Source organism: Mus musculus, chromosome 9, assembly GCF_000001635.26.
Source record: "Mus musculus strain C57BL/6J chromosome 9, GRCm38.p6 C57BL/6J".
Lineage (NCBI taxonomy): Eukaryota > Metazoa > Chordata > Mammalia > Rodentia > Muridae > Mus > Mus musculus.
The window spans coordinates 62,054,489-62,165,770 of NC_000075.6; the positions used below are offsets into that span (position 1 = coordinate 62,054,489).

The 111,282-nt window shown below is 41.9% G+C and overlaps 1 protein-coding gene, 1 long non-coding RNA gene and 1 other non-coding gene across 5 annotated transcripts; 1 reads left to right on the forward strand and 2 right to left on the reverse strand.

The window, feature by feature from the left end:
* Positions 1–2,755: 2,755 nt before the first annotated feature.
* Glce (glucuronyl C5-epimerase) lies at positions 2,756–68,121 on the reverse strand. Of its 3 annotated transcripts, NM_033320.5 has the most exons (5): positions 67,997–68,121; positions 33,941–34,031; positions 15,527–16,125; positions 13,897–14,142; positions 2,756–6,547 (listed from the first exon to the last, which is right to left on the reverse strand). In NM_033320.5, the coding sequence occupies exons 3-5, from the start codon at positions 16,110–16,112 to the stop codon at positions 5,523–5,525; spliced, it is 1,857 nt and encodes a 618-aa protein (NP_201577.3). In that variant the 5' UTR covers positions 16,113–16,125; positions 33,941–34,031; positions 67,997–68,121; the 3' UTR covers positions 2,756–5,522. The 3 variants fall into 3 exon arrangements, 2 of the variants coding, with proteins under 2 accessions (NP_201577.3, NP_001355233.1); NM_001368304.1 differs by lacking the exon at positions 33,941–34,031; NR_160774.1 differs by lacking the exons at positions 2,756–6,547; positions 13,897–14,142; positions 15,527–16,125 and adding an exon at positions 22,021–27,537.
* Mir5133 (microRNA 5133) lies at positions 68,030–68,106 on the reverse strand. The gene has a single exon (NR_039595.1). It is a non-coding gene; the product is annotated as a microRNA 5133 (primary transcript).
* Positions 68,122–86,172: 18,051 nt separating the features above from the next.
* On the forward strand, positions 86,173–93,336 carry Gm39351. Its single transcript, XR_870822.1, has 3 exons — positions 86,173–86,612; positions 88,870–90,851; positions 92,585–93,336. It is a non-coding gene; the product is annotated as a predicted gene, 39351 (long non-coding RNA).
* Positions 93,337–111,282: the final 17,946 nt, after the last annotated feature.

A 111,282-nucleotide genomic window follows, 5' to 3' on the forward strand; every position in this document is an offset into this window, starting at 1 on the left:
CACTTATGAGTGAGTATACACCATGCTTGTCTTTCTGGGTCTGGCTTACCTCACTCAGAACGATCTTTTCTAGTTCCATCAATTTGCCTGCAAATCTCTTGATGTCATTGTTTTTTTAAAGCTGAATAACACTTCATTGTGTAGACATACCATATCTTCTTCATCCATTCTTTGGTTGAGGGACATCTGGGTTGTCTCCAGTTTCTGGCTATTACAAATAAAGCTGCTATGAACATGGCTGAGCAAGCATCCTTGTGGTATAGTGAAGCATCCTTTGTCAGGAGTGGTATAGCTGAGTCTTGAGGTAGGTCAATTCCCAGTTTTCTGAGAAACTGCCATTTTGATTTCCAAAGTGACTGGGGATGGAACAGGAGGGATCAGGTATGGGGAGGATAGAGGTAGAGAGCACTGAGAGAGACAACTGGAATCAGGGGTGGGGGGGCATCTCTGGGACAAACTCTATGGAAACTCTGAGGGTGACCCTAAGACTCCTAGCAATAGGTATAGGGAGCCTGAACTGGCCATATCCTGTAACCAGGCATGTATCCAACCCAGCCACAAAACCTTAGATTTACAATTTGCCCTGCCTAGAAGGTGGTGCAGAAATTGTGAGAGTAGCCAATCAATGGCTGGTCCAGCTTGAGACCCAGGCCAAGAGAAGGAGCCTACCCTGATACTGCCTGGAGGGCCAGGAACCTGAGGCTGGATAGCCTACAGATACAGGATAAAGTCAAACATGACTGGTTAAAGAAAAAAAAAAGTCCATGAAATGATGCCTAATGGTATTTTCACAGCCCAATTGTCATCAAAGAGGCTTCATCCAGTAACTGATAGAAAAGAAGCAGAGATCCAGGCAGAGCTTGGGGGATCCTGCATTAGAGGAGGAAAGATTTGTAGGAGCCAGAGGGATCAAAGAAACCAGAAAAAAACCAACAGAATCAACTAACCTGAACCGTTAGGGGCTTACATAGACTGAACTGCCAACCAGGGAGCCTGCATGAGGCTGTCCTAGGCCCTCTGCATTTATGTCACAGTGATATAACTTGGTCTTCTTAGCGATGGGAGCTGGAACTGACTCTTGACTCTTGCCTGCCTTTGGGACCCTTCCATTCTACTGCGCTGCCTCATCTAGCCTAATAGGAAAGGAGATGCCTCCTCTTGCTGCAACTTGATATACGACTGCTGGTTGATATCCATGGGAGACCTGCCCTTTTCTGAAGAGAAACGAAGGAGGAGTGGGTGGGGGCAGCGGGGGATTGGAGGGAAGGACTGGAAGGAGAGGAGGGGGTGGAAACTTTGGTCTAGATGTAAAAAAATAAAAAAAACCTCTGCCCCATTTGTGTTTTATAAGCACCTGAGTTGGGAATTCCAGTGGTTATCAAATGATCACTCTGTGCTCTGTGTGAAGAGCGGTTATTATGGATATTATGGATTGAATTGTGACATCTTGCCCCCAAATTGGCATGTTGAAGTCTTAAGTCTCAACATATCAAAATACGACTGTATGTGGAGATACATATAAAAACAGGGTCATAGGACTAGTCCTTAATCCAGTGGGACTAGTTTCCTTATGAGAGTAGGACAACACAGACAACCACGTGGGGACATGGGAAGAAGACAGAAAGAGGGAAAAGCAACCTCCAAAGCAATGGATTCTAGCTACGACTTGATTTTATAGAGTTCTCATTTCTGGCATTGAGAATGCGAATGCGAATTTCTGCTGCTTAAGTTACTCTGGCCTGCAGTATTTTGTTACAGCAGCCCTAGCAGATAAAAAAATGTACCTCTGCAGACCACTTCCTTAACAGTGGAGGCACTACGATTCTGTAGGCCTCAACTGTTGTTAAGTCACAGAAATCAAACCTAGCCAACACCAGTACACATGGGACCTGAGTGGAAGCCCACTGCTCTTCAAATGCACTGGATCCAGGCCTTGGAGCCCTGCCAAGATTGGTTTTTCCAACTTTGCTTTTCTTTCTATTTCAGTCTAAAAGTTCTTGCTGGAGAGACTGGAGTGGCCTAGCTCCTGGCAGGACTGTCCAGCACCCGGGCAGGAAAGATTCTTCAGGTATGGAGACTTCTGTGGTTTGGAGGACCTGCACCCCAATGGTGATGAAGAAATGAGTATGAGGTTCATGGCCAACTCTGAATTTTGTCATATACTGCAAAATCAAAGCAAGAGTAGTTTGTGATCCACTCTGGTCCAAGACTGTTTGTGACCACATAGCTCTTTCTCAACTAAGGTGGAAGACAAGGGACAGCTCTAAGAAAGAAGAACAGCCTTGTGCTGAGACCTGCAGAGCTACTGAAAGCTAAAAGCTGACTGGTGATCAACTCGAGTCCAGCATAGATTTGTGTGTGGAATTTAGTAAAATGAAGCCACAGAGACTACAATGTGGTGCTGATTACTCTACAGAGGAGAGTACAGAAGGATGACAGGCAGCCCAGAACTCCCAGCTGTAACCTGGGAGGGCATGCACACATCCAGCTGGGGTAACCGAGTGTTTGCTCAAGTTGTCCCTTCCCTACTTCCACCTGTCCTCACCCTAGAGCCCTGACGTGGGCTTCAGTTCCTGACCAAGTGCAGTGCAGCCCTTTCTGTTCTGAACCTGTCTGGTGTACTGTGGCCCCCACAGACTAAGGCTCCTGCGAGATTACTCTGGTTCCCTGTCTTCAGGTTCAAAGAAATATTGGCCAAATGCTTATTGGGTTCACATAATCACAAACTAAGCAGAAGAGAAGAGAAATATCCAAGTACATTTCTTTTCGAGATAAAAACTTTATTTTACAATTTTATAAAGCAGCTTTACATTAAGCACAAACAACCCATTTAACTTTGTATAGAAACAAAATACCTTTCCATTTGAAAAAATCAAGTTTTGCTGTATATAAAACTAACATGTGCACATTGTGCTTGAACTGCAAAGGCTGTACAGCTTTACAGAGGACCACCCTCCAGGAGGGCATCCAGTAAACACATTATTGCATATTTGACACATGGCATATACCCCACATGTACAATGGAGAAGCAAGGAAACAATTACAAGAACAAACCAGCAGCTTTTGGTAAGAGTCTGTACACCAACAAAGACAGAGGCCCTGCATCTGGAGAGTGCTTGTGACATTTCTACACACCTCACAGATGTCGTGAGGCTCTTGAACGAAGCCGTTATATACAGTAACTCCTAAAGGTCAAACCTGCTCTTTTCTAGAAACTTTTGGCTGTTTTACTACTGAAATGGTGACAGATTCAACATGGAAGCTAACTCAGAGAAGTGAACCAAACCAATATCCTTAAAAAAAAAAGAATCACAACAAAAAATTAAAATACCCTCCCCATTCTCTCTATACTCAGGATAAGTAAACATTTACATGATTTAAAAACCTAGGGAACTTTGTAGTTTTCTGGAGGCAAAAATGCATGGGTCCCTGGCAGTGTTCCTCCATACATGCCCAGTTCTCCCACCCGTCGAACATGCTGTGGATCCCACTTCACAGGCAGAATTCCTGCACACCCAGAGTCTCATTTTGTTACCCCCAGTGACACAGAGGCATCCTCCCTCACGTCTGACAAGCCAAGCACTGACAGTGCTGTCACAGGCTCAGTGTGACCTCTTAGGGGATTCTGGGATCACAAGATAAGTCAAGTAGCTGTTGCAACGTGGAAGGCAGTGGAAAAGCAACAGCAGTGAACTGCCATTTCTACATCAAAAACAGAAACAGAAACCAAAACAAACCCAAACAAACCAACTTTCCCTCTTCAGTGGAAAAGGACAACCACATTGGTAAGGCACTGGTGTTTGTCACAAAATCAGTTCCACGATGATTTCACTGACTCCTCTCATCTGAAGACCAGTATGCAAACAGAAAGCAGAAGTCGGGGCCACTCCAGTAACAAATCTGAGAAGTGGACAGTGTTCCCAGGTGGGCCAGCTTGTTTTCAACATAGGAACTGAAAATAAAAGGGAGTCTTCGCTTTTATTGCTGAGACAAATGTGCATGTTCAGATGTTGCTGAAACACCTCGTGTGTGAGAACCACAGAGGTAAAAGCTGGGGAGCCGTTTGACTGACCACACTAGCTACCTTGTAGGTGGAAGTAAGGTGTGGTCATATATACTGCGAGTCTAAGTTTATTTTTCAACAGTTTAATATTGTCTTCAGTACAGCTCTTCTTTCCTGACTCCTTTGATGCTGATATAGTTTACATATGTATTATTGTGTGTGTGTGTATTTTTCAGCAGAAGTACAGTGTGTGGGCAGATCACCCACCTCGCCTTTAACATGCATCTGACCAGCAGCATGGATAAGTGTCATTATTTGTTCCTAGAAAGGGTGAGGCTTATGTTACCCAACTGTCTCTATATTATCACACCCTAAACAAAAACCAGAGCAAACCAATCCCTGTTGCTTTTACCTAATGCCCGGAGCCTTACAGCAGACACTGTCCATGGCATGAGGACTCTGAAACTCACTTACAGATCTGATGGCACACAGACAGCAGACACAGTAGCATCTTTTCTGTTTCAATGCTGGAATCGTTCAAAATTAAGCTTCAGAGAAACAGCAAGGACAGAAACGACGTGAAAAGCAATGGTGACAACCCAGGCAGGAGAGACTTTACTGTGACTCCTGAACACGACACTTCTCTTTTAAGGAGGAGGTACCAATGGTCAATTTCAAAGCATCAAGTCTGTCACAAGTTTAGGCTTATAATTAATATTCTGTGTAATGTCCTCTCATTGGACAGGACTACTAAAGGATAGTATGAAATGAAATGCAGCCTTCTAGATAGTGATACAGACACACTGCACTAGAGCAGACGTGGGGAAGACGATTATCAAACTTTGACTGATTGTAGACCGTTTCATAAAACACAGCATGTCTGTGACTTCTTGTGCAGTCAACAAGTTTCATTTCAGTTGTGCTTATGTATGTGACCGTGAAACCTGAACACGGGCTGTGTTTAGATATACAGAGTTCAAGAAAACCATAATTCAAAATATTTTCCATATATAATTGAACAAATGCAACAAATGCTCACTCCCTCTCAAGAAATGAACCTATGGGAAAGAAACACTTAAAAAAGTCCACGATCCAGGCTATACGCACACATTTACTGTAATACAGCACACTGATTTCTAAAAGCCTGCTTTCAGTATAAATATAAATAATCACATTTTAAAAGCACTCCATACTAAGTTTTAGGTAAGTGCTGGGCAGCAGGCTAGCAGCAGTGACTTACCAGTATCTTCCTCAGACTGAGAGTGACTCTGCATGGAGGCCTACATGATGAGAGGGCAGAGGTCTTGGTTCAGTGCACTGACAGAGCGCTCTCCTCGATACCTTTCTAAGCACCTGCCCCGTGGAATGCAACTGTTTCAGAAGACTAACTTTAAGGGTCTCTTCTTACAGTGCTGTGACCCACAAACCCAGAACACAGCATTTAAAGTGTGCGACGTGCTGCTGAGCTCTGCTGCTGAGCGACACAGAAGAGGCTGGAATGCACTTTTGGTTTCGAGCTCTAGTTGTGCTTTGCCCTACTGCCTTTAAGGTAGCTTTTCCACCTCTTGACAAATTCTTTGAAGATTGGGGACTCATCGATGGTGCTGAGCAGCTGCAGCTGGTTAATGTGGGTGGTGTGATAGTCCCAGCGGGCCAGGTTGGGAGCAATGCCAAGCATGAAGTGGCGGAGGTCATAGATGGTCCCGGAGCCAGTATCATACAAGGGCAGCATGGCTTTAAGAGATTCCATGCCGCGCTCGTACAAGGACCTTGCTTCTTTCCCAAGTGTCTCCCCTGCTGTTTCTTTTAGGTCATACAGCCCAATTAAAGAATACATAAAGCCATTTAAAACAAAAGAGCTAGGTGTGGTTGGATATTCTTCATACCAGTCATGTTTATTCATGAACACGGCTTTAACTCCATGCTGCTCTGACGGAAACTTGTATGGGGCTGTTGCCCTTAAAGCTGAACTGAGGAATACATAGTCTTTCGTTAGAAGATAGGCCCTGACTAAGGTAGAGATGGCTTGCCCTTGTGCCATGGCAGAGTACCATCCTGGTTCTAAAGATTTAAACCCTTCCCCTAACTTCCGGGTCACCATAATTGGCCAGCCACCTTTCTCATCCTGGTTCCTCACTAGCCAGTCACTTGCAGCAAAGAATGCAGCCATGTGGGCTGTGGTTGAGATGGTAATGTTGTCCAGGAATCCCTTCCCTTTTGCAATCAACCTAACCACCTTTTTGGGCATGATTTTGGTTGGCTTGACAGCTTTTGTGTTAGAAAGGCCCACTCCTTTCCTGAGGTCAGTGACCAGGTCTCTGGTAACTGTACTCCATGAAGTTCTGGGCCCAATGCCGTAGTATATGTCCCTGTCTCTGAAAGCAATCAGCTGGGTGTTTGAGACATAATGCACAGTGAAGAGCTGATTCTTTTCTGTGGTCTCCAGAACCACAGACACACTCCCATTTGTTAAAAGCTTGAGGTCAAATGAAATAATGAAGTCTTTTGTGTTTCCCAGCTGCAAAGACACACCTTCACTGGTTTCTGTGGGGAACAGACCAAGGACTGGTTAGAAAAAAAAAAGTATTTTTATACTTAAAATTTAATTGTAGTTTATCCTTGAACACTACTGACCACACAAAATTAACTCCACAAAATTAAGGATGACTTCCGCTTACCTTTGACTCTTTGGGTTTACAGGAAGGATTCTGATCAAATAACTAAGAATTACTGATAAAACTGTCTTTTCTAGACCTGACACCACCTGATCACGGATCACTGATAAGTCTAGTACACTTATTCCATAAAAGGGAGAAAAAACAGCCAACAGCTGATTCAATGCATATTATTACAAGAGAGTTAAAGTTTTAGACAGAATGGCTACATCTGAAATTTCATTTCCAAAGCAGTTTCTATGTGCTCCTCATATTCTGTGTCCTACATTTCTGACCTTACTTGGCGCCCACTTGGTTATGAGTACGCACTGTTTTACTCCCACTTTACAGATGTGTAACTGAGATACATAGTCAAGTAACCTGCCAAATACAAAGGGCAGAACCCAGGATGTCTAGACTGGCTCTTAATTTAATGTTGAAAATGATGTTTATTCGTTATATTCTCTGGAACTCTGAACAAAATTACTGGAAATTAAACAATGGACTTGTGTAGAAGATAAAAAAGAAGGAAGGGGATTAAAAAACCCTTCACAATTCCTGCTCTGCCAGAGGTCTGAAAAGGCAAAACAGAACTTTCCAAGTCCCAGTTTCAAGTGTTAGCAGAGACAATATTAACTTTGCAGTACATTTTGACATTTTTAAAAAGTCAGTGGCTTAGAATAGTGACAAATGATGGTAATTTTTGCTACCTACTAATTATCACATACTAATAAAATGATAAAAGCTATTTTATTTAGCAAATTATGAATTTCTCTCATATAGCTAGAGGACAGTGATGGTTGGCTCTTAGAAGGATAACTGTTTGAATGATACTCACCTAACAGTTACCAAAGACACTGTGCATATTAAAACCAAATAGCAGCAAGGATAATGCCCAGAAGTACACACATATCGAGTAAATAAACAATACTTGCAGCACAAACTTTAAAAGATCAAAGGGAAATATGAACATCTTAATCCTTCCATGGCTTAAATTCCCCAAACACATCCACATACAGACTGTCATTTGGTCCTGAGGCTGGTAAATATGGATTATTTCTGTTTTAAAGGTGAAGACCTGCAGGTTTTATGAGGTTAAACAACTACAAGTATAGCACAGCCTATAATCCAGGTTTCTGGGCCCAAGTACCAAGAAGGAAGACAAATGACACTGAAAACATATGCTCAAAAGAATACTCAACAGAGGTTCCTTCTCTTAGACCTAGCCATAAAAGCAAGTCTCTGCTGCTATCAGTCCTGGAGAGTATATTCAGGAGCAAAGATCAGATCAGCCTGGATGGCGTCAGCCTGTGGAGTCAAATGTCTCAATGCTGGATTCCACCAGTATATACCAGAATACACATCGCCCAAAGCTCTTAATGACTACATTTGATAAAGCAGACAATTATGGAAATTGTATTAAGAATGAGAACACCACAGCCGACTTACAAATCAAATAATGCCTGGGAGATATTTTTTGTTGTTGTTTTTTCTTTTTTTTTGTTTTTTGTTGTTTTGTTTTTTGAGACAGGGTTTCTCTATGTAGCCTTGGCTGTCCTGGAACTCACTCTTTAGACCAGGTTGGCCTCGAACTCAGAAATCCACCTGCCTCTGCCTCCCGAGTGCTGGGATTAAAGAAGTGCGCCACCACGCCTGGCTGAGATGTTTTAAAAACTGACCACAATAGTAAGAACTTAGTTCAACAAAATCCATTTTATCTGTCAAGACACTACCCTGCTTGCTCTAACTAGTACTCTCCTCCTTTCCATTAAGGTGAAATCTGGAGCTTGAGTTCAACTTCCTGATACACTGTAGAATTCTGAACTGACATATGACTCGCACAGGATTAAGTTACACTCGGCACAGTAGACTCTGCTGAGTCTTACTTTTCTTACCTTGGGGTAATACCTCATTCATCTGACATCAATATTAAGTATTACATCTATCTGGGCAGACTGAAGACAATGCCCCATCTTTAAAGTCCAAATAAAGGGAAGCTGAAATCCATTTCCTCCCAGAATTCTGTTCTAATTTTTCATTTTATTTATAAAAATTGAATTAAGGGACATAGTCTAATTAATCCTCTTATTATATCTTAATATACCAGAGAGTCCAAAGGATTCAGTAATGAATGAACCTTTCTAAAGGTCTGATTATTAATTTCTCTAAATCCTTAACACTAACAAAAGGGCTCTGAGACACAGAGGACCAATAAGAAGTCACAGTCTTCAGCAGTCAACAACTGGAATCTTCCCAACAGTGACAGGAAACAGTCTTTCAGTGTCCTCCTTTTGGTCATATTTGTGAAGTTATATAATCTGCAACAGTGAGTTCTGCGTGGTAGAATAAAGGATGGTGTGATGTTCTCCTTAGAACACCCTGCTGTCTGGGGTCTCCTCCTTCTAATCTACTAACAGAATCCTACAAGCTCATGGGCCCTATTTTCTGAGCAGTTATTTTTCAGGAGCTACTAAAACTTTGTTTGGTCTAGATGGCACATGTGTACTTTAACAAAAGAGGACAAACATGCTGCCAATTATTTTCTAGATTTGACACTTAAAACACAAGTACCAAAATTACTATCACTACCACCAAAACCAAACAGAAGAGTGAGACTGTATCAAACTATAAAGTATAGCAATCAACTAAATGAAAAGGGGGAAAAAAGGAGGAAATATCTGCACATTATAGATCTGAGAAGGGGTTAATATCTATGATATATAAGGAACTCAATAGAAAACAAAAGCAATAAATGAAAGAATTCTTAAGTTAATTTGTGGCAATCTCCAAAGTCACAAATAGCCACAGGGTATATTCAAAGGTGTCCATCCCTTATCCCAAAGGAAGAGGGATAAACAAAACCATAGCAAAACAACACCCACCACAGATTAGGATTGCCAAGAAAAGCACAAACACTAACCAAGGCCTGCTGCAAATGTGGTGGAAAAGGATCTTTGTGCACTTTGAGGCATGATGTAAATTGGTACAGCCATTACAACAGCAATTTGTATAAAGTTTCCCCAAACTAAAACCAGAACTCAGGTGAACCAGGAATCCCACTTCTGGGTCTACACTTACCAAAGGAGACAAAATTACTATCTCAAAGAGGTATGCTGGTGACAGATACCCCATGTTCACTGAAAGATTAGTAGAAATAGCCAAGACGTGCAAATAACATGTGTGTGGCAATAGGTGAATGGATAATGTGCATTTGTAATTTTCAGTTGTAAAAGAGAAAGAAATCCTGCCATCTGAGAGCTAATACTTATGAAACTGGTCACAGAAAGGTAGATGCTGTATGTGGCATGCATATTGCTACTATACTCTGATTATATCAAATATTACAGGAAAATTAGTAAGAAAGCTGAACTCATAGAAACAGAATGGTGTATTCAGAAACTAGAAAATGGAGGAAATAGGGAGATGGAAGCCCAAGAATATAAGCTTTCAGATGCCTGATATATAACATGGCAAACAACAGATAATAATGCATCACACGCCTAAAATATGCTGACATTTTCTACACTCTTACCAACATACACACTAACTCTATGAGGCAATGGGTATGTAAATCATCTTTTGTTTATTATTTGTAATTATGTATTTGTATCTGGGTTGTGTATGTGAGTGCAAATGCCAAGGGAAGCTAGAGGCCAGCAGTTTCAGATCCCTAGAAGTAGAGTTCTAAGTGTCTGTGAGCCACCTGACATGGGCATTAAATTCCAGCCCTGTATAAACTACCTATCATGATTCTGGTAAACAATTTTCACCCTGCTTCAAAACATCATATTGTACACCCTAAATATATACAAATTCATTTGTCAATTACACTCAGTAAAGCTAGGAAAACAGAACAGTCTTTAAGTCAGTCTCCTTACATAAAGCTACTATCATTTATTCAGTCATTGTCAACGTGTTTACAACATCAGATGAGAAACCGCCCTATTCAAACCTGGATGAGGTAGGAAAAATGGTGGGAGAAGAAGTACTCAGCAGACGCCTGGGAGAAAACAGCTAAACAGGAGAGAAAGGAGGAGAGGTCATGAATATGGGAGGAAAAGAATGCTTTGGGAAAGCTAATTACAAGCATGAGGTTCTAGATCATTCAATTTTAAAATGTAGTTGATTTTCTAGACAGATACCACATACCAAAGTTAAATCAAGACCAGGTAAACTATCTAAACAGTCCCATAACCTCTAAGGAAATAGAAACAGTCATCAAAAACCTCCCAAGCAAAAAAGCCCAGAGCCAGATGGTTTTAGTGTAGAACTCTACCAGACCTTCAAAAAAGAGCTAATACCAACACTCCTTAAACTATTCCATAAAAATAAAAACAGAAGGAACACTACCTAATTCATTCTATGAAGCCACAGTTGCTCTGGTACCTACACAGAAACACAAAGTTCCAACAAAAAAAGAGAACTTCAGACCAATCTTGCTTATGAATATTGATGCAAAACTATTCAATAAAATTCTTGCAAACTGAATCCAAGGACACATCAAAAGCATCATTCACCACAATCAAGTAGACTTCATCCCAGGGATGCAGGGATGGTTCAATATATAGAAATCCCTCAATGTAATACACTATAAAAACAAACTCAAGGAAAAAAGCCATATGGTCATCTCACTAGATGCTGAAAAGCCTTTGACCAAATACAATACCCTTTCATGTTAAAAGTCTTGGAGAGATCAGGAATTCATGGCACATACCTAAATATAATAAAAGCAATATATAGCAAACCAACAGCCAACATCAAATTAAACAGAGAAAACCTAGAAGCAATCCCACTAAAATCTGGGACAAGACTAGGTTGCCCAATCTTTCCCTATCTATTCAATATAGTACTTGGACGTTCTAGCTAGAGCAACTAGACAACAAAAGGAGATCAAGGGGATACAAACTGGAAAGGAAGAAGTCAAAGTATCACTATTTGCAGATGATATGATAGTATACATAAGTGACCCCCTGGTAAACAACTTCAGCAAAGTGGCAGAATATAAAATTAATTCAAACAAATCAGTAGCTGTCTTTTGGGAGAGAAGCAAAAGAGATTAGGAGTTTAAGGTCATTCCATCCTCAACTATATAGTGAGTTTGAGGTCAGCTAGAGCCACGACTCTGTCTGTCTGTCTGTCTGTCTATCTGTCTACCTACCTATCTGTGTAAATAGACAGATCCATATATATAAACTTTAAGGAAATTATTATTTAGTCAATAAAGAATAAAAAGTTGCAGACATAAAATGGTCAGCACCAGTGTGTGATTCTTTTCAGGCAGGGTCTCACTATGTAGTCTAGGCTGCTCTGGAACTCATGTTGTTCTGGCTCTGCTTCCTACGTGTTAGGATCGCACTAGTACATCTTGCTTACAAAATAGTTTTTTGCTCAAGATGATTTTGTTCCCTTGGAGAAAGCAAACTCCTTTGGAGGTTAAAAAACAAGGAAGAAGAATCCCTGGTGCCCCAGAGCTTTAGCTTGCTTACACCTATGCTTTTAAGACAAGTCTCACCTTCTCACCAATGATGCCTTGGATTGTTTCCTACCAAGCTGGAGTTTCTAATTATCTTCAAGCCTCACAGCCATGTTTCAGTGATGCCACCTAACTTGATTCTAGTTCTCACGGAGCTGCAATCATTCTCTCTCACCCTTATAGTGGAACTCCCACAATAACATGTGCATGCCATTCCCAGCTACCAGACTTACCAACAGGGAACAACTGAGTAGGTATATCCTTCTAACAACATGGCTGCCAACAGTTCTTTGTGTGCTTGAAACTACCCCAAAAGTGGTTTATCTCTAGTAACTGACCACTGAATGAATGACAGGCTAAGGTGAAGATCCCTCATTGAATAATATGTGAGTCTACCTTTGCATCCAGCAAGGCATTAATGAAATCTGTCATTGTCAACAGGACAGAATTAGACCATCCAAACACTCTAGGAGACTGGATGAAGGGTACAATTTTCTACCAACACCTAGACAACACTATCAATATAAAACAAAACTCCTTGAGTTCACCCAAAACCAAACATTCCTTTGCCTCATGTAATAATTTCCTGCTGTAAAACCTCCCTAGTTATAAAACAAGTATTCTTGAGCATTTCCTTATAACCTCTCATCCAGCCATGGCAAGTATTTTATGATACGCTAAGACATCCTATGCACTGGAGTACCACAAAATGGCATGGGAGAAAAGAAGTTCTAGTCACAATGAAAACTAAAAATCATCCCTCTTTTGTACTGCATTAACATTACTAAATGTATTACTCAGGACAATGTAGACCCAGCAGATCTATATGTGGCTTTCCAGTCTGTTGTCAATAAAGAACAAAAACAAAATATAAAATACAAAGGAGCTCTTCTCCTTTACCTACTTTTATTTACTTCTCTTTTATTTACCTGCTCCGGTTTCGAGGGGGAGGAATGAGTTCTGAATCTGACAACATTTCATCATCTAGATTAAGCCTGAGGTGCTAAGATTATTTCATTGTCTTTTTAAGTAATGGACTCATTAGTTCTCATGGATATTGATTAGTACAGGAAAATACATCACATACTAATTAATGAGACTGTCTCAGTAAAAGGGAAATGTTGCATAAGGTTAATTTGATCTTATAAGTGATTTTATTAATGAAAATGGTTTTATATGAAGTTTCAGATAATGTAGTGCATGAACAAAATTCAGGTTGAGAACAGGCCTATTTGGTAATGCTATAATTTCTTTACAAAAAGAAAATTCTATTGGTTAAAAAATAGGCAAAGGATATGATGTCTCTTGCAGTTAAAACAAAATTTAACTTAGGACACACACACACACACACACACACACACACCCCAAGGATGCTCAGTGGAAGAATGCTTACTTAGTATGTACAAAGCCCTGGGCTAGATCCCAGTACCAAAGACTAAACCAAACCAAAGAACTTCATTTTAGAGTATACAAACCCCAGGATGCACACAATAGCTGTATCTACATTTTAGTATCACCCTACAGTTTGGTTCATCAGGTAGTAAATTCTCCTTTTCATAATACTTTTCCCCCCAGTTCTGTTTTGGAGGATTTTATTTAGATAACATCATTTACTTATGTAACATAAAGGGCTTGTTACTACATAAATAAACATTAAAAAAATTAAAGGTACCCCAGTTTGTTAGGTCATAACATAAAAAAAATTTAAAGGTACCCCAGTTTGTTAGGTCAACTTAAATGAAAGAGATATACAGCATGAAACTCACCTGGAGCAATAAACTGTTTAACATTGGTGGATCTAGACTTGTCTGCCACACTGGCCATGAAGCACCCCTTGGGCACAGTCCATTCATTAGGTCTGATGTTTCTGTCCCTGTCTTCTGCTGTTTCATATACTTCTATGTGAGGGGGTTTCTCGGTTAGATTCTTGCTGTAATGACTTAGCCCATACTGTGCAATCTGGATTGGGTAGAAATAGCCTTGAGGCCCCCACTGGGTAGATAATGGCACACCTATAAAAAACAAACAACATCACTAAACCTAGACACAGAGGAGTCATTCTGAGGACCACTCTTCACTGTTCCACTTCTGAGGAATGTTTTAGGGTTATCTGCAACTCTGAAGCTTTTTTTCTGCTTTAATGCGATGTGTTTTGTTCTCTGACTGTACATTATTGTATGTCTTTGTAATCAATTTTTTTTCTTTTTTGCCACCACATGCACTTTATTGAATCCACAGTGAACAGATAGGTGAAGTAACATTTGCATATACATAGGGTTAAGGGTCAAGGCTTCAGCCTAGGGGGAGGGCCAGATGTGGACTGTGGAACACAGGGCAGCTAGAATCCAGAATGTGGCATTCTTTGTAAAAAAACGATTGAAAGACTACCACAGAGGTGGTAGAGAAAATAATGATGCAGATAATGACCATAAGGATGCTAATGCTGAAGATCAGGGAGCTGATATTCAGGCACTTGGCAGTGGAAGCGTAGGCCTGTGCTCCAATCACATCGCCCACCATCTTCCTGTTCCTGGACTTCACAGAGTAGGCATAGGCAATGATGCCCAGGCAGCAGGCGTTAAAGAAGAGTGTATTGAACAGGGACCAGACCACATGGTCAGGCACAGACACCTCTCTGGGCATGTTGATCACAGTGGTCCTCACAACAGCTGAGTTGTTGGGATCCCCCAGCTCAGTCACCCCGTACTCCTCTTTGATTGTCTCATAGCTTGGAGGAAGTCTGGCATTGGTGGGCAAGAATTGTGACTCATGGTATTGACTCTGGGACAATCACCCCGTTTGGAGGATGGCTGCTGCTACCCTGATTCTCTCACTTATTTTTAAAAATATTATATATAAACTGATTTTTTACTAATTGATAAAACATTTAATGTTGGGGAATTACACTTGGAGAAAGAATTCAGGTGATAGCTTACCAGAGCCTGGGACTCCTTGCCCACCTAATCCCTGTATCAGCACAGTTTTTTTTTTTATTGCTACATACATGTGTTTCTGTAATGGCAGAGACTGAACTCTAGGCCTCAAATATGTTAGGCAAACACTGTATCATGGAGTCACATCCCTGGCCTAGTACCTATATTGTTTTGAAGCACAATTTCTAGAGCTTGATACCTTGACCTCACTAATGAGACTCTGAGGCAGATTAATGGAATAAGCCTGTTTATTCAATCTGGTCTTAACTGCTGCCCTTACCTCACACCAACTGGAAAGCTTCAATAGGTTTACATTTTACCTGTTCCTTCTTGCTGAGACAGAGCAACAGTGGAAGTCCTCTTCCCATTGTGCTATACAGTGGTTGTACAACTAACACCTTCAGTTTCTAGTCCTTAACATAATCAAGCTAGAAAAATCCAAGTACAGCAAACAGATACCTACCTTCAACTCCACTTATACATTTGACTCTGTCTCGGACTTCCACATTGTAGCCTTCAAAGGACATAAACACACCGTCAGGGTGATAAGGTGATCTCTGTGCATAGACTTTGGAATAGCTATGAGAGAATTCAAATCGATCATAGCCGTCATACTGGACCACTTTTCCATAAACATCAAAGTATTTCTCTACCCAAGTGAATGGAAGGAAAACTTCATTCCCCTCTCGTCTCCCTTTAATGGTGTGCTCATCGTTTATGAGACAGTCAATCTCTTCATATTTGAGCCCTAACACCTTGCTTCCCCCGTTGCTATTGAAGCCCCCAACAACAGGGGGTGCCTTCTGTTGTTCCTGAGGAAATGCCTCTTCTGACTGCTGTTTGGCTATGTGGTTGGCATAGTGGTTACTTTCAGATGCTGCTGATCTTTTTTCTAATCCATCCACTCTGAATCCACTACTCAAGTGCCGAGGAAACTGGATTGCTTTGTCGCTGGAACACTTATTCCACAAAAGTACTGTGACCAAAGTGAATAGCGCACAGATGATAATCAAAGTCTTATAGTTGACCCGAGCTGCCAAACAACGCATATTCAGACCATACCTATGGAGGTAAGAAGAAAACCATGCAGAGTTGTTACTGACATTTTAAAGGTAAGTTCATTTAAAATATATTTATTCAATGTGCGGCCAGAATATTTTATCATATGCATGTTCAAAATTATGAACTCAAACTTTTCAGCATAGGTGAAGATAAGAGGCAAACTGCTCAGCACAAACCTAAAGCAGAGATGTCCAAATTTTCATTCAGTGTTCCTCTAGTATCTCAACAATGTTTACTATGCCCCTAACTTAAAGAAACACCTTATAGTTGGGAGGTGGTGGCACAAACCTTTAATCCCAGCACTCAGGAGGTAGATCTCTGTGAGTTCATGGCCAGCCTGGTCTACAGAGTGAGTTCCAGGACAACCAGAGCTACACAGAGAAACCCTGTCTTAAAAGAAACATCTTACAGTTCTATTTTTAAAGTAGTTAAGACCAAAGAACTGGTCTTAGGCCCCCACTGGCTACTCCCTTCAGTCTGTTCTGAGCCCCCTCCCTCCCTTACATGCTGGCCAGGCCTTCTAGTCCTAGACTGCAAGGTTCCTTATCTCTGCTCATTTCTGAATGACCTCACCCAGGCCTCATGTCTTAATAGGAACTTGCATGCTGAGTATCCCAAATTCTCTATCTAAGCTAGATTTCCTTTGTAACTACAGAGACATGTATACCCAAGAGCCAACCCAAGTAACTGGTATCTTTAGTTGTAAGCCAAATAAGCTCACTGCTTCATCCAGATCATCTTCAACCTACTCACTCTTCTACCACTCAGACTAAAAACTTTAATTCCTTGTTGCTCACTTGAGACCCAAATGACCAACTTCACTACTGTCACAATGATAAGCTGTGGTCATTTTTTACATTCAGCACTTCAGCACTAGCCAAATTGGCCCTCTTCTACCCATGCCTAGTGTCATATCCCCAAGTCTATTTTCAATATAGCAGTCAGAATACTTTTAAGTTTAAGCCAGATAATATCATTCCAGTACTATGAAGGGAGAAGACACTGACGTTGGCCCTGTTGGCCATTGGCTTATCAGTCAGCTATGATGATATGTAGGGGTCCCAGAGGAACATGGGAAATTATGTGTGAAGTATGGAACACTTGATATTGTTCAGAGTAAATAATGTAATGCATAGACTATGTATGCCACAGTCACTCTGTAATTTAATATGCGATGTGATTCTACAATTACTTGTTTGTAATCTCTTCTCGCTTTCTCTGCAACATACCTTTTAAGCAGGATAAAAGGAACAAATGCCCAAATAAAAATATTTTATGAAAAATTAAATGATGAATTTCAGTTAAGAAAGTTAATATAATCCACTAATTTCTTCCAATTTGAAGAGAAGGTAAGCTTTAGACCCTGAATGAAACTCCAATATTTTTTAAGGTTCATTTTTAATTATTTATTAGTGTCTATGCTCTGTATGGGTATGTGCACATGAGTGTAGGTACCTACAGAGGCCAGAGTGCCTGGTTCCCTGCAGCTGGAGTTACAGGTGGTTGTAAGCCATCTAATATGGGTTCTGGGAATTATTCTATGGAAGGGCTCAAATCCACTGAGCCATCTCTCCAGCCCTTTTGCTCCCACCCTTAACAGTTTGGCAGGATGTAGATTAGCTTCAAAGTCTTAGGGCAGAACCGCACAATCTTAAAATAGTAAGGATTACTGGTAAAGTTTGAGTGCAGTCTAATAGCTGTCACTATGAATGACTTCATTAAGGAACTTTTGTTCATCTTATGAATTCCAGTTTTCATGCTGGCTGATTATTTCTGTACCAGATGTGCACTTTCTATCTGACAGTTTGTCCTCCTGTGGCTTAATGGAAGTACTGTCTTTGTAGCTCTCTACATGTTACAGAGTTCCTTTTTAAAAATAAAGTTCTCTGTGAATACTTCTGTTTATTGCATTGGTGTTTTTCTTGGTTATCTTGTCTATTTTTCTGACATTTTCCTCACATGCCTGACGACCTCTTATTAGCTTCTCTTCATTATTGTGAAGATGGTCTGCTTTTTGGCTAGACTGTAGGGATGGGGGGTGGAGAGAGCTCGGTGAGGGCCAGAAGGTGCTAACTTCTAGTGGAGGACAGGAAAGCAGCAGGCCCTCTGTCAGAACAAACATGGCTTTGGAAGCCTGGCCATTTCCAATTTCTCTACAGAAAGTCTGCCTGTTGTTTCACCTGGAATTAAGCCAGTTATAGGCAGTCAAGAGCAGGAACATGTGAAGTCTGTAGGGGTAAACAGACGGTACACCTGGGCCTGTTCAACTGTAGTCCACTTAGTCACTTAAGTCTATTCATTTCTGATCTCTAGACATGTTATTTCAGTGGAACATCAAAAAGGAAAGGAGGCAAAGATGTGTGCATGTCCTGAAAATATACACAGAACTAGAAAGCTGGGAATGTAATACAAGCTGAGTATCTGAAATGTTTGAGACCAGAAAAGTTTAGCTCTCTCCTGGTCTTTGAATTTCTGCATGTATGCTATATTGGAAGTGGGACTCAAATCTAGCCATAAAATTCATTTGAATATGTGTGTGTGTGTGTGTGTATACACACACACACATATATACACACATATATAAACATATTATGAGAGAAAGCCTGAAAATGAACTTTATATACTTTAAAAATGTATTTATCCTATATGTATGTTCTTATACACCATGTGTCATGTGCAGGTACTCTCAGAGACCAGAAGAGAGTACTGGACCCCTTGGAACTAGAGCTGGTAGGTGTGAGCTGCTTGATCCAGGTGCTGGAAATCCAAACCAGGTCCTCTGAAAGAGCAGTAAGTGATTATAACTACTGAGCCATCATACAGCTCCAAATCTTATAGAGTATGTTTGATGACTTTGTGCATGAGGAAGTTTTATTACCATTTTCCACTTGTAGCATCAAGTCAGTATTCAAAAAATCTGAATCTGGGAGATATATTTAATATTTCTTCTTGTACTAGAAATACTCATTCTAATAATGTTCTATCATTTATATCACTACTAAGAGAAAATGTATTAAGTGACTTAAAAACAACAAAGTAGCACAAAGTGTGGTACGAGCAATCTGTCAAAGGTCATGCTTATAAATAAAAGTTGTGATAAAGACAAACTGAACCATGTGTTATCATTTATATAATACATCCACCATGCCAGACATTTTGACCATTAAACAGAAATATTGGGTGCTCTTGATACATAAATTTAATAAAACCAAGTTTGACCCCAGAACCCATGATGGAAGAGAGGATCCTACAAAGTTCTTCTGACCCCCACTCTTACTGCACTCCAACCCAAATATCATGAACATACACAATAATAAAAAAATGTAAACACAGAAATACAAGGCTCTTTGTTACATCTTTGAGGAGTATCTTTCCTCCTCTATCCAAATGTGAGTAACTGCTCATTGAACAACACTACTCTATGACACAGCACATGATAGGAAAACCAAAATAACATAGTTCAACACATTTTCAATAACCCCAATGCCAAGATTTATATCTGATAGCATTTCTTACTAAAAAATAAAACAAAAGAAAATGGGACTTCTTAGAAAAATTAGATGATTCTAGGTTCGTGACAGGTAACAGACTTTCAAAAATCAATGGAATCACAGCCCATGGGTCAAAATAGCTGTAGAAGCTGGGTGATTTAGCACGCAGGAGGCTAAAACAAGATTCTGAGCTTGAGGCTGGCTTGGGGCATACAGCAAGACCCTGATCAGAAAAAGTTAAGAGGGTATTAGACCAACACTGGAAAAAGATATTGATAACTGTTAAGTCTGACCAACAGGCATATTATATACTAAGTTACATATTTATATGTTTAAACATTCCCACAATTAAAAAAAATACAGTGCTGTGTAGCTAAAAGACTAGTGGACAGCCTTAAAGTTCCTCTGTCAAATTTATTTGTTAAAAATTGAGAGAATTACGTCTGAAGTTACCTAAAATAACCCAAAGTCTCAACATTACTCAAAAAGGATAAAGTCAGCCCCCCCCCAACAAATAAACAACAACAACAACAACAACCAACAGTGAAACTAGTAACTAACTCTGAGAACTGTACTTTAGAATGGTTCAACAGCCCTAGTCAATATAGTATTCTATTTTCTAGAAGTCCAGTTAGTAATATAGAAGAGAAACAACAGGAGATGAGCATTATGCAATCCCTCCTGAAATGACAACTGCAGGCAGTTTTTGACAATATGACTGTTATGACCTGTGTTTGTTTATTATGTTCTTTTATTAATATATCAAGCAATTTATTTTTCTTATTATTCTTAGATAATAATAATAAGAAAAAGATCACCACATGCCCAAATGGACTGGTTAAGCAATTGTTCTCCAGTTACTATGCAGCAGGTAAGGAAGACACTAACCATGTGCCTAGAGAAAAAAAATTAATGCGCATCATCAGATGGGTATCATAGTAACACTATGATATGAGGACTGTAAAAGTTAGGGAGAATGTACCCCAAAATAAGAGAAAGAAGCCTCTAATTCTCTTTTAATTTTTTTAATGGGGACCAGAAACCCTTCAAAGAATAATCAGGGGAAAACTGACTCATGTCAGGGATGCTTCTAGCCAGGAGATTTACACTTGCCTGACATTCTCTTTCCCTGGTATCCACTTGGCCTCCTTCCTTACTTCACTTGAGCCAGCGCTTAGATGCCTTAGAACTAAAAAGGCCTCAGTGATCAGTCCATGTGCCCACCATTCTCTAGCTCCTTACTCAGTCTGACACACTTCTTTCCTTAGATTATTGTCCATCTCCAACCCATTACTGCACTCCCAGTGCCTAAGGCCGAATCTGGTCCAAAGGAGGCCTTGGTTAAAGATTTGTTAAATGAATAAGCATTGTTTAAAATACAAATTAAAAACACAGGCATTTAAATCAGCCAACTGTGTTTTCTTTCCTGTATTTGGGTATCTGAAAATCATAAATCAAATAGAAATGAGTATAAGTGACATAACAAAATACACTGAGATGTATCATGGCCAACTCTTTAAAAACAGATTTGCAATTTAATTACTGCTGTTTACTGCTTGGCAAGACTGAAGACTTAAATTATACAGTCAATTGGTTAAATATCCAGAATGGATTTAACTTAAAAAAAAAAAAGGCCTAATATTTTGGGTGTTTAAGACCCTTCTAGAAGTATAAACAATTATACTCTAGAAATGATTCACAATAAGACAAAAGTAAGCTCTGCTAGCTCATTTAATTTTTTTTGTATCAAAGTTAACACGATCTCTGACACCGTGGCTCATAATGCTTCAAATAAGATAACATTCCTAAAGCAGAGTGGTGGTACAGGTTGTAATCCTATCACTTGGAAGGCTGAAGATGACCCAGAGTGCCAGGCTAGTATGGGCTGCACAGCAAGACTCACATGTATCTGCGTGATTTTACACATGGCAAGCCTTATGCTTTGTGATGTTAAGAAGACACTGAAGACGTAAATTTGATGGATCACATAACTAAGATTAAGAAGGGATCTGAACACTGGCTGTCAGACTGTGAGGCCTGCGTTCTTATTATTATAGAATATCTATGAGCAGATACACAATATTTCCTTTCAGAAACTGGATGATTCCCTGATAGTCAACTAAATGTGGATGTTAACAAGCTTTTCTTTTCTTTTCCTTTCTCTCTCCCACCTCCTCCCTCCCTTCCTTCCTGTGGAGACTGTATAACCCTGGATGGCTTGGAACTCATTATATAGACCAAGCTGGCCTCAAATTCAGAGATGTGCCTTCCCCTGCCCAGGAGTGCTGAACTAAGGACAAGGCTGAATTCTGTCCCCAAATCATGTCATATAAATACAGTTTAACTGTAAAAACAACCTAAGGCAAGACTCTGTATTGGTATCTTTGCTTGTTTCTTTTCTTGCTTAGATGCATGATTTTAATTTTAAGTTTTTAATATTTTTTAAAGATGATTTTAAAACAGGAATACCAGAATAGGCTTGTTTGCCTCATTTAATAAACGTAGCAAGTGTTAGAGAATACTCCTGTTTGAATTATCATCAAGTAATCCTCCATCTTTTTCCTACAGTGTTTAATAACAAATCGATCCCTATTCAACTTGCTCTGGTCTCTCTAGAATATAAATTCTACATATTACATCTTTTTACTCTTTACTTTCTTCAAATATTTTACATCTCTTTTCATTTGCATTTTGGGAAAGCTTCTCAAATTTGTATTCTATATCATGAATTCAATTTTTGAATGTGTTCTTTATTCTGGTGCAGTTTAATTTGGCCTCTGCATAATTCAATGTCTACTCTATTGCTTAATGCTTTTAAAAACAGTTTCCATCCTATTGTCCTTATTTTATCTACACTCTTTTAATTTATATCTTTCTATTAGCTAGTATTCTTTTTTCATCTTAGCCTTACTGCCTTGTGAATTCATTTTCAATATCTATGATCTCTGCAATTTTTCTCTCTTTTTATAATTGGTTATTTTATTTATTTACATTTCAAATGTTATCCCCCTTCCTGATTTCCCCTCTGCAAACCCCTTATCCCATCCCTCCCCAACCCTGTTTCTATGAGGGTGCTCTTCCACCCACCCATCCACTCCCACCTCCCCGCCCTTGCATTCCCCTATGCTGGGCCTCTCCTTCCATTGATGCCAGATAATGCCATCCTCTGGTTTCCTATGCAGCTGGAGTCATGGGTCATTCTCCCTCCACCCCCGCCCCCAACCTTCATGTGTATTCTTTGGTTGGTTTAGTCCTTGGGAGCTCTGGTTGGTTGATACTGTTGTTGTTCCTATGGGGTTGCAAACCCCTTCAGCTCCTTTGGTCCTTCCCTTAACTCCTTCATTGGCATCCCCATGCTCAGTTTGGCGGTTAGCTGCAAGCATCCGCACCTCTATCTGGTCAGGCTCTGGCAGACCCTTCTCAAGGGACAGCTATACCCGGCTCCTGTCAGCAAGTGCTTCTTGGCATCAGCAAGAGTGTCTGGGTTTGGTGTCTGCAGATGGGATGGATCCACAAGTGGGACAGTCTTTGGATGGCCTTTCCTACAGTCTTTGCTCCATTCTTTGTCCCTGTATTTCCTTTAGACAGGAGCAATTCTGGGTTAATATTTTTGAGATGGGTGGGTGGCCCCATCCCTCAACAGGGGACCGATATGGTCTCTGCAGGTTCTATCTCCCCTTTGTTCAGTATTTCGGCTAATGTCATCCCCGTTGGGTCCTAGGAATCTCTTGCTTCCCTGGCATCTGGGAATCTAGTGGCTACCCCCGGTTCCCTATCCCCTACTGCTACACACCTCTGGTCAATTTCCTGACCCTCTGTACTTCTCCCCTGTCTCCTCCCACATCTGATCCTGTTCCCCTTTCTCTCCCCCATCTTCTCTCCCTCACTCTACCTCCCATGATTATTTTGTTCCCCATTTTAAGTAGGACCAAAGTACCTACACTTTGTTCTTCCTTCTTCTTGAGCTTCATATGGTCTGTGAGTTGTATCATGGGTATTCGGAGCTTTTGGCCTAATATCCACTTATCAGTGAGTACATACGTAAGCCTAAGAAATGATTTCCAGCAGGTGGTGATGGTGCATGCCTTTAAACTCAACACTGGGGTGGGGACAGAGGCAGATGGATCTCTGAGTTTGAGGCTAGTCTGGTCTACAGAGCAAGTTCCAGGACAGAGAAATCCTATCTCAAAAAAACAAAAATAGGTAGATAGGTAGACAGACACAGGAGGGGGAGGGGGAGGAGAAATGCTTTCTAAAATTTCTGTGAAGTAAACTCTTATATGGAGTATATGCGTTTGTTATGGAGAAATCAAGGTAGAACCGAGCTGGAAGAAGGAACTACACAGTCTCCCAGGGGAGAAAAGGCATCAGTGAACTTACCTAGCTGTGAATCCTGTGAACTACAAGAGCAACTTGCCAGGTAAGCTGTACCTTTCTATCTATATCACTACTGTTAGGAAGGTACCAACTGCTCCCTGATTAAAGACCTATCCCATAGGATGGAATCCATGTCTGGTACGGTAAACCTGGTGAAAAATCCATGGTAGGAGAGATCAGAGGCTCTGGGGGGAAGCTGAATACTGCTGTCCAGCTAAACTGACATTGTGTCAAGTCTAAACATTGACGTTTATACCCAGAGACCACTGCTACTCTTGGCCTTAATCAGAGAAGGCTATTTTCAGGGAATGTGATGTAGAATCATGGCTGTATATGGTGCTGCCAAGTGATGGGTAAGTGCTCATTCCTTCTACACTCTTTTAATTTATATCTTTCTATTACCTCTAAGACTCAGGGAGCATTGTGGAAGAGTGGTGCAAAGAATGGAAGAGCCAGAAGATAGGAAGAAGAACTATGGATGTTATCTCGTAGACAAGACACATTAGCCATTGCCACTGTGAACTCACAGCAACTACAGATGCCTGTACTGGGTCTGCACAAGAATGGGCCTAGCATCAATGGGGCATAGATGATGGAGAAGCTCAGGGGTCTCTACCCATTGACTGCTAGCCTCATGGAGAGAGGTAATTACTCTCTTCAGTTATTAATGCATGGGTGACTCCTCCAGGCTCCAAGGGATAGTTCCAATCTAATGATCACAACTTGCCTTGGTTTAGCTAATTGGGTTACAAATCAAAACATTATGAATCTGGGAAAAGGACTGACTGGAAGGAGGAGGACATTTAACAAGGCAGGGGAGAGAGTTATCAGAATGCATTATATACATGCATAAAGCTGTCAACAAAATAAATCCATTAAAAGTCAATGTTTTTGCCTTGTATTCAATGGTGTGTTGTCTTTTGTTTTTGGAACTGTTGCAGAATCCTGTCTCCAGTACTTCTGTTAAATCAGCAGCTAGATCTAGAGGTTTGATAAGAGTAGGGTTTAATTTTTGTTCAACGGGAGTAATTCATGATAGAGGTATGAAATTTATTCAGGGTATATATGATGTAGAACTATCTCTGTGATAGTAAAATTAACCTGTATGTGCAGGTAGGTGCTTCCAGCCCCACACAGCCACTAGAAAGCTCTCCATTAGCAGTTCGCCTATCACTTTATCAGTCCTTCTCAATGCATTAGCTGGAACACCTCAGAAAAGAAAACCTTGCCTTACTATTTGCTTAGCTTGACAATATATAGTTGTACAGGAAAGTAATTACTGATTTTTTTTATTTAGCAATTATAAAAATAATGAATTGGTTGTTTAATAACCTCTAAAATAAGCAAAAAGCCTTTAAAAAGGCAACACAGAAGCTCAGAGCTTTGATGAATTTCAATTTACTATAGTTACTGGTGTTTAATGCTCAAGTTATTCTAACTTTAGCCAATGTCACTCTTTTCAAATTGGCTCTAAGTCCTTTCAAACAACCTCAATGGCTTTTGATAGCTTCTCTGCTATTTTTCATGACAAGACATCCTAGGTTCATCATGTAACTTTCTGTGCAAGACCTGAAATAGCCATTTATTTCAGGGTCTGGTTCCTTTCAGTGTGAATATCAAGTGTTCAGTTGAAATTTCTTGACATTTCAGTATTTCAAGCATATGGTGCTGTGCTGTGCTGTGCTGTGCTGTGCTGTGCTGTGCTGTGCTGTGCTGTGCTGGTTTCATTTCAACAGCACCTAGAGGAGGGGTTAGAGGGAATCAGATACCTGTGCCCAGCAACACTGTGGTCTGTGAGGGCTGGGTTATACTGTTAGAAACAGACACCATATGTCCTAGCCATTGTTACTTTTTATTCACATAAAAGAAACCCAAAAGTATACAGTCTGAAACATTGAAGTAGCTACATGCTCATCAAGGACATAGCAACTTTTAATCTTTTTATATCAACCTATGACCCAAGAAAGCTACTGAAGCCTCTGCTTTATGTCTGCATTGCAGCCCAGGAAGCAGCAGAAAGGCCCAAGGGCAAAAGAGCACATCTTTGTGTGGAATCAGTTCCCTTTAATGAGACATCCCTTCAGTTTCACATAACACTCCTGACACCTCATTAGCCAAACCTCAGAAACATGGCTACCTCAAGTTGAAAGGAAGACTGAGAAATACCTTTTGTTCCAGACAGCAATGTGCTAAGTTAAAAACAAAAGACCTAAAACAAAACAAAACCAAAAAAACCACAGCAGGGTTCAATGATTCAGAAGCAGAACATGGACATGGGGAGCAAGCCAGGGTAAAGTCTTTCCGATGCACAAATTAACCACCTCCTCTCCAAATACCTCTTTTTTATATCTCAATTACAATAAGCTCATAACAACCACACAGTGAAATATGAATTTAATTAATAATTTTAATTTTGCATAGCATATGCTTAGATTGACACATTGCTTACAAGCAAGAAGAGAGCCTTATTCCATAAGGACTGTACAGTAGACTTCGAAGAACATTTTAGTAAGACTATAAATTGCTAAGTCTTTCTGAGATTATTATAAATTTGTTGGCATTCTCTAAATTGAAGGTGCAGGGCAATTTTACTTATATATTTTGTTGCTATCAATTCCTGCTACAATAGTCACTGTTAGCCATAAATAGTAAGCTGAAACATGTCTCATCCAGAAACCAAGAAGGCTTGCTCTTGACAGTGTGGGTAGTTACATACCCTTCAGTCTACTTTACCAGGCTGTTACTGAAGCAACTTCGTCTTCCCATCACCCCAAATTGCTGCTAAGAATCAGCTGCAACACTCAACACACAATAGTAATCTTGTTACCCCTGTTTATCAAGGCATGTCTGGGTTAAAAATCCTCAACAAATCAAAAAGATTGTTTTGTATTCTCTATTTTTAAAGGAAGGGGAAGTTACAGGAAAAAAATGCATTCCTCATATATACTGTGTTATATACATGGTAGGGTTTATACTAACATTTATTTATCTGACCTCGAAGGGTTAAGCTCTTTCCACCAGGCCACAATATCATATTATCTGGTTCCAAATCACTATGTATCTCTGCCAACTAGGTAAGAACGGAATACTTGCTCATGGCTTGTGAAGAGACAAAGAGCAGCACTGTGTACCAGGTCTGCCCTTTAAGAGTCTCTAAGGTCTTCAGCTTAACTTTCTCCAATAGCAGCATAAGGAGGAGCGAAGGGCTGCTTTGCATCCAGAAAAGCAACACTGCAGTGGCACTAAATTCTTCTTTGAAGTAGTGTACAGCACTGAAGGGAAAGGCTCTCTGCTTGCTTCTAAGCAATGTGTTAAACTAAGCATAAGCTATGTAAATAAATCAGTTCAGAAAGGAGCTGCAGGCCTCTGCAGGTCTGAGATTTCTCCACTCATTAGGAAAGCTAAGAAAAAGAGCCTAATGATGTGTTTGCTCTGCATGGTTCCCGCACAGGGGGACTTCACAGTATGAGCTTTCCTAGGAAGTCTACATGTGCTGATGGCAGTAAGTTCTCACAGAACATCTTCTCTCAAGTTTGGTGCCATCCTGTGAAGACAGGAATGAAACAAGGAAGGCTCATCAGAAGTTGGCTGACAGTGATCTTTATTTTTCTTTTTCTTTTTAATTTAAATATTTATTTATTTATTATATGTAAGTACACTGTAGCTGTTTTCAGACATCTCAGAAAAGGGTGTCAGATCTCATTACGGGAGGTTGTGAGCCACCACGTGGTTGCTGGAATTTTAACTCAGGACCTTTGGAAGAGCAGTCAGTGCTCTTAACTGCTGAGGCATCTCTCCAGCCTGATAGTGATCTTTAAAATCTTGCCACTACACCATCACAAGCTTTCTCTGTGGAGTTCTGGTTGTCCTGTAACTCTTTTTGTGTATGAAGGTGACCTCGAAAGTACTGGGATTAAAGGTGTGCACCACTTTGTTGGGTTAGCAACTTTTAAAATACTAAAGACATGACATCTCTGTCATGTAGAAAAATCACTATGTGGATAGTAGATGATTTAAAAAAAAATCACAGGATTTTTTTTTTTTTAATGTAATTACTGTGGGAAGCAATTCTGAGGCATTTCAGAAAGCATCTTACAAAAAAAGTGGACAGAATGGGACTCATCATATAAAAATAACCTATTCCTATATTCACTTTTCTAATATTTATGATAACATATCAAGCAACAGTGTCAGCTTTGAGTTACTACAACTAAACACCTGAGACAACCTCCTTGCAAAGTAAAAGTTTATTCAGTTAATTGTCTTTGAGTTTTCTGTCCAACGTTAAGTAGCATCCTATGTTAGGGCTTAGATGAGCATGGCGCATCACCACAGGACCATGCATCTGAGAGTGCTCACTGCACAACACAGAGACAGACTGAGGTTCCATAGGCCCTTTGGAGGGCATGCCCCAAGGACCTAAGGACCTCCTATTTCTCAAGGGTCTCCCACCTCCCAACAGTGCTACTCTGGGAACACAGTACTAGCCTTCTGATCTGGCCTAATCCTTTGCAACTTAAAAAAAAATTGTTTAAAATATATTATAAATTTCTCTCAATAATAAATATTCATCAGAATAGTGAGTAGGAGACAAGAGAGCTTCTTACAAAAGGGAAGAGGAAGAGACCAGCAGCTTTGAGTCCTTATCAGCTATCACATTTTCTGCTCTGAACTAGAGAGACAGGCTCTATTTTCCAGATAAGAACACAGATGTCGAGTCAAGTGATGACTCACCCAGGCTCTGCTGCTGCTGCCAATCACTGCTTGTACTAGCTCTCTCACTGGCACCCCAAAAGTGGCTAGGACTAAACGAGATGAAAGTGTGGAAATGTTTCTAAACAAGAAGGTGACTGAATTGGATAAACTGCAAAGTTCTATTTTCCTTTCATATAGGTTAATAATTTGTTCAAAATTATAATTTGACTCAGGACTAATAAATGGTACAGGTAGAAATCTAACAAGTAACATGGATAAAGCCAGATTATAGGCCTAACTACAATTTTAAGTTCTTTGTTTGTTTTTTGAGATAGGTTTCTCTCTGTAGCCTTGGCTGTCTTGGAGCTCACTGTAGATCAGGCCAGTCTACAACTCAAGAGTCCACCTGCCTCTACCTCCCTAATACTGGGATCAAAGGCATGCACCACCACAACCAGCCAATTTTAAACTTTAATCCAATGTTTGCCACACTACATTTCTGCTCCACTTCATTTCTTATCATTTATCTTTGTTTTACTACAACATGCAAAACTTTTAAAAACTGTCCAGATGTCATTTATTTGCTCTCCAAATTTCAAAACAGCCAACGAAATTTTTTGTCTTCAATTTCTAACAGAGCCTTCAATGAAGTATCTTCTATTTTAGGTGATATAAGCTGAAGAAATCTATAAAGTACTCACTAAAGAGAATATCATTCAAAATTCCAAGTTAAACAGGTTATATGTGAGTACCAACAGCAGTTTAGGCCAGGAGTAATCTAAATGTCCAACTAATGACAGGATAAACTGGCTTATGTGTACGATGGAATATAACTTAATAACATATTGATTCCAATACCTATCTGTGCCTGTGATGGTTTGTATATGCTTGGCCCAGAAAGTGACACTAGTAGGAGGTATGGCCTTGTTGGAGTAGGTGTGTCACTGTGGGTGTGGCCTTTAAAACCCTGATCCTAGCTGCCTGGAAGCCAGTCTTCTCCTAGTGGCCTTCAGATGAAGATGTAGAACTCTCAGCTCTGTCTGAACCTGCCTGGATGCTGCCATCTCCTGCCTTGATGATAATGGACTGAACCTCTGAACCTGTGAGCCAGCTCCAATGAGATGTCCTTAAAAGAGTTGCCTTGGTCATGGTGTCTGTTCACAGCAGTAAAACCCTAAGACACTCCCCCAACATGGATGAATCTCTAAAACATAATCCAAGGCTACTCACTACATATAATCCCATTTCTGTTAGTGGCTAGAAGAGAGATCTATCAAGGAGGATAGCACAAAAAAAATAAAATAAAAAAGGAACTTTCTGGAATAATAAAAATATTCTAGAGCTAGAGATAATAAAATATAATAAAAATATTCTAGAGCTCAGAGGATAAGAGTACTGGCTGCTCTTCCAGAGGTCCTGAGTTCATTTCCCAACAACCACATGGTTTTCTTGTAAATAAATCAACAACCATCAGAAAATACATGTCTGTATTACTATTAGCTGAAATTCAGAAATTCAACACATGCTCAGTAACTTTGTGATAGTCCAGTGAAAAGCTTACAGAAATGATAAGTCAATGACTCAGAGGCCTAGGGCACCCAGATGCCATCCAGGCAGAGGAGAATACACAGAGGTCTGCCTGCTGGTGGCTCAACCGAAGTGGGAGCCACTAAGATGTACAATTAATTATGTGGTGGACAGATGGGAGAAAAAGAGAAGTAGAACAGTCTGAACATTATGAAGAGAGGTAGAACTGGAGACCTGAGGGTGGAAAGGAATAGCCTATCGTGAACTGCCACCTGAGGCCATGGTAAAATTCCAGTCCATGCTGCTGCTGAGGGCCATGTCTGGGTCTGTGGCAATATAGCAGCAGGAGTCTGTGTCTATGACCGTGACTCATATTACCACTAAAGACCATGTGAAGGTCCCTGGTTTGGGTTGCTGCCTGGGACCATGTTGATGTCCAAGAGCTGTGTAGAGCTGGCCCTGCCCCTCTCAAAGGCTGCAGTACTTGCGAGAGTGGGCCCTGCACCTTACCTGGAAGTACAGTAGAGCTGGCCCTGATGGTGAAATCGCAGGTGAGTCAGCTCTGAGGGTGTAAGAAGGAGAGGTGGCTCAGCCCCTTGCTAGCTACAGCACATGGGAGAGCACCCACACCTTGACTGGGCAGCACAGTAGAGCTGGCTTTGGCAGCTTGGGTGTGGGTGGGCTGGCCATAAGAGCAGGACAGATGTCCCTACCCCTTGCCAGCTGTAGCATTGGGGCAGTGCTGAAGAGCTCACCCCTGTGGTGTGGATGCAGGAGAGCTGGCGGGATGACCAGCTCTACCATATAGGCCTGAGATCCAGGGCTTTGAGTTAGTCTACCTCAACATCTACCTCAACTATGAACCACTGGAAGACATGAAGAGGCTAGTTCTAAAGATCAAAGATGCAGGATCTCCATGACACAGGGCAACAACAGGATATTCGAGGAGTCCTGGTGAGGATCCAGTATTGATGGTGTAGCAGAAGCCAGGGGCCTTGAAACAGACCAATGACTCACTGCAATGAACACTTGCAAGTAAAGATATGTGGACAAAAGGGTATATCTGTGGGACACACTGTAACACGCTACAGCTTCCATGATAAGATGTTTTCTATGCTTTTTTTCTTCTGGGGTAGAGGCAAGGGTGGAGGGGGCTATGAAAGGGTGTGGAGATGAGTGGAATTGGGATACATGATGTGAAACTCACAAAGAATCAATACAAAGTTTCTTAAAATACAATTACAAATGTTTTAAATTTCCAGTTTTCTTTCTTTAAAAGTTTTAAATTTATTTTCTGAGAAAAAAACAAACATAAACATCATATCCAAACCTATTTTAAACCAAATACTCTCTCAGGCTAGATGTCACATATTGTTTCAAATCCAATGGTGTTTTTTTTAAAATACATTGAAAATTACAGAAAGTTTATTTTTAAAAAATAAGTTATCCAGAATAAGTTCCCTCCCAATCCTTATTTTTCCCCTTCAGATTTTAGTGTCTAAGCCAGGTAATTCGTTAATAGAAGCTGGAAATGCATTATAATTTCTACATAGACCACTCTATGCTTTTATTTTTTTCTTTAGCATTATAGAGATTGTTGAGAAGCACAGCATATATATTACTCAACTCCAATTTTAATTTCTTCTTCTAATGTTTCTAAACATTCATAATTTTAGTAATAACATTAAATTAGATCTAGTACCCAAGAACATAAAAATCTGTGTGCTGAGTCCCTTTTGTAAACGAGCACACTATCTTCATGAAATGTCCATAAATCCTCTCCCTGCAAATCACCCCCAGATTACTCACGCACCAACTGGTAGAGCACAAATGCTTTGTTATACTATATTGTTTAGGAAACTACCACAAGGAAATAAAGTTTATATAGTTTTCCCTGCAAACATCTTTGCGTTGATGTTGGTCAAATCCACCAATATGGAACTTGCTGAGATGGAGGGACAACCACATTAAGTGGTTGAATTCATACTTTAGAGGGAAATGTAATGCCTATTTTAGCTGCTAGATGATTTTGTCATGTAGCCCAGGCTAGCCTTGAACTTTCAATCTTTCTGCCTTAGCCTCTCCAAGTAACCTACAACGCACTACCACAGTTGGCTCAAACTTTTGTATTAGGATAGTTTCACTTAAAACTTCATGTGCTGTAAATTACTTAATCAGGGAAGCTAGTAATAGCAATCATCATTCTCTCAAAGTCTTACTAGTTCTGTTTAATCTTACTAGGTAAAGCAAAGTAAAGTTGGTATGAATCTCTTTTTTAGAATAGGAACAAAACACTATTATGTAAGCTTTTAGTTTTGAAAACAGAGCACTACTCAGAAATAAATAAGCACTTGGCACGCAACCATTGACAGCATTATGTCTGTGTTTAATATACCAATTATCTCAGAAAACTAGTGTTGTCATTTATTTATTTATTTATTTATTTATTTATTTAATGGTTTTAGAGCTTTATTGTAGAAACGCAGAGAGAAAAAGAGAAGGTAAGAGAGAGAGGCCAGCCATGGCCATGTGGAGAGAGGGGAAGGGAGAGAGAGCAAGAAGGGGAGCTAGAGATGAGAGTAAGAAAGGTGAGAGCTTAAGAGCTTGCTTTTTATTTTTAATTTATTTATTTTGTGTGTGTGTTTTTGAGACAGGATATCTCTGTGTAGACCTGACTGGCCTGGAACTCACTCTGTAGACCCGGCTGGACTCAAGAGATTTGCCTACCTCTGCCTCCACTGCTTCTAGCTAGAAAACTAAGGCTTCCTAAGGCTTTCACTTCAGGATTTTTGGCTTGGTACAGGTACTTAGACAATTATATGCATATTTAAATTTAAAGTAATGAACTCAGCATAGAAGTGCTAAGGTAGCCACAGACAAAGACAACTGAGTGGATATGGCTATGTTCCAATAAAACATTATTTACTAAATAAAACAAGTGGCCAGGCTGTAGGCCAATTTGATGACTTTTGTCCCCAGGCAAACATTTCTTTTTATTACACCCCATCACACCATCCTGCTTCCTTTACATCTGGTAGTTGTTATTTAAAGACACACTAGTCATTTAAATGGTAAAAGACTCCCACTACCCACTTTCTGTTGACAGAATCTCATGTATTTCAGTGAGGCTTCCAACCTGCTAAGGAGCAGAGGATGACCTTCAATTTCTAACCCTCCTGCCTCTGTCTCCAAAATGAGATTATAGGTGTCCCCCACATCTGGTTTAAGTGGTATGAGGGATGGAACCCTAGGCTTTGTGTATGCCAAGCAAATATAAAATGCTTTAAGAACCCACAAAAATGTTTTTAGGTACAAATCTCTAGAGACTCAGAAATAAAAATGAGCTAGAGAAATTACCCAAGGAGCTATAGGGAACTGCAACCCTATAGGTGGAACAACAATATGAACTAACCAGTACCCGGGAGCTCTTGTCTTTAGCTGCATATGTATCAAAAGATGGCCTAGTCGGCCATCACTGCAAAGAGAGGCCCATTGGACTTGCAAACTTTATATGCCCCAGTACAGGGGAACGCCAGGGCCAAAAAGGGGGAGTGGGTGGGTAGGGGATTGGGAGGGTGGGTATGGGGGACCTTTGGGATAGCATTGAAAATGTAAATGAGGAAAATACCTAATAAAAAAAGAAATAAAAACGTTTTAATAAAATAAACATTAAAGTATGTTGAAAACATGTCAGGGTACAATTACATTTTATTAAATAATCTTACCTTAATCAAATGAAAGAATCAAAATCTTAGTACATTTCTGGCTTCAATTCAAAAAATATTTGAATCAAAACTTCAGTTTCTTGTTAAATTCCTAGAAAAAAATTGAAAAACCTTTAAGCAAGGTTCTAGTTGCAGATAAAATATAGCAAATACAACACTTCAACTGTCCCACCAACTGAATGTAGCTCTAAGACCTAAATGCCTAAAATAGAATACATGGGAACCCTAGAAAGTAATGGCAATAGGCAGATCCTATAAGAGGACTAGAATGCAAAGCACTATTTTGGAATGGCCATCATTTTGTTCTCATCTAGTATCATCCAGCCTGAAGTGTATATAGCCCAATGACAAGTTTCATGTTGCAGCTGTGACTAAGGTAAATCTTTACACAAGAAAGTATAGGAAACACACACACACACACACACACACAAATACCTCTCCTCCATCTTCAGCCCAGCTATCTGTGGGAGCAATAGCAATAAAGATCATGAGTCTAAAACTCAGGGGCAAGGGAACACTGCTCTCTGGTCAGAGATGCTACAGTTCCAAGAGGATAGATATATGGAATCCTTAGTGTGTTTGTGGTTCTGCCCCCATCCCCTCCTATATCCTCCTACTGCTGAGTCCTGAAGATGAGCACAGCTTCAGGGAGCGTACCTTAACAAATAAAGCTTCACCTTTCTGATCAGAGACTGGAAAAGGGGAGCCCAGAGACCACTAAACAAGGAGACCAACACTATAGCAAAGTATCATACTGTAGGTGCACCATGAAATATGATGGGATTACAAACTGACAATTTGCCCAATGCTGAAAATATCCTACAAAATGTACTTAGTACACTTAGCCTACCAAATACCACAGCCTAGTGTATATGCACCTAGACCACAAGTACGTAAAATCATCTAATAAAAGCCTGTTTCAAAATGAAGTGTTATCTTGTGTAATTTACTGAACATTATACTGAAAGTGAAAACCCAGAAAACGTGCATGTTTTGCTTAATATTTTAATACTGTGACAAAGTTGAGAAGATCTCAGGAAGAAGAAAGCTTTTGATTTTTGGCCTGCTTGCCCTCATTCAAGCTGGCAAATTCATTCCTTAACTATTATTAGAGTCTTCTTTAGGATTCTAATGTATACTGAAGGTCAGCTGAGATCTTCAGCCTCCTGGACAAAACTAGTATTAGATTCTTGGACTTTCCATCAGGAAGCAACTATTGTTGGACTATCAGGATCACAGCTTGTAAGTCACTCTAATAAATCGAGTGTGTGTATGTGTGTGTTTTCATTCTATCGGCTCTGTTTCTATATAGAACTCTAACAATTTCAAATTATTAAAGCAACAATGTTACCAGTTTTATGCAATTAATAAAACTTAGCTGGCATAATGGTATACACCTGTAAATCCAGTTACTTGTGAGGCCGAAGCAGGAAAATCACAACTTACAGGCCAGACAGGAGTATACTGTGAAATCCCAGCTCAAAGACAACACAACCACAATAGAATAGGCCAAAAAAGCTTTTTTTTTTTTTTTTTTTTTTTTAAGAATACTGACTTGTGGGACAGGGATAGGGCTCAATTTGTAAAGTGCTTCTATGCAGATATGAGGATCAGAATTTAGATTCCCTAGCAGCCAAATAAAAAAAGCTGATATGGGGCTGAAGAGATGGCTCAGTGGTTAAGAGCACCGACTGCTCTTCTGAATGCCCTGAGTTCAAATCTCAGCAACCACATGGTGGCTCACAACCATCTGTAGTGAGATCTGTCATCCTCTTCTGGTGCATCTGAAGACAGCTACAGTGTACTTAATATAATAATAAATAAATCTTTAAAAGAAAAAAAAAGCTGATGTGATCCAAATGCTTGTGGGAGGGGCATGGAGAGATAGGAATACCCTTAGGGCATTCTGGCCAGCTAGTCTATCCAAAATGGTGAGCTCTGGGGGCAGTGAGAGATTTGTCTCAAAAAGAAAGAGCAATGGAGAAAGATACTCAATACAGACCACTGGCTTTCACGTGCAGGTGCTCTGGCAAATGCATATGCACCCCCCCCCCCGCCATCCCCCACATATACTCCTAACTTTTCTACCTAACTTCTACAATAGGAAGAAAAAGGGGTGGTATTACATAGAAAACATTCTGAAAAATGAAAAACAATACTTCATTTGCTTTTTTATTCTGGGGAAAATCATCAGGGGAAAGCAAGGTATATGAATAAAAAGGGTGAGGAAAAGCAAGCTGATTAAGTGGAAAAGGGATTTCACAAGTAATTACTCTGCTGTTTATCTTACCTCCACTAAGGAAGCAGAACTAGAAGCTTCCAATAGATGATTATTAAATTACTCATATATGGTCACAGACCATCAGTGTCTACACAGTATAATAATGAAATAAAATTAAATACACTGCCCCATGTCTCAAACACTTTCTTCATATCATTTATTCCTTTGATTAGTCTTTACCCTACTTATTTTAAAAAATAATATTCAGCCAACTACTTCTATTTAAGGCAAACTTAGTTCCCTCCTGTGCTGCTAACATCAGCAACAATCTCACAGAGCCATTCTTTTCTCATCTGCATTTGCACTAACTTCAAATGGAAAACAAGGGTCTGTAAGGAATAGCTCTCACCCAAGGCCTTCTGTTCTAAGATTACATTCAATTAGAAATGAAATGGTATGCTTCAATAACTTAGGCTTGCTCCATAAATACATGGTGAGGAAAATTATTTACATTGGTTACTGAACTCTTTTTAACCAAAGTTCTCTGTATGTGGTATTTGTAATTATTCAACAAGGTCAGTTTAGCGCCATCATTCATTCATACAGTTCCTATTAGAAAGCCACGTGCATAGTATTGTTTCACATAATCTCACTAGATATTCAATTTACTTGTTAAAAGGCTGTTTTATAACCAAATCAGATTCCCCAAAATGCAAGACACCTGCCAACAGCTCTCCCAGGGTTGGTACATCCTAGCTGTCTATGCCTCTGTGGCACTGGATGCGTTTAAGCAGCTCCTATATTTTAATGTTCAGAATCACAGAGATTTTCACTCCATTTTCCAAAGAATCAAGAAAACTTCAATCAGTATTTCTTTCTTCCCTGTTCTTTGTTGTGTAGGACCTATGACACCAAACTTCTCTGTGTTTAGTGCATACAGTAATGCCATTATATAACAGCCATTTGAATATTTTAATTTAGTCAATTAAACATTTAATAAGAGAAATAAAACAGACAAAATCCTATGATCATGGAAATTAGCGAGTAAATAGAGTTGGCCTTTAGAAGATGTAAGAGGCGATGGGAAAGAAGGTCAACACACAGCTGCTTAGAGTGGGCTATGACCTCATCTGTGGTTGCATAACTCAAGCGGAGGTCACAAAAACTTTGGCAACAATAAAAGGTTCTGCATGTGCAACAACCAAGGCTTGATTCAAAACCCAACAAGCAATGAGCCCAGAGTATTTCCAGCAGTGTTCTTGGACTCCACTGCAGCCATGGTTCCGAAAACAATTCACATTGTACACATGCCTTCATGTCATGCAATGCCAATACACACCGTCTCAAACACCTAAGCTCAGATTCTAAACCATTACACTATGAATTGCAACACTTTAAATATACATTAAAAAAAACTGCTTGTACAGAAACACAACATTTTAATCATGGAACTCAAAGAATTTTAATATTTTCCTATCATTTATCGGCATGGAAGCATCAAATTAGTATATCTTTGTGTTACACTGGGCTACCGTATTTTATTTAAACAATTTAAACAATTGTTGTTTGAACTTATTGTCTAGAGTTTCTTTTAAAGAATGTTAAATGTATTTTGGAATGGGAGTATACAAAATTTCCAATAACTTCTGAACTGATTCTAAACCTACTTCTGTCATTTTGTACCAGGTATTTATGTGAAGTGATGCTCTCCCACCATTGATAACTATACCATCAAAAAAACTTATCAACTCTGAACGAAGGTAAAATGCTCTGTGCCCTGGAGTGTCAGATATTTATACAAGATTATACAACGGTTCTTACAGAAAAAAGATACACATCTCATTAGTATGCAACTTTGCTTTCCTCGTTAATGAATGGCAAAAGTATATGTAAACCAAGGAATTGTTTTAAAATAAATATATGGTTATCATTAAATGTCTGAATTGTACACATTTTAAATGTGGCTCATGAAATGTTTTGCCAAAAAGGGGTTATAAGTGGAAAAGAAGTTTAAGCAGCTCTAATAGACAATAAGGTTACCAGATAACTGCTTTGTACCATAAGAATCTTTAAAATAATCTAAATTAGGGAGACTAAATGGTAGCACCCAAAAACAATAGACCTCTGTCATTATCATTGTTATCACAAGATTCTACTTTTCTTTTAAGTTCCATGTAATTAGAACTTTTACACATGAATTAAATCCAATAGGATACTATAGTTTCTTAGCCCCCCCAGGTTCTAAAAAGAAGTTCCTATTTCACAAGCACATTTTAAAGAATATATAGCACATTAAACCACCTGTCTCTATCAAAATGAAGACAGCAATTGCCTTCCTTCACCCAAGTTAATACCTTAACATTAACACGGCAGAGGTTGATCTGCATTAAAGTAAATCTAATGAATTTTCCATTCACTATTACTGAAGTCCTTCTTTCAGAAATGAAGCTCTGTATCTACTTATGAGAAAGACAAGTAGTGAGACTGTTGAGAATTTATCCACAGGGATAGAGTGACACCTCAGGCAGTAAAGCACTTGCTTCAACTTGAGTTCAGTTCCCAGTACCCATGTAAAAGAAAACGGATCCTCCCCGCATATGTTTGTAATTTCTGTCTTAGGGAGACAGACAGGTGGATCTCTTAAGCTCAGTGGCTAGCTAGCCTTGTGCACTTGGTGAGTTTCAGGCTAGTTGGTGGGAGACTGTCTCAAAAAACAAAGTGGATGGTTCCTAGATATTGATACAAGAGGTTGACTTCTGGGCTCCACATGCATATGCACATGTAACTCTGTGTGTGTGTGTGTGTGTGTGTGTGTGTGTGTACAGCAAAAAAATGTAACTTTTAATAATGTTAAATTGCAGAAGAATCAAGAAGGAGTTTGTCTTAGTCAGGGTTTCTATTCCTGCACAAACATCATGACCAAGAAGCAAGTTGGGGAGGAAAGGGTTTATTCGGCTTACACTTCCATGCTGCTGTTCATCACCAAAGGAAGTCAGGACTGGAACTCAAGCAGGTCAGGGAGCAGGAGCTGATGCAGAGGCCATAGAGGGATGTTCTTTACTGGCTTGCTTCCCTGGCTTACTCAGCCTGCTCTCTTATAGAACCCAAGACTGCCAGCCCAGGGATGGTCCCACCCACAAGGGGCCCTTCCCCCTTGATCACTAATTGAGAAAATGCCCCACAGCTGGATCTCATGGAGGCACATCCCCAACTGAAGCTCCTTTCTCTGTGATAACTCCAGCTTGTGTCAAGTTGACACACAAAACCAGCCAGTACAGAGTTTAAGATAAAGAGCTTAGTATGTACCAAAATTAAGAAGGAACCTTATGCCTTAAAGGGTCCATGTTATAGTTATACATTTATGTATTATAGAGCAAACTTGCTTTTTTATTTATATTTTTTTATATTTTATTTATATTTTTTAATTTATTTCCTCACTTAAGAGGTAAATAAATGGCAGCTCACTGAGATTAGTGGTGCACTAACATGTGATGAAGACAAAAGCAAACAGACAGTATATCCCATTATTTTAAAAGCCAGACCATTTACAGAAAAGCTATCCTGAGAAACTACCAATGCTGCCACTGCTTCTTCCCTCTCCTCTTCCTCCCCTTTCCTCCTCTTTTTTTTTTTTTTTAAAGACATGATTTTACTTTGTAGTCTTTGGCTGGCTTGGTATTTGATATGTAGACCAGGTTGGCTGCAGACTCACAGTGCAGTGCTGGGATTAAAGGCCTATACTATATCATCCATTCTAAGAAGATAATCTGTTTCTGGGTTGGCGATTCGTCACTGTTGGATACTGCTTTCCAAGTCACTGCTGATTTTTTTTTTTAAAACTGTGTAACCCCTTGCTAGTTGTTGAATGGGAGAGAGGGGACTTTGCTAATTTATACAGTAACAATTATTTGTAGAATTGCTGTGGGGGTGGGGTGGGGGGTATGTTCACATGTGAGTTAACTCTATATGTAGATCAGGCTAACTTTAATCAGAGACCTGCCTATCTCGACCTACCAAGTTCTGATATTGAAGGTGTATGGCACCACCACATAGACTGCTCTGCTATTCTTAACTCTTTTATATCACACTCCCACATCTATCCTTTAGGAAGGAAAACATGCTAAACCAAAACTAACTTCATGTGTAAAAGAACAAAATGCTGGGGCTATCTGGAAACCCAAACTCTGGAGGATGAGGCAACCTAGGCCACAGTGAGACCCACTGCCAAAGGAAAGAGAGGAAGGAAGGAAGGAAGGAAGGAAGGAAGGAAGGAAGGAAGGAAGGAAGGAAGGAGTGGGAAGAGCTGTGTGGAGAGCTGATGAGAAAGGAAGGTATGCCACAAACCAATCAGAAGTTAGCAGTTTATCTTGTCTATAGCACGAAGAACACAGAAGAGCACCACAGACAGGTTACGCCAAACTGTAAACATTTTGTTCCTTGCCACAAACCCAAGAAATGTATTTATTAAAGAATCTAGTTACAGATTAGAACTGATGTACGTTCAAAGCTAGGGCTTTTATTTCTAAGTCTGGAACCACTTCTTTGCCGCTTTGTATTTACACACTTTCTTTAAAATATTAACAACAACCTCACAAACAGTCTGTTTAACAGTAGCTAGAATTTATCTAGTTAACACAACAGCAAAGCCTGCCACAACACAGATGGCAGAACACTTTCTCCTTTCCTCATCAGTGTCAAACAACTTCTATTTCATGATTAACAAGTCTGCACATGGTATTTACAAACTAGTGACAGAATTACTTTATTGGGAAAGTCTACCCAGCAAAATTCTTGGTTATTTCTTAATGCAAAGATTTACTTCTTACTACCCTGGTCAAACCTAGCCAAAATCAGAATGGATAGTCTGCACTGTTGATATGACTCGGGTCTTTAAAGTACACCAATTCCCTGAAAAGCACAAGTCCCCAAATTCTGCTGCAAGTGGAACTGTCTCAGCAGCATTCAAAAATCTCAGTGTGCAAATGTCACTCTAAACTCAGGTCTGGGTATGAGACTGGGATGGTGCTTAAAATTCTAAGAGTTACAGAAGGCTCATTCCTAGCAATTTATAATATCAGGAGGCTTGGCATCTGGCACTGGCTCTGTCATGAGCAAGCCTGGGTACATCTCTATGTGACCATTTCCTCATCTGGAAAGTTATTTGTAATATTTAATATGCTGTGAGACTAGGATGATGTTTTTTAGTTCTCCTACAAAGATTGAACTGACTTCAATATATAAACTATGTCAAGGGGGGTGGGCAACAGTAACAAGAAACAGTTGGAATCTATGGTCTGTTAAAAGCTTAGTTTTACAAGGAAAGATTATTTTACAGTATATATCAAGTTCAGCTATACTTCAACTGCATAGATTTTTATATATCCACTTCCTTCCAAGTCATAAAATAGTATCTATGTTGGAAATGTATGAAAACTTGAATTATCTTAAAATATAGCAATCTTTCAAATTTCTATAAAAGTATCTGCATATTTTCTGATTTTAATAGCTTTCCTACTTTTGTTGAGCTCTTCCAGATAAAATTTTAGTTTCTTTTCTTGGTAGCAGTGGTCTGATGGCTTTTACTTGCTATGTATCTCAGGCTGACCTCCAACTTGGCCCCTCCTGACTCAGCTTCCACAATGTTAGGCACATGTCACTGGATATAGCATGACTTTAACACTGCTAACTCATTTCATAAAAGGAATCACTAGAAAAAAACAAGACCATGGCTACAAAGCATGTTAGCTAATAGTCCTAAACCAAATTCTTACTTTCACCCAGCTCTCTCACAAATGAATGTTACTAGTTATGAGTATGCTAGAAAAAAAGGCTAACTCATGCAACCAGATGAGCATCTTACAGTACCAGTATCTGAAGACTGAGTGGCAAACTTCAAAGATGTACTTTATGATCTACCCGGTATTTACACATTTATGTAATTTCTTCTTCCTCTAGGAGTAGGATGGACCTAATAATCTACTGACAACAACAAAAAAAATCAAATATGGCAGAAATGATAGGATGCCACTATGTGACAAGGTTATTAAAGACTGATGTTCCTGCTACCAAGTTCTATGCTGGGATTCTTTCTTGCTTGCTCTGACAGTCAGCTCCCAAGTTGTGAAATGTTTTATAGGTACACACGGTAAAGAACAAAGGTCTTTGGCCACAGGCAGAAATGAATCCTGCCAACCACCATCTGAACAAGCTAGGAAGTAGATCCTTCTACAGCAAAATTGTCCATTCCCACCCCCTTTTTTTTTAACATTCCTGGAAATCAACCCAGGGTCCTGCTCATACTAGGTAGGTACTGTATTAGCTAGCTACTTCCTCAGCCTTTCCCACTTTCTCTTGAAACCACACTAATCAGACTTCTATGAGGCTCACATGGATTATTGTAATAGTATCCTAAACTTTCTGCCTCGAACTCTCAAGTTTCTCTCACCATTAAAAATAATAAGGTCATACAGTTCCTCTGTTCAAAACCCTCCAACTTCACTTCTCTGACCTCCACAGTGCTGCTCTAGCCTGATTCTAATTCAGTATACTGTCCTTTTCCCTCCTCAGAGCATCCAGGCACACTTTCTACAGATGTTAGTGCTACATCTGGCAATCCCCGTGTTCCTTCCTCAGTTACTCAGTGATTATTCCTTTGAGGCTTCACTAGATGGCCACTTTCTCAAGCCTGCCTACTTCCCACCTCCATGTCTCTCAGCCCTTTCCACATTCCCTTTTTCACCCTTTTCTCTGTAGTATTTATTGCTGATACACTGTATTTTATCTTTTATTTTGTAACTCCATCTTTTAGAATGTAAGCACCATAGGTGACATGCATTTAAGAATAACTATAGCAACCAATGGGATTCTCTCACTGATCTATGCCAGTACAGCAGAATATTATGAATAACTCTGAAAGTACCAAAATGTTACATTCATACTTCAATCATTGCTTTACATTTTGACAAGTTTAACTCCCTAATTATACTCATACTAGCATTATATTAAGTTAGTTTGCATTCTTCTGAATACATACATACTAATTAGAAGAAGAATCAGTTTAGAATCAGACAATAAGCAACTGGATTGTTTTAATTTTTCAGGGCCAGAGAGATAGTTTGGTAGTAAGAAGGCATGAGAACCTGGATTTGAATCCTTAGCATTCATACAAAAATCCAAATACAGCTGTGTATGCCCCTAACATCAGCACTGGAGAACAGAAAGACAGGTCCCAAAAGCTCTCTGGTCAGCCCCTACCCTAAACTGTGAGCTTCTGGTTTGGAAACAGACTGAGAGCCATTCAGGATTCATGAAGACACCCCATCTGCTGCTCTGGCCTTAGCATGTATGTAATAGGAATATGTGCCCACACATACATATTACATACATATAGAAAACAACAATAATTTTCTATTGATAATCCAACGTGGAAACTTCACATGCAGTGCCACAGAATTCAACAGTTAAAAGATATTAAAGACTAGGAATTAAAAAGATAAACACTTTCAAATAATTCTTTAAAAAAGAATGTTAAAAATTATTTAATTCTTTTATATTAGGTTACATCTTCTGCTAAAACAATATTTACATCCATTTTCCAACCTAGATATTATTTTTGTTTTTTTAAACTATCATCGATAAAAGGAATACAGTATTTAGATGAGAAGTTAAATCCACAGTTAAAAAGAAGACTTTGTTAAGCTGAGCTAATTTTATAAACGGTTTTTACACTTGTGTTGTATAATTACACATTTCCAAAAATACTTTCATACCTCCGTTGTGATCTTCATATTAACATGTAGGGCAGACAGTATCTATCTCCCCATACCTTCCAAATACACATGATATTTTTCAGATGGAAAAATATATCTTAGGTTTAGCTAGTTTTCTCAAGGTTACAAAGTTATACACAGTCAAGCTGAACTATAATTAACTAGAATTGTTTGTTTGTTTGTTTGTTTTAAGCCCACTGTTTTCTATGACAACATATTCCACTACTCAGTGACTAAGGGTACCATACCATTGCACAGGTTCATAAAGACTTACTTGATCATCTTAGCAGCTTCCTGAGTAGAGTGGAAATTTTCATATTCCTATTTATTATAAAAATACTTTGTAGATGGTGTAAGTATATTAATGTCCTTATTTTAAAAAATTAAAAAGCTCAGGAAGTCAGTATTAAAAACTGAGTATCCAAAGCAGTATGAATACAAGACTACTTTTGGACTATCAAACAGAGACCAACTGCCAGAACAAGTGCTTGAGGAAGGTATTTGACAGAAGCCATTCAGGCTCAAATCATTTTATTACTGTTAAGAGTCTTTATCTCCACTTGATTATATTAGCAAACCTGGTTAAAAATAAGAATAATAAATTATTTTGCCCTTCTCCCCAAAGACTTCAGCTCAAGTTCAGAAAAACAAATGGCTCCAGGACTCACTTCATCTGGACTTTCTGTTCCCTTTAATATTCTGAGGGAAAGGTTCTTTGAGCCCTCCAATTTCATGAACATCCCATGGCAAACTAAAGGCAGGAAAAGAGCCAAACGAGTCAAAAACAAAACAAACAAACAAACAAAAACAACCAAACCAAACCAAAACAACGTCATGTAAGACTGAAAGCATGATTCCTCGAATCATTCGACCCTGGTGCACCTTCCCTCATGCTAAAACCCCTCTTAGTAGAAACCGAGATTTCTAAATCCTCATCAGTCTCCAACTAATCTTAGCCCAGAATCCATTAACTCGGGATACTCAAACTACAATATGGCTGCAAATCTACTGGACAATGCACCCACATGAAACTCCTTGAATACAGCACATGTCAAAAGCTATTCAGTTCTAGAACCAGGCAAGACTGAACTAAAAATAGATAAGGGTTCTTAATACATGGCTTTGACTTTGTTGCAAAGCACATGCTTCTACATACACTCTTTTCTTTCTTCCATTTCTCTGCCAATACTAAGAGACTGAGATACAATACCAGATTTTATTATAGCTCCTTCAAGAAACCATGGTTCAGCAAAGGCACAGTGGAATATGCCTGTAATCTCAGTACTTGGGAAGCTGACAGGAAAGGACTGCATGTTCAAGATAAACTTGGGATATATAATGAACGCCAGAAAATCCTATGCTACACAGTGAGACTCTGTAGAAAGGAAGGAGAGAAAGTGGGAGAGAGAAAATAACAGTAAACCTTAAAACATGGAATAAAACTTTTCCAAGGGGTGAGGGACCAAAAAGGAAATCTGAAAGAAACAGAGTGTGACAGTTCTCCACAAATGAACAGACTCAATGACCCATTGGGGCAGTATTAACAATTTAACATATGTACAATGGACACTTAAAAACAAAAATGGGGCAATGTTAGAAAAAAATGGTAGAGAAAAACCTCTACTTTTGAGACTACACACTGTTTTAAGTTCAAGGAAGGCCTCAGAAAGTAAACTAGGACACACATTCACACAAAAGGCCTATCACAAACTGCCAAAAAGGATGGCCAAATTATTAGTGCATTCCAGGGCTAAAAGGTGCATTATGAATAGTAAAACCAAGAGAATTATCACAGACTTCTTCTTGGAGAAAGGGAAAAAAGATTACTCCATGAAAGAATTTTATATTTATTTAATTTCTAAATTTCAATATTTTCTTTCACAAAATGGGAATACTAAAACCTCTTACCAGGTTGAATGGAAAATTAAATGATATAAATGTTAAATCCTTTGTATGCTTGTAAATGGTTGCAAAGCCACCACATACTAGCTCCTCTCTTTCACCAATATCTACATGGTTAATATAGAACCTCCTATGTAAAAGAAAAGCATGCACTGAAGCATGTCTTTTTGGAATTTTGAAATCTATTTTGCCAGATAACACTGACTAGTACAAACCAAAGGTCAACACTGTCAATTCAAGAAGCTTATGTGCCTTGGTCCGTAATAGCAGTTAAGATACTAGAGCATATGTATTAATATTCTACAATTAAGATATTCAGAATCAACATAAACATTAACCTAAGACATGAATAAATTATTTTTTATTAGATATTTTCTTTATATACATTTCAAATGCTATCCTGAAAGTCCCCTATACTCTCCCCCCACCCTGCTCCCCTAACCCACTCACTCCCGTTTCTTGGCCCTGGCATTCCTTTGTACTGGGGCATATAATAAAGTTTGCAATACCAAGGGGCCTCTTTTCCCAGTGATGGCTGACTAGGCCATCTTCTTCTACATATGCAGCTAGAGACACAAGCTCTGGGGGTACTGGTTAGTTCATCTTGTTGTTCCACCTATAGGGTTGCAGACCCCTTCAGCTCCTTCCTTGGGTGATTTCTCTAGCTTCTCCATTGGGGGCCCTGTGTTCCATCTTATAGATGACTGTGAGCATCCAATTCTGTATTTGTCAGGCACTGGCATAGCCTCATATGAGACAGCTATACCAGGGTCCCTTCAGCAAAATCTTGCTGGCATATGCAATAGTGTCTGGGTTTGGAGGCTGATTATGGGATGGATCCCCAGGTGGGGTAGTCTCTGGATAGTTCACCCTTTCGTCATAGCTCCAAACTTTGTCTCTGTAACTCCTTTCATGGGTATTTTGTTCCCTATTCTAAGGAAGAATGAAGTATCCACCCGTTGGTCTTCCCTCTTCTTGAATATTCTTGTGTTTTGCAAATTGTATCTTGGGTGTTCTATGTTTCTGGGCTAATATCCACTTATCAGTGAGTGCATATCTAATGATTTCTTTTGTGATTGGGTTACCTCAGAATAAATTAATTTTTAAAGTCAATTTTCTTCATGTTATCTTGTCTCCACCCATCTTCAAACACAAAGTTTTACATTTCAGAGTTTCAGAAGCAAAATGTTGTCTTTCTAGTACTAACAACAAACTTGCTGTTATTCAGTATGAGACCTCAAAATAAAACAAAGCTCTGAGAAAGAAAAAGAACACAGCACATAATAAACAGCAGTCAATTGCTGAGATAAATAAAGGTAGCCATCCAGGACATAAAGCAATGCAGCTCACAATCTATTCCACTGTTGACTTTTTAAAAGAGTTTTAAATTTTATTATTTTTTTCCTTAATTAATTTATTCATTCATTTTACATTCCAATTGCAGCCCCCTCCCAGTTCCACCCTCATACCAGCCTCCCCAACTTCCCTCTTTCCCTTTTCCTCTGAGAAGGGAAGACACCCCCCGCCCCCAATGGGTACCAACCCACCCTGACACACCAAGATGCATCAGGACTAGGCATATCCTCTTCCACTGAGACCAGACAAGGCAGCCCAGCTAGGGGAAAGGGATCCAAAGGAAAGGCAACAGAGTCAGAGTCAGCCACTGCTTCACTTGTTAGAGGACCCATATGGAGACCATGCTGCACCTTTGCTACATATGTGTAGGGGTTCTAGGTCCAGCCCCTGCATGCTCTTTGGTTGGTGGTTAGTCTCTGCAAGCCCCCATGGGCACAGGTTATTTGACTCTGTATATCTTTTTATGGTGTGTGAGGAGCGGGTGTGGCAGCAGTCCCAAGAAGGCGCCAGGGACTGCAGCTAATAATAAGTCTTATGACTTGCACCTGACTTCCTCATACACCTGAAAATAAGCCACTGCCATGTGAGAGCTGCACAGGTGCACCATGATGCTGCCGGTTTAAACAAGTCCATATTTGGTGGAGACATGCCCCTGCCGCCTGATTGGCTGAAGCTGCGTGCCTGGTGAGGTGACATGGCCTGCTATGAGTGGATGGGGACTGAGAGTATATAAGGGTGAGAGGCCCGGGGTTCGGGGGAGATAGATGAGGAAAAAGATGAAGAGAGAGGGATGAAGACTGAAGTTTACTGAATAAACTGCTGTTAGAAGGACTGGTGGTCGTGTCGTTCTTGCTGGTCGAGAGCGGACATGACAATGGTGTCCTTGACTCCTCCAGCTCCCTCAACCCTTCCTCCAACTCTTCCACAAGACTCCCAGAGCTCTTCTGCCTAATGTTTGTCTGTGGGTTTCTGCATCTGTTCCCATCAGCTGCTGGATGAAGCCTCTCAGAGGACATTATTCTAGTTTTCTATCTACAAGCATAACAGAGTATCATTAATAGTTTCAAGGGCTGGCTCTCTACCATGGGGTGGGTCTCATTGGTTGCCTAGCCCCTCAATTCTGCTCCATCTTTATCCCTGCACATCTTGTAGGCAGGACAATTTTGGGGTAGAAAGTTTTGTGGGTGGGTTGATGTCCCCTTCCCTCAAATGAAAGAGAATTTTTTAAAAAATTTAAAACGTCAAAGGAATGAAAACACACACACACACACACACACACACACACACACACACACACACACACACAGTTTGCTTTTTGTCTTTTGAGACAGGGTCCTGGCTGTCCTGAAACTCATTCTGTAGTTGAATTCAGATATTCGCTGGCCTCTGACTCTCAAGTGCTGGGATTAAAGGCATGCACCACCATGTTTGGCTGGGGCAATATTTTAAGGTAAAAATTATAAGCAATATCTAGTATATACACTAATTAAAATCAAGTATTCAAGCAGCTGATGTTCTGCTGATACAACTATCTTTATTAATTTCAAAGAAGCAGTTCACATCCCATTTTTATTTTCTCTTTAGTATTATATTTAGTGTATCTTAGACATTCAGCAACTAAGAATAATTATTTCTTAGAAACAATATCTCTCAGGTCATTAAGGTTTCTTTCTTGTAACTTTCATTCTTTTGTTAATGTAAAAAAATTTTAACTACACACTACTCAAAATTTAAAATTTTTTCACATCAGCTTATTTAATTCAATAAAAACACTTGGCAAGATTTAGCATTCTCCAGCTCATGAAGCATGCATAGGGAGAGGAACAGGTATGGGAGATGAAGTGGTTTGCCTATGATCACATGTTACTAGAAGGCAAGAGCTAGAATTAGAACCTCAATAATAACACAGCTTACTTTTTATTTTGGCTCAGTGCTGGCAACTTTTAACAGAGATAGAAATCAAATCACTATAGCTTCCATTGAAATGGTAGCTAAGTCAACGCTCTCTGGTTGTGAAAGGTTAAGGATGTTGGTTACAAGAAGCTCTTGTTCAAATTTGCTATCTATCTCATACCTTCTCACTGTGTCAGCGTTCTCTGTTCAGAAAGGTATGCTTGATATGTGCTGTATTGTTTTACATGATAGAAACCCATGACCATGGCAACTAAGGCAACAAAGCAGAAGCAAACGTATTTTGGCTCATTATAGAAACATTAAAAAGCTTCAAGAAGCTAGGTACACAACCAAGGCAGAAACTGTAATAGATATTATGATTGTTACCATGAATATTTACTCTACAACTGAGTGACAGCAACTTGGAGAACTGACTTTGCTCAATAATAGGCCTATCTCATTGCCATAAATTGATTTTGAGATGAAAAGAGGATCAGATCAGTAGGATACAAGATTTTCTGATGGCTTCTGATTATGTCTGTCCTTTCTGGTAGGAAGAAATCAGTCTGTTTCATCTTTTAGAACAGTGGTTCTCAGCTTGTAGGTTGTTACCCCTCTAGGGTTGCATATGAGATATTTACATTAAAATTCATAACAGTAGCAAAATTACAGTTATGAAGTAGCAATGAAATATTCTATGGTTGGGGGTCACCTCTACATGAGGAACTATATTAAAGGGCTGCAGCATTCAGAAGGTTGAGAACCATTGCTTTAGAACATAAGGTTTGGGCATCATCTTGAGTGAGGTAACCCAATCACAAAGGAACTCACACAATATGTACTCACTGATAAGTGGATATTAGCCCAGAAACTTAGGATACCCAAGATATAAGATACAATTTGCTAAACGCATGAAACTCAAGAAGAACAAAGACCAAAGTGGACCACAGAGCCCCCCAATGGAGGAGCTAGAGAAAGTACCCAAGGAGCTAAAGGGACCTGCAATCCTATAGGTGGAACAACAATATGAACTAACAAAAAACACCCACGGAAGGAGTTACAGAGACAAAGTTTGGAGCTGTGATGAAAGGATGGACCATCTAGAGACTGCCATATCCGGGGATCCATCCCATAATCAGCTTCCAAACGCTGACACCATTGCATACACTAGCAAGATTTTGCTGAAAGGACCCAGATAGAGCTGTCTCTTGTGAGACTATGCCGGGGCCTAGCAAACACAGAAGTGGATGCTCACAGTCAGCTATTGGATGGACCACAGGGCCCCCAATGGAGGAGCTAGAGAAAGTACCCAAGGAGCTAAAGGGACCTGCAATCCTATAGGTGGAACAACAATATGAACTAACCAGTACCCCCCTGGAGCTCGTGTCTCTAGCTGCATATGTATCAGAAGATTGCCTAGTCAGCCATCAGTGGAAAGAGAGGCCCATTGGTTGTGCAAACTTTATATGCCTCAGTACAGGGGAACGACAGGGCCAAGAAGTGGGAGTGGGTAGGTGGGGGAGTGGGTGGGGGAGCATGTGGGGGACTTTTGGGATAGCATTGGAAATGTAAATGAAATAAATACCCAATAAAAATTTGATTAAAAAAAAAGAAGAACATAAGGTTCTTTCCTATGCAAAGTGGACTGGACCAACAGAAAGAATCGGAATTTTCTGAGTCTGCATTAATGCATTCACTGACTAACCTGGAAGCCTACTGTGATGGTTTGTATATTCTTGAACCAGGGAGTGGTACCATTTGGAAGTGTGACCTGGTTGGAGTAGGTGTGTTACTGTGGGTGTGGGCTTAACACTCTCACCCTAGGTGCCTAGAAGTCAGTCTTCCACTAGCAGCCTTTGGATGAAGACTAGAATTCTCAGCTCTGCCTGCACCATGCCTGCCTGGATACTGCCATGCTCCCACCTTGATGATAATGGACTGAACCTCTGAACCTGTAAGCCAATCCCAATTAAATGTTGTTTTTATAAGACTTGCCTTGGTCATGGTGTCTGTTCACAGCAGTAAAACCCTAACTAAGACACCTACTTTGTCTCTACTTCTAGCTGTGCAAAACTGGTTGGTCTCCTTATTGTGTAAGGCTACCTGAATTGAGTTCTTTTTACATTTAATGTTCAAACAGTCATAACTGGAACAAATATTAACTGACATATATAAAGGGCATCTGTGAAGCAAAATGTTCTCTCAAATGTAAAAAAAAATTAAAGATACTATTAATAAAGGCAGGGATTAAAATTATAGAACAAACTTTGGAAAAGAAATGGAACAGTTCTCTGCTTATTTTTTACAGCTGTTATTATTCTCTGATTTAGATATTCTGACAGACTTGGAAGGAGACAAGCTTGGGAGGGAGACCTGTCATTATTCTATGCTGAATGCCCAAAGTTACAAACTGAATGGAGGAAATAACTGGGCAGTTACAACAGCAATCCTTATTAACGTTCACAATTAGTCCTGGGAAAATTAAATTATATTCTGCTAACCTTGGGAATGGCATTGTTTTGTTTTGACATAGAAGTCTCACTATGTAGTTCTGGCTGTCCAGGAATTCACTGTGTAAACCAGGCTGGCCTCAAACTCACAAAGATCTGCTTCCTGAGTGCTGGAACTAAAGGAATGTGCTACTACTACACCAGCTGGCACTCATTTTTTTAAAGATAAAATTCTAGATGGTCAAATGCTTCTAAGTTGTATATGATTCTAAAAGAGAGAAGACCTGCAAAGACATCAAACAGAAAGGAAAAAGCCCTAATTCCAAATTGCATTAGTTTTGCTATCAGCATCAACTCTTCCTACTGTCTATGCCTCCATCCATATATGTCATTTGTCTGTTACATGGTTCTCTTTTATTATTGCTTCTTTGTGTGCTATGTTTACTCTCCTGGCTCCTCTTACCACAGAGGTAGGACAAGTATCCTGTGTCCATTCCACACATTTTTGTCCCCCATCCTCCCTGAAAACATTCAGCTTGGAGTCTACTGCCACCAGACTATTGTTGTTCCAATTACCTCTCAAATGCTCCACTTACTTCTTCAAGGCTACAGCTGCTTGCTCATTCTACCATTATCCTTGATTCCTCCCCAAATCCTGGCTTTGTATTACTTGACAGTCTCTCTTCCCATGATCCTATTCTAATTTTATTGTATCCATTAGTATCCACACTCAAAGCTTAATTTGAGTTAATTTTAATTCCATTGTTATTTTAGCCACTTATGCCATGGTCAAAGCTTAAAATGTGTTAATTTTAATGAATGTAGCTATATATTCAATAAATATATATACATATTTAATGAACATAACTATATATACATTCTAACACCACGCTTTATCAGTTCACTCCCTAAATTTACTTACTCATCTTGGCTTACTGACACACTATATAGTCCAGAATGAACTCAAATTTGTAGTTCTCCTGCCACATCCTCCTAACTGCTGAGACTGTAGGTTTGTGCCACCACACCTGCTTAGTCTACCACCACTACTTCTCTCCTTCTCTTTTGTTGTCTTCTCAATCCCACTCTTACCTGAGGTTAAGTTCTTATTCAACCATTTATTATTTCTCTGACTGGCACAAAACCTCAGCAAGTTTTCTCCTCCTTTATACTTTCTCTTTAAATTCAGGACCAGAAATCTCAAGTGACTCTGTAATGATGCCTAACAAGTATACCTTTTTATTTCCTATCCCTCTCCTACACGGCTACTTTATACCCTTTGTTCTTTAATCTCCCATTCCTTCCTCTTTCATATGCTGACTCTATTTCCCATTTTACTGAGAAATAAAGAAGCAATACAAACTTCCATAAGCTCCCAAACATATCTAAGTACATCTGTGCCCAAATATTCTCAGCTCTCTCATTACTGCATCAGCTGTTGAGTCAGAGACAGCCCAGTCTCCTAGTCACACATTCCATTCTCATTCACCACCTATTCCCACCCCCATAAAATTTCCCTTTCTCAGCCCCTACAAAAATGTCAGTTTTGCATCTAAGAAACAAACAAATATTTTCCCAACCTCTCATTCTCTTTACTACCATTTCTTCAACTAATGCCTCAGGTGCTTCCTGCTTATTTCTAACTTCTCCCCCTTTCTTTTGATCCTTTCCATTCAGATCTCCTACTACCACTGCCACATCATCAGAGCTGTTCTTACTAGAATTCTAACTCCATATTGCCAAAAATGATGATAATTACTAGTCCTCCTCTTTAACTGCCAACAGTATTAGACAAGGTTTCGTCCTCCCTCTTTGGAATACTTTCTTCTCTATCTGGTTTCCAGGACAATGTCCTGCTAGTTTTTTCTCTTCAATCAGCTCCTAAGTTTACGTTTCTGGCTCCTTACTACCCAACTTTTAAACTCTGTAGTGACTCAAATCTCAGTCTTGGGACCTCAGCTTTCTACCCTTTTTCTGTGAAGCTATCTCATCTAATCTCTTTCAATTTCCAAACTTAAATCTCTAGTCCATCTCTTTTGTTTTAAGATACAGGCATCTGCAATTTGTTTTTTGTTTTTTGTTTTTTTCAGTTAGATACCTAATAGATATTCTGAAATTACTTTGTCCAAAACTTCTCTCCTCCAAAATCTTTTCCTTCAGTTTTACCCACCACAGCAAACTCTATCCTTCAGGCAGTCAAATCAAGACTTCCATATTATACTTAACTTCTTGCTGTCCCTCATTCTTTGGAGCCTTCTTTCTGACTCTGTTAACAAATTCTGGTGACTGTATCAACTTATCACTGTTCTTCCAGAGGACCTAGGTATGATTCCCAGCATTTATATGGCAGCTTACAACCATCTGCAACTCCAATTTTAAGAGATCCAGTGCCCTTTTCTGGCCTCTATAGGCATCAGACATGCACATGGTGAACAGACATACCTTTAGGCAAAACATCTATATACTTAAAATAATAATAATACAATTAAAAAGAAAACTATATGCTTTTTAAGGCTTGAGGTTAGGATGACAAATATGACTATTACAGGATGACTCAGAGATTTTTTTTTTGTGGTGAGAAGACAGTTGTGTATGTTGACTATGTTAGCGATTGTAAAACTGATGTGATAAAATTTGATTTTGGAGGTGTATAACATATAAACACACAGTGAATATATGTAAACACCGATGTAATTTGAGAAAAGTATGCACACTGCATCATGTGTCATAGTTTTTGTACTGTACTAGAATGATATAAAATGTTACCACCAGAGGGATAAGTAGGACTTGTCTGTATCAAGGTATCAACTTTCTAAGGATCTGTAAATGCTTCAAAAAACGGCAAGATTTGCTCTTAAGCTTTTACTTTCCTCACGCTCTCTCCTCTCTCCTTGCTTTCTTACTCTCTAAGCTTTTACCTCTCTCTCTCTCTCTCTAGGACTTCACCTTTCTTACTCTCTAACTCTCTTTCTCTCTTTCCCTTCCTCCTCCTCTCCTCTTGGCCATGGCCAGTCTCTCTCTCTCTCTCTCTCTCTCTCTCTCTCTCTCTCTCTCTCTTTATTTTCTTTCTTCCCCCTGCCTTTCTTTAATAAAGGTTTAAAACCATTAAAAGGGGGGGGGGGCAAGATTTAAAGAGAAACACAGAGCCACTGTAGCAATTTAAATATAAACACAAGCCAGTGTAGCATCCCAGACTTTCAATCTTCCAGTCCTTTTTCTTTGGTCCCTCTAGAATTAGTCTCCTTTTTACTCATATTTTTAAAGAAGTCAATGCATACTAAATAATAAATGTGTTTTACTGTGTACATGTTTATGTACACTCACACATATACAATTAATTTTCTTATAATTATACTGGCATGTCATAAACATTTACACAGCATTTTTTCCCTCCCCACTCAGTAACATGTCTAAAGAGTAGAGCCAGGCATAGTGGTACATCAGGAGGTCAAAGCCATCATAGTTCTTTGAATTCAAGGTCAGTTTGGTCTACACAGTGAGGTCCAAGATGGTCGGGGTACATACTGTCTTAAAAAAAAAAAAATGTTTGAGGATGAGCCCAGGCATTAATGCTCCTTGTCTTTCTTTTTATGGCTATATGACACCTCATTGTGTAGCTGTGCCATTATTTTTTAGCTAGATCATATTAAGAGTCATTTATAGCTTTTGATAATATAATTAATGCTATAATGAACAAAAGAAATCTTTTTAAATGACCGAATTAAAAAGCATGACCATTTATCATTTCAGTAAGTCAACTCATCTTCCAAAGAAATTGCACATGCTTCCATTCCTGCCCACAGTACAGAAGAGGGATTGTACATATCCTTGCCATTACTGCTTAATCTGGTAAGTGAAAATGCCCCTGTTTAAATCTGTACTTTGATAACAGTAATTAGCTATTTTGTTTTCTTAGTTTGGTTTGTGCTCTTTGAGACCAGATCTCATTCTGTAGCCAAGAACAACATCCAAATCACGATTCTGTGTCAGTTGCCTGATGCTGGGATGACAGACATGTGCCACCACTCCTGGTTCAAAATAATTTTTTTCAAAGAAGACATATGTGTGTCAAGGATTACTGTGAGGGCTTCATGTATATTAACTCATCTAATTATCATTACATTCCTTCAAGGAAATATTATTGTTTCATTTTATTGGCAAGGAAACTGAATCACAAAATAGTTTTTTAAAACTTGACATTACAGATTACATTTCAAGTGAAAAAAAAATGTACAAACCGAAGCATTCTTATCTTGCGGTCTGAACATGGAACACTACTTTAAGGTTTTTTAAGTTTTCAGCTGGTAATATGACACAGTGGATAAAGGTGTTTGCCACCAAACCTCATGACCTGATTTCAACCCCTGGAATCCATAAGGTAAGAGGAGATAGCCAGTGTCTACAAGCTGGTCTCTAACCTGTATATACATAGACAGACAGACAGACGCACACACGCACACACTCTCCAGCAGAGAGACAGGCAGGCACACACATGTGCACACGAATTTAAGCAAGGGGGGAGGGAGAGAGATATAGACAGACAGAGACAGAGAGACAAATGTTTTCCTAAAATATCTTTAGCCTCCAAGGAAATTTTTTCTATGCTTAACATCATTTGTATTTCTTTTGACATGAAGTGCATGTTTATGGTTTCTACCATTTTTCTGTTGGCTTTTTCTTTACACTCTTATTAATTTACAAGCTATCTCTGCAGTATTAAGAAAATTGGCCTTTTATAATAATGCTACTCCTCCACAAAATTAAAACATGAATGTACTACCTTGGACCCCAGTCATTACTACTCCTAAGTATTTATCTTAAAAAAAAAAAAAGAAGAAAACTTTATATTAGATTGATACACTACTGTTCACAGTGGCTATATTTATAAATAAAATTTTAAAGAATTCCAAAGTCAACAAATAAATGATACACAAATATTGGTGTATATGTACCATGAAGCTCTAGTACTAAAGAATTTAAAAATAATAAATTGACAAGCATGATGATGCACTTGTGTTGGTTAGTTTTATGTCAAGTTGACAAAAGCTAGAATAATTTTAGAAGAGGGAACCTCAATTGAAAAAAATGCTTCTACCAAACTAGCCTTTGGTCAAATCTGTGGTGCATTTTCTAAATTGATAATTGATATGGGAAGGCCCAGCTGACTGTGGGCAATGGCACTCCCAGGCTGGTAGTCCTGAGTGCTATAAAAAAGCAGGCTGAGCAAGCCAGCAATCAGCATCTCTCCATAGCCTCTCTCTGCATTAGCTCCTACCATGCCTGAATTCCTGCTCTGTCTTTCCTTCATGATGGATTTACAAACTGTAAGATGAAATAAACCACTTTTTCCTCAAGTTGCTCTGGTGTTTCATCACACACAGCAAAAGAAACCCTAAGACATACCCTTATAATTTCAGCACTTGAGCTGCTATAAGGAGATTGTGGGCCCAGCCTGGATTGCAATGTGCCAGACAGTGCACCAGTGAGACTAACATCAATAACAGTAGAAATAAATCACTGAGATGGACAGCAGAAAAGAATCTAAAAGATTATGTCAAGTGAAATAAGCCAGACCTCTCCTTCCCACATCACATAGTATCTGACTGACTACATACATATAAAACTTCAGAAAATGCAAAACAACGTAGTGACAGATGGCAGGCCAATGGTTTGAGGTAGTGGAATATGGGTATGTGAAGAGGCATGACAAAAAGATTACATTTAGACATTTCTGGAGATGGTAAGTTTATTTACAATCCTGAATACAAAGGTTTCAAAAATTTATTAGAGTGTATGTTTTAAGTGGGTGCAGTTTATTATAAGTCAACTATACCTCAGTGAAGCTATTTAAAAAAAAGCAGGTGGACTCCAAATATAAACAGTGGTACTTCATTTCATTGACCGCATTTATATTCATCATATGCAACATAAACAAATGTAAATTACTGCTTCTAATTCTGCTTTGAAATATTTTCCACTTCCCTATCATTGTTATAGTTCAATTTGACAAGGAATGCCTTGATTCTCAGAAAATAGTATTCTTTTGCTTATGTATTTTATGTATATGGGTATTTTGTCTGCATGTGCATCTGCACGCCAAAAAGAGGCATTAGATTCTATGAGAATTACAGGAGGCTACAGTTATAGATGGTTGTAAGCCACAATGTGGGTACTGAGAATTGAATTCAGGACCTCAGAAAAGAACAGCCAGTGCTTTTAACTGCTGAGCCATCTCTCCGGCCTCAGAAACTAAACTATTTTTTTGTTTTTTGGAGACAGGGTTTCTTTGTGTAGCCTTGACCACCTAAAACTCGCTTTATAGACCAGGCTGAACTCAAAGATTCACCTGCTTCTGCCTTCCAAGTGCTGAAATTCAAGGCATGTACCACCACTGCCTGGTGAAACTAACACTCTTATCAATCGTTTTAGGTAAGTCTCAGAAGCCAAGTGTAATAACTGGATGGTTTTGTATATCCACCTGACACAAGTTAAGAGTCATCAAAGAGTCGTGAGGAATTTCCTCTATAAGATCCAGCTGTAAGGCATTTTCAATTAGTTATCAACTGGGAAGTGCCTAACCCACTGTGGGTGGCGTCATCCCTGGGCTAGCAGTACTAAGTTCTAGAAGAAAGCAAGCTGAGTAGGCGATATGAAGCAAGTCAGTAAGCAGCACTCCTCCATGGCCTCTGCATCAGTTCCTGCTTTCAGGCTCCTGTCTTGCTTGAGTTCCAGTTCTAACTTCCTTTGGTGATAAACAGCAATGTGGAAGTGTAAACTAAATCAACAATTTCATCCCCAACTTGCTTTTTGGTTGAGGTGTTTCATGGTAGCAATAGAAACCCTAAGACAACAAACAAAACAAGTTTCTAGTTTTGGCAAACATTGTATAATTGAGACAAAACAGAGAAGAAATAAACTTAATGCAGAGATGGAGAAACTGTAATCATCATTCAATTCTTCTATCTTAGATCCTGGGTGTATCCATATGGCTTCAGTCAGTCACTGATGTACTCACTAATACAACATGTAGCATCTGCTATCTATTAGACACTATTAAAGTGCTGGGAATAAAATAATAAGCAACAGGGTTCTGAGATAATAAAGATAACTTAAGGGTCTACCCTCAAAGTCACTGGCTGACCTTAGAAGTTAAAATTATGTGTACTTAACAATAAAGTTGACCAGGAGGTGGTGGTACACACTTTTAATCCCAGCACTTGGGAGGCAAAGGCAGGTATATCTCTGAGTTTGAGGCCAGCCTGGTCTAGAGTAAGTTCTGGGACAGTCAAGGCTACACAGAGAAAGACTACCAGCCTTGGGATATCAATCAATCAAAAAATAAACAAACCAAATGAACAAAACAATAAAGTTATGTGAACATAGCTTTTATTTGTGGTCTATATTGCAGTCCCAAAAAGAACTTGGAAAAACACTACGAGGTCACAACACTAAGCTTACCAGTTTGTTAGTAATATTACATGTAAAGAACTTGTTTTCCAACACTGTACATACTTCAGAAGCTAACATGCTTCATATGTAACAGGTGTTCCCACCAAAAGTTGTTCAAAACTCAGCCTGCATTTATTGGTTTTGATAAATGCACAATTATATAAGGTGCTAGCATTAGGGGATACCAAGATGGGTATATGGTAAAAGTAATTCTCTACACTATTCAATTTTACAAAAAAATAAAATAAAATTTCAAAATAGAACACACCTTTAATCTGCATTTGGGAGGCAGAGGCAGGTGGTTCTCTGAGTTCCAGACTAGCATGGTCTACAGAGCTCCAGGACAGCCAGGGCTACACAGAGAACCCCTGTCTCAAAAAACAAAAACAATGACCAAAAAAATACTGAACATTAAAAAACAGTGAGCATTTTCTACCTCTAATAAATATTATATATCTCTATTAGGAATAAATTCTTTAAGTGGCCCTTTTACTTTATAATCCATCTTGAACAGGACATCTGATATTATCCCTACTGATCCTGAGTGACATAACTAGACAGTTTTCAGTAAATAAAGTCATCCCCAAATTTTATTTTTAGAAATAGAAGACTTTCTAAAAGCTTACTGACAAAGCAAGTATCTTCTCCCTAAACTATTAAAACGCTGCAGAATCTAAATTTTTGTACAAAATATACAATTTCTGTACAACTTTTTTAAAGGTATATTTTATTATTTCTGTTATTATATATTTCTGGGTACGTGTGTGCGCCTGCTGGAGTATATGCATGTGTGTCGAAGTCGAAGTGTTCATGAAAGGGTGTCATATTTTCTGAAGCTGGAGTTAGTTGTAAGCCATCTGACATGGGTCCTGGGAACTGAATCTGGGCCCTTTGCAAGCCTTCGTAATTGCTAAGCCATCTCTCCATTCCCCATCTGACTCTTATTGCTCAAGCCACTTATTCAGCAATCACATTTAAGTCAAGCTTAAAAAGATCTTTGATGTATGATATAAATTACTTCTATATTATTAGCATAGAATCTTATGAAATACATACTTTAAAATGTTAATCCCAAGGCTGGTTAGCTTTTTAATTAGCCAAGTAAGTTTAGAAAAATGATGACTTTTATTTGCAACTTTTCTACCTCAATCTCTCACTGTTAACCAAAAATATCATGAAAATTCTGCTAAAACTCTTTAACTGCAAGCAAAGAAAGATAAAGTTTCCCCCTAGATGTTCTTCTGAATACCACCAAATAGCTTTTGTACTTTAAATAATTTCTTTTAGGTATCGACTGTGTAATTTTAAAAAAATGCCCCACACCCCAGCCACAGGGCACAACATGGACCCACAGCTTTCCTTTAAATAACAGAAGTACTGAATCAGTACTATAAACAGAAGCGCTACTGTCAAAGAATTGATCTAATAATAAAAAGAGCTATGGCCACTTGTCTCATAGAAAATTACTGCCCAATGCTTCCAGACTCTGCTTTTCTTCCTTCTGGGCCACTAGCCAGATACTAATCATTTTTAGACCCTTTCTAATTTTTGGTATGCAATATGATATACTATACCACATCTAAAGCAGACAGTATTTTAAATGAATGTTCTCTAAAATTCATCTCATATTCTGACATATATATGCATGTTCAGACTTTACCCATATGCAGACACATACATTATATAATACATATTTATATGTACATACACATTTGTACACACATACATTACATACATAGTTAGTCTTCCATATTTACTGGTTTCACACTGAGGATTCAACTAACCCAGGGTTGGAAATATTAGAGGGAAAAATCCTACACTGAACATATATGGATTTTTTTCTAAACATTATTCCCTAAAAATAGAATCTGACACCTATTTGTATAGCTTTTACATTGTATAAGGAGCTAATATAAGTAACCTAAAGAATATTGAAAATGGGCACTAGACCACTTCATATACAAGACTATTTATAGACTACTCCCTGAGCATGCTGAGAAATGGATGAATACACATGAACATCTACTATCGGTAGAAGGACACACAAAAACTTGAGATAACAATGACTGCATCTGAGACTTAGGTCTTTGAAATGTTATGGTTTTTGTGATAACCATTCAAAACTTTTCTCCATTTAAGGGGAAAATGGGTCAGGAGTGGTGGTACACAACATAGACAGATCTATGAGTTGGAGGCCAGCCAACTCATATGAGTTGGGGTCCACATAACAAGCTTCCTAGTTTAAAATATCCTCTAAAATAGTACTTGAGGAAGTCTTTTTAGAATCTTTCTTATAAATATTTTAACATTTAATTGTTCTTTTTAAAAAATCTGTTTATCATGCTCAATTTCATTATAATAAAAAATACAAAGTAAAATCTTTTGTTTATCAGATTACAATTAAAAAACAAACAAACAAACCCAATACTCAATTCTCGCAGCATAGGGACTGGCATCTTTCTAGAAGCTCCAATGGAAATATGAGCATCTTTTCTCTACCCTGTAAATCAGCCGGGAGGGACTGAGAAGGAAGCAAAAGACAAAGGCCTGAAGAGACATGCCTTCTTCTAGGTAGAGCACCATCTGGACTCTGGAGATCATGCAGAGACGTGACCTGCTACAAATACCTCATTGTCAGTCTAGAGATCTATATAAAGCTTTTGCAGCTCAGAATCTTCTATGTATACTCTATATGTGCTTATGTGTCAAATATATTGAAATGAAAGTACTACTGATTCTAGCCAAGGAATGAATCAATATGTCCACTAAAACATGTACAAAACTTTTATTAGTAGCTGTGTTTTTAAGAGCTAAGAACTGTCAATAGCCCAAATATCCAACAACAGAATAGGTATATATGTCCACATGCAATGAAATAATATATAGTAATGGACAAAAAATAAACTATTGCTAATTTAAAGAAAAATGAATGAAGCTGTGTCACACAAAAACTTGAGGTCAGCCTACTCTACAAAGTGAGTTCAGGGACAACCAGGGTTACACAGAGAAACCCTGTCATGAAAAAACAAAAACAAACAACAAATCAAACAAACAAACAAAAAGAATGAATCTTACAGACACTAGGTTGAATAAAGAAAATCATTTAAAAAAAACTTGCTTTTTTAAAAAAAATGAAGTTCAAGAGCAAACAGCAAACACAATCTAGATTAATGGTGATGAGGTAGGCAAATTACCTTCGGAAAGTACTAACTAGGACAGAAAATGAAGAAGTTTTATTATATCATATATATTCTGTATCTTTACTGGATTAGTGGTTACATGTATAAAAATTCATTAAGCTAACCACTAAAAATCATTCCTGGGCTAAGAACCAGAAGACCAGTTCTCAATCTGTGGTTGAGGTTGCATATCAGATATCTAGCATATCAGATCTTTACATTACAAGTCATACCAGTAGCAAAATTATAGCTATGAAGAAGCAATGAAAATAAATTTATGGTTGGGTATTACCACAACATAAGGAACTGTGTTAAAGGGTAGTAGCAATGGGAAAGTTAAATGCTGGACTGGAAGATAACTTTATTCAAATACCTCCACACTGTGTCCCTTCAGGAAAGTGATTAGGTTTTATGCCTTCTTTGTAGCCCTCTTAGTTGACATAGAGTTGGCACATATCAAGGCACATAAAAGATTATTGGTAGCCTGATACTAATAATTTTTTTAAGGAAAAAAAGGAAGGGGAAAAAAAAAAACAAGATCAGGGAAGTAGATGAGTAAAGGCACTGAGGAGGCCCACATGACATGATCCAAGTTCAGGATTTTCTCTGAGTCATGTCCTTAAGACTCTAAAATCCTCAGCATCACTTTTCTTGGAAGGAAAAAATCAGGTCTCTAGTAGTCCTTTAAAATACGAGGGGTTTGTTCTTTGAGACCAAGTCTCATTTATTTATTATTTAGCTCAGGGTGACTTCAAATTCAAAATCCTGTCTCAGCCTTCTCAGTGAAGGCTCGTCGGTATTTGCCACCATTCCCAGCTCAAATAATAGGTTTACATCAGTGTTCACAACTAGTTTGGCAGAAAATATTTATTTTTTTAAAGATTTATTAATTTATTATATGTATGTGAGTACTCTGTAGTTGTACAGATGGTTGTGAGCCTTCATGTGGTTGTTGGGAACTGATTTTAGTACCTCTGCTCGCTCTGGTCAACTCCACTTGCTCCAGCTCAAAGATGTATTTATTATTATACATAAGTACACTGTAGCTGACTTCAGATACACCAGAAGAGGGTGTCAGATCTCATTACGGGTGGTTGTGAGCCACCAATGTGGTTGCTGGAATTTGAACTCAAGACCTTTGGAAAAGCAGTCAGTACTCTTATCTGCTGAGCCATCCCGCCAACCCAGCAGAAAATATCTTACAGATAGGTTCTGTGATTCTGAGGAAGCTATTCAACCACTACTGCATATGAAATATCCTCATATGCTAAAGCTTTATGGCTAGTCTTTAAAGCCAAAGTATCACAAATTCTCCTTTTGAGGTATTGGGGGGGGGGGTACCAAATAGACAAACTTTATAACCTACTTCTCCATTTATAAAGTGAGTAAAATACCTATCAGTAATTAAAAACATCAAATAAGCAACCTAATTCAGGAAGCAGTATAGTAGTATGAAAAAGCATAAAACATGGTATAAATCAGACCTCTACGCACACTCACTGCCTGCTTCTTGGGAGGTAATATCTGAGAGCATGTTAATGTCATAATTTGCTTTGAAAATGAAAGGCAACGAATTGAAAACAACTATGAAGCCAATGTAAACACACACACACACACACATTAGCAAACACTGTTTTCCATGTAAGAAGCAGTCAAGGTACAACACCTATCAATCACCTATGTCCAGAACTGGAAAGCTGGCATCCCACCTAAGAGCTAAGGAATAGTACTTGCCTCAAAATTCTACAGGACTTTCCTGTCAATTTTACTGTATAACTTAACTCCTATTGTACTGGCAGTCTCACTTCTTAATTTGAGGCTTAGAACTACAGTTCTAATATCAGTCTGTGGATGAGGCATGAAAAGATCATCTAGAAGAAGCTGAGTTTAGGAAAGCAGGACAGGCCAGACATATGAGGTTAATTAATCTTGGACATTATGAAGACACTGCACCTGGCTTCTAGATTTCAAACATGTAAGAAGAGAGCCACCTCTGTGTAAACAAGAAAGAGGGATGAAAAAAACTGTCCTTGAATTTAGAAAAAGATACAATTACAGTAAAAAATAAACTTACAGAAGGAATGAACAAAAATACTTGAGAGAATAACCCAGGGAGAGGGAAGAAGAGCCAGAAAGGATCTAAAATGCACAGTGTGAAGCAGAATGAAAAATCAGTAGTTTTTACAGCAGTAGAAAAGGCATGCTAAGCAGTGGAAAGAATCTAACTGCAGGCTGAGTGACGGAAACAGGATGGTTCATTCAGTAAGCAGCTCTCATTAGTGCAACTGGAGCTTGAGGTTTACGGTAGAGAAAAATGCAGATGAGTCAAAGGGATGATGAAAGGCCTTGTAATGACAGTTAGGACTAAATCCTGGAGCTAAAGAACAATGGGTATTAAGTAAGGCACAATGAACAGATCCACATCGAAAGCAGTATAAGGATGGAAATCAAGGGGCAAGCCTAGGGCCATTGACTAGAGAGTGCACCCATTCTACCACAGAATTGAAAAAGAACCTAGCATTATTGTATGGGTATTCTGTCACACAGTAAGGGATCAGATACAAAAAACAAAGATGCTAAAAATAAGACCATTGTAATATGCAAAACTAAATGATCCAAAGAAAAGCACTTACCTTCATGAATGTGTATTCTAGAATTAAATACTTCCTATCTCTATAAAGAAGTTTCTGAAATCATATATAATGGATATATATATATGTATATGTATAATATAGAACTAGTTATATCCTGAGAATGAGCCACTCATTCTCTTTGCTTTTGTATATGTCATATTGTAGAGTCTGCAACAGAAAAACCAATGTAGTACAATCTCTGGAACTGAGGTTTGTACAAAGTATTGACAAGGCTTTTCTTGCATCTATTATTTATATATATACTTACACATGGAAAACCAAGGCCCTGAGAGACCAAGAATTATCAAAGGTCACACTATTAGCAGTACAGTGATGCTAGCACGCATGCCTCATAATTCCCTTTCTAGAAACTGCTTTAGTATATAACATTATGGTTCTGGAATTGTGAGTGATAATACAAAACCCACTCTGGTACTCTCATTTGCAGCATTGTAATAATGAAACTATAAAACTATGTTTATGGTTCATATGCCTCACAAGAAAAACACATCCATTAAATGTGCCTATGTTTGACCAAAGAATAAAAAAATCTTTCTGGTCAGTGTGCAGGCACACACACACAAATACTTTCTATATAATCAAATACCCAGTATCTTTCAAGTGTTTAACATTTAGCTGTACATTTTTTATCATGTTGTGCTCCCCACCTCACTTGTCCATGTACCTCCCATATTGTTTAGGTAATGGAAAGACTTTTGTTTTTCATTAGTACAAACAGGCAAATGTAGCAACACTGACAAAGGCCTGCAAATACTGTATAGTTCACAAGCTTGCAGTGTAGAAAATGTTTTTATTTCTGGATTTATCTAATGTTCTTTCGAGCAACATTGCTCACTGAAATGAATTCAAGGACTATTAAAGTTTAAAGTCAGACAGCTCTCTACCATCCATTCCCCTCCTAAGTACACCTGCAAACATGGTTAAGTTCCATTTGTGTTTCTACAGATTTTCTTCATGCTTACATCACAAAAAACATTTTTCAAAGAGGCAACATTTAATTAATGTTCAAACTCTACTGATCAGAATTTAATTTTTGAAAAAATAATTTTGCAGGTATAGAGCTCAGCTTCCGGTTATCTCAACAGATGTTAATCATAACTCGGGATTATTTAAGGAAAAGAAATGCTGATTCCCAAGGACACTGTTTTCCTCATCAGCACTGAAATGTCATCATGGTTTTATTTATCTGTTGCTTCCTTCTTGACATAGGAGGCATTACTGCAATCATAGCATCATGACGCCTAACAGATGATCCTGCCTTTGCTGATGGGTTAGTCTATGCTTATTTTGAAGTTTGAAAGCCTTGGGAGGTAGGGATGGAGGGAGAGAGGGAGAGAGAGAGAAGAGAGAGGGTCTGGAAGAGAGGGAGAGAGGAGAGAGAGAGAGAGAGATTGAGATTGAAGCTTCTGAAATTTGGCTACTTTGTCATTTGTCTTTCAAACTGAGTTTTTGGGCTTTGGTTTCAACCAAATATTTGCTCAATTGATCAGTTTTGATGATCATAAAAGATGATCCCATACTTAGGTGTGAGAAAATGAAAACTAACCTAATACCCAGCCCCAAAGCCCAAATTAGCACTGCAGTACATTCCTTTGTTTGTTTTTACATGATTGCAAAATTCAAAGCTTTAGTAACTTGTCCCCAATCTTTCTAATTAAAAAGACAGAAGAAATTATCTTTAAAAAAAACTGACAAGAAAAAGACTGACAAAGCAAAGATACTTCAATTTGCCTGCTTATATCATATTTTCTGTTTACAAGCACCTCAGCAATGTTTCCTTAGACTAAAGTGACATTAGACTGCCTAACCAGGAGAATTCTCAGGCAAATGTACAGACATTCTGACACACGTTTTTAAACCACTCACAGGCAGATACCTATAAGTCATTTTAAGTTCCACCTAAGTCTGGCAGAGTCTTCAAGAACTCTGTAAGATTCAAACCACGGTAAAAACTGATGTACCAGAATTCTCTAAAGAAGCTCAATAGGGCATCATTAACAGGTTGCCAATGACGCTTTTGTAGAAATCTGGACTTGAGACATACATACATAATATGCTACACTTTTGTTTTTAATTACCCCTCTTCCACAAAACCTTTAGAAAGGATGCTTCTTGGCACTACCTAACACCCAGGCAAATTCAGGACAGATTTAACCATGCAAGACCATCAAACACTACCTAAAACAGAAAGCCCAAATCGCACAGCCGCCCTACCCTCAGATCTAAACCCTCACTCAACAGTCAGGTATTCCAGACAACATGCTCAAGTCTGGTATCGCTCCTCTCCTCTCCTCCGGAGATCAGAGCTCCGGCGACACCAGCGCGTCCCCAAAGGTATCCTGGGGCAAAGAAAAGAAAACTGCAGAACAAGCCCACTGTGTCTCCAACTAGGCAACTGCCCCGATCAAGCGTCCAACGAAGAAGCACTGAGTTAAATCTCATCGAGAAAGAGAGAGAGACCAGATCGAGACCGTCAGATACCGAAAGCCACAAGCAGTGCCATGGGGTGGCTCCTGAAACCGGGTCTGGCACCCCTGGAGACCCAGAGACCGCTGAGCCGCGCCCACACGGCAAAATCACCCTCCTTGTCGCCCCGAAAAAGAATGGGGACCATCACGCACAGTTACCGCCCCCCTCTGGGCGAAGCAGAAACCCCAATACAAATGTTGGTCTCCCCATGCACGCTTCCCGCCCCCACCCACACCCACCCAGTCCGTTCCTTCCCGGGAGGGACACGGGCATCGTCTTATCACCCCATGGCGACCTTAAACAAACCCAAGTCTCTGGAACCCTGACATCCTCCTGCTTTACCCCAGGAATGCCAAGCGGACCCCTCTCCGCTCATAGGTCTCCCCGTGCCCTCCGGACAAGGCTAAACTGTATCCCAAGCCCCTCAACTGCACGGGATCGCCAGAAATGGTCTCCAAGTCCCAGAACCGCGCTATGCCAGCACCCGGGCTCTCAGGCAGGACACAGGACGCGCTCCCGCGACCCTAGAGACCCGGGACCGCCTGGGCAGCCACCCACCCCCACTCCAAAGCCAAAGAAGCCCCGAGACCCCAGCCCCCGCCGCGTCACCCAAGATCCCCGCACTCGGAACGCCGCGCATCCCCGGGAGCCGCCCCCGTCGCGAGCCCACTTGCCACGGCCGCCCCTCAGCCACGACACGACGAGCTCCCTCACCTGAGGCGCGTCGGCGGACGAGCGGCCCCCAGAGCCCTGAGGAAAACTGAAGCGAGCGGCAGAGACACGGCGGCCCAGGCCTGCGCTGCCGCAGCTCCAGCCTCTCGGCGAGGAAGCGCTCGTGTGAGGAGAGCCCGCCCGCTCGGCGCGCTACTGGGGAGCCGAGCCGCCGCCGTGCCCGCGGCTCTTCCCGCGAGATCCCAGCCACGGTAAGGGGCGAGGCCATGCCGGGGAGGAGAGGGCGGGACGGAGGCTCTTCGAATGGCAGCTCCGTCAGCCTGTTAGATTCGGTGTAGAAGGCGGGGTCACCAAGAGGAGGGGCCATATTAAGGGGAGGAGCTATGATGAGGGGGCGGAGAGTCCTCGAATGACAGTTCCAAAAAACCAATCAACGGTGGCAGCGCAGAAGGCGGGACTCGCATTCTCCTGTGACCAATTGCAAAAGAGTAGAGCTAATTCTCCCCGCCTATCATCAATAAATTGCGGGCGAAGGTGTTGCTGACCCGATGTCAGTTTGCTACCTGGGCAGTTGCAGAGGTACTTTAGATGACGTGGTTTGGGCAAAGTTTGGTCCTCTTCGGCCGCCGTAGAGACACTTAGCGGAGAAGCTGAACTAAATAGTGCTTAAACCGAAGAGCTGTCCGTGCGTTTTCACTGCTCTCTGAAGTGAACAGGGAGGTCCCATCTGCCAGCCTGAAGACTTACAGCCTCACTTTACTCACTTCGGTCTCCTCCTTTAGTGTAGCTTTCTCCCATTTCGGACTCTCTTCCGTTTTTATTTCAAACGGCGATGATATCGTCACGGGTGCTTTAAGCTCCAACCCAGTTTATCTGGTCCAACAAAGGACCTTTCTAATTCATTTGTGCGTTCTACTTAAAGTCTTCCACAAAGATGAAGAACGAAATCTCAAACGAGTGCTAACCTAACAAACCCGAGAACTTGTATCTTTACAGACCATAGGGCCCAGTAATGTTTAGCACAGGTAGGGTATAGAGCATTCAATAAATCTAAAAGGAAGGAATGGAAACTGTGGTGCTTATCTGTACTGGCTTCAGAAACTGGGCTTTCCTAGCCTTTCCCATTCCCCCCTCACATTTAAGTCCCTTCACTCATTATTATGCCTGCCCTGTAGCTTTCCTTCATCTTCCCCTAGTCTCCCTTGCCCAACACAAAAAGTAGCCTTACTCTTTCTCAAGGTTAACTCCTGCCCTTGTGCACTGGACCTCAGCCAGGCCCAGACTCAGTCAGCTCCCCCACCCCCACCCCCACCCCCATTATCAATTTTTTAGCCCCTTTATCCCCAGAACACACTCATTATCCCCTGTTATTTGAACAGAACACAACTACCCTGCCGGTTCTATCCACTCGAGCTGCCCTGTCCTGAGAATCCCACGTCTTGAGAAAATTAAAGTGTATTGTGGTCCCCACCTTCTCATCCCTTATTTCCCTGCTACAATACTGCGTTTGCCCACACAATCTGCTGCTCTCCCAACAGTTTCAAAAGACCTCTCTCCTACTAGACAAATGGTCTCTTTGGTGGGACTTTTTCCCCAATGGCTTCTCGGAGGTTCATTGACAACGCTCAGGATGTCTTCCTTTAGCACCTGCCTAACTGTGTTCTTTTCATTCTTTAGCTACTTTTTTTTTAAAGTCCCCTCTCCTAGTTTGAAAATGGTTGAATATTGATGACTCCTTATCTTATTGCACACCTTGTGCATAATAAGAAAAATGTCCACACACCACTGCACACTCTGAGAGCCACAAATTGGTTCAGACAAAAGCTGTTAGAAAAATCCAGAGGGAAGAGAGGCAGCTCTGAAGCTTGAGCTGGGTGGTAAAATACTAGGATGGCCCATATAAATTAAAGGCAGAAATGGAAGCTTTTCAGAGAAAATAATCTAAACCAGAGCAATGATAAAAAGCATGTGAGCTGAGCCAGGCTGCAGGTTGGATGGCTCAGTAAATAGATTCCCCCATCTGGGGTGGGGGTGGGGGGCAAGATCAGAAAGGAGCCAGATAGTGAAAGGCTTTGACTACCAAGCCACAGTAATTGGACTTGATTTGGTGTTAAATGGGAAACCCGAACAAATTCAAATATTTGTAGAGGCTGTAAGGAAGCTAGGTGTGAAAGCACTTCTATCAAATGTATATATATAAAATACATATATATGTGTATATATATGTGTGTATATATACACACATATATATGTATTATACATATATATGTATATTTATACATACATAAAACAAGCTAACATCCTATGACAATTTTTAAAAAGCTTACCATTTTTTCTTAACAAATATAATTGGTAAGCGCAGATGGTCAGGTTGGGATTTAAAATTCTGTTAACAGAGTCCTCTGCTGGAACTAGACAGGTTAAAGAGAGAAAACATAAAGAAGCCTTTTCCACACCACATCTCACAGCCCCTTGCGAGCATTAACATTGATTATCAACCTAATGGGGCTCTGGAAGCACCTAGGGGCAAGTCTCTGGGCAAGTCTGTGCACATTGCTCTAAATTGGGCTAATTGAGATGGAAGAGCTAACCTAAAAGTGGGTGGCACCACTTCATAGGTGGGTCCCTAGACTACATACAGAAGGTAACAGACTAGCACCAGCTTGCTCTCTGCTTGCTTCCAAACTGTGGGTGCAAGATGGCCAGTTGACTCAAGCTGGTAGGGCCACTGTCACTCCCAACCATAATGGATTTTATCCTCTGTGAGTCAGAACAAACCCTTCCTTTGGCAAGTATTTTGGTTCAGCAATAGTTAAAGTAACTAGTACATCGGGCCAGGCCCACACTGCAAAGGAGCTGCCACTCTAAGGACAATCAGGCTCACCTATCCAAGCTTCTTTTCCACTCTAAAATAGTCATGTAACAAGCACTTCGAAAGTGCAGGGATAGAGCCAGCAAGATAGCGCAGCTTATAGAAAGCACCTGCGAGGACCCAGGGTGATAGGTGAAATTTGATGGCTGAAAGCTGTCCTCTGGCCTCCACACATGAGCCACGGTACATCGGCGTACTTATGTGTGCATACACACTAATGAGTATATTGGGAAAAGCCCATATAGGCCTTGGAAATGGGCTCAGGGCCATTTGGGTGGACAATTCTGGGTACTTGGCAAGAGAGGTCTAACACAGTACAGTGAACTAAAGAGATTTATGAACACACACCTCTCAGCTTAATGTAGAGGGTCCAGTGCAGAATCCTTTAAAGGTGGGTCCCTTTAAAGAGAGGATTAGCAGAGCCAATATGTTTCTTAGGAATTTATACTTCCTACCAATTTATATCTCGAATAAATCCATGTATTCTCTGTGTTCCCATGAACTCAGCCCATGTTCTGTTGTCTCAGAGGCAAGAATGTACTAAGAAAAAAAAAAAGACCCTGCACTCTTGACTTTACATCCATATTGGCCCTCTTCTTTCCAACGTTCCAGTTTCGTGGATTGGGTCACTCCAGTGTGTCTCTCAATCATTAGTGTATCAGAAATCTGCTGAGAAAATTGAACAGAGATGAAGTGCTCTCAGCCAGAGGGACATCCAACCTCAGAGCACTTACCTTGTGTTTGATTTCTAAATAAAAATGCTTTGGAAGTCAGAAGCTCTGGCAGAGGCTGTGTGTGAAGGGCTCACAGGGAGGGAGGGTGCTGAAAAGGCAGAACGCCATCATAGATTGGGGCCCTCTCTCACCATCTGTCTTTACTGCATGATGCATCTGTCTGTGGCCTGACAGTCATCGCTGTTCCCACAACCTCTCCATCTGGTACCAAGCACGTCCTTCCTTGTGTTTTGCTCTTAGAGCCACAGCAGGACCAGAGCCACCTTGGTCTCTGTTTTAGAGATCAAAGCATAGAATTCCACTCAAGGGTTCTGCCACTCGGCAGTGGTGTTGAGGGTGATTTTAGCAGGTGGCTTCGGGACTTGCTTGATCCTGGCACTAGGGTCTGCTCATAGCCTTCCCACCACCATCTGTGACTGGTGTTTGCCAACCAGCAGTAGAAGAGAACCAGCCAGTTTCTTCCTGAGGTTGTACCATCTGCAGCCTGCATTCTGACCTATTAGTCTGAGTGGCTACAACTGAACAGTTCTATCCCTGTTGGCATGGGTGCTTTACTGGTATCCCACCCGAGCAAACCCTGGCAAGAGTTACCTCCTGGCTAACCTCATCTTCACAAAGACCACAGAAGACAGTATTCCTCAAAAAGCTGGAAGAAGAGATGGCTCACCTGTAATGAGCACTTGCTCTTCTTGCAAAGGACCTGGGTTCAGTTCCTAGCACCCGCGTGAAGGCTTGTAACCTACTGCAGTTCTATGGGATACAATGTGATCTTCTGGCTTCTGTGGCCACTGCTTGCATATGGTGCACACATATGTGCAAGCAAAACACTCATAAGCACAAAATAAAACAAAGAAGTTGTTGTTTTTTGTTTTATTTGAGTTGGAAGAAATCCAGCTCTTGGACCCAACTTCTACTCCTTTAAAGTTTTAGAGAGTACCTATTTGGTTAGGTTGGAAGGCTGGAATTCTGTATGAATGGCCATGATATTCGTCTGTCCACTTACTGACCCCTGAGTCCACCTTTGACTTTGTTTTGTTGTTGCAGTTTGTGTGATTGTTTGTTGAAGATAAACCACAAAGGGGGGAAATACCAACAGCCTCGTGAGGACTTACAAAGGTTCACAAATGATTCAAGACCTGGAGCTTATTGCCCTTCTCAGAAGCATGAGGGACACCTACTGACTCACTCCTAACGAACAGTATGGCAGCAACGAGAGCTGGGACCCTGCTCTTAAAGGCATTGCAGCTTCTAGCTCTCTTTTCCTCACACACTCATGGAAACCAACTGCTTGAGGACCTTCAAACAGGGGTGTACATAGCTATAGACTTGACCCCCAGGTAACCCCTATGTGAGTGACCTATCTTGGTGATCCCAGCTTAGCCCCACAACATGGAACCTTAAGGTGATGTACTAATCAGCCTTTCTAGAGGAAGAGAACTGATATGCAATAGATAGATAGATAGATAGATAGATAGATAGATAGATAGATAGATAGATAGATAGATAGATACTATGTGTACATATACATATCTCTAATGAATCCCATATATGGGATTTATTAGAATGGCTTACTGGCTATGGTCTGGTTAGCCCAACAGTGGACCATCCTGATCAAAAGGCCAAGAATCCGGTAGTTGTTTGGTACATGAGGCTGGATATACCAATAAACTCAGCCAATCTTCAGACTTTGTTAGAATTCTACACCCCCCACCCAATGGACTCTAATAATACCAAAAACCAAACACCTCAGGAACAAGATAGATGATCTTGCAATCAAGACTGTGGGCAAACAGGCAAGAGCAAGAGCTCTCTCCTCCCAGGCACTTTTATGTGAGCTGCTACCAGAAGGTGTGGCCCAGGATTAGGGTGCATCTTCCCACCACAAATGATGCAATCAAAAGCCAGTCATAGTGGCACACACCTGTAACCCCAGTGCCCAGTAGGCAAAAGCAGGCAGATGGTTGGGAGTATGAGGCTACCCTGCTCTACACATGATAGACCATAGTGAGACCCTGCCTTGAAAGAAAAAAAAAAATCCAGTCAAGAAAATACTTTACATACGTGCTCATCTGTGAGTTCTTTAGTTGATTCCAATTTGTAGACAATCAAGATTAACCATCACAGGAGACTGCAGCTTGGCCTAACCTCATAAGAGATGAGTCAGGACCACCTAGGGAAAGTCCCTCCTAGCTCCACATAGACCATGTGAGATAATACATGTCTGTGGTTTGAAAACTCCTCATTCCAGAGCATTTATTATGCAGCAAATTGGTAGTGACAGTAGTTGTTAAGAGTAGATCAATCCGTTCCTATCCCTGCATGGAAATCTACCTTCCCACAGCACCAGACACCTGAAAAGCAAGAACAACAGAGCAGCAGCCACAGCTCACTGCATATAAAATGCAAGGGTCTCTACGCCCACAGAAAGTAGAAGAAACCCTTTCTTGATGGAAACAATGATTCTGATGCTTTACAATCCAGGCCGAGACGAGCATTCCAGCAATTGGAGAGACAGCAAGCGTGGAGCCATTCAGAGCAGTTAATAGCAGCTCTTCAGCAGTAGGGCAACTGTTTTCTCCCAAACACTTAGATCATACCACAAACCCACCACTTTCAGCCAATCTTGTGGAAAATACATGGCTCTTGAATACAGAGGGGGAAAACATCCTCTTACCCATCCGGATTATCCCAGAACGAGAAGTTGAGAGCTCTATCTCTATAGGGCCCCTATTAAAAGAAAAGTGACATTTTGAGGACACGAAGTGTTCACACAAGAACAGTCCTCATTTGACAGCAAGAAGATTGAAATGGTTTCTGAATATGATATTATGTCTCTGAATTAACATATGATGAATTAAAATTCAGTAAGAATTAGTTTCTCTACCTAATTAAAAATGAGGCAGGATGGCTTAGCATGTCAAAGCTTGCTATCAGGCCTAATGACCCAAGTTCAATCCCCAGGACCTGCATGGTGAAAGGAGCCAAAGAGTCCACAAAGTTGTCCTTTCAACAAACACGTACTTCAGCATGAACTGCTCCCTCCATGATAGATCTAATCTTAAGCAGAAAATCCATATAAAAAGAAAACCATTCAGCCAAGTTATACATTTGCACAATAAACTGCATTTTACACATACAAGAGACATATAGATAGGCCATACACATAGACCATTTACAAAATAATCATTAACTTAGAGCTAGGAAAATGCATCTGAATAGATCTCCATGACTCAAGTGTGTGGTAGACATCCTGTGGGGAATTGCAGGTTGGTCTCCAGTCGAGCTGAGGTCTGAACCCTGATGGTCATAATTCACCTACATGACACGGTAGGCATTCCCTCATGCTCCTGGAACTCTGGCCCCACAGCCCCGACAAGAAAAGCATGGTCAATAGTCATGTAAGCAATGGCCCAAGCTTCTGACCTTCAGGCTAAACTCCTCCCCAGTTACCTAGCAACAGTGAAGACCATAAAAAGGGGTGCTCAGCCTCCACCTCACTCACTCTCTTACTCTTTTTGTTTACCTCTCACTTCTCTCACTTCTCTCTCCTCTTCCCTTTCTCTTTGTCTTCTCCTCTCTTCTCTCCTCTCTCTCTCTCTCTCTCTCTCTCTCTCTCTCTCTCTCTCTCTCTCTCTCTCTCTTTCCCCTGCATTTCTATAATAAAGCTCTTAAACCATAGAGAGTCTCTGCTCCACGAAGACGCACTACACACTCTGGTCAGTGTTGGGAACTTCTTTCCCTATTCCCTCTCTCCTACAATTCCAGGCTTTAGCAAGGTAGCTCCAGGGTCACCGGTCAGAGGCTGCCCCTTCTCCACCCCCCACTCCCCCCTCCGAGTGGGGTCAGCCTTAGATGCTCACCCGGAGCATGTAGAAAGCACTGGCAGCTCTGCCTGCGTCCGCCTGCTCAGAGCACAGGAACTCTGGCGGGACATGGGCCCCTTTTCCTTCTCCACTTTTCTCCAGGGCTCCCCGGGACCCCCCCCTTTTTTTATTCCCTACAACATCCTACTACCTTTAGCAATGAGGACAAAAGTTAATTCTTTGAACCACAAGATCTTAGAAAAAAAATCTTTGCTTTCCACCCTTTCTTCAATACCTCATTGTCAAATATAAATTGCAAATACATAAGGGTAGGGCATCATGAAGAATGGGGGAAGGGAGAGAAAACAAAACCACAACAAAATCAACACAGTTGCTGCAGAAGAAAAGAACAGAGAGAAGGCTTTCCCATAGGCAGCCAAACCTTCCACTCCTGAAACCTGTGGGTCTAGACCCACAGACTTCATGAAAGAGTGATTTCCCAGCAGATGATCAGGATACTGCTATTGGAAGAAACAGAAAGGGAATTTCAACCTTGGCAGGGGCGGGGGCACATGACTGAGAGTCACACATATAGTACCTTTTATATAGTCAAGTTGACCATGAACTCCTGGTCTTCCTTCGTTTGCCTCTGAAGTGCTGGGGTTACAGGTTTACATCACCATATCTAATTTATGGGGTACTGGGGTTCAGACCCAGGGCTTTATGGATGTTTGGCAAGAGCTCTATGACCGAGCTACATCCCAGTCTTTTGTTTTTATCTTAAGCCAACTGGAGATCACTGTCTGAAAGAGTCCTAACAGTGGTGGTACAGGACTATTATAGAGAGAAACCAGGTAGCTCTTGAGATGGGTGGAAGTTTGATACACAGAAAGGTATGGGTGTGGGTGCTTCTAGTTGGAATAAACAATACAGACAAAAGCCTCAAGACCGCGAAAAAGGACAAACAACTCTGTGAAGAATAATAAATACTGAAATGCAGGTCAAGATCAGATTGCACACAGATTCGAAGGTCAGTCGCTGTCGGAGCTTGGTTCAAAGCCAAGTTCAAGCCACCAGAGGCTTTAAAGGCTGAGAGTGACCTGGTCAACCAAGGACCCAGGGAAGAATAGCCAGTATGATCTCACAAGTTGGCCTGAAGTGGGGGACCTCCCAGGAATGAGTCAATGAGGGCAGAATCCAAGCACAGATTCCTCCTGAGATGTGTGACATCAGCAGTAGGTGACCCCTCAGCAAGGCCCAGTACTCAGCATTTCAGTAGACACAGAACTCTCAATGTTCAGATTTAATGACTGAATATCTTAGGAACATAACCCTCAAGATCGGTCATGTACACATTCCACAGATGTTTTACTTTGAGCCCAGCACTCATATGGGAGTTTGACGAATGAGCAAAGACTGATATCATTGAGGCATACTTCCACACACACAAAAATAATGAAACCCAACCATGATACATACTATGAGAATTACTGAGTACTACGAAATCTTGGGCCAGGGTACCTATCCCAATCCCATGGGTGTTTTCGGATCAGAGAGAGTGTCCCAGCAGAAATGACAGCTAGGGTAGGTCTGAGGCAGGATGGGAGTTAAATATGGTGGAGGGGGGTTTGACGGGTAATTCACTCAGAAGCACGTGCTAAGATTAGATGATGCTTCATCAGAGGTGTGGAAAATTCCAGTGTGGCTTTTCTCCAGAGATGAAAAACACGTCAGAAGACTTCGGTAGGAGGCAGCAGGTTGTCAGCTTCTCTGTGTTGTCAGTCTAAGAGCAATGCTTACATGTTGTAGTTGAGGTCCTTCAATTCCATTTGTTGTTTTGATCACACACAAGAAGAAGCCAACAAGGGGCCAATCTCATTTATAGTGTAAGTGGGTGCTCAATACCCAACAGATGGTTGGAGGTAAAGATTATGTGGGAAGTCTTTGAAACTATCTCCTCTGCAGATTGATGACTGCAGTCATTTGATGCAACAGTAAACACAAGATAGAAAATGCTAATTCTTCTAAGAAGAGCCATGTGGCCACTCACATGTGCACCAAGGTACAAACAACTCATGAACTTTCTTGAGAATAGATTGTTATATGACACCGACTTTTCCTGGGGAGACAATACACACACACACATGCACATATGTACATGTGGGAACCCTAGATAGGGAACCCATCACAGACCACAGTTAATGATTGCACTGAAGTCTAACTTGGAAAACCAATGAGTTTGCATTCGGGTTATTATGAAGGGTATGGGTGAATGGAGATAATTCAAAGCAGCTGCACCACAAGAAACACGAGTGAGGACTCCCCAAAGTTCCAAGCCTGGAGTTCTCTGCACGGCTTGCAGGCTAAATCGTTCTGCAGCCCTGTTGGCCACAGTCTTCTCTCAGCTGCCTTATTCCTTTTGTAAAGCTGGGGAAGGGCCTCTGAGAATTTACACTTTTCCAGACTTGTGACCTTCTGTCTACTTCTTAAATCTCCAGAGCCTCTCCCTCCCCCCTAGAGGGAAAGGCTCTTTTCTGAGGAAACTGCCATCTAACACAGGTGTGCAGATCACAGAGCAATAGATGGAGGTTGGGGGGAGGATCTGGTGCCTAAGGCAGGAGCAAGGGGAAACCCTAGAGATGGGTAGGAGGCATACAGTGGGAACACTTCTGGCACTGGAGAGAATGCCTAGTGCCTAGTACATGCTTGGCAGGGATTTGCAGAAAGAAATGAAATCAAGAAAGAAAGAGGCTTGGCTTGTGTTTCAGGTTTTTAAAAAAAATTGGCTTTCTTCTCCCTGAGCCCATATACATCATCAAGTATAATGAGCTCTCTAGCTCTCTGCATCCTGATTTTACATCCATGGACACAATCATCCATGCATCAAAAACATATGGAAGAAATTTGAGTTCATACTGAACATAAATAGACTGTTTGCTCTTGCTCTCACTCCCTGAACAATGCTGTGTGGTACCCATTCACATGACATGGACGTACTATTACCCAGTGCATAGCATCTAGAGATGAAGTGCTTGGGAGGATGCTCCTGTTTGTCTGTACGTGCTCTTCTGTCTCATATGAAGTTCATGGAAAGGGATGCAGGCACTTTTTGGACTTCAAGGTATATATCTCAGAGTTCCTGATTCCCCAAACACAGGATCAGATGGCACACAGCTTTTTTCCATGAAGGCCGGAACCTGAGAATAGACAGGCATTGTGAGAATCCTAAAAGACTCTGGGCAGACACTCCAGGGTTCAAGGCCAGCATCCAGACTCTGGTGACCCTGTCACTGAGAACTCACTTGAAAGAGTCATTGCCATTTTCTGACATACTTTTAGAAACCTTTGGGACAAACTGTCTATTAGCAACTGTGGTGGTTTGAATTAGAAATGTCCCCAGTAGGTTTATGTATTTGAACACTTTCCCCAGTTCCCAGTGATGCTTAAGGAGGTTATATAAACTTTAGGTGATGAAGCCTTCTAAAGAAAGTATGCCGCTGGGAATGGCTCTATATAGCCTTGCTGTGTGAACACTGAAGATCTTGTTCCCCAATTGGTTCTTGATCAATCAATAAAGATGCCACAAGCTAATGGTTGGGTGGAAGAGGCGGGACTTCCAGGTCCCCCACAAGCAGGACAGGAGACACAGGAAGAAGAAAGGGTATTCACCATGCTTCAGAGGGAGAGAGAGTCTCCAGCCATGTGACCCCTTCCCCAATTGGGAGATTAGAAACACAACTAAGCTGAGGGCAGATGTAAGGTGTTGAGCAAGGAGAGGTAACTGGGCAACTAAGCTAAGGGTAGATTTAGAGTGTTGAACCAGGAATAAAGGAAAAAGCACGCTAGCTGCGGAAGGTTTAGAGAAGCCCAGTCGCTGAGCCAGAAGGCAGGTTAAAAATGAGCCCCGTGTGTGTGTGTGTGTGTGTGTGTGTGTGTGTGTGTGTGTGTGTGTGTGTGTGTGTCTTTTATCCGCAGATCCAAGGGAACCAGGGCGGTGGCTGGTAGCTCAGTCTGCCCAGAGCTTAAAGCAGGGTAGTACGAACACTGCACCTTGCCCCTTCTCTCTCCCTTTCTGTTTGTAAAGGAAGAAAATGTGATCAGCCAGCTTCCTCTGCTATGCCCTCCCTAACATAATGGAATTCATCATTCCGGAACCATAAGCTAAAATAAACCCTTTCTTCCTTAACTTGCTTATAGTCATGGTGTTTTATTACAGCCACAGAAAAGTAACTAACGCAGCAGTCCTCAGAGGTTTGGTTTAAACAGCCACAATGAATCATTGCCACTGACTGAGTGTGTCTGCATCGGAGGAATCTTTTCACATGTATTAGGACAGAAAAGGAAGAAAGACTGCTTTTATATAAAGAAGATCAGCTTGTCTTTTTCTTTCCACACCATATAAAAGACAGGCCTCTCTCTCTCTCTCTCTTCTGGTGCACATTTTGACTAAAATGTCCCTCTTCTGTATTCTTCCAACACTCAGGCAGAATAATAATAATAATAATAATAATAACTTGTGGAATAATTTAGTAAAATTGCGGGTTAATAGGTTAATGTTAACCTTACCTCTCACTGATTCTGAATTAATCACTGGGGGAAACAGTAAACTGCTTAATGAAAGTGTCACCCTCATTAAGGAATGCTAAGTGAGTATGAGGACGCCTCCCTGAGAACCAGCACGGGCTATGTGCTCATGACAACCCTAGCATTTAAAGGTTTCATGACTGAAGGGTCTAAAGTTGAATTTTGTGATAAGATACCTGCAGAATAAGGCCCACTTTAACAATGATTCTGCCTCTCTAGTGTGTTCTAAAGATTGTTTCCATGGGGACATGCATTGTGCGCTCTAAAGTTTTCCTCATATAGATTTTTTTCTCTTGCATCTAGATATTTGGAGAGCATCTATCATTTGGGTATCTCCTCTCTGAACATGTCTCCAGGAGGGGAGAGAAAAACATTTCTAGAAAGACATAAAAGCCGGTCACTCATCAGAAAGAGCCCGTAAAATTTGTAAAATTATACAGGACTTGAAGGACTCCTAAGTGACCTTCCTTCCGGAACTCATCTCCTGCTCAGGTATCAGTTGAGGAGACAAAAGCCCAGGTCCATATCCCTTGCTACATTTTCTAAGATGTCTTCTCCAGTGTTTGAACCTTTCTGGACTAGACAGACTAAAACCCAGGTGGAAGGCTTGCTGGACTGGGAGGTTCGGGCCCTTAGACAAAAGATGCCTCCTCTATGTGCCAGGGGCAAAGCTGTGCCTACCTCTCACCATCGTATTCCCCTGTGGAATTCAGAAGACTGCATTGCTTAGGGTAGGCTTGGCTTGGTTCAAGCCAGTGATGAGAGCAGAGGCAGTAAATGCTGCTTCACATCAGAGTTCTGTGGGCTGATCATTATGGGATGTGCCACGTTTTACTAGGAAACATAGTTAGCAGCTCTGGGAATAATTAAGGTCTCTCATCTCAGCCCCTAAGATCTCCTGAGGTATCCGCTGCTGTCCCAGTCATCCATCGCCTGCCTGACCTACTGGCCATCTGGATGTACAGAAACAGTTAAGGATCCCAAGGTCCTAGAAGATGAGGGGGTGGCTAGTTGGTCCTTCTATCACAATGTGGTAAACTGTTGACCTGAAGTAAATGATGACCTCACTATTAATTCAGCTGCTGGAATATAAGATTGTCCTGGTATCCATCAGTGAGATGCAGCAGGTTGCTAGGCAAACCTAGCAACAGATAGTCCTTGCAGAAAGACAAAGTACTGTGACCAGAGATGGACAGGTCAAGAACTCAGAGCCCAAATTAGAAGTTAAGGCCATGGATGCGGTATTAGCAGCCATAGCCTGACCTGGGCCAAAAATGGCCAAGGCTTTGGGATTCAGGGATTGGAGCTCCCACTGGACTCCAGTCCCTGGGGAACATAGTTTGTATAGTGAGGTAAGCAGGACCTTATTTTTCCAAACAGAACACATAGAAAGGAATCAGCTAAGACAGAGGTTCAAGCCAAAGGATAGGACATAATGTGCTTGGTGACTTGGACCACAGGACAGGTTTGGTGGTAGGGAAATGAGACAGGACCTTCCCTGCCTAGGGGCTAATGTCAGGGGAACAAAGAATGAAGGTCATAGAATATGTCAGTCCTGTGAGGCCATCATACTCTAGGAATGACTGGATAATCACACACTCCAAGAAGACTTGGTGAGTACAGGCAGAGGAGAGTAAGCTTGGGAGCTAATCCAAGCAACACAATGGAGACCAGGAAATCAGAGCTCAATATATAAAACAGGAATCAAGAGACCTTGGACAAGACAAGTAGGGAGAGGCTTCGGGGAGAAGAGTTGAGAGGAGCCACTGAGTTTAGTGACCAGCCAGCTGCCACTTAGTACCGGATCAGGGAGACTTCAAGGAGACAAGAAGCAGTTCTGATGAGTTCATAGATCTGGCAGTACATGCTACCAACCAACAAGGAAAGGACATCAACACCTGAAGGAAGGGGCCTCTCCCTTCTTTGCAGCATTGTGGCCCACAGTGGGCACATGTTGATAAGGTCCACAGGCTCTCCCTGAACATCAATGGACTCTGTATGTTCTCACATTCCCAGCTAGTGGGAGCTGGGAGCTCCAGGCTCTGGGAAATCACCAGTTATTTAGGTACTCATAAGAGTCTTTACACCAATGAGCTATGAGGCTGTTAACATTCCCATCCTGCCCAATGCCTAGGAATTTGGCTTGCTCCTGAGGATAAGAGTTCCGTGGACTGATCATTATGGGATGTTCCATGTTTTACTAGGAAACATAGTTAGCAGCTCTGGGAATAATTAAGGTCTCTCATCCAGAGACTGGAAAGGACTTGAAGTGACCAGAGATGCTACATACATACGGAGTTGAGCAAGTGGCTAGTTAGTGGTAGTTAGACTAGATTCTGTCTCTAGTGCAGGGTGGAAGAGGGTTCCACAGAGAACTCTAACTGTCTTGGCTGGGGTTTCACCAACTGTAAGGAGTCTCTGTACACTAGCTTTTAGAATCTAAAAGCTATTATTCTAAAAAAAAAAATCATTGTTCTAAAATTCAGAATAATAGAGGCACAGAGGGTGGAGAGATGGCTCAGCAGTTAAGGGTGTTGACTGTTCTTGCAGAGGACCAGAATTTGCTTTTCAGCCCCCGTGTCAGGCAACTCACAACCAACGGCCTCTGGGTCCAGCTCCAGAAGCAATGGCTCTCTTTCCTGGCCTCCTTCAGCACACATGTGCAGAGACACACACATTTCAAAAATAAAATAAGTCTTGTTAAAAAGAGAAAGACATGGGCATTTGTTTTATAAGCTAAAATAAAATTTCTGATTAAAAAATAAAATAAAATAAAATCCTCTCTAAGCTGGGCCATTCCATGGATGGGAAAACACAGCCCAGAGAAAGTTGTGCAAAAATCTTACAACTGTGTGCTTGCTCCAATTTGTCACGCTGCCTCGCCTCCACAAAGAGAACCGTTGAAGGTAGAGCCTTTCTTGACTGAGAGCCAGGAGGCTGCGAGCAGGAACAAGCAAAATCATTGTGCAATATTTCTCTGGGAGTCTCAGACAGACACTTTGAGCTGTTGCCCAAGCTCACCGAAGACAAGCCCATTTCATTTCCCTGCTTCCCTCCCCTGCTTCTCTCCCACTCAGTCCTAGCAGCATCGATCATTTTACTGGGTGAAACAGAAAGACTGAGCCTGGTGCTCATCCTCTGGCTCTGGGCGCTGTCAACTTGCGTGATGAATGGAAATTGGAGCTCAGCAGAGGCCTGGGCAAAGCTTTGCCTGATCACTGATCACTGGTATTGTGGAGGCTCCTAATTGTCACCTGGTGATGGGGTGCTGCCCTGGGGTTAAGAGAGGAGGGGCTCTCTCGGGTGTTATTAGCCTTTATGTTGCAGATGGACAAAGAGAGGTTCAGATCAAGCTATGCCTGATTCACTGTACTTCTGCTAATATCCCAACCATATCAGTGGAAGTCAGAAAAGCATACACCCTCCCCAACCAAATACAGCAGATGGATAAGGGCGAAAACTCTTCACCCTACTACAATAATGTCTTCTCACTAGCTGTGGTATGTTCCAGTACCTGGGAAGGTCCTTCAGATATTGATGAAGGGCCCCTGACATTCTGAAAGCTACAGACCCATACATCACTGAGTTTGAAACGGGCTTTGGTGCCTGTCCCCTGGAATAAGAGTGTCGTTCATTTAGGATTTATGGCTCTGTGGATGACAATTTATCTAAATGGCTACAGAGACCATTAATGGGAGACTTTAGTGCTTCTGATTCAGTGGGGGGTAGGGAGGGACATGCATCTGGGAGCTTTATCTTATATAAAAAATCAGGTTAAAGTGAATTCCCCAAAACTCTATGGCAGCAGCAATTACTAAACTGCCTTTAAGACAAAGCAAAGGAGGGGTGCTGGGCAAATAGCTCAGTTGGTAGAGTGCTTGCCTAGCATGTATGAAGTCCTGGGTTCAATCTCCAGCATCTGAGAGGTACGAGGATGAGGCTTTGGAGTTCCTGGTCATCCTCAGCCATAAATAGAGTTCAAGGCCAACCTGGGCTCTTAGCCCTCCTCCTCTCCTCCTTCCTCTCCTCCTCCTCCTACCTCCTCCTCCTCCTCCTCCTCCTCCTCCTTCTTTTAAAGTGTATCATGGTATAGTGTTTTTCCTTTCTGTCTTATTTTCTGCACACGTGTATTTACATACATGACTTCACAAAATCTATAGAATTTTAAGCTAAGACCTTGTGTGCTTTGCATTTTGCTGCCCCGCTCAGTCTTCTGTGCTCTGGTTATCTTGTCCTCAGGAGTATGTGCTGTGCACGATAGCTAACACTGTGGTGGGTGTGTGTAAACCATAGGTATGGTGCACACACACACAACTTTCCTACTGTGCGATGTTACATTGTGTCCATTTTCACCCCAGTCTCTGACATTTTCTTTGGGTTGAATCCAAGAAGTGAGCTTCTTGGGTGGAGGGCACTCATTGCTTTGGGAGCTTTCTACTTGTTTTCTTCTCCCTTTCCTCTGGCAGCAGGCCATGGAGGGATGATCTGATCTATTGACTTTTTTATTCTTTTCTGGGAAAATGATTATTGGGTGTGTCTCGTCCCCTCACCACTTCCTGGCCCTCAAACTAGGACATTGTCCTTGGCTTTAGCTGCTCCTCCACCTTATCCAGGAACTCATTCACCCAGCACCCCTAAATCCAGGCCGACTCTGTTCTCTGGACTTCCTCCCTGATCTCACCAATCTTACCAGCCCCCAGCAATCCCACCAAAGTCTCTCCTCCCCCCACCCCAGAGCTTTCCCTAGACCACTCCATCCCCACGCTCCTCCTGAACCACTCCATAATTTATGTTCTTCACAGCACTCCTCCGACAATTAATCACCACTTAGCAGCTGTATGACCTTCAGTAATCCCAGAAGCTTGTCGTGAGAATTTAATGAGATCGAGCCTATAAAATAAATACCTATGGCAGTGCGGAGCCCACATGGCAGTTGAGTAATAAGCGGAAGCTGTTATTATTAAGATGGCCAGTTTGCCTTGTGACATTTCCTCTGTTGAACCTTACAGACACCCCCCTCCACCATCATTTATCTGTGTGCAACCGGGTTCTAAGTCCCCGAGGGAAGAGGCTCTGTGGCACCCACACCAGTGTCGTACAGAGACTCTCCGAACATGGCTGCCTCTGGTCAAGTTATTAGGATCACCTAGGTCTCTGCCCTCTGCTGCTCCACTGGGCTTTGCTTCTTAGCTGACTCTGCAGCCCAAGTTCTCACCTCCGCCACCTCTGGCTCACCATTCAAAGCTGCTAACGTATGTATCAAGATCCAGATGGGTGCCAAAGTCCCAGTTTTGGAAATTATCACAGCTGTGTGTTTCATTTTACTGAGTGGTAGGGATGCTAAGTGTGTGCACCGGGGGTTCTAAGTTGGGGGAAGCTTGAAGAAGATAATCCTGTCCCTGAAGCCCCGTTTTGCAGATGCGATGTCTTCATGCTGTGCCTGAATTGGTTGCTGAGAGGCCTGATCTCTGGCTCTCCAATTTACAGAACTTCAAAACATTATAATTAATTTAGGGTGTGTGGGGCTACATGTGTGTAAGCTGTGTGAATGCGTGTGTATGAGTGCATGTGTACATGCATGCATGTGTGTATGTGTGTGTGCATGTGCGTGCATGTTTGCGTGTGTGTATGTGTCTGTCTGTGTGTGTTTATCCTGGGCAAGTCACTACACTTTTTCATTTTCAGCTTCCTTCTCTACCAAACCAGAGGGTAGGAGTAGACACCTGAAGCATCCTTCAATTAAATTGTATGGTTCAGTGAAACGGAAGCTCGGAGAGGTTATGAGACATCCCTGGACTATAGACTACACAAACTAAGACAACCCCCTGCCTCACATTCCGGAACTTTGTCATCGCTCTAGTCTCATGCTGATAGGTGGTTCTCATCTCATGCCTCCCATGATAGATGTCTGAGTCACAGAGAGGTGGTCAGGGCCCAGCTCTCACAGAGCTTCTACACTGAAGCTTGGAACAGGGGCATGAGTGGAAAATTTAAACTCAAGTCGAAGTTGAAGCTTCTAGGCTGCTCGCCGTGGTCCATTTTCCACATCTGCTAGCATAATCAGCTGATTGAATCTGGGTAAAATAAACCCAAATGTTCAGCGCCTGATTGCACACACAATCAAGTTCCAGACAGTGGGGTGTGCTCAGAACTCTGCCGTGCAATTCCTCCTCACCCTGCTTTTCCCTTCCTCACTGGCTAAAACATTTAAATAGGAGCTTGCTGCCTCGACTCAGGAACATAGGCACTGTGCTATGGATGAGCAACAACATAGGTCTCTAATGCCTGGAGATACTGCTGAACCCATTCTTCCCCCAGAGACAGAAATCAATTTCTAGGTGCTAAATGAGGCACTGCTGTTGTTTGGGTCTTTCCTGTACCTTCTACGCATGGATTCTAACCAATAGAGAGGCCAGAGGAAAACCAACAGGGCTAACGGAATACAAACGACGGGGCAAATCCTGCAAGCCATGGTGGTCAGTATCCCCCCAAGGTCACAGCGCATGGACTACATTAAAAGACTCATGAGAGGCTGGGAAGATGGCTCAGCAGTTAGGAGCACATGCTATTCTTGCAGAAGACCCAGGTCCAGTTCCTGGTACTGGTCTGCAGTTCATAATCGCCTGTAACTCCATCTCCGAGGAATCTGAGGCCAGCTTTTCCAGGTAACTAATTCACATGCACAGGCATTACAGAAATACACATAATTAAAAATAGATCTTTAAAGGTAGGCATGGTGCTGCAAGCCTTTGATCTCAGCACCCAGGAGGTAGAGTAAGGAGGGCCTCTGTGGATTCAAAGCCAGCCTGGTTTACATAGCATGATCTAGGCCATGAGGGGCTACATAGGAAGACATTGTCTCAAAAAAGAAAAAATACTGAGTAAGAAGGGCTTGGCGGTACATACCTATAAGTAATCCCAACACTTGGGAGGTTTAAGCTAGCCTGGGTTACATAATGAGAATGTCTTAAAAAAAATAGTGATGGGTGGGAGAAAGAAAAGCCCACCCAATCTAACTGAAGTCCACGGACTTGTGCAGCCTCAGTGATGTTGGACTATAGAAAGCAATTTGGAAAGAGACTAAAGAAAAGGCTTGCCTAAAATGATGGTTTTGGCTTGAGAGGTTATTAAAATCACCAGGGAAGCTGAAAAATAGCAATCCTTATATTCCACTACCAAAGTTAGGATTATGGGCAACCTCCAAGGGTGTGTGGTCCAGGAATGTGTATTTCAAACCTTCTAGATGAGTCTGAGTCTGGGCTGAATTATATCTGATGAGAAGCTACGAGAGAAACTAGGACGACCATAAACAGAGAGTCCACTCCTCCTAAGACTGCGTCTGTCACTAAGCTTTCCTGATTGAGCTTTTAAAAATAATCAAAGAAGAAGCTTTCTGCAAGGAAGTTCATATGGCATCTTAGTTATCTTTTTATTGCTGTGATAAACCACCATAACCAAAGCAGCTTAGAGATGGAAGGGTTTGTTTGGCCTATGGTTCCAGAGGAGTAAGAGTCCTTCATGGCAGGAGAGCATGGCAGCAAGCAGCAGACACGGCATTTGGAGCAGAAGCCAGGGGCTCATGTCTTGAACTGCAAGCAGGAAACAGATTGAGGGAACTGGGAGTGGGCAGAGGTCTTAAACTTCCGAGTGACACACTTCCTCCAACAAGGTCATATCGCCTAAGGCTTGCCCAGGCAGTATTAACAACTAGGACCCAAGAGTTCAAATACCCAAGACTGTGGAGGGACATTTCATTCAAACCACTACACATCATGCCCTGGAAATATCTGGGCTTTGGGGTTAGAGACAAGATGACTTTGTGGCTCTGACGACCTGAGTTGATCTCTTAAATGAACTTATATAGTGCAAGAATATCCTGACTTTAATATATTGTCTTCTGAGCCTCACACTAGTATCTGTGATGGCACATGCCCATGCACACACTCCTATAAATAAATAAATGCAAAACTTCTCTTTAAGAAGTGGTCACGCTCCTTGCAGCTCTGCCCTTCACTAACCGTGTTACATACACAGTGCATAAACCTTGGTTCTTTTGTTGGGGACAATAGGGAAAGTAAAGGTTGCCATGGAAATGAAATAGGAAAATGTATGTACAAATATCAAGCTCAATGTCAACACCCAATAATGCCACTGAAATGTCAGGTGCCCTCTGGGCATGATGTTCTTGCTTGGTGTTGTGTACAAAGGCAGGGGTGACATCAGTGACCCAGGAGAGATGACAGAATGAGGGGCCAGCTGTCAGGCTGCGGTCCACCCACAGGCACCTATCCACCTTGGGTGAAAGGATCCTGGCATCTGCTAGGACTGACCCATGCCACCGTGAGTCTCTGGCCCTTGGATAAATAACTGACCCCCCGGTTATTAGTGCTCTGTGGTCACCGCTGGAGGCCTGCCAGAGCCAGACCAGGCCTTTGTGGCACTGATGGGATCTTGTGGAGTCCCAGGCAAGCTCACCCTTCAGGCCTGATTTCCATTAGTTCAGGATGGAGGAGAAAGGGCGTGTTCTGGAAGCTCCCGGGATTCTGCATCATGACTTGGAAAAAATAAAAGGGCTTAATTACTTTGGGGGGAAGTACATGGGCATTTGACATTTTGAAAAATGGTTTCATGACATTTCTTTGATAGGTCTGGACCAAAGGCAGCTGCTTATACGTTAGGGAAGTGACAGAAAAGGAGAAAGAAAGGGAGTGGACGGGGAGCCTGGGTCTTTTAATAACACTCCTTATGTTTACAGAGTGCTTGCTACCATTCCAAACAGCCTCACAGTCAATACTAAATTATTTGATTTTTATGGTAACTCAACAAGGAAGGGCAGGAGGTCAAGAAACTCTGCCCCTTGCCAGCTGGGTAATCCTTGGCAAATTAACTTTGCCCACATTAGTTTTCTCTTCTTTCAAATAGGGATGCTGTCTGCTCCACGGGCTTGTGGCGATAATTAAATGAAAAACTGTAAATGAGTCCCGGAGGATGGCTCCTAGCACTGGACAGGTACTATGCAGTGAGTTTCCATCTCCTCCGGTTATATGGATGAGAAAACTGAGGACAAAGAAATACCAACTGTCAGGGGAGTGACAGGATCCAAGGTCTGGACACGCCTGCTTCAGAGTTCTCTCACTACAACATGCAGATTCTTAGGAAAGGGTGTGTTACAGAAGAAGCCAAAGTCCCATTTGTGCTATCTTCCACAATTCGTTCCATTCTGGTGATAGAGTCTGAAATGAATTTCGGGCCCCTAAGGCGTAGGACAGGCAACTAGGAAGAGAGGGCTCTAAAGGAAGGCAGCAGTCTCGAGTAAGAAAGGGGAGGAGACCGAGGTTGGGCTGGCTTTGGGGGAGGTGACTGAGGTACAACTGGCTTCAGAAGTGGCTTCAGCCTGCCAGGCTTGCAGTGCAATGTACTAGCATAGGTCACAGAACACAGAGCCTCCTGGATGCACTCGCAGACAAGGAATATCTGCCATAGCAACGCCTGGCAAAAATCAAGGCTAGACAGTCTCCTCAGACTGACACACTTAGGAGAAACTCCAAGAGACTAAACTCAGAGTTGTGTATTGTGATGGTTCCCCTAACTGCGCTTGGCAGCATCCCACAGGCTGTAGCTCTGGACTGAGTTAAAAAGGAGAAAGCAAACTGATGGCCAGCATTCATCTCTCTCTACTACCTGACTGTGACTGCTGCCTCAGGTTCCGGCCTCCATGTCTCCCTCGCCATAATGCACTAGATTCTTGAAGTATGCACAGAATACATCCCTCCTCCCTCAAGTTGATTTTGTTGAGTATTTTGTCATAGTAAGAAGAAAAGGAGCCATTATAGGCACCAAGCTCCAAAACCCCAGAGCAGTACAAAATACGGAGCTAGACAGAAATTGGCTTGAAAGACCTACTCTGCTTTCTCAGACTGACTGTCAATCAGTAGGTTGTGTGGCATAGCGGAAAGGACAGCTGATCAGGACTCAGGAGCGCCGAACCATCCCCATTCCACACAAGCTTTCACCATGAGCTCAGCTTGTCTTTTGTGAACTTCAGCTTCCTTCCCTGTTAAATGAATGGTCTGCAAAGATGGTTCAGCAGTCATGAGCACTGCCTGTTCTTCCAGAGGACCAGTGTTCAACTCCCAGCACCCACATGGCAGTTCAACAACCATCTCTAAATCCAGTTCCAGGACATCCGGTGATGCCTTCTGTTTCCCTTGGATACCAGGGATGTGGGTAGTGTACAGACATGTGTATGGGCAAAACATCAATACTCATAATATCAAATAAATGAAGGAATGAATGAATGTATGCATGCATGTAGTAGATTGGACTATGCGATAATCCTTATGGTTTATCTCAACCTTAATACACACATTCATATTTTATCCATGTAATAAAGATCTGAGTTTTTTATTTTAAAATCTTATTGAGTCATAGAAAGGTAAATTAAAGTTAAAAATGGGCAGTGAAAATATTCTAATATTCATTCATTGAATGTACTATAAGTATTTTAAGAATCCTAAGTGAGCAACAAATTCTTAGAACTAATATAAGAATTGAGCCAAGTATCTGAATGTAAGACAAGTGTGAACATTGAACAATTAAACTGCTAATAATTTCAAGAATGTAGTTTTTAAAATATTAATCGATTCTCAATTTGTAAGATAGATGTTCTGTTTGTTTATTTGTTCGCATGAGTTTCGCTCGGCTGGGTACAGAATCCAGAACTTCTCATATACAAGGCAAGTTCCACCTCTGAGTTAAGCTCCAGGCTGGACTGTGGCGGTTTAGTATCATCTCAATGAGATCTGAGAGTGTGTCAGAAGTGGTTAATGTGAATCAAGTGTGCACAAGGAGAAACATAATGGTCACTTAAAACCAGACAGCAGCGTGGCTGGCCTCAGTTCCAGGTTAGCATTCTTTGTAGTGGTTCATTATGGGGACAGCACAGGATCTGAAGGCTCTAGGGAAAAGGTCATGTTTGAATTTGGAAAGTTAGGAAGGTGTGTGTGTGTGTCCATGTGCTTACAGAGGCCAGAGGCCAGTCTTTTTTTTTTTTTTTTTTTTTTTTTTTTGGTTTTTTTTTTTTTTTTTTTTGGTTTTTGAGACAGGGTTTCTCTGTGTAGCCCTGGCTGTCCTGGAACTCACTCTGTAGACCAGGCTTGCCTCAAACTCAGAAATCCTCCTGCCTCTGCCTCCCGAGTGCTGGGATTAAAGGAGTGCGCCACCACGCCCAGCCAGAAGACAGTCTTAGCTGTCATTTCTCAGGTGCTGTCCACCCTATTTTTGGAGACAGGGTCTCTCATTGGTCTGGAGCTTGCCAAGTAGGCTAGGCTAGTAAGCCCCAGGGATTTACACGTCTCCTCCCCTCCAGTGATAAATGCTGGCATTGTAGCCACTGTAATGTAAATAATATAATGTAAGCACATTACTATACCTGGTGGCTGCTGCTGCCGCTTCTCCACTTCCTCCTCTTCCTCTTCCTCCTCCTCCTCTTCTTCCTCTTCCACTTCCTCCTCCTCCTCCTCGTTCTTTAATGTGAGTGCTGGGGAATTGAACTCAAGTCCCCATGTTTGCAACCAAGCATTTTACCAACTGAGTATCTCCCCAGTTCAGACTTGGAGATATTTACCCTAAGAAGAAAGAAAACTAATAGCCATATCCAGGAAAGAAATCTAATAGCAATGATTGTAATATCAAGAAAACAAAAGGTGCCAGGCGTGGCAGCACACACCCTTAATCCCAGCACTTGGGAGGCAGAGGCAGGCAGATTTCTGAGTTCGAGGCCAGCCTGGTCTACAGAGTGAGTTCCAGAACAGCCAGGGCTACACAGAGAAACCCTGTCTTGAAAAACAAAAACAAAAAAGAAAAAAAAAGAAAAAGAAAAGAAAGAAAGAAAGAAAGAAAGAAGGAAGGAAGGAAGGAAGGAAGGAAGGAAAGAAAGAAAGAAAGAAAGGAAGGAAGGAAGGAAGGAAGGAAGGAAGGAAGGAAGGAAGAAAGAAAGAAAGGAAGAAAGAAAGGAAGGAAGAAAGGAAGGAAGAAAGAAAGAGAAAACAAGCTAGGAAGCTAAGTCAGGATGATCCTAGTTCTGACCTCTGTGTCTGGCTAAACTGGGTCAAATTGAGCTTGACATGTGGCTCTGCCTCAGTGGAGCTAGAATAGGAGAGTCTTGAGCAGAGGAAGCAGGCTGTAGCTGAATTACTGACCATAGCCAAGAGATAAGCAGAGGCTGTGGATGAGAGCCTTACACGAGGTGCTGGAGTTCCAGAGTACACTGATACTTCTTCCAATTCGGAGAGCTGAGGCTACAAAGGAACAGAAACCATTGAACAAGTGAGAGGAGAAGGGTAAATAGAGGCAGTGGAGTGGGATAGGGTGGGCTGATTGCCTCTGCTCGTGCCATATTAATCACGTGGCCACTGCAGCAGTGGGCTAGACCAGCTATTAAAGAGCAAGAAGCAAAACAGCACAGAGTCTGGGGGTAAATTGGCCTTTGACAGTCTGAGCATGGGGAAACTGACCGGGGACGGGGTGGGGGGCCACAGCTCAGTAGAGCCCAGTATTAACAGCTTCTGTCCAGTCTATGTTGGGCCCCATAGAGCAGAGATTTTGCTGAGATCTTTCTTTTTCTTTTATCATTCAGCTCCTGGTACCACTGGTGCTCAACAAACATCACATCCAGAGACTCTGTGAATGGGCAAAGGAACAGCTGGAATTCACTATGCTTCTTTCCCATGTTTCCTTCTTCCATCCAAAGAGGAACATCTGTACAGAAGAACTAGTTTACAGCCTCCATGTAGTACACCTTTCAAACTATTAACAGCATTTCAGCAGAGAACACTCTATCCCTGAGCAGTGCAGTAAGGGGCTAATGATATATCAATAAAACTCTGGCGCAGCCTTCTGCTTATTGAGGCAAGTGCTGGAGTTCCTCAAAGACTGCCAGACTCAGCTGCATCATATGCTGAGTTTCTTCTTTTGGAAAATGTTTCCATTTTCTCTCAGGTACTATGTACCTGTACTGAGTCTGTCTGTTCCTGATCTCCCTTTTTATTCTAGCACTTACATTTTCATAACGACTCACATTCTTTTCTATTCTGTTCCACTTTTGTTTTTTTTGTTTTTTTTTTTGTTTTGGTTTGGTTTTGGTTTTTTTTTTTTTTTTTTTTTGCTTTTGTTTTTGTTTTTGTCTTTTGGTGGACACAGGAAATCAAAGCCAGGACCTCACATAGGCTAGGCAACTCACAGAGCAACACTCCCAAACTCTTCCCTGATTCTGTCTTAGCCTGTTACCCAGAGGACATAAATTAACACATTCATTATCCCATTATACAATTTCAAGATTTACCAAAATTTGGCTATCACATATTGCCAAATAAACCATAAGAACGACTACCTAAGTGACTTTTTGTATAATAAAGAAATGAGTGGGGAATAAAAGTCTCTTGAATTTTAATAATTTACTTTCTCAGAAGTACTAAGTCAAAATTAATTTGGTTTAACCAACAATACTCAATATACAGAATCTATCAGAAATACTTACATAAATGTGTTGTCATCCACTAAGATATCACAACCATGCGCAGGACACGAAATAGTCTGAAAGAGATGAAAATTTAAACTATGCCTTCATTCAGCACTATTTATAGGATGCTTATCATTGCCTGGCACTCTCCTAGATTCTGATGACACTTTGTTTGCAGGCTCTCAATCCTTTCCCGTTATATTTCAGGAAGTATGTCTTTAACTATCCTTCTAAGCAATCGCTTTTGCAACACAGAACGAGATAGTTAAAACGAGTAACTCTAGTTCCAGAGGACCTGAGGCCTTCTTCTGTTCTTCATGATACATAAACATACATATGAACAAAACACCCATATACACAACATGTTTAATATTTTAAAAGTAGCAAGATGCATGGTGATTCCAGCTCATAGAAACTGTACTTTCTGGCACTACAGAACCTGGATTGTGGGGGAGCTCAGAGCAGTGTTAGACACTAGTCTGGGGGTTTCCCAAGGGTGGCTCACTGTCTGTGGGGATCTAAGAGCACTGGCCACTAGCTTGCTCACCTGTGGTGCTTCACTATGCACATGGGCAGAGGGGAAATTTTCCTGAACAGAACAGCAATGGCTTATGCTCTAAGATCAAGAATTGACAAATGGGACTTCATAAAATTGCAGAGTTTCTGTAAGGCAAAGGACACTGTCAATGGGACAAAATGGCAACCAACAGATTGGGGAAAGATCTTAATCAACCCTACATCTGATAGAAGGCTAACATCCAATATATACAAAGAACTCAAGAAGTTAGACTCCAGAGAACCAAAAAACCCTATTAAAAATGGGGTACAGAGCTAAACAAATAATTCTCAGCTGAGGAATACTGATTGGCTCAGATGCTTTTATAGTTTTTTGATAGTTTTTACCAGTTTATCTTGTATGGCACCCTTTCTCTTCCCGTTGGGTAAATTCTCTCCTAGGTGGCTCATTGGTTCTTCATGTGAATAAATCCCCGCCAGGCCTGTCCTGATAGTTCAACAACCACCTGTCTAAGATCAGAGTGTAGGTTCAAACCAAACATCCCACACTATGTGAGGATGAGTGGAAGAAATTGTGCATATGATGATTTAAACCCTAATTGATTGGAGCTTGGAACACTGTGTTGAAGGTACCAGAGCAAGATTTAAGACTAGCAAGATAGAGTGTAGTACAATGATTTATTCTGATGCCTGCTGTATGTGTTACATATGGGACACATGCTACCCCCTCTTCCTTCCAGAGTGTGTGACAGGCACCAATAATCAATCACTGCACCATCTAGGTTATCATCACCTTTTGAGACTAGCAAGTGGGCAGGGAAGGAAAGGACTTAAGATTTACTTATAGCACTGGGGAGGTGCTCAGTGAGTAAAATGATGGCTAGATATGCATGAGGACTTGATTTTGAACCCCCCAGCACTCATGTTAAAAGCTGGCTATGGTCTATAATCCTAGAACAGGGGATGGAGACAGGTAAACCTCAAGGGCTCATTGGCTGGGCAATCTAGCTGAAGATAGCAAGCTCCAGATTCAGGAAGTAATCTTGTCTCAAAAAGTTAGTAAATAAGTAAAATAACACTACAGACATGATTGGAGAAGACATCCCAACCTTAACTTCTGGTCTCCGTATGCAGTTGCATGGGTGAGTGCCCTTGCATGCACGCACACACACACACACACACACATACACACAGTTGTTTTTATAAATGTTTAACAGTGACCATCTCATTATATCTTACAATGACCCCGAAAAGGGGATATTATTGGCAATCCCTTTTATGAATGAAAATGTGAGATTTAGGGAAGTAAATAATTTGCTTAAGGCCAGATAATCTGGCAAAGTTAGACGCTCCACCTACATCACCAGTACAACTGGACACCCTCCCTCCATTGTCCTGCATGGTCCCTTAGTGTGTTTCATAGAAAAGGTTGGGCCAGACTATCACTAAGGGCAGAGAGAAAGAGGATTCACCCAGGACAGAGCTTTACCAAGCACCACACACAAGCGGTCCTTTTAGTCTCTCCCATGGCTGACAATGATGAGTGCTGATAACGATGATAAATCCTGTGGTGGTGCAGCCCAGGCACCCGTCTTTGGAAGGGGTTAGACTCCACAGCAGCAGAGAAAGGGTTAGTGGCTCCCCAAGGCATCTTTATATGTGATGGATTATTAGACGACTCCTGACCGTTTCAAAACGCACATATTCATCAGTATTACCCAAGCCCCACGAGAGCCCTCAGCCACAAGATTCTCCTAAATGCTTTTCCTAAATGCAGACTCTGTCTTTGGCTTTCTTGCTGACATCAACCACAGAAGGATGGCTGTCTTTGCCTGATTGTTGCCCTTGACGATTGAGATACCTGTTTCCAGATCTACTGATCTTCTGAGGTATATTTTCCAATGACGTATGGCACACACATGGTTTGATTTCACGGGAACGCATTTCCAAATCTGGCCCCTCAGGTTAAGGAGTGTTGAAGTTTATAGTGGAGCCAAATGGGGTGTGTCCTACATGTTTCTTTTTTTTTTTTTAAGATTTATTTATTATTTTATGTAAGTACACTGCAGCTGTCTTCAGACACACCAGAAGAGGGCATCAGATCTCATTACAGATGGTTGTAAGCCACCATGTGGTTGCTGGGATTTGAACTCAGGACCTTTGGAAGAGCAGTCAGTGCTCTTAACCGCTGAGCCATCTCTCCAGCCCCCCTACATGTTTCTTATTCCATGGTCAGACACCTACAAACCCCTGTATCCCACCCCTTGCTGGGCAGAAAACAGACCCACTGCCCAAATTAAATTGTGCACCTCTGTGTGTATGTGTGTCTCTCTGTATGTTTGTATGTATGTTCCTATGTATGTATGTGTCTGTCTGTCTATGTGTGTGTGTGTCTATATGTGTTTATGTGTGTGTGTGTGTCTGTGTGTTTGTATATATATCTCTGTGTCCCTCTGTCTCTGTGTGTGTCTGTGTGTATGTGTCTGTCTGTCTATTTGTGTGTGTCTCTCTCTGTGTTTGTATGTGTATCTATGTGTCTGTGTCTGTGTGTGTATCTGTGTGTGTCTGTGTATGTTTGTGTATATCTCTATGTCTGTCTATCTCTGTGTATGTCTGTGTATGTGTCTGTCTATATGTGTGTATATGTATATGTATCTGTGTGTTTGTGTTTACGTATCTATGTCTGCCAGTCTGTGTGTGTGTGTGTTCCAGAGGTTGACATCAGATGTTCTTCTAAATTGTTTCCCATGCTTTTTTTTTTCTTAGACAGAGCCTCTCATTCAATCTAGAACTCACCAATTCAGTAGACTAGCTAACAGCAAACCCTCAGGGACCCTCCTGTGTCTGTCTCCCAAGGACAGAGATCACAGGCTCATGCTGCCACATCTGGTTCTTTTACACAGGTGCTAGGGATGGCACTCAGGTCCTCTTGCCTGTACTTATAGACTGAGCCACCTCCCAAGTCCTTTGCTTTATGCCTTCTGTAGTTAGTAATGGATCATCACCAGAGACTGAGCACTCAGCCCTTTGGAGAAGACCAGAAAAGATGAATTCCCAGGCTCCATCCTCAAATAGACCACTGAGGTATGATCTCACCAGTTAACAGGTAATTAAGTACTGGATTTTGAGGCAAAGAACTCCTGGAAAGGTTAGAGGTAAGTGTAGGTTTTCCTTCCCAGGGAAGTTTTGTGCAAGGTGACATGGGAGCGGATAGAATGAAACTTGGGCCTTCTAGGGGGCTGGGAAATAAATTCAGAGGCAAATCAGGTTTCAGTGAGGGTCTAAGCGCATTCTTTACCAACTAGAGAACCTCAGCATGAACCTTCCCAGCCTCTGCTTCCTCATCTAACGTACAGGACCATTCCAAATGGCCTTCTAGTCTAAAGTTCTTAAGGTCTCCAAAGTGGCCTATGTAACTCGTTTGGAAACCACCTTTCATGCAACATGTATACATTTTGTCATAGAAACTGGCCTAAATTTATGGGAATCTGCTCGTGGTTTTATTTATAAAGTAGGAGCATTTCTCTCACTCTAGGAAAAAAAATCCTGTGAGGCTTAGGAATAGCTCAGTAATTAAGAGCGCACACTGCTCTTGCAGGGACTTGAGTTCAGGTCCCAGCACCCACATGTGACATACATATAAAATAAAAAAGAAATCTAAAAAAAAATAGATTTTAAAACAAAGAAATGTATTTGATTGTGGGATGCTGCCCCAGACCCACCAGGGTGACACATGCCATTCTAGCCATGCATGCAAGGTAAAGGAAACCACAGGCCCAACACTTCTGAGGTCTGACTCACTCCTGACCCTATAAGGTCTGTATTATTAAACAGCTGTAACTAAACAGAAAGCAGCAGGCATGTCTATAACCCCTGTGACTGAGCGAAGAGATATGGGGAGCAGGTCTTGCCTGGCTTCTGCTCCAAAGGGCCAGATACCAAACATTTTAGGTCTTGGAGGCCACATGTGGCCTCTGTTGCAACAATTCATCTTTATTGTGCAGCTTCAACCAGCAAGCATGGCCATGTACTAATAAAGTTTTGTTTAAGGCTGGGGAGCTAACTTAGTAAAGGGCTTGCCACGTAAGCATGAGGAGAAGGACCTGAGTTCAGTTCCCCAGAACCCATATATTAAAAAAAAAAAAAAATCAAGCATAGTGGTGTGTGCTTGTAAACCCAGTGCCAGGGAAGTGGAGACGGGTGGCTCCCTGGAGCTTGGTACTCCACTAGCCCAGCCTGGGCAGCAAGCCCTGAGCCACTAGGAGACCCTTGGTTCAAAAGACAAGGCAGATGGCACCTGAGAATGACAACTGAAGTTGGCCTCTAACCTACACATACACACAAACACACACAGAGAGAGACAGAGAGACAGAGATAGACAGAGAGACACAGGCAGAGAGAGAGAAAGAGAGAGACAGAGATAGAGATAGACAGACAAGAAAGACAGACAGACAGAGAAAGAGAGAGACAGACAGAGAGACACAGGCAGAAAGAGACAGAGATAGAGACAGAGAGATAGATAGGCAGAGAGGAAAAGAGAGAGACAGAGACAGACAGAGACATACAGAGAGGCAGACATACAGAGAGAGAAAGAGACAGACAGACAGAGAGAAACACAGACACACACACACAGATAGACAGACAGAGACAGAGGCAGCAGGTGGGACTTCCCCCAGAGATCATTTATTCCCACCTCTATTGCGGAATGATCTCTGAGAGAGATGAGCAGGAAAAGATAAAGATCCAGACTCTAGCCCGACATTCCCGCAATACCCTGTGGCCATGCTAAATCTCTCCTGGCCCTGGACTTAGACTCCACTGTGGATCCAGCCCTCCTGACCAGCGGGAGCAGGGTAGAATACCATCAAGCCTCTCATGTGTCTGATGCAATCAATACCCAAGAACATTAGAAGCAGAGAAGGAGCTGGGCGTCCTCATCCAGCTGGAAGATCAAAAGCCATGAGAAACAGAAACTATATTCTCTTGTCAGGGCTCCGTCTGTAAAGGCCATTTGGCAGAACTGAGTGGCAGGGTGGATGCCAGCCCAGCAAGACTTCAGCCAACACGAGGGTGGCGAGTGACAGCTCTGTTTGCCATCTGCCCTGCTCTGGCCTTTTGGCCGGGCACCACAGGGTGGCACCCCTTGTGCCCGGTGCATGCCAAGAAGCAGGAAGTGATGGCAGATGCTCAAGATGGCCCTGAGGCAGGGTGGGAGAGCCCAGCGTTGGGTAGTCTTTGAGCTAGTGCCTGCTAACATAAGGACTAATGAGAGAACAAGATCTGAGCAGCCAGCTTAGGCCCTAGAAGCCAAGGTCAAGGCCATGAGAGGAATCACCAAATCCAAGAGACTGAAGAAAGCCTTCTCCGTTCCTCAATCCCAGCTCCTATTTTACAGATGAGGAGCCTGAGCCTCATCCCATGCCCTTGAGCAGCAAAAGAGAAACAGGACAATGGAGATAGAGATAGAGATAGAGATAGAGATAGAGATAGAGATAGAGATAGAGATAGAGATGCATATGCGTGTGGGGGCCAGAAGTCAAGTCATGTATCCCCTCTGATCACTTTCCACCCTATATATTGCGACAGGGACTCTTAGTAAACCTGGAGCTTTCTGATATAGCTAGATTAATTGGCCAGCAGACCCCAAGGTCCTCCTGTCTCTGCCTCTCCAGCACTGGGATCACAAATGTATGCTACTGTGCCTGGCTTTTAATATAGGCTCTGGGGATCAAAATCGGGTCCTCACATTTACACGTGTTTACTCATGCAAACACTTCCCCAAGTGAGCCATCTCCCCAGCCCCAGAAATTGTGTATCTTCCCTAAAGAAGACAGGGGATGTATCATAACATAGAATGTGGTGATAATAACAGTAACCCACAAGGGTTGTTTTGCAGGTTGAGTGTCTACACTGCATAAGCCTTCCCCAGAAGTGAGATCCGTGACTCCCTCACTTGCTGCTTAGGCTTACAAGCGTCTCCTGGGAATTGCTTGGGGTCACTCTCCTGTTCCTCCCCTCTGTGGGTGCAGAATGACTAATTGATTTCTCATGTATGGATGAAAAGCAGTCTCGGACTGGTCACTGATCAGCTCAGCATAAAACTGTCTGCCTTTGTATTAGCCAAGAAAGAATCGATGCCCTGTGGCTAACTATATACACACATAAAACTTCCTGGAGACCACCAGCTCAGAAGCAAAACAATTCCTTTGTGCTATCATCCCAATAGGGACAGAGTAGGCAGGCAGCCAGGAAGACCTTGCAAACACACCAACTTCCCAAGTGGGCTGGAGCACTAGCAATTCACAGGGGACGCTTGTAAGCCTAAGCAGCAAGTCACAGCTCTAGGTGTCTTCTTTGTATGCTGGCTGCCTGTGCTCATGGCAGATGTGGCTCTTGGACCAGGCTACTGCCTTGATAGCTCAGTTCTATGGCTAAGTGGCTTTGCTCGGGCTATCACCTGGCCAGTTCTTTCCTAATAAGGGTAGTCACCTAAACCTCCGATGTTCTGTTCCACTTTCCTTTGCTGTTTAAAGCCATGGTCTGCTGTCAAGAGTGGCTCTTTTTAAATGCACAATGACATTTTCTCCCTCGAAACAACCTCGAGGGCAGCATTCGAGCACTTCCTCAGAACAACTCAAGTACTCAATACAGGCCCGTTCGTCAACTGATTGGCTGGCTGGCTGATCTACAGTTCACCCCATGAGGTCAGGGTAGGATTTCAGGGCCATCTGCAGAATAGTGGGCCTGGTCAGGATTCCAGGGCTGTCCCCAGAACAGTGAGCTTGGTCCTAGTGCAGAAGCATCTAAGAGGAAGCAAAAGTAAAGTCCCAAAGCTCTCATCCCAGCTTCTTTTATTTTCGAGTATGTATGCATGTTGTGGTATACATGGTGTGTGTGTGTCTGTCTGTCTGTCTGTCTGCCTGCCTGCCTGTGTGTGGTGTGTTTGTGTATGGGCACACATGTGCCAAGTCACATATGAAGAGCCTTCCCCCTTATTTGATACAGGGCCTCTTACAAGTTTGTCAGTGAGGCTGAGGAGCTAGCCGGCTGAGAGTTTCTGGGAAATATCCAGTCTCAGCTTCCTGGTTAGCTTCCCTTCCCAGCGTAGGAGCTCTGGGATTACAAATGCAAGCTCGCATGTTCAGCTCTGTGTGGGTTCTGGGAAGTCAGAGTCAGGTTCTTGTGTTTGCCTAGCAAATGTTTTCCCCCACGGAACCATCTTCCTAGCTCTCTTATTATTTTTAATCTTTTTAATTCGTTGCCTGCTTTTTGAGGTGGGCGGGTGAGGATGGGGGTCTTGCTTGTAGACCAGGCTAACCTATAATCTACTACGTAGCTTAGGTGATCTTGAGCTTTTTCCCCCTCAAAAGCTTTTAGGCTCAGCCTCCTGAATAAGATCAAAGAAAAAGCAGCCTGCAGATCCCTTTCCATGGGGCATGTGACAATCCAAACTGCCTTGTAAGGAACCAGCTGGATCCTGATCCATCAGCACCAGAGAGCCATCTTCTTTGAAAGCAGGTATTGCCTTGATGGATTCTGCCAGGCAGGGACTGTGGCCAGCTCTCCAATCGATACTGCTCAGCAGAGGCCTTTCGAGAGCATAGCAGAGGAAGAGGGAAAGGTCGTTTGCTTAATAAATGGACTTGTGCTATAAAGGTTCTGTCCTTTCCTGTCCTCCCCCCTCCCCTCCCTCTCTCTTCCATCTCTGTCTCAGCTGTGTGTCATTCTAGCAAGTCTCCTCTCGTCTTACTCCTCTTTCTCCCCACCCCCATCAACATACTAAAAGATTAAATATCTTTATTCCTTTTTAATCGCTAAAAACAATAGCTTTTGCCTAGCTATACCTGCCATGAATACTTTTTGGAAGAAGATGGGGTATACCATGGAGGGTGGGTAGATGGTAACGAACACGCCTGCCTGTTCCTGTAAGGAAAACTTGTCTTCGTCTGGTTTCCTAGAGACATTAGGATAGGGACAAGTGAAATGCCGACCAAAGCTTCCTAATAATGCTGTTTTCTTTCATTTCCAGGTTTCCCCTCTATTCTCAGATCTAGAGGTGTCAGGCTATCGTGCCTCCCCTCACTGAACAGTAATTTAGCTGCACTGTGGCCGAGATGGCAGATTGGGATGACCTCTGTGACTTGCTGTATTTGGGGTTCCTGCAGTAGTGCTGAGATTCTGTTTCCCCCTCTGTCAGCCCCTGGAGAAATTGAGACTCCTCAGGATCATCTAGACCAGGGTGTCAAGACAGATTAGTGAATTGTCATGGTGAAGTAGGGCAAAGGGCACAGGTTTAACTGGGTACGGGGCAGGGTTATTTGGGCTAGAGTGTACCGAGAGTTGTCTTTGGCTGGGGGACCAGAACGGTACAGAACATCCCCATGGTCAGAGTCTCCATGGCCCCCCAAATGTGAGTCCCCTTCCTATGCTAATGTCTAATTCCTGGTTTTAGCTATAGAAAAAGATTAGAAGGGTCTCCTTCTTTGGAGGGAAGTTAATTTTCTTTTGTACATGAGCATTTTATATTCAAACTACATAAACTTTTATTGTAAATCAATTCATACTGATAGGCTTTGAGAGTCAGGATACGGGCATAGCCTCTGGGAGGGGCACCACTGAGCGAGCGGGCACCAGGTAGCCAGCCAGCAGTACACCGCTTCAAAGAACGTACTTGGCTGCCATGCTCAGTAAGTCCATTGGAGATGTTAGGAGTGAAGAAAGACTGCAGGTTCATTGGGAGGGACTGACATGAAAGCAGCCTTCAGAAAAACTACCAGGGGTGTTTTAAACTTACCACCACAGCTGTCCGTCATGAGGCCCTGGAGTGGGAGAGCAATAGGTAGTGTCATGGCCGTAGGCAGCCAAGGTGAGACTGAGGGGAGAAAGAGCCCGCCTTTCTAGTCTCAGAATATTAGAACGGGTACAGCATCAGGATCGTGGGCAACAGTGAGGGGCCTTGAAGGAGTGATACGGAGCCTCTGGGCCCTCATTTCCCTCAGACCCTCCAGAACAAAGGGAGTTTCTGTCTTACAGGTTTTCAGTAAATGGGTGGGTGAAGTAAGTTTTGTACCATATGACCTAGCCTGACCTGGCCTATGAGCCAAGCAGTTCACAGAGGCAGCCACTAGCTGAGACCAAGAACTTACCTGGAAGCTGTAAGGGGACAAGGGAGGGGCTTCAAATTCACAGTGCCACCTTTGATCACCAACTCTGTTCCAGAGGAGAACTGCAGGGGTGTGGCTTGATTCTGGGAGGGAGGGAAAGAAGTGGGGAGGGAAGGAAGAGGAGGAAGAGGGAAGGTAGGGAGGGAGGGGAAAATAGAGAGACAGAGAGAGACAGAAAGAGAGAAACTGAGAGAGACAGAGAGGGGGAAGGAGGGAGAGGGAGAACATAAAGGGTGTGTTCTAACAGAGGGTCACCCACTCCAATCCTGGAGTAGGAAGGACTACATGGTGTCGCCAGCAGCTTTGACTGGTAAGTACAGAATCACTTCTCTGGACCACTACCAAATGGCTTCATCTCTTCTCACCTCCTATCTGGAGCCAACCCACCAAGGAAACAAGCAGAAAACCAGCAGGCAACCCAAGAGCATTTAAAGAATAACACACACACACACACACACAGGAAACTAACAGCAACCATTGTGTCTCAGCCCCGGAGAGGAATCAGGCACAGTGAAAGAGCCAAAAGGGAGGTGTGTTATCAGGACACTGACAAAGGGAAACCCTGCTCTGAGACACATGGCCATTATAAGCACTATCGCTTCTCTGGTTCCCAGAAACCAGTGTGCTGAATGACTCGGGCATACGACCTTGCATTCATGTAGTCATGGGCATAACTATAGCATTAATAACCAGCAAGGCCCAGACAACAGTTGTCAGAGTTGACCCTGACCACAGCATTGGTGTGGGGTCTCCAGCTCCTTCTAGGTCAGATGCTGACATGAGCTGGTGACTTTGTGGGCATCTGAATCTCCAGAAGGAAGGCTGGAGTGCTGGGGCATGAGGGCATTGGCTTTGCCACAGGGAGTGACTGACAACCAGGGTACGTGCTCTGAAGTGCACCTGCTCAGCAGTAGGTGTTGCTAGCACCATCTTATAGATGAGGTGCAAAGACCGGAGGGCTGAAGAGAGCTTCCTGAAGTCTGGCTAGGCAGTGAGGCACCTGGTTGGGAAGCAAAGGATGGGGGGGGGGGGTGTGCATAGATTTGCTTTTAGCCAGGAAACCTCCCAGAGGGTTTTTACCCAGAAGCTTAAAGAGGAGCAGAGACACTCTGGCCAGCTTAACAAGGGATCTCAGAGCTGCTTCCACCTCCCCAGGGAGCCCTGGGTCTGACTGGAGACACCAGTGACATTTTATAAGCAATGCCCGGACCGGAGGCCTCCTCCGCAGCACACACAGGGCAGCATTTGAAGGAGGGCAGCCTTGCCCACAGAGGAGAGAGGATGGAACATCCAGGTTCCACCAGGTGGAGGGACGTGGGGTAGAGCATTTCAATGTGGCAGCAGGAAAGGCCTGGAAGGAATCAGAGCAGTTGGCTACCAGTGGGTATTTATGGAACATTTGGCATGTGCCATGTTAGTAAGGATGAAGGTCAGCTGAGGTTGAGTGGAGACACAGTGCTCTCTCAGTCTGTTGCCTGGGCTGTTCCTGGACTCATCTCACTGCTGGGTTGGGGTTTTATTTTATTTTACTCTCTCTCTCTCTCTCTCTCTCTCTCTGTGTGTGTGTGTGTGTGTGTGTGTGTGTGTACACGTGTCCACATGCATGGGCAAATGTGTGCCCAAAGAATGCCTTTCTCATGTGCACTGCACTAGAGGCAGGGTCTCTTACTGAACCTGGAGCTCACTGATTCAGCCCCATGGGCTGGCCAGGAAGCCCCAAGGAGCCTCCCAACTCTGCCACCTGCCTTGTTGGTTGGTTGGTTGGTTGGTTGGTTGTAATGGTGGTGATGGTGGTGGTGGTGGTGGCGGTGGCGGTGTAGATTCTGGGGGTTGAGCTCAGGTCTTTACATTTGCACCACAAGTACTTTACTAACTGAGCCATCTCCCCAGCCATCTCTGTATTTAGTTGTAATGGGTAGAGCTGGGGGTGAGGCTCCACTGCTAAGAAAAAAAAAATTGAGAAACCACTGACTTCATTGACTCTCCATCTATCACAAGAGGCACAGACTAGCAATGAGTAGATGTCACATAGTGGGTGTGGCTTCTTGATGGTCAGTCCAACACACTTAGGCCCTCCCACCTCCTCCTCAAGTACTAAGTACCCAACACTCTGCTAGGCTAAAGAGTATGAAGGGAAAAAAAGAAAATCAATGAATATACAAACTCATACACATATACACACATACCACCCCCCAACACACCATTATTAGCATGCCATCCTCCAAGTCACTGCCCCTAGATTATTTTTCACATCTGCCATGAGGTAGAAGCTCCCCTAGGCCATCTCTCCTGATGCCATGATACCCTAATGGAGCAACCATGGATGAACAGAGCCCTTTTATACCTGAGCCAGAATGGATCCTTCCTCCTTCAGTTGTTTGTCAGGTATTTTGGTCATAGAAATGAGAAGCTGACTAATACACGGATTTTGTGGATGCTGTTAAGCCTAGAGTCTAAAGACAAGGCCATCCTGGATTAGTCAGAGAAATCCAGGACTTCATGACCTTATAAAAGACACACAGAGGAGCGTCACCCAGAGAAGAAAATGTGTGGCAATGGTGGCAGAGACTAGAGTGGAGGAAGAACCCCATAGAATGGCAGCAGCCAGGAAGGATGTAGCCCTGCAGCCTGCTAAGGGAATGCCATCCCAACAACAGGTGCCTGGCTTCTAGAACCTGGAGAGAACCAATTTCTGACCCACCATCTCCCATCTCACTACAAGCCCACTGGGATTGCAGGTGTGCGTGCCAGCATGATGCCCAACTTCATGTAGTCTCTGGGGATTCAAACCCAGGTCCTCACTCTTAGATGGCAAGCCTTTTTTAGGGTCTGTTTTTAGAAATGAATTGCTGTGTCAAGAAATATATACTCAGGATTGCATTTTTTTTTTACCAACCCATGTCTTCAGAAAGCTTGAAGGACCCTTCCCTGTAGGCTCTGAAAACACCTACTTGGAAGGCAAACTTCAAAAACATTTATTATCGAACTGCCCACCTGATAAGTTTCAAGATGGTTTTTGATTACATGAATGCACGCGTCTTGATTACAGTAGCTTGGGGCCCTGGTGGGTAGAGTTCCACAGAGGGAGAGAGCTCTTTTCGCCATTCAGTCTGCTCTACATCCCATTGCAGTTATGGAGACCTATACCCTTCTAGCTGACTCTGTTTTCCCTCTCCCCCACAGGGTAGGTGAATCAGCCAAGTTCAAGTTGTCTTTGGTTTGCTCCTGCAGATGACGGGGCTTGTATCCATAGGCCCCTGACCTGCCAGCTCTGCAAGCTGGCAGAGTGAAGTCCAGCTGGCTGATCTTTCCACAGCTGGCTGGGCATGACCACCTGGACTCTGTTCTCATGGATTAATTGAAAAAGATCACCTCCGTTCCCTACCAAGGCACAGAAAGAACACAATGACAGGGTCAGGAAATGACGTAACAGACAAATGAAGCTGGGGCGACCCGGAAAGACTTCAGGGTCAGAACAAGGCGCCCAAGCCTATTCATCATGTGACCAAAAGATTAAGCAGCTGTTACCAGAAGCCTTCCTGACATGCCAACCTGGAGTCCTCACAGCTGGGAAGCCTGAGGTAGACATGTTCCCTGTACTTTTGGTGAGAAGAAAGAACTTACTGGAAAGAGGGAGGGGGAAGAGGAGAATAAAGAATGGGTGAAAGAGGGGAAGTGGGAAGGGAGAAACAGGGAAGGGGAAGAGGAAGGAGAGGAACAAGGAGGCAGGTTAAAGCACAAGGCAGACATGGTTATCAGTAAGTGATAGCTCAGAACACACAACCCAGGTCTGGCTCTGCCTTGTTTCCCATGAGTCTCTGGGACGAAGGAGGAAGCTGTGTCACATCAAGAACAGCAGATTCTAGCCAAAATGTTCCCTCTCTCCCGTGGCCTTATTCTTTCTTCCTTTCTTCTTGCTCCTGTCATTGGACAGGGTATCTATCATGCAACCCTGTTTGACCTTGAATTCATGATGTAGCTGAAGATGACTTTAAATTGATCCTCTTCTGGAACGGGAAACACAACCCTTGGCCTCTCCCTCCTCCTCATTCTCTCTCTCCCGCCCCATCTCTCTTTCTCTTTCTGTTTTCACAAGTTTGCTTTTGTGTGGAGAGGCATGGTTTTGGTGACACACGTGTGGACAATGGACAATTTTGTGGATTCAGTTTTCTCCTTCTACCTATACCCGGTTCTAGGACTAAACTTGGGTTGTCAGCACCTTTACTGGCTGGGCCGGCTTGCTGGCTCAAGTATATATAATAATAAATAAAGTGCATTTATGAAAAGACATTTCAGTTCCCAGATCTCTTCAATTCTTCATGTCAGCTGAGGGGTCCACTGAGCTGGATAATCAGCTGGTCTGCAGGTGGGCCGCCCCTCTCACTTCTGGAACCTTCTCTCCCTATCAGCTACGGTACCTCAGTGGGACTGCCTCATCTTGATGGGTTCTGGTGGGCTTGTGCCATTCTATTGGCCCATTGCCTGGGATCCACACACCTTCAATAGCCCAGCTGTTTACTAACTCACCTTTCCTAGGAATGGAGAGGTAATGGCTGCCCATGGGTTTCTTCAATGAGAAACCCTTCACTCCCGTACAATGGACTGCAGACCCCACTGTCCCCATAGGCATACACCTGCTGAATGCTTGTGAAGGTCCAGTTGTATAATGATTATGTCCTTAGATCCTGGTCAGAGAGGAAGAGATGAGGGGGACACTCAGTCCTGTTCAGCATTTCAGAACCCTGAACTACTGAGACCACTACAGCCTAGAGGAATGACTTAGTTGAAGTCAAGAGGTTACCAGGGCCCAAGGTAGAGTCACATCTTTGTCTTCAGACTCCACTAAAATGCCTTCCAATCCTGTGTCTAGGACCATAATATAATTTCTCCAGGCCCTATGCACTTTTGCCTTTGTGGGTCCTACCAACAAAATAAGATGTTAAATATTATATTTTGTAACTGCACTAGTATAGACAAGTAGTTGACTCATTAGACTATAGTCATTGTTGTTTCTTTCATTAGTTCTCTTTATTTTCATCCTGGTTTTAAGAGAAACCCAAATTAAAATCTCTTCCTAGTCCTGAGAAGTCCAGAGGGTCCTAGGCACAAGGCCCACCACACTTGATGAGAAGGGGCCACTGCCTTGCTACCTACTTAACACTCACATAGACACGGCCGGTTTTCTAAGTGGTTCCATACATGTGGAAGGAGACTAGATTATCAGGAAGGAAAGAGCTCTCACTATTAATAATGTAAAACACCTGCCAGCCCCAGGCCCCTCCAGCTGGGAAGCACATACAAAGGCTACCATTGATCCCCCAGCAGCCAGGAAGTTAGAATTCAGGTTCCCATGGGAGCCTGATTCCTCCAAGCCTCTCTCCCTCCTCAGTCCCCAGCTCTCATTCAACCCTGATGAAACAGGCTTCGTGATCTTTCTGGCTCACAAACATGTGTCTGAGGCTGTTACAGAGAAGCACTCTTCTCTTTCCTCATGAGGACACATAAAAGAGTTCACTCATGACCATCAAGGGGACAGGCGCGAGACTGGGGTCAGCTCCAAGCGTCAGATGATGCTGGGAGGCTGCATTCAATTAAGAGGCTAAGTAGCTCTTTCTGTGCTTGCCTTTGAAGAGCCCAGGTAATGGGCTCCTTCAGTTCTGCTGCTCGTAATTGCAAGTCATAGTTGCCTTTCCGCCTTCAAGGAGGGGGAGCAAGTAGACCAGAGAAGGGAATTCGGGTTAGTAATGCTCCCCTACCCTGCCAAACACACACACACTCGAAACACTTCCATACTATCTAGGAATCTTCTGCCTTCATAGGTCTTATCTGGCAAAACTCAATATTAAAATTATGCACACACACACACACACACATACACACCCACACACACAGAGGGGGAAAGCAGGGCGTGGTCTCAATATAAAACCTCCTATGTGGTCCAGGCTATCTTTGAACTCATAGATCTGCCTGCCTGCCTCTACTCTACCTCCTGAGCACTGGCATTAAAGGCATATGTCACCACATATCTGGTCCACATTATATTTATATTTTATGATTGTATTTGTAGAAACACTAGCAATCCAAGTTGATGTCAGAATCCTCAACCACTCACTTCTGTCTCTAAACATGCCTCTTTTTATGTAACCCTGAAGAAATGTGCTCATGAGAAATCCAGACACATAGTTTTAACCTTTGAAATAATAATGAGTATCTATAGACATGAGTCTGGAAGCATGAAACACGGATTCCATTTTAGAAAGGAAACCACCGAAGCTCCAAGAGTTTAAATATTTAACCCAGAACATAACGACTAACAAGCAGAACTAAGATTTGAACCCTGACTGACCTAAGCCCAGAACCCAGCCAATGGAGATGGAACTCTAGCAGGGATTACACCCTTAAATTAATGATGAAGCATTGACTCTGAAACCACTGGCAATGGGAAAAGAGGGATACTGGGAGAACAGACCTAAAAACTCCTGCATGTGAGCCTGTGTAGAAAGAGTAGGACCTTAGCTCACTCCCCATCTCCATTGTAGGCTCAAGAACCTATGTAAAGGCTTGAAAATCAAGGTGGGGAGTTATTAGCTACTTTTTTTTTTTTTTTTTTTGAGACAGAGTTTCTCTCTGTAGCCCTGGCTGTCCTGGAACTCACTCTGTAGACCAGGTTGGCCTCGAACTCAGAAATCCGCCTGCCTCTGCCTCCCAAGTGCTGGGATTAAAGGTGTGCACCACCACTGTTTGGCATTATTAGCTACTTTTCTATTGCTGTGATAAAGCACCATGACCACAGAAGTTTATAGAAGGAAAGGTTTGGTTGGTTTTTAGTTCCAGAGAGCTGAGTCTATTGGGGACAGGTATGGGAAGGACGATGGCAGTAATCAGCAGGCATGGCTGAAGGAACTGGGTGCTGGGACCTCACATCTTAAACTCCAAGCACAAAGCAGAGAAACACTAGGAACCCTAGGAATGGTGGGAGATGTTTTTGTTTGCTTGTCTGTCTGTTTGGGTTTTTTTTGTTTTTTTTTGTTTGTTTGTTTGTTTGTTTTTTTCTAGACAGGGTTCCTCTGTGTAACTCTGGCTGTCCTGGAACTCGCTCTGTAGATCAGGCTGGTCTCGAACTCACAGGAAGATCTGCCTGTGTCTACTTCCCAAGTGCTGGAATTAAAGGCACATGCCACTTGTGGGAGATTTTTTTTTTCAAACCTCAAAAACTGTTCCCAGCAAGACCACGCCTCCTAAAACTACCCGAACATCACTGCCAACTGGGGGCCAAGTAGTCAAACATCTGAGCCCTGGAGGGGTGGGCTGGGCAGTGTTCTCATTCAAGCCACCACTGAATGTGTTGCTATAGTCCATACATATCTGTTTCTCCAGGGACTTGTCTTCCTCTCTGGGGATGCTCTCTGCTGTCTGCAGGAGGACCTTAAGGTATCTGGTCAAAAGTTGTTCTCCAAGGTGATCTCAGCATGAATTGCAAAAGCTCTTTTCTTATAGTCAAGGATCCAGAATGACAGGAGAGCTCACCCCTCTCATCTTTCCAGTCACCAGTCACCTCTCTAAAGGAGCCTTACAGTCTGTGAGTCGTGAATCCAAAGGAGGTTGGGAAGACATGTGGAGAGTGAGCGCCATTCTTGGAATGGAAGCTGGGGAGGGAAGAGTGGCGGTGAGAATAAGTCCCTGCAGAATAGAGCGTGTGAGATGGGGAGAGTTGGAGGGGAGCATCTCTCTCTCTCTCTCTCTCACTTCTTCTTCCCCCTCTCTCTGCTGGTCTACGCTTCTAGGATTCCCAATTCCCCCATCACTGAGCCATCCTTCCAGACAGCATCTATATGACTCTGTCTCGTTGCTGAGACAAAACCCCTAGTAGAGCAACTTCAGGAAGGATTTGCTTGGGCTCGTACTCGGAGGATGACCTTGGGTTTCTGATCCGCCCCTCTCCTTTCACCTTCTGAGTGCTGGGATCACCTGCATGCATCACCACACCCGGCTTGTGTGCTGCTGGGGATGGAACTTGGGGCTCATGCAAGTAAGCACCAAACTTGCTTATAAACTAAGCCCCAGCCTCAAGAATCTGCTTTTCTACCAAGCCAGTGGACACTGCCCAGGAGATGTGCCTGGGCTGAGAATTGCTGC

Bases quoted from the DNA above. Each gene is read 5' to 3' on its own strand.
- Glce (NM_001368304.1), bottom strand. From the start codon at position 16,112: ATGCGTTGTTTGGCAGCTCGGGTCAACTATAAGACTTTGATTATCATC. The intron at 14,143-15,526 runs GTAGGTATCTGT...TGTTTTTTATAG, and splicing joins ATGTATAAGTGGAGTTGAAG to GTGTGCCATTATCTACCCAG. The intron at 6,548-13,896 runs GTGAGTTTCATG...TGTTCCCCACAG, and splicing joins TAAACAGTTTATTGCTCCAG to AAACCAGTGAAGGTGTGTCT.